The sequence below is a fragment of the Centropristis striata genome, chromosome 2, assembly GCF_030273125.1.
Source record: "Centropristis striata isolate RG_2023a ecotype Rhode Island chromosome 2, C.striata_1.0, whole genome shotgun sequence".
NCBI lineage: Eukaryota > Metazoa > Chordata > Actinopteri > Perciformes > Serranidae > Centropristis > Centropristis striata.
Genome location: NC_081518.1, coordinates 18,339,668 through 18,479,496, shown reverse-complemented (window position 1 = coordinate 18,479,496; position 139,829 = coordinate 18,339,668). Strand labels below are relative to the sequence as shown.

The window sequence follows — 139,829 nt, the reverse complement described above, 5'->3', positions numbered from 1 at the left end:
GAGCTAGTTGTGTTTGGGCGGCTGTGGCTCAGTTGGGAGAGTTGGTTGGCCCCCAACCGAAGGGTTGGTGGTTCGATCCCCGACCATCGCAGCCTACATGTCGAAGTATCCTCGAGCAAGATACTGAACCCCAAATTGCTCCCGATGTGCTGTGTTCATCGGTGTGTGAATGAATTCCCAATGGTGGCAGGTGGCACCGTTTAGGGTAGCCTCTGCCACCAGTATGAATGTGTGTGTGAAAGGGTGAATGAGCGCAGTCTGTAGTGTAAAGCGCTTTGAGTGGTCGCAAAGCGACTAGAAAAGCGCTATATAAGTGCAGGTCCATTTACCATTTGTTGTCTTTACAATCTTGTCAAAGAGGAAAACATAATCAGAGGCTGAGAGGGACTGAGAGAGTCTGAGAGGGTCTGAGAGGGTCTGATGTTGGTGGTTCTGACCTGAGATAATAAACAAAGTGACATTAGGAAGCAGGAGGTAGGTTTCTGTTGTGAGCAGCAGGTCCCAGCCTGTCCTGGTTTCCTCCGGTAGCTGTGACAGAGTTCACTCTGACTTCTCACCGACACCCTGCAGCACAGGAAGTCAGCTGGGCGGGGCCTGAGGTGTTTGAGCGGCTGCCAGCCTGGATGTTCATTTCTCGGTTATCTTTCATCGGCGGCTCAGGAACCGTTCAGACCGAAACAGAGCAGATAAGAACGAGAGAGGCTTGTTTACACTCGCAGAACAGAGAGAGAGGTTAATCTGTGTGTGTGTGTGTGTGTGTGTGTGTGTGTTATCAGGTCTAATCAGTCAGTGGACTGAAGGACACAGTCAGACCTGCAGGAACAGCAGACCAGAAGAAATCTTTTATTTTATTCATTTTGTAAAAGTGTGTTTGTGTCGTTTTCAGAATTTGATGTGAAACAGTTTCAGCACTAACTGATAATCAAACGTTTCCTTTACGTGTTCTGAGCTCAAACTGAACATTAGAGGGCCCAGTGTTGGCTCTTAAGGACCCTGAGGGCCCTGATGGGACTGTTCCCTGAACATTACAGTTTTCAGTCAATCCTGGTTCAGTTTATTGAGAACGCTGATTGGTTGAATTCAGACAATGAAGCTTCAGCGTTCACTTCAAAAAACCCTCCAATAAATCCTCCAAGTCCTCAGGTCCAGGTCTCAGGTCCTCAAGTCTCAGGTCTCAGGTCCCAGGTCCCAGGTCTCAGGTCTCAGGTCCTCAAGTCTCAGGTCCTCAGATATCAGGTGCCAGGTCTCAGGTCTCAGGTCTCAGGTCTCAGATCCCAGGTCCCAGGTCCCAGGTCCCAGGTCTCAGGTCCTCAGGTCTCAGGTCCTCAGGTCTCAGGTCTCAAGTCTCAGGTCTTAGGTCTTAGGTCTTAGGTCTCAAGTCTCAGGTCCTCAGGTCTCAGGATTCAAGTCTCAGGTCTCAGGTCTCAGGTCTCAAGTGTCTCAGGTCCTTAGATCCTCAGGTCTCAGGTCTCAGGTCTCAGGTCTCAGGTCTCAGGTCTCAGGGTCAGGTCCTCAGGTCTCAGGGTCAGGTCCTCAGGTGTTAGGGTCAGGACATGATGTCATCAGTGTTTATTTTTTCTCTGTTGTAAAACACACTTGTTTGTCGTTTTGTCTGTGCGTGTGTGTGTACAGGTCTGTGGGCCCTGGTGAATAATGCAGGTGTGTGTGTGAACTTCGGGGACTCTGAGTTGTCTCTGATGGAGAACTTTCGGGGCTGTATGGAGGTGAACTTCTTCGGCACGCTGAGCGTCACCAGGAGCTTCCTGCCTCTGCTGAGACAGACCAGAGGACGCATCATCACCATCTCCAGCCCCGCCGGTGGGTCCCCACACACACACACACACACACACACACAAACACACACGCACACACACACATACACACACACACACACACACACACAGGATGGTGTAATAATTGAATGTCCCAGAATGAACCACAGATGGACCGACTGAAAGCTGCCAAACTAAACAAACAGAGCTAATCTCGTCTGTTTCCAACTGACAGCGCGCCAAAACATCAGAGAGCAAAAAGTATCACTCAGCAGATTTCACCTGAGATCACCCGGGTTCACAGAGGATCTGAGACAGAAACCAACTGAAACACACAGATGATCAGTAAACAGAGTCACAGAAGCTGTAAACAAACACTGGCTGATCCTGGACTTTGTCTATTTTGTGTTGCCTGAAAATAGGACACAACAACACAGTTTACTGCATGTTACTAGAGGTTGGGGAAAAATCCATAAAGTATAGTGTCGCGATATTTTGAGTGGCAATATTATATCGAATTATGGAGCCAAGTATCCATATTTAGTGTTTCCGACGGATGGCAGAACGGAAGTATTTTTGCAGTTTTTTCGCTGTAGCGGCTCACTGTTATGAACCTCCTGGAGATCCTGGTTTCATCTGAAACTAGAAGATGTCAATTTATAGGCTCTATGTGGACAGGATATTGGGTAAGGAAGATGTGGAAATAACGCTTCAGAGTTTGGGTTTCCCCCCCCCCCCCCCCATTTTTTTAATGATTTCTTTTTTATAATTATTATTTTACATTCAATTTTAAGTTTTACTGTAAGAAAAAGCAGTTGAAAAAATGTCAAAATCACAAGAAAAAAAGGCAAGATTATCAGAAAAAAAGTCAAAATTATCAGAAAAAAAGTCAAAATTACCAGGAAAAAAGGAAAAATCACAAGAAAAGATGTAGAAATTGAATTCATGATGTCGTGTTGGAAGTTGTGGAAATAGCCCTGCAAAGTTTGTCTTTTTTTTAGCAGTGAAGCTGGTTGTTTGTGAAAGTTTGATAAAATGCTGCAGTTGTTGTCTGAATACTGACTGAATACTTTGTTGGTCAGTCTGTGAGTTTGACTGTCATTGTGGAGAAATAAAAAGACTGAAGTGAGATAAAAACACTGAGAATTTTCTATTATTGGACAAAACAATTATTGATTGAATTTAATTTAGTGACACAAAATACAGTTAAACAGTTAAATCTCAATATATTGTATCAATACTCACCATATCGCACAATGATTAAAATCACATAAAGTCTGTAGAGACTCGTGGGGATGTTGAACACATTTATTCAGATATCTGAGTTCACTGAAGGAGACTCTGGCGTGTGATCAGATCCCCACAGATCTTTGTGTGATATCTCTCTGCAGCCTTGTCATTAATCCCGTGCTGACCTCTAAAACAGAATAAAACTGTGTGAATAGATCTTTGGCTCCTCTCTCCATGTGGCGCCCACGCTGCACTTCAATGTGCCAGAAACTGTGTCAAAAATAATAAAATGACAGAATAAAAGCATGAAACTGCTGGATGAATGGAAACACACACACCTGCTGTGCTGCACGTTGGGTGTGTTTTGGGACTGTGATGTCATGTTGATTTCATGATGATGTCACTATGCAGGTGACCAGCCGTTCCCCTGCCTGGCGGCCTACGGAGCGTCCAAAGCAGCACTGAACCTCCTCACCAACACACTGAGACACGAGCTGGAGCCCTGGGGTGTCAAAGTGTCCACCGTCCTGCCGTCCTCCTTCAGGACCGGTGAGCCCCCCTACACACACACACACACACACACACACACACACACACACACACACACACGTGTTGATGTGAGACGTAGAAACAGCCAATCAGATGGTCAGTGATCCTGATTGTTACAGAGTAAACTGCACTCCTCTTCCTGGCACTGTGATTACCTACAGACCATGTGTGTGTGTGTGTATTGTGGTTTGGCCCCATGTTGAACATGATGACAGCCCTCCCGCTGAGGAGAAAACTGTTCTAATGAGGACCACATGTGGGACAGACCATCTGTTTTCTCACACACACACACACACACACACACGCACACACATTAAAATTTGCTGACTTTCCTGCAGGGTGGATGTGATTAAAGAGCTGTTGGCCAATCGAAACCGCATTCTGCGTTTGTGTTCCTAGTGTGGGTTTAAAAACACACTGTCATCATGTGTTCATGTTCAGGAGACTGTAACAACATACATGAGTTAACCAGGAGGTTATGATGGGTTATAGGAGTTAAGAAGGAGGTTATGATGAGTTAAAGAAGTTAACCAGGAGGTTATGGTGAGTTATAGGAGTTAACCAGGAAGTTATGATGAGTTATAGGACTTAACCAGGAAGTTATGATGAGTTAAAGAAGTTAGCCAGGAGGTTATGGTGAGTTATAGGAGTTAACCAGGAAGTTATGATGAGTTACAGTTAACCAGGAGGTTATGATGAGTTACAGTTAACCATGAGGTTATGATGAGTTATAAGAGTAAACCAGGAGGCTATGGTGAGTTATAGGAGTTAACCAGGAGGTTATGATGAGTTATAGGAGTTAACCAGGAGGTTATGATGCGTTACAGGAGTTAAACAGGAGGTGATGATGGGTTTTAGAAGTTAACCAGGAGGTTATGATGAGTTACAATAGTTGTCCAGGAGGTTATGATGAGTTATAGGAGTTAACCAGGAGGTTATGATGCGTTACAGTTAACCAGGAGGTTATGATGAGTTATAGGAGTTAACCAGGAGGTTATGATGCATTACAGGAGTTAACCAGGAGGTTATGATGAGTTATAGGAGTTAACCAAGAGGTTATGGTGAGTTACAGGAGTTAACCAGGAGGTTATGATGAGTTATAGGAGTAAACCAGGAGGTTATGATGAGTTACAGTTAACCAGGAGGTTATGATGAGTTATAAGAGTTAACCAGGAGGTTATGATGAGTTATAGGAGTAAACCAGGAGGTTATGATGCGTTACAGTAAACCAGGAGGTTATGATGAGTTACAATAGTTAACCAGGAGGTTATGATGAGTTACAATAGTTAACCAGGAGGTTATGGTGAGTTACAGGAGTTAACCAGGAGGTTATGATGAGTTATAGGAGTAAACCAGGAGGTTATGATGAGTTACAGTTAACCAGGAGGTTATGATGAGTTATAAGAGTTAACCAGGAGGTTATGATGAGTTATAGGAGTTAACCAGGAGGTTATGATGCGTTACAGTAAACCAGGAGGTTATGATGAGTTACAATAGTTAACCAGTTGGTTATGATGAGTTACAGGAGTTAACCAGGAGGTTATGATGAGTTTGAGAAGTTAACAAGGAGGTTATGATGAGTTACAGGGGTTAACCGGGAGTTTATGTTGAGTTACAGGAGTAACCAGGTGGTTATGATGAGTTATAGGAGTTAACCAGGAGGTTATGATGAGTTATAGGAGTTAACAAGGAGGTTATGATGAGTTATATAAGTTAACCAGGTGGTTATGATGAGTTATAGGAGGTAACAAGGAGGTTATGATGAGTTATATAAGTTAACCAGGTGGTTATGTTGAGTTATAGGAGTTAACCAGGTGGTTATAATGAGTTTTAGGAGTTAACAAGGAGGTTATGATGAGTTATAGGAGTTAACAAGGAGGTTATAATGAGTTATAGAAGTTAACCACGAGGGTATGATGAGTTATCGGAGGTAACAAGGAGGTTATGATGAGTTTTAGAAGTTAACCAGGAGGTTATGATGAGTTATAGGAGGTAACAAGAAGGTTATGATGAGTTTTAGAAGTTAACCAGGAGGTTATGATGAGTTTTAGAAGTTAACCAGGAGGTTATGATGAGTTATAGGAGTTTACAAGGAGGTTATGATGAGTTATAGGAGGTAACAAGGAGGTTATGATGAGTTATAGAAGTTAACAAGGAGGTTATGATGAGTTATAGGAGGTAACAAGGAGGTTATGATGAGTTATAGAAGTTAACAAGGAGGTTATGATGAGTTATAGGAGGTAACAAGGAGGTTATGATGAGTTATAGAAGTTAACCAGGAGGTTATGATGAGTTTTAAGAGTGAAACCAGGAGGTTATGATGAGTTTTAAGAGTTAACTAGGAGGATATGATGAGTTTTAAGAGTTAACTAGGAGGTTATGATGAGTTCACGGTTTTGTGCTGATGTGAACACTTTATCCTGCTATTGTCCCTGTAATCCTGAAGTCCCCACTGTGTAATCCAGCGCCGCCTGCTGACTCAGTTTCATGTTCCAACATGTTCCTCGGAGCAGAGTCCTCTAAAGGCAGCAGGTCCTCACAGCCTCTTTCATCCTGTTGTTGTCCCTGTAAACCACATTAACCAGTCCTGTGCTGTCTCCGCAGGTCAGACCAGTAACCAGGCCTACTGGGAGCAGCAGCACAAGCAGCTGCTGCAGGGTCTGTCCCCGGCGCTGCTGGAGGAGTATGGTGAGGACTACATGTCCGAGACCAAGGAGCTGTTCCAGAGCTACGCGCGGCAGGCCAACCCGGACCTCAGTGTGGTGGTGGACACCATCGTGGAGGCGCTGCTGGCACCGGCGCCGTCGCCACGCTACTTCGCCGGGCCTGGCGTCGGCCTCATGTACTTCATCCACAGTTACTGCCCCTTCAGCATCAGCAACCGCTTCCTGCAGAAACTGTTCGTCAAGAAGAAGCTGATGCCACGTGCGCTGAGGAAAGAGTCAGGCTTTGACCTTAACCTGAGCCTCCACCACAACAACAACAACAACAACGAGGAGAAGCTGCAGTAGCTGCGAGGAGGAACTCTGCAGAGCACTGTCCTTCTGAACTGTTGAAGGATCTGACACGCGGCGCCCTGTGGCCTGGTCCGGGGCGGGGCCTGGTCAGGGGGCGGGGCCTCACCTCCGTCTTCATGTGCCTTTAATGCGCAGATAAACTCCCGTCCAATGATGTCACGGCGCTGAAACACGAAGACAAACTGTCGAACTGATCGTCGATCTGAATCTACTTTAGATTATTTTTAAAGATATTTTCACATTGTTTGTTTTCTGCATCAGAGCAACAGGAACAAGGATCTTTTCAAAACAAAAGCACAAATTCAGTTTCAGGCACATTTTCTGTTTTATACTTCTTAATTTTTTCAAATAACATTTTTATTATTATTATTATTATTATTATTATTATTATTGGGGGGGGGGGGGGGCTGCAGGCTTCCTGTTTGGACATCTAACCTTCAGAATAAAAGCACAAACTTCCAAACATTAAGGTGAATAAACGTTTGATCCTGGAGAGAAAAAGTTTAATGCAGCTTTGTTTATGATAATTCATAGATATTAGAATATACAACAAGTGAGAAATAAAGTCTGTTTTAACTTAAATATGACATATTTCTCATCGATGTGAAAAAGTTGATGAATTCCTTAATAACTGAGCCGTTTTCAAATAAATATTAAAGGGTTGTTGTTTTTTACTGGTTTCTAATGTGAAATTTCATAAAGTAAATTCATATTTAGTTTAATCTTCAGGATCTTTGAATGTTTTTATGATGAAACATGGAGCATTTTTATTTGAACTGTGTTGAGTTCTGATTCTCCTCCTCCAGCATTATTATTATTATTATTATTATTATTATTATTATTATTATTATTATTATTATTATTATTATTATTATCATCATCATTCTCTCTCTCTTTCTCATTTTCTCTTTTTGTTTTTGAATCAAACTATTTATGGTCTTTTCTTGTATCATCACTTGAACTGTGAATTTTCTATTAAAATAATGTAAAAAAAACAAAAAAAAAAAACAACAACAACTCAGATATGATGTAAAATGTTCACTCGTTCTTTGATAGGAATAAAGTTTAAACTTTTTCAGATTTTTATTCTGCTGATGTTTGATTTTTATTTGATGAATGTCCCAAGAAACACAAAAGAAAACCAAATTTAAAAATAACAAACGTAAGTAAAGCTGCATCATTAACTCATAGAGCCACTTAGGAATGTAGAATACATAATTTAATATATATGTGTGTATGTGTGTGTGTGTGTGTGTGTGTGTGTGTGTGTGTGTGTGTGATCTAATGTTAAACTGACAGAAACTCAGGTACTAAAAATAAAAAACTGTGGAATAAAAGTGGAAAAACTAAGTAAAGACATTAAACTTTAAGACTCGTGGGACGGCTGATGGTGACCTTTGACCCAGAGTGTGTTTCATTTCCCTCAGCAGGCTGCCGCGGTTCGAGGTGTTCCAGGACGAGAAGCTCAACCTTTATTACAGCAGCTGGAAGCCGTTTGGAACTGAAACCTCCTGATGACCTCAGAGAGTCTGAAAGATTCTATACATTCACTTTAAACATGAAGTCCTGCAGCTCAGACTCAAGCTGGAACCAGAACCAGGATTGGACCGCTGCTGCTGGAGGGGGCCCAGCAGAACCAGAACCAGGACTGAAGGTTTTATGAGGGAGTCTGGTGCTGATGGAAACGCTCCACAGAGGGCATCAAACTCAACACAAGCTGATTTAAAACTGTTTCTCTGTTTTAGTTTTAATAAAATATATTTTGCTGTTTCTCGTGTTCTGATTCTGCAGATTCATGTTTTAGCTCGCTGGAAGCTTGAATCCAAAAATTAACTTTTTTTAACATCTGAAGCTGTGAAATTATATTGAAGTACCTCAGTACCGTAAAATAAATATTAAATTATTAATCGATCTCTTGGCAGCTTTTTGTTGATATTTACTGTGAAGTCATTTTATAAATTTTACTGTGATGGATGTGATACTGTGATGGATGAATTGATAAGTCATGAGGTGATCACATGAACAGTTTGTCTTATATACCATGAGGTGATCACATGAACAGTTTATCTTATATACCATGATGTGATCACATGAACAGTTTGTCTCATATACCATGATGTGATCACATGAACAGTTTATCTTATATACCATGAGGTGATCACATGAACAGTTTATCTTATATACCATGAGGTGATCACATGAACAGTTCATCTTGAGGTTTTCTTTGCTGCAGTTGTCTGTTCCAAACATCCATCTCACTGAAGCAGCCCAGAGATTTCCCTCCACAGAGGAACAGACGGTTGAAAAAAGAAATGGTACTCGGCCAAGCTGCCTGTGTGTTTGAGTGTGAACATGGAGCAAGCTCTGGAGTCTCTGAGGACGTTTCCTTGAATCCAGTTTGTGGTCTTTACAACGTAATGCCATGGTTTCTAGGAAGCCGTCCCGTGGATGAACCAGGTGTGTGTCCTCAGACGACCCGGTGGTCCGGCTCCCGGCTCCAGGCTCCAGCGGCTGTAGGCTCCAGGCTCCAGCGGCTCCAGGCTCGGGGTCAGTGGGTTGAGCTGCTGGAAGCTTCCTGTTGGCTCTCCAGGGTCCGTGTTCGCGGCGCGCCGGGCCGAAAGGCTCGGCTTTACTCTGGCAGTGCGGCGGCTGAGGAAATCCGGCTCATTCCCATCAGGAGGAGACGAGTCCAAACGTTCCCTTGATTAGAATATGTTGCGTGTGTGTGTGTGTGTGTGTGTGTGTGTGTGTGGAGCCGGACCCCCCGGCAGCAGACAGCAGCCAACCAGGGAAATAACTCACATTGTTCAAAACTCTGTGGGAAACCAGCTGGAGAGGCACACACATACACACACACACGCTCGCCTCATCTGACCTGCTGCTGTTGAGGACACCTCCATCACACACACACACACACACACACACGCACACAGAGAAAACACACACACACTCACACAAAAACTCAGTTTATTGTAAACCGACAGTAAAATTACAGTAATTATTTCGATCAGGGAGGTCAACACTGTGTGTGTTAATGTGAGTGCGTTTGTCTGTGTGTGTGTGTGTGTGTGTGTGTGTGTGTGTGTGTGTGTGTGTGTGTGTCTGTGTGTGTGTGTGTGTGTGTGTGTGTGTGTGGCGGTGCTTGGTTGGATATGAGAGGCCATTTAGGGAGAAACACATTGAGAAAAAAGTGTAAGACTAAACATTTTTTCAGCACACAACCCTCACAGGACACTATATGTGTGCGCGTGTGTTCTCAGTGTATGTGTGTGTGTTCTCAGTGTGTGTGTGTGTGCATGTGTGTGTGTTGCATTTTCAAAGCTTTTATTAAACAGCTGACTCTTGTTTTCATCTCTGCTGCTACCAACAGCTCACGTTCACCTCTTCATGCTCCAGTCAGTCACTTTCAGCTCTCTTTAGTCCGTTTCTGTCTGAATATAAAGTTAAAACATGTTTACCATAAAAAAACATAAAATCTGATTATGAAATTATGTTAAATGATGTCTCACTGCATCTGTCTCCTGCATTGTGGTGAAGCTCATCAGATTAAAGTGATCTGTAGTTCCTCTGTTAAAGGTTCCTGCAGTGACTCGGTGGTTTATGGTCCTCTGATGAGTCTGACAGTTATCTGAACAGTTTGTTGGCTCTCAGTGAACAACACTAAGCTGGAACTGTGGCTCATTTACATGTCGTGACCTTTGACCTTTCAGAGCAGAGGGAACACGTCAGGGTCCAGAGTCTCTGTGATCACAAGCTGAAACAGTCCAGACACGGAGAGGTTTAACCCTTCAGAGGCTGCAGGCTGGAGAACATCCTAAACTAAAGCGCCAAGGCTGACCTCTGGATATCTGAATTCTTTACAGACACGCCCAGGACACAACATTAATATTTCATTTAATTTATTCATTTTCAATAAAGCATTTGTTAATTTGTTAATGTTAATTTAAATACCTATACACACACACACACACACACACACACACACACACACATTATATATATATATATATATATATATATATATATATATATATATATATATATATATATAATCAAACCTTCAATATACATTGAAGGTTTTAATAGATATTCTTAAACTTTCATTTCATATATATAATAATGGTAATGGTAATATAAACATATGTTGTCACGTTATTAAACATGATTAAACTCTGTCTGATCAGTCGTGAAGAAAAGAAACATCAGGTTCCACCGAGATTTGAACTCGGATCGCTGGATTCAGAGTCCAGAGTGCTAACCATTACACCATGGAACAAATAATGTCAATATTGAATGTGACGTCACACACGCCATGTGTCTTACGTCACCTGATGTCTTCCACCGACACTAAACTGATTTAAATCTTTTAAAATAAAAAGGACTGACTGAGTGTTCGTGTGGATGCAATAAAACACATGGTGGATATTATCATGGTTATACAATGAATAAAGTGTTGATCAGCACTATAAATAATAATTATTAAATATCTTTGGATGAACGTTGAGGAGAAAAAAATTTGGGCACAAATATTGTTAATTAAAATATTCTAATTTTTTCGTTTATTCTCATTGTATAATTACTGTCAGTTATTATTCTAAGTTCTTCTGATCATTTATCAGTGTTTAGATCTGATTGGTTAATTATCAGTGTTTAGATCTGATTGGTTTATTATCTGTTTTTAGATCTGATTGGTCCTCGTGAGGCTGACAGTCCCACCTCCAGCCACCAGATGGCCCTGCAACACAGCTGCTGAGCTGAGAGGCTTCCTGTCTGCTGCTGCACCACCTCATGGTCAGCTCCTGTCAATGTGTGATAACTACTGATCGTGTCTGTTCTGACAGAATCTGTACTCTCTAGGTTTTTATTCAAACAGCTTTTATTCATATTGTTTCATATCAGAATATTTAAGTTGTTTGATAACTGAATCAACTTGATTTAACCTGATTGTCTCTGACACTAAAAGCTGGAGAAGAAGAATCCCTCAGACTTCCTGTATGTCTTTATATAAACACGGAGCTCAGGGACCCAAATCACATCAACCTGAACCTGATCCAGGATCCATGGAGCCGGTCCACAGGAGGAAACCTAATCCTGCAGACCATCGACCCGCCGGACTGATGGAGCCTGAGACCAGAACCCATACAGGACTTTATATTATATATTTATACATTATATAGATTCTATATTTAATGTATACATTATATAGATTCTCTATTATAGATAGACATTATATAGATTATATATATAGATTATATATACACATTATATTGATTCTATATCATATAGACATTATAATGATTATGTTGCGTAGAAACAGGCCACAGAGAGTAAAACCGAGGCAGCTCCTTTCTGGCTGATATGAAGCTTGGTGTGGTCCTGCAGGGTCTGGAGGGGCCTGGTGTGGTCCTACAGGGTCTGGAGAGGCCTGGTGGGGTCCTACAGGGTCTGGTGGGGTCCTGTGGGCCCCTGCAGACCTCAGGTGAACAGTGGTTGAGCAGCAGGTGGACTCTGCAGGACTCGGAGTCTCTCACAGTCGGCTGCTCTGATTATCAGGATGAATGTTCACCTGAAACCTGAAACCTGCAGAGTCAGCCAGTCTGCTGCTGCCGGGCCTCTGCTAAACCAGACACTATGTGTGAGTGTGTGTGTGTGTGTGTGTGTGTTTAATAATGTTTATTTTTATGAAGGCAGGTTTGTGATATTTCAAATGTAATGTTTGTTTTTTTTCAAACAAACCAGGACCTTCACCAGGAGACATGAAAAAAGACAAAAAAAAAGATGTAAAAATACCAAAACATACATTAAAAAATACCCCCAAAAAATATGTAAAATATGCCAAAAAACAGTAAAATGATGAAAAAAAGATTTGAAAAATACAAAAAAGGTAAAATAAATAAATAAATACATAAAACATATATAAAAATACCTAAAAGATTGAGCCAAAAAAAAAAGTAAAATGACCAAACAAGATACAAAATTATAAAAAAGACACTGAATTACTATAAAAAGCCCTGAACTGTTTCCAAGCAGAGTGAAACACATTAAACATGTGATTCAAACATAACTGAACACGTTTTTACTGAACTACAATCTGATTCATATTTCATCAGTTTGAGTCGTAACTTTAACATAAACTGTAATAAATGATAACTAATAAAACAGCTTTCTGTCTCTATGGATATAATCTCTATGTATGAATATTTATAATATCTATGTATGTATATCTAAAGGGAACCTCATCTTTGCTCTGTGATAATAAAAACCTTCATGGAGCAACAGGAAAATGTTTTATTAGATTCTAGGCAGAAAACAGTGAAAGCTGTTCTAAAAGGTTAAAAAGCTGAGTCAGCGATGATGAGAGCCCTTCCATCAGAACGATTCATGATTCATGATTGTCAGTTTGCACCAGAAGCTTCTACAGCGGTCTGCCCTTAAACTGTGCTTTACCAAAGCACTGAAGTCAGAAAAGCCCTGTCCACTCTGTCCCACCGGTCTGTCCACCAGTCTGTCCCCCAGCGAGGAGACATCAGACGGCGTCCTGGTATAAATTAGCCCCGTGTTGGTTTGTGGCTCCAAACAAAGAGAGTTTTCATGCAGCGTCTTCCTCTCTGAATGTCCTTTTGAGTCTCTGAGTCCTCAGCAGACTGTCTCCAGAGAGGACAGGCACCAAGTCCAGGTGAGACGTCCGTCCTCAGCTGCTGCTGTCTCATATTCGTATGTGGAAGTTACTGCAGACAGAAACACACAAACAGGATCAGTTTCATCTGTAGGAACCAAAGAACTCCTACAACAGACTCCGATGAGAGTCTCTACCACAGTTCCCATAGACTCCTATGAGAGTCTCTACCACAGCTCCCATAGACTCCTATGAGAGTCTATGGGAGTTTTATTTACTGATATTTAAATATAATCACTAATAAATGATGTTGTTATTATTACAGATTAAACGACACAGCAGAACACAGAACCAGAACTTTTAATTCAGTTTCAGTTCATGTTGATGCAGATTGATATTTTATTCTGTGGTAACAGTACTTGTACTGCCGTACTCGTACTTATCCTGCAGTAGAAGTTGTACCTCAGGAAGTCAGGAGCCTTTGAGATCATGTTCTCGAAGTCTGAGAAGGACAGCTTCCTGTCTCCGTCCAGGTCCGCCTCCTCAATGGACTTATCACAAACCAGTGTCACCTCCTCTGGACTTAGCTCCCCTTTGGTCAGCTTATTCACCGTCTGTCTCAGGTCCTCCTTACAGAGGAAGCTGTCCCTGTTAAAGTCTGGGACAGAGGGACACAGAGAGAAAGAGACACAGACACAGAAAGACAGAGAAGCAGAGACAGACAGACACACATAGACAGAGACACAGAGGGTGAGACATTCATTTAAACACTAACAGGCGTCCTGATGAGTTCACATTAACATTTTCACGTGTTTAACCCTTGACCTCTGTAGGTGGTGTTTATGATGATTGTGATTATTATTTATATTTATTTATAATTGTTTGTGTCTCACCGTAGATCTTGAAGGCGTAGATGGTCTTGAGTTCTCGAGGAGAAGTTTCACAAAGTGCAGAAAACAAGTCGACAAAGTCGTTGAAGGTGAGGTTCCCCTGTCCGTCCTCGGAGAACGTCTCCACGATCCGGTCCCTGAAAGGGTTCTCCTGTCAGGACACACACACACACACACACACACACAAGATGGTATTTTTCTTTGATGTCACATCTTCTGATGGGTTATCAGCGTAAAGTGGGCATGTCAGTAAAGAGGAGACTCGTGGGTTATCAATATGAAGTGGGCATGTCTGTAAAGAGGAGACTCGTGGGGTATCAACATAAAGAGGGCATGTCAGTAAAGAGACTCGTGGGTTATCAACATGTCAGTAAAGAGGAGACTCGTGGCTTATCAACATAAAGTGGGCATGTCTGTAAAGAGGAGACTCGTGGGTTATCAACATAAAGAGGGCATGTCTGTAAAGAGACTCGTGGGTTATCAACATAGAGTGGGCATGTCAGTAAAGAGGAGACTCGTGGGTTATCAACATAAAGTGGGCATGCCTGTAAAGAGACTCGTGGGTTATCAATATAGAGTGGGCATGTCAGTAAAGAGGAGACTCGTGGGTTATCAACATAAAGTGGGCATGCCTGTAAAGAGACTTGTGTATTATCAGCATAAAGTGGGCATGTCAGTAAAGAGGAGACTTGTGGGTTATCAATATTAAGTGGGCATGTCTGTAAAGGAGGAGACTCGGTGGTGTATTTTTTTATTTATATTTATTTTTATTTACTATTTTTTTAAATAAAGAGGGCATGTCAGTAAAGAGACTTGTGGGTTATCAACATGTCAGTAAAGAGGAGACTCGTGGCTTATCAACATAAAGTGGGCATGTCTGTAAAGAGACTCGTGGGGTTATCAACATAGAGTGGGCATGTCAGTAAAGAGGAGACTCGTGGGTTATCAACATAAAGTGGGCATGCCTGTAAAGAGACTTGTGTATTATCAGCATAAAGTGGGTATGTCAGTAAAGAGGAGACTCGTGGGTTATCAGATGGATTAGTACCTTGAGCTCCGGCATGGTGACGATCAGCGTCAGAGGGACTCTGATCTCGGGGTTGTTGGTGTAATCCAGCGGCACTAGATGTGGAGCGAGTTCTCGGTACCTGCCGTGTAACCTGCAACAGATAGCGCTCCTTGTTTGTTTGTTTGTTTGCATAAAATAAAAAACGTTTAAAGTGAAAGAAGAGAAAATAATTAACTCTCTGTCATCGTACCTGTTTTAGTCCATTTTATTTATTTATGATATTTTAATGTTCTTCACTTTCTAGAAGAAAGATTCAGTGATGTCATCTTTTCTTATGACCATATAATCTTTATATCAGCGGTATATTATGACAATAACAAATGATTTTGGTGATCATATAATAACATAATGTAATATTATTGTGACAGGAAGTTAAACATGAATCAGACAGTCTTCTTTATGTAAGCTGTAAGCTGTAGCCCCGCCCCCTGCCTCCAGCTAATGTAGGTGTACTTTATCATTATTATTATTATTATTGGTATTGTTATTATTATTATCATCATTATTATTATTATTATTATTATTATTATTATTATTATTATTATTATAGGGTGGACTCACCGCAGGATCTCTTTCCTGGTGAAGAAGGTGCAGTCCTGTAAACAAACAGAGAGTCAGCAGGATGAGAGCAGCTGCAGCCAATCAGCGAGCTGCTGCTGAAGGATGTCTCAATCACAATAATAATAAATAATAATAATGATATCGTGATGGATGCTGGTTGTGTGTGATGAGGACCTGAAACGCCTCCAGCTGCTCGTCGGTGAACGTGCTCTGCTTGTGTCCCATCCTGCTCTCTCTCTCTCACCGCCGTCAGCGCGCCGCATCACCGCCACTCCGCTCAGGACCGCATGATCCGCTCCGGCACCCGCACCCCGACCAAATCCTGCTCCTCCGCCGAGTCCGGGTCCGGGTCCGGGTCCTGTCCGGGTCCGGGTCCCTGCCGAGCTCTGAGCTGCCGAGAGGCCGATCCAACCCAGCAAGAGAGGAAAGGTGAGAGGAGGAACGCCCCAACGGTGCGGTGAGAGGAGGAGAGGAGAGAGGGGGAGAGAGGAGAGATGGAGTGATGCATTCAGGGTCGCTCAGAGATTCCACTCTTCATGAAGCAACAGTTAACCCTATAAAGCCTGAACCATGAAATCATTGCCAGAAAATTCTAATGTTTCAAACTGGAGTGTTTATTGAACCTGCTGGGGGGGGGGGGGGGGGGGGGGGGGGGGAATAATCAATTTGCATATATGAATTTCAATTTGTATCATATTTGATACATCAGGTCTTTTTGTGCACTAGTCATAGTCACTCACAGTTTGATTTTGTTTAACTAACAAAAACAGGGGGGCGCTAACGAGCACCGCATGGATCAGACGCTTTCCTGAGAGGCTCTGTCGCACCCTCACTAAAACTAAATTTATAACCCACACTTGCACTACGAAAGTTTAATTATGAGCACCACCGGAAGAAATGTTGCCAAAGGGAAGCTCACAAACCCAAAAGCAGCCTCCAAGAAAGAGGGTAAAGCTGCTATTGCTGTTGAAGAAGAGGACGATGCTAGCAGCCAAGCCGATTTAGCTAGCAGCTCCACCGCTCGGATCGGAAAACTGGACCAAGACATGTCTACTAGGTTCAATGCACTGGACTCAAAACTGCACCTCGTCCAAACTTCCCTGGCCGACCATGCGGCCCGCATTGAGGACTTAGAGGGGTGTACAACGGACCACGAGTCCTGAATTGCAGACCTGGAGAAGCGGTGCATGGAGCTGATGGACACCAACAAAGCTACAAAGCGCAAGCTGATTGACCTCGAGAGCCGCTCGCGACGCTTGAACATTAAAATCACAGGCTTACCAGAAAAGGTTGAGAAGGGCAGCCCAACACAGTTCGTTGCACAGTTCCTGCCACAACTGCTTGGGACAAATAACTTCCCCAGCGGACTCAAAGTGGACCGGGCGCATCGCATAGGCGCGCAGTCTTCACCTTCACGGCCGCGCTCCATGTTCGCCAAAATCCACCTCTTTCCAGAGAAGGAAAAAATCCTTAAAGTGGAAGTGAAACGTGCAATAATTTTTTATTTTTTGATGATAAATTTATTGTCCCTGAGGGGCAATTTGTTCTGCATTCAGTAGTTAAAAATGTCACACAACAAACAAATAATCATAATAAATACAAACACAGAACATAAAAACATTAAAGCATAAAAGCATATGGTAGACATCATGGAATGCAATCATTTACATTGCTTAAGAAAGACAAAGCTACTATCCTAGTTTGTTTAGGAAGCTAACAGCTGAGGGAACAAATGATTTTAGGTATCTGTTTGTTTTGGCCCTCTTCCTGTAAGTATATCTCCTTCCTAGTGGCAGGAGTCGAAACTCTGCATGTAGAGGATGTAGGAGGTTTGACAGTATGGCCTTTGCCTTCCTAGTGGCTCTGACTTGGTAAATATTGCCAATGTGTTCCAGGTCAAGGCCAATGATCTTTTGACATAACAGAACAATTTTTCCAAGCCTTTTCTTATTGATCAGACTGAGGTTACCGATTAATTGGCACTTGTATCGCTCAAATACACGAAAAAGCATCCTGCTAATTTAAAAATAAAATAAAAGTAGATAAAACCACAGAAATTACCAATTAATTTATGACGTAATTTAACCTAGCTAGCTCGACAGCGCGCCTGCAGTCTCCTCTGTCTTTCAACGGAGCCCAGATCAGCGTATATCCAGATTTCTCACCTGAAGTATCTGAACAACGCCGCGCCTTTGACGGAGCCAAGAAGAAACTGAGAGCTGCGGGAATTAAACACGGCCTCCTCTTCCCCGCGCGGCTCATCTTCACCTTAGGAGCGGAACAGAAAATATTCCAGGTGCCTGCAGATGCTGAATATTTCATAGACAGGTTTGTTACACCTACTGCCACCACTTAACTGACCTTAACCACGGAGTCTGGACACTATTTCCAGGTGTGTTCGAGGAACCTGCGGTTTTCTGGCTTCCCAGTTTTGTTTAGTTAAAACCAAAGTTTTGCTCAATTTCGCTTACAAGAGCAAGTGTTACGGACATGTGAGGGTGAATGGGACTGTTCAGTGAGTCCACCATTAAGGTAACCATGTTTTTTTCATGGGCTTTAGAAAGTAGTCTGTTTAGTCATTCCCGTGTAGTGTTCAGCTGTCTCTCAAGGTACATGGGGGAATGCGTGTTTCACTTCGTTTGGGGAAGTGGACAGGGGAAGGGAGCTATATGTTGTTTTTCTGTTGTACATTTATTTTATGCTCTTCTTATTTTGCACCAATGCCATTATTATTGTTTATATGCCACGGTAACTTATGTATTTATACATAAGTTACCGGGGAACCATTAGCGGCCATGAAAGAACATTATATATATATAATGTTCTTTCATGGCCGCTAATGGTTCCCCCATTTCGCCACATGGCAACCTAACCTTACTTAGCTGGAATGTCAGAAGTTTAAGGACCAGCTTAAAGAGAGGCAAGGTTTTCTTCCATTTAAAATCCTTATCTGGGGACATTATTTTCATGCAAGAAACTCATATAAAACACACTGAGCAGTGGATGTTAAAATGTAGTTGGATTTTCAGATATATCAGTCAACCTTTTCTTCTAAGGCCAGAGGTGTAGCCATAGTAATCCGTCGAAATGTCCCATTTGAACATATTTCAACCATCTCTGACTCATTGTCACAGGCCATATTTTGTCACAACATGTAACTTTCTTAAACATATATGCACCCAATTTTGACGATCCTGGATTTTTTAGGAAGGTTTTTAATCTTATCCCAGATTTATCAACCACTCACTTAATTGCAGGGGGTGACTACAATGCTATTCTAGACTGCTTTATTGATAGGCTTTCCACTCGTCCTACTACTCCTTCTAACTCGACCAATGCCCTGAATAATCTAATTGGCTCTATGAATCTTGTTGATATCTGGAGGTTACAGCACCCGACTGATAGAGATTACTCTTTCTTTTCGCCTGTGCATAAATCATATACAAGAATTGACTATTTCCTAATAGATGCTAAATTAACTTCCGATGTAACTTTTACCAAATACCACAACATTTTAATTTCTGATCACAGCCCGGTTGAACTAAAGATAGATTTTGGTAGAGCAAAACCCGTATTTAACTGGCGATTCAATCCATTATTTCTTAATGATATGAAATTTCACCAACATACAGCCAACTTAATTACAGACTATTTATTCCACAATGACACTCCTGACGTGACCGACTCTACTTCATGGGAAGCCTTTAAGGCTGTAATGCGAGGACATATTATAGCCTACGAGACAAAACAGAAGAAAGATCGACAGAAGGAGCTATCAGAAATCACTGCTCAGCTGTCAGTGCTCGAAAGTGACTACAGAACATCTCTCTCAGATTCCAAACTGAATGATATAATTAAACAGAAATTGAAATATAATTCTATTCTCTCTGACCAAGTGAGTAAGATGCTTTTAAAGGTAAAGCAAAAACACTTTGAGCTGACTGACAAACCAGATAAGTTACTGGCACGCCAGCTTAGAAGCGTTCAGGCTAGCAGAACAATTCATAAAATCAAAACCAAAACTGGGATAATTTCCACAGACCCAAAAGAAATTAATGAATGTTTCCGTAAGTTCTATGAAGACCTTTACACCTCGAGGATCACTGCTGATACCACACAAATTTCTGAATTCCTTCGTGCTCTTCACCTGCCGAAACTGAGCTCCTCAGCACAAATAGACTTAAATGCAATCGTATCATTAGAGGAGGTCGCAGAGGTTCTTTCCCAAACGGGAAGACCGCTGGCCCCGATGGATTTGGCATTGAGTTTTACAAGGCGTACTTAGACAAGGTTGCTCCCATCATGTTGCGGATGTTCAATCACTCTATTGCAACCCATCGACTCCCTGAATCTTTGTACTCAGCTAACATCTCCTTGATATTGAAAAAAGATAAGGATGAGACCGATACAGCCTCATATCGTCCAATTGCCCTTCTTGGCCGTGACCTTAAGGTGTTCACCAAAATACTCGCAAACAGACTTAATAAATGTATTTCAAACATCATTAATCATGACCAAACTGGATTTATCCCAGGAAGATTTTCTTTTTTTAATGTTAGACGACTGATGAATACAGTGTACTCGAGATTCGACAAAGATCTCCATCCTAGCTCTTGATGCCCAGAAAGCCTTCGATCAGGTTGAGTGGAAGTACATTTTGACAACACTAAAAGAGTTCGGTTTGGGCGATAACTTTGCTTCCTGGGTCAAAATGCTTTATGCCTCTCCAACTGCCTCAGTTATCACTAACAATATCAAATCACCTCCCTTCTCATTACAGCGTTCCTGCCGTCAGGGTTGCCCTCTGAGCCCGCTATTATTTGCGATTGTAATGGAACCTCTTGCCTCTATTGTCCCGTTAATCTTAGGTAATGTCGATCATCGCATCTTGCTCTACGCTGATGACGTGGTGTTATTCCTCTCAGATCCGTAAGAATCCCTGCCACCTCTGTTAGATCTCATTAAAACATTTGGTGCACTCTCTGGTTATTCGATTAACTGGGACAAAAGTGAATTCTTACCTCTTACAGGAGACTTGGATGCACATTTTCTTAAAAACTTGCCCTTTCACATCGCTGCAGATAAAATCAAGTATTTAGGTGTTGTTTTCCCCAAAGATCCCAAATTGATTTATAAGCTGAACTATTTGAATATGATAGAAAAACTGAAGTCCAACGTTGAAACCTGGAGTATGCTGCCTTTGTCTATGATAGGTTGTGTTAATGCAATTAAAATGGTGGCACTCCCCAGGTTCCTTTATCTCTTCCAAAATGTACCGATATTTATACCCAAAGGCTTTTTTAAGTTATTAGATTCCATAGTCCTTCCTTTCGTATGGGGATTTAAAGTGCACCGTATTTCTAAAAAGCATATAACTAAGCCCAAACTTATGGGAGGCCTTAGTTTGCCTAATTTCCAGCACTACTATTGGGCTGCATATTCTAGAGCATTGATGTATTGGAAAGACGCATATCCAGGTAAAGTCACCGCAGCTACCCCTTCATGGCTTGCAATCTAACAGGACCTCCCCAAAAGCTCTCTCCCTGCTCTTCTCTTTTCACTGACCATCTCCACTACTACTACTACTACTACTACTACTACTACTACTACGGGTAATGGCTTTATGGTTTCAAGTTTTCTAAGGATCTGGTATCAAATGAGGAAAGCATTTAATTTGCCCAAAACCTCCACCTGCACCCCTGTTTGCTATAACCATGCCTTTCCCCCTTCACTTACTGATAGTACTTTTAAAATTTGGAAAAATAAAGGCATCATCACTATTGCAGACCTCTATATCGACAACCGTTTTGCCACCTTTGCTCTGTTAAAGGAAAAGTATACACTCCCAGATACACATTTCTTCCGCTACCTCCACATTAGAGATTACATCCGCACAAATAAACCACACTTTGATTCTATCCCTGCCGCCATCGAACTGTACGCTCTTATGAATCAGGCCCCCGACTCAAGGAGGCTTGTCTCTCGATTTGTTGATCATTTCGCAGCACAAGACCTGGTTACCACACAATATTTAAAGGAAGCATGGGAAGAAGACCTGGGCGTTACGGTCACTGATGATAGCTGGGGAACTTACCTTAAGGACATTCACAGTTGCTCCATAAACTCCAGACACTAACTTAGTAAATTTAAAGTACTTAATAGGCTGCACTACTCCTGTACTAAACTACATTCTTTTAACCCTTCTATCTCCCCAATTTGCCCAAAATGTAAATCAGCTGAGGGCACCCTGGGCCACCTCTTTTGGCCTTGCCCCAAGCTAAACAAGTTCTGGTTAGATATTTTTGAGTGCTTTTCTGAAGTATATAACTGTAATATTACAACAGATCCTTACACTGCCATTTTGGGCAAGACCCAACATCTACTAGCTTTAACCCACTTACAACGGAAGACATTACAATATGGCATGGTTATTTTAACCCTTTGGAAAAATGAAGATGGGCCTTCTTTCAAAACCTGGCTAGCAGAAATAATCAACTTATTACATATGGAAAGGGTTCGATACAATGTTTCTTTCAGCCCTGCAACCTTTGACAAAATGTGGCAACCATTTCTGTCCTATATATCCAGAATAGCCTAAAGTGCTAGTGTTTATGTATGTAAGTTTGTATATATAGATGTGTACATAGGCAGCCGCATATGTGTACAGACACTCATTCAGTGGCTGGTGCCGATTTGTACAGTATTATATTGCTTTGAATCCTATAAGAGCATGCTTTTGTTTTGTTTATCACTGAGGGTGGGGGTGGGGGGCTGATGTTTCCCTTGTAGTTGTGATGTATGTTTATAAATCTGAAAACTTATAAATAAAATATGTAAAACTAACAAAAACATATAAAACCCAACGTTTCTAACCTATTAAATTTTCCTCAAACATGCAAAGTATTTTTTTCCATATAACATTACATCATACATCTGCTGATATGAAGTTTTCATGCAGCAATAACAGATCCACCAGTGGAACCAGCAAATCCTTTTTGCGAGATCTGGTATTTTTGTGCAATTTGTTGCTCAGTTTGTTTATCTTCCACACATGTATAGATCAGGTTTGTCTGGGGGAAAAAATCACACTGATGATGCAGAGGTCTCAAAAACGTATGTATCAAATATGATACACTTGGCTTTATAGGGTTAAAATATAAATATAAAATCTCATATTTCAAATTTTACATCATTTTGTGTGCTTGCTTGCAAAAGCACACTAATTGTTATTCACCGGGACTATTTAGTGCCACAGCTTAGCAGCAAGGCACTCACCATCACTGCTAGCAGTGAAGGTGAGTGCCTCGTGCATTATTGCTCATGTTTATTATTTATAGATTATTCTTCCATAAAAACCTTGGCACGTAACTAGTCAAAATGTCAAAAGTTGCGCCCTAATTGGGAATCGTGTGGAATTACTTTTATTAGTGATCGCCGTGCACGTTTTCGCACAGCGTGCACAAACGTGCACTTTTTGGCCCATCCGGAACGCATTGCGTCAACTTCGGGCCCTCACCATTCGCCGTTGCTCATAAAATTCCAAACCAATTTAGGAAGTTGTACGGCCTGAATTTAACTCTAGTCCTGTGAAATTTCAGAGCGATTGCACGTATAGTTTTCGCACAAAGTGTAGAGGGAGAGAAAAAATAAATTTGAAAACTGCGCTCCAGGCCGCAAATTCCACTCTACAGAAATCATTTATACATAGAAACGTAGGAAAATTTGTCTTCTCACTCACAATCCTCTGGTAAAGCTGTCAGAGTTATAGTTTTGGCGTACGACGCACAGATGCGCCACCAACACCACCAACAGCCTCATTGGCTCCCATATTAAAAACGCCGGAAGATTTCGGAAAAAAGGAAGATGGAACAGTTTTTTTAGATCGCTCTAACAAAGCTATTTTTTAATTTTTCTTTTAAAAAATCATATGTAGACGTTCAGGAAGAACTCGGGACGCTCAAAGTGAAGTCGGATCAATGATAGGTATTATGGTTTTGCCAAAAATGCTTTCTGTTCGAGGCCAGAAATTCCAGCCTGTCAATGTTCGTGACATTAGCAGGTGCCAGTTAATTCTGTTGATTGCTTTGATCTGATTGCCTTTGATCTTTGTCATGATTACAGTTACAGATACACACACACACGCGCGCGTACACCCTGACCGTGTACATATTTCTTCTAATGTCTTTTTTGCTATTTTTAATTTTTGTTTATTTGTATTTCTGTATTTTTGTACAAGAGAGAGAGACAAACCAGAGTCAAATTCCTAGAATAGTTCATTTCACACAACGCTGAATAATACAGAAGCACCTGAAAACATCCCATCAGTCAGTTTAATACAACTTTATTATTTTATCACACAGAAACACTTCGTGTACATACTTTGATGAGTAAAGATTCATATATAGATTTACATATTTCATTTCATTCTTCTTGTTCAGAGGACTTTAAACAGTTGATTCACACAGAAAAACAATTTAGAATCTGATTCCTGGTGTGTATGATGGAGGTTTACCGGCTCAGGATCCGGGGGGCTGGCCGGGTTCTCCGCTGATCCGAACCTAAAGGTAACGTCATCTCATCATGTTGGTGTTTTATTTCATGTTTTATTTTGTAATCTTAGTGTTTCCTGATTGTCTTTAGTTCTACTTCCTAGGCCTGTCACCATAATTTCTATATCGACTTATTGTTTGATATATAAAATGGACACAACAGTTTTTTTCTGGACTCGATATATTGTCGTTTACATGCCTGTTTGTTTACATCTTCTTAAAGGAGCAACGGCACTCTTTTTCACGCCACTCACAGCTTTTGGTGCTTTTTTCTGTTGTGTTTTTTTTTTTTCTATAACTTTATTTTAGCCATTTTTAGTTATACAGAAATGAGCATACATACATACATATACAAACATACAAACTCAAAATATAATCCCATATTAATACCCTCCCTTTCTCCCTCCCCTTATACCCTCCCATGGGACCAAGAGTACAAAAATTAAAAAGTAAAATAAAATAAAACAAAATGAAATACAAAATCCAGTTCTGCAGAGGTATACCAATGGGCTAGTCAGACAGATGACTAGAGAAAGAGTGCTTTGATAACATGATCTGTTAAAGATTCAACTTCTTCACAAATTCAATGAAGGGAGTCCACACTTACTGAATGTGTCACAAGAACCTTTCAGTGTATGTCTGATCTTTTCTATCTGAAGTAAAGAGCACCTCCTGAATCCATCTCCTGAAGGGTGGGCTTTTGTTAGATTTCCAATTCATTAAGATTACCCTACGTGCTATGAGACTACAGAATGCTACTGCTCTCTTTTGTGTATTTGTGGTATGCATGTCCAAGGGTGTGACTCCAAATATAGCAGTGAGTGGATTGGGTTTGAGGGATGTGTTGCATAAAGCTGAAAGACAGTCAAATATGGAGGACCAGAAATCAGCTAGGGAGGGACATGACCAGAACATGTGACCCAATGACACAGAGTTCCCACATCTGGGACAAATAGGGAGAACCGATGGATATATTTTTGCTAACCTGTCATTCGAGTAATGTACTCTGTGGAATACCTTAAATTGTATCAGTCCGTGCCTTATACATATAGAGGAGGTGTGTATGCTGAGGATGCATTTGGCCCAGACATCATCCAGGATTACAATTTGCAGGTCCCTTTCCCAGGCTTCACATATTTTAGTGTGCGTTGGAGGATCAATATTATGTATTAAATTATACGTCTTAGAGATCAGGCCCCTGTTCCATGGATTCAGATTTAATAGATCATATGCTGAGTCTTTATTTGGCGGCTCGGGGTAAGTAGGGAATTGTTTGGAGGCAAAACTACGGGCTTGAAGATATTTGAAAAAGTGTGTTCTTGGAATATCATGATCTCTAACTAGGGCTTCGAAGGACAGAAAGGAATTCTCATCAAATAGATCAGCGAAGAAAACCAGTCTGTGCCGATGCCAATTAGCGAAATTCTGATCAATCTGTGAAGGTGTGAAAAGATGGTTGAGGGACAAAGGGGAAAAGCTATTTATCTGATCAAGATTAAAATGTTTACGAAATTGCACCCAGATTCTAATGGAATTAGAAACAACAGGGTCAGAAAAAGTCCTATTACTGGCCTGCGTCGACAAGGGAGCTGTTAATAGAGAAATAGGGGATATCAATGCATGGATGAAAGTTCCATCATTGCCCAGGCAGGCCTTTTTTGTCAGAGAATGCAGGCACCCAGTATGCCAGTTTGGAAATGTTTGATGCCCAGTAGTAATGGAGAAAGTTTGGGAGACCAAGTCCCCCTTCAGATTTAGGTCTGTCCAGATAGATCTTCTTCATTCGAGGTGTGGAATGATTCCATATAAACACTGAAATATAGCTATCCAATTTGATGAAGAAATGTTTTGGGAGCCAGACAGGAATCGTTACAAACAAATACAGGAATCTTGGTAGAACTGTCATCTTGAGGGCGTTGATGCGGCCCGCCAGCGAAATGGGAAGGCCTGACCATTTCTCAAGATCCTTTTTTGTGTGTTCTAATTAATTGTCAAAGTTAGCCTTCTTGAGTGTTTTAAATGTGCTGGTTACATGTACACCTAGGTATTTAAAGGATTGATATTCGGTTTTAAAGGGGAAAGCATCATAGTCTAGTGTTCTGCTAATATCATTTATAGGGAAGAGTAGACTTTTTGATAAGTTTAGTTTATAGCCAGAGAAACTCCCAAATTCCTGTAGTAGCTGCAGAAGGTGAGGTATAGATTGGCTTGGGTTGGCGACAAAAAGGAGTAAGTCGTCCGCGTAAAGCGCAGTCTTATGGGTTGTATTTCCTCTTGTGATGCCCTTGATCCTCTCATTGTCCCTGATTGCAATGGCAAGAGGTTCTATGGCTAAGTCAAATAGAAATGGTGACAAACCACAGCCCTGACGTGTACCTTTATATATTGGAAAATATGCTGATATAAAGCTATTTGTTTTCACAGCCGGCATTGGGCTACTATATAAAATTCTAATCCAGTTGCTGAATGTTTCACCAAATCCAAACTTCTTTATGACTGCATGCAAATACTCCCACTCTATCCTATCGAAAGCCTTTTCGGCATCAAGTGACAGAATTACCTCAGGCTGCTGTGTTGGATGGGTGGAATACATTACATTGAAGATTGAAAAGTGGCTGCCGACCTGAGATAAAGCCGGTCTGATCTTGGTGTATAAGTGATGGTATCACATCATTCAATCGGTTTGCCAGAGATTTGGTCAGAATTTTATAAACGCAGCAGAGAAAACTGATGGGTCTGTAGGATGAGCAGTCAAGTGGGTTCTTATCTTTCTTTAATATTAATGATATAGTTGCTTGGGTGAGGGTCGGTGGTAAACATCCAGTCTCTAGCGATTCATCAAACATTGATTTAAGTAGAGGCACCAATCTGGAAGAGAATATCTTATAGTACTCGACTGGAAACCCATCCGGTCCTGGAGTCCGCCCACTATGCATGGAGTTAATTGCGGCTTGAATCTCGTTGGTGGTGTTAGAATAATTTGAATATTATACTTGTTGAAAATGAAATGTTACTGTCTTCCTCTCTTTTCCTCTTTGACATTTTTCTCCCAACAGTCATTACAAGGTCACTATGCATGCGTAATTTACTGAAACCTTGATAATGTCTATCTCTATGCATTTATATTAATCAGGTAATATGATTTTGATACATTGATTGTGTTTGTGTGTTAATATTGATGTAGAAAACTAAGATTACTTTAATTACATATATTCCATTTGCTTAAACTAATTAAGATTCTATAATCACAAAAAGTAGTATTGTCTGTCTTATATTTTTTAACCTTTAAAAGAACATGTAGAACTCTGAAGAATAGTTGTTATATTTCTGTAGAACATAATAAGGCTGTATGTTCGTCATAACAAGTTTGTTAGCAGGCCACAATGCCTTGTCTTGTCCTGGGTAGCAGTGATTGTTTTGCCCAGGTGGCCTGATGTGTGATGGTGTGAAAGAAGACTGGCGAATCAGCGGAGGGGGAAGGCTGGACTTCCTGGAAGAAATCTACCTTCATTGATATAATTAAACTATGTTAGTGTAAAACTGGGGTTTTTTGCAGGAGTAGAGACAAGGTTTTCAGACTTCATGACCTGAAACCTGTCTGTGTGTATCAGGGACAGTTAAACTGATTCCTAAAGTGAATCCCAGAGCTCTGTAATTCACATTTCTTGACGTATTGTAATAAAACTATGTTAAACTGAGAACTCGGACGACTCCAGCTCATCATTTCCCCATCAAAGACTGCGCAGAAATAATTGGTGAGGTATTTTCCTGTTGGTGTCAGATAATTCAATTTTGAAGGTTTACTCATGCAATTTTTCTAACAGTGGTGAGAGGTTGATCAAGGGAGAGTCGGGTGTCTGGACTCAGAGTGGGGGCATCAAGAGAGTCCAAAAAAGATTCAATTTTAGCTGTATTCGTATCCGCGTCAGACAAATATAGATTTGAGTAATCATTTTTGAAATGGCTGTTTATAAGATTTGGGTCACCTGTGGTTATACCTGGACTAATGTTAATCTCTGTAATTTGGGAGTTGCTGGCTGTCTGTCGGAGTTGATGTGTGAGCATTCGACCTGCTCTCTCACCGTGTTCGTAGAATTTTTGCTTGGTTCTAAGCAAATTTCTTACTACCTGATGAGTAGAAAGGTTATTAAATTCCATTTGTAATAATACACGCTCTTTATGTAATTCTGGTGTAGGATATATTGCACATTTTTTGTCAATGTCTGTTATAGACTGCTCAATTTCTAAAAGGCGTTTATTGTGTTCTTTATTCTTATGTGCCACGTAAGAAATGATCTGACCTCTAATGTAGGCTCTATGTGATTCCCACAAAGTGCGACGTGATATGTCCGGACGGTCATTTATTTCAAGAAAAAGGTCTATTTGTTCAGCCACAAATTTTTTTAATTCAGTGCATAATAGAGAGGGGTCAAGTTGCCATGTTCGTTGTGGTCGGATGTTTTCTGGAAAGTGAATATCTAACTGTACAGGAGAGTGATCTGACACTACAATACTATGGTATTGTGAATTGGTAACATGTGGAAGGAGATTATTATTGATAAGAAAATAGTCTATCCTTGAGTAACTTTTGTGAACAGGTGAGAAGAAAGAGAATTGTTTCACGTCTGGATTTAGTTTCCTCCATGGATCTACAAGACTATAGGAGTGTATGAAAGAATCAAGGACACCTCCAGACTTGGACAGTTGGCTGTCAGGTTTGGGATTGGATCTATCTAATTGTGGATGTAGTACGCAGTTCAGGTCTCCAGCTATAATGAGCTGATGGGAATTAACATCAGGTAAGGATGCAATTACTTTAGTAAAAAATTGAGGGTCATCCCAATTTGGGCCATAAATATTAACTAGGATGGTTGGAGTGTTGTAGAGCTTGCCAACTAATGTGACAAATCTACCATTGGGGTCTTGGATTGTTCTCATATGATCGAATTGGACTCCCTTCCTAAAGAGGATTGCCACACCTCTTGAGTTGTGGTTAAAGTTGGAATGATAGACCTGGCCGATCCAATTATTCCTCAGTCTTGTGTGATGATTGACTTTCAGGTGTGTCTCCTGCAAGAATATAATGTCTGGGCTAAATGATCTCAAGTGGCAAAAAATCTTGTTACGTTTAACTGCGTTGCCCATGCCTCTAATGTTCCAGGAGATGAAAGAGACAGAGCCAGGAGCTCTATGTATCTGCCTCTGTGATGTCATGTTATATCAGATTTGTAAAGATATGTCACGTCTTCAAGCCCTTGAAAAAAGTAGTTGGATCTGATAATACAAACATACAGTAAAAACAAACTTAAAATACAAGTTGTGTTTTAAGAAATGCTGCAAATGTTTGACAGGCAGTGCGAATTGCAAAAAACTATATTTCTAGATATATGTTATTTAGAATATAAATCAATACATAATACATATCCAAGTGTAATGTTTGGTTAGCAGCCTGAAAGTCTATTTTATCTGTTTTGGTTGTAGATAATTTATGTATGTTTTATTTATCTAGGATATTTTAATATTTATTTTCCACATTTCAATGCCAATGTATGATATTCTTGAGATTATAAAATTAATTGCTGTTGAAAAGGATGGACTTATTATGCTCTAGTATGGTTATAAAACTAAAACAACATGAAACAACGATACTAATGTTTATCGTGATAGTTTCTGGGAAACCTGTTGGCCTGTTGCTTCCTGTGTTTCCTGCCCTGATCTGAGTCTTGTTGTTTGTGTTTATATTCTGCCTGTTGCCAGTTCGTCTCTATTCCCTTTGTAAAATCTCTCTGGTTCGTAGATTGGAAGCTCAAGATAAAACACACTCTGGAGATAAAGTAAGGTCTCAGTACCGGGCTTTATTTTGGTCACAGGTGAAGTAATGCAGATCTGGTCTCAGAATAACACCATTCTGGCATGAAATCGGTCAGAGTGAGTTTATATTTAATTCTTCTTGGGCTCAGCCTGCCCCCATACAACAGATAGACGCACTGACACCGAGTTCTATTGGCCAGTTACTAATAACTGCTGTTCACGATGCTTGTAATACACAAAATGTGAGTGTGTGTATGTTGTTCTTGCAGGTGCGTGTCTATGAGTTACCTAGCCTAAACATGACAGCTGAGAGCACAAACTGTGCACTTAAAATCTGTGGTAAAAAGATTATAAAATCAGTAGCAAAGTAGAAAGTTACATTTACTCTGCACAGCATTATAATAATCCAGATATAATCAAGTCTGTTTTGTATTCTGAGTTTTGCCTATTCACCTTTTTGCCTCTCTGACCACCGACCTAAACTTAGTGAAGCTTCTCTGAACTGATCTGTCTGAGTCGTTCTTGTGTCTACCTGTGTGACAGAAACGTATTAAAAACAATGAACTTTTCAGGCAATTCCTCCGAGATTCTAAATATCAATGTGATTTTAGTGTTAAAATGTTGATGATGAAATCAGATGAGAGAGAGGTCTGTTTCACAGTTCAGAGTGAACAAATGTTACCACCGTAAGTTTCTACAAACTACAGACAGAGAACAGGTGAACCCCGAACCTCCTGGTCTGCTGGTCCATCCAGACCAACATGTGATCTGAAGTCAGTCAGGGTTTCCGTCCACAGGGGGGACACTCAGTCCTGCAGAGAACACAGAGACACTGAGCCTCTGTGTGTCCTCAAACCAGAACCAGACAAAGAACACCCAAAGCCAGGATACACGGGTTCAGTGAACGTGGTGTTGAAGGTGTGGAGGTGGACCAGTTTGTCAGCGAAGACACTGTAGAAGGACAGAAGACCAGCAGGCCAGTCCACGTACACTGCTACTCTGTTCGAGATAGGGGAGGACGAGGACGAGGAGTATATTGTTTTGTCATTGTGACTGATACAGTACCTAGTATCACTGCAGAACAGACTCCAGGACTGATTATTCACTCCAAATGCAGAGTCTCTGTAGGCTCTCCTCCTGCAGACTCTTCTGTAGGTCACTGCTACATCCACCCATCCCTTCTTCTCTACCTCCCAGTAACAGCGCCCAGTAAGACCCTCTCTACACAGCAGCTGGGGCCAGTTAAATCTGTCAGGATGATCAGGGTACGGCAGCTCATCTCTCACCCATGTTACTTTCCTACTGCTGTCGGAAAGTTTGAGTTTTCTGCTGATGGTGTTTAAGTCTACTTCTAGTTCACATGCATCTGGTGGAGAGAAGCAACACAGCTGCAGGTTATCATCTGTTCATGTATTATCACATTTACAGAAAGAAAATCAGTCAAACTCCACACAGAAGAGGCTGGAGCCGAACCTGCGGTCCTGTTACTGTGAGGCAAGAGTGCTAACCACCATGTCATCATGTAGCCCCTCAATGCTGAACAGACCTAAAACACACTCACACTTCCTCAGACCAGGTCTCAGTCTCTGCAGTCCACAGTGGTTCACCCTGCAGGAAGACACTGCGTCACAATCACCTTCAGTCAATCAGTTAATCAAACAATCCATTAATTTGTCACATGAACCATTAATCTTGTATAGTGTTTATACCAATATGTGTATAATGACGTTTAGTGACAGAGATACATTAGCTCTGAGATGTGGGAGGACCAACAATAAAACTGTTTCGTGGGCTGCTCTACCCTCTTTTTTTTTTTTAAACACACTTTATTGTTTTTAAACACATTAACAATACAAAACACAGAAACAGAAGCCCTCCCCCCCACCCCCCACCCCATCCCGACAGACAGCACATGCTATACAAAGTTAGGCAAAAAATAAATAAATAAATACAGTTCTAGTTTGTCTCCAGTCCGCAATAGGCACTCATGATCGCCAGTCAGAAAACCGTCTACCCATCAACAGCAGATTTTTCAGATCTGCAGGTATATAATCAAGAAAGGGTGTCCAAACAATTAAAAACAATTCGTCCTTTCCCTTTACAGCAGCTTGTAGCCTTTCATGAGGGAAGATATCAAAGATCTCCCTGTACCAAAGGGTGACACTAGGTGGAAGGGTTTTGATCCAATTTTTTAATATACACTTTCGAGCAACGAGAAGGAGTTTATCAAGGAGCTTATGATGTGACACAGTGAGATGTAAGTCCCTAGAGGGAAGGCCTAGGAGGAAAACCCCAGGGTCTTTCTTAATTTGTATTTTAAATATCCCACTGACCACCTTTGAAATAAATGACCAAAATCTGGAGATTAGTTTACATTCCCAAAAGTAATGGAAATACGTCCCCCTTTCTAAGTTGCACTTGGTACACAGAGGAGATATGGAGTGGTCAATTTTGTTTAAAATAACAGGAGTAATATGCAGCCTGTGAAGTATCTTGTACTGAGTTTCTCTCAGCTGGTTACAAGTAGATGTGGACCTTATCAGGCGTATAGTTGCCAGCCAATCATCTTCAATATATTCATTGTTCAAGTCTTTTTCCCATCTATAAGAGATGTCTGGTAAATGGTATGTAACGGAAGAACTCAGAAGTGAGTAAAATGATGCTATAAGATGTCCTCTGTCCTTGCGCTCCAGGAGAAATCTTTCAGCATCACTGTAAGGGGTGTTAGTAGAGAAAGAGGTGGTCAGTGAAGACACAAAATGTCTAATCTGTAAATACCCAAAAAAATGGTGCCTGGGAATATTAAATGTTTCCTGTAATTGCTGGAAGGACAGTAAAGTATGACCTCTCAATAAATCGCCAATTACATGAATTCCCTTGTCTCTCCAAGAGAGGAACGTGGGTGAGCTGACACCTGCAGGAAAGTCAGGATTTTGGGTTATGGGGGACAATGAGGACTTAACATTTTTTCTTCCAAGATATTTAGATATATCGTGCCATATCCTGACGCTGTTGTAAATAATAAGATTGCGTTTTACTTCTGGATTTATCTTCTTTGCCTCACATGTGATTAAGCTCCATGGGGAATAAGGATGGCAGGCCCAGGAATCAATACAGGGCTCTCTCTCAACATACGAATGTAACCAAACCCAGAAGTGCCGCGCATGACAAGCCCAGTTATAAAACAACATATTAGGCATAGAAAGCCCACCCATGTCTGTAGACAATTGTAATATCTTAAGCCTCTGTCTAGGTTTTCTGCCTTGCCAAATAAATTTGGAAAATGCCTTCTCTAAGTCTAGGATGATTTTCCTTGATAAATATAACGGGAGCATTTGCAAAGGGTACAAGAGTCGAGGGAGTACATTCATCTTAACAAGACTGATTCGACCAAATAGGGAAATGGGTAAGTTCTGCCATCGATCCAAGTCTCTTTTGACTGAAGAACAGATTGGGGCAAAATTTAATTTTCGCAGATCCCTCAAGTCTGAGGACACTTTTATCCCCAAATAAGTAAAGCCAGATCTTGACCATCTGAATGGGAAATTCTCCCAAACATCTGCAGTATTCAGGTCTCCCAGTGGCATAGCTTCAGATTTACTAAAATTAATTTTGTAACCAGATATGACACTAAACCTATTGAAAATGTCCATTATTGCAGAAATTGACGGCTGAGGGGAGGACAAAAACACAAGGATGTCGTCCGCATATAAGGCAATTTTGTTTTCCCTATGCCCCATTGTTATTCCCTTCACATCTGTATGAAGTCGAATAGTTTCAGCTAATGGTTCCAATGCTAAGGCAAAGAGAAGCGGGCTGAGAGGGCAACCCTGGCGGACACCCCTTGCTATTGGGAAGGGCTCGGAACGCCGACCATTAGTTATGACAACTGCTGTAGGTGAGTGATATATGGTTTGGATCCATTTAAGGAAGTCTCCCCCTAAGCCAAATCTCCCCAAAACATCAAACAGATAGCTCCACTCAACCCTATCAAAGGCCTTTTCTGCATCTAGAGAAATGGCCAGTGCCTTCTGTTTGCATTGTGAGGTAAATTGTATAATATTCAAGAGCCTTCTCACATTAGTGGTTGAATAACGTCCATAAACAAAGCCCGTCTGATCTGGATTTATGAGTTTAGGAAGTAATTTCTCCAGCCGCCTGGCCAGGAGTTTTGATAATAGTTTGCTGTCAACCGAAATCAGACTGATTGGTCTATAGGAGCCACACATGTCAGAAGGCTTATCCTTCTTCAGAATAACTGAGATATTAGCAGTGTTTAGTGTAGGGGGGAGACAGCCCCCATCAAAGGAGTCTAGGTACATGTCTGTAAGGGGACCGACGAGTTCCTGACTGAATGTTTTGTAAAATTCAGGGCCAAAACCGTCCGGTGCTGGAGCTTTACCTCCCTTAAGAGTGCGTATGGCTTGTAAGACTTCTTCTTTACTAATTGGCTTGCATAAATCTGCTTTCTGTTCGTCTGTAAGAGACGGCAACTTCATCTCATCAAGAAATTTTGCTCTAGTCTCGGAAGAAGATGTGCATTCGGAACTATAGAGGTCTTTATAAAACAGTTTCATTACTTCATTTATATCAGATGATTTGAGGCACCTCACCCCATTTTTGTCTATGAGAGAGGGGATTACATTGGGCTCAATTTTACCACGAGCAAGACGAGCTAGCAACCGGCCTGGTTTATTGCCTGATTCAAATAGTCTATGTTTAGCAAAAAAAATTTGTGTCTCCACTTTCCTGGTTAGGAGCTGATTTAAGGCAGAGCGTGCAGCATCCAGCTGTTTCGCCAGAGAGCTGCTTTGAGATTTCTTAAATTGAGTTTCCAGATTATCTATTGTCTTCTCTAAATCCAACTGTCTTTTAAGGGCATCTTTCCTCTGTGCTGACGTAAAAGATATAATAGCTCCACGTATATATGCCTTACCAGCTTCCCACAGTGTAGAAGGACTAATATCTGGGGATTTATTTATAGAGATGAACTGCTGCCACTCAGATGTAATATACTCAACGAAGGAACGGTTACTCAGTAGGGTAGGGTCGAGCCTCCAGTGCCTGCAGGCTGGGTCCCTATAAGGAGGAGAGATAGTCACACTGATAGGGGAGTGATCAGAAAGAAATTTGGTACCAATTGTACAGTTCAGGATTCTGCCCAAAATCGATCTTGAAGACAGAAAGTAGTCTATCCTGGAGAAGACCTGGTGGGGGATCGAGAAGAACGTGTAGTCTCTATCTAGGGGGTGTTGCACCCTCCACACATCATATAAATCGAAATCTGTACGAAATTCACCCATTTTTGAGCTTTTCTTGGAGAGAGTAGATTGAGAGGGAGACACATCAATATTCTGGTTAAGTGTACAATTAAAATCACCACCTAGAAGTAAGTATGGGGAAGAGAATGCTGCCAAATCGGAAGTAAGCTGTGGAATAAAAGACGCCTCATATATTGTTGGGGCATATATACACCCAAAAACAACATGTTCTCCGTAGAGATAACCAGACAGAAGTACATAACGTCCCTGTTTATCCGATATTGTTTTATCAAGAGTAAAAGGCAGGGATCGATGTAGGAAAATTGCAACCCCTCTACTTTTGGAATTATAAGAGGAGTAGAAAACCTGGCCCACCCAGCTTCTCCTCAGTTTTATATGTTCCAGGTCTGAAAGGTGGGTTTCCTGGAGAAAGGCTATTTGGCATTTCTCTTTTTTAAGGAAGGACAAGATTTTCTGGCGTTTGATGACATGGTTAATGCCCTTCACATTAAGTGAAACAACCTTAAGGTCACTCATGTAAGACTAAGCCCTTCACATAGCTGGATATATTCTATGCGGCCACTAATGAAATATAAAGGAAAAAAGGCAGTAGCTGATCTGGTAATCAATAAAGGACTGGAGCCAAACATACATTGTAAGAATGAAAATAACATAACAAACATGGCTGTCTGAGAAAACCCCTCCCCAAATGGTGGCTCAGAACCCTGAACAAAATAGAGCCCCCCAAACGAGAAAACAAGAACAAAGAACATCCTTATACAGGTGTTAAAAGTCTTAGGGCAGGTGAGGCAGAGAGGTATCCTCCCACCTATGAGAGAAAAAACCACACCAGCTGCAGGAGTGACCACAAGTATCCCACTGCCGATGTTCGTTCTCCGCAACCCTCCCGCTCCCCAGCTATACAACTGAAGTGATGAAACAATATCTTCTAGGTAGTTAAGTGTCCCTGAGAAATAACATGGACATATTACCTATGTGCCCATAACAGAATTAAATAAGCAAGTAAAAAACAACAACAATAATAATAATAATAATAATAATAATAATAATAATAATGATGATAATAATAATAATAAAAAAAATAAAAAATAAAAAAAAAAACGCACTGGCTGCCGCAGCAGGTGTCGACAAGGACCAAAAATGGAAATATAATTTGTAAATCAGTTACATTATGAAAAATAAGCGTCCGGTACCAATCTCCGGCGGTGCCGGACTTCAGTTATATTTTCCGGTTTCTGAGATTGCTACATAAACCGTGTAAAAACACTTACAGTAATCCTTATTCCGCGCTCGGAATTAACCGTTCTTGCTCAGAAAATCCTCCGCTTCCCGTGGGCTTTTGAAGGAGCGTTCCTCCCCGTTGAAGAAGAAGTATAAACTGGCCGGGTAGCGCATCTGGAACCGTATTCCTTTCTGGAAGAGGCGTTCACATACTCCGTTGAACTGACGCCGGGCTTCCCTCACCTGGGCTGATAGGTCCTGACGGATGTAAATCTTGTCACCCTGGCAGGTGACTTCGCCTTTCTCTCGGACAGCAGCCAGGATCCGTTGCTTGTCATTGAAATTGTGCAACTTGATAATAACAGGTCGGTTATAATTTTTCTTCGGCGGACCTAAGGCTCTGTGCGCCCGATCAATTTTAACTGAGCCTCGTTTGGTATCCAGCCCCAATATGTCTGGAAGCCAGGTCCCAAAAAACTTAACAGCCTGATTCCCCTCTGCACCTTCCTTGAGCCCGAGGATCCGTATATTATCTCTGCGGCTCCTATTCTCGCTGTCCTCGGCTCGGTCGGTTAACATCTTCACTCTTTGTCCAAGTTCAGCTAGCTTGTTTTCTAAAGTGGTCGTGCGGTCCTCACCATCAGAGATGCGGCTCTCAGTCTCAGTTATCCGTTTTGTGTTGTCTTTGACGCGGCTGCTTAGTTTGTCCAGAGTAGAATGTAGCTCGGTAAACTTTTGCTCCATAAGAGCGCCAATCTTTTCAATAACAGTTTTGGAAACTGTGTTAGCCACATTTTCCTCGAACGACATGCTGTCGCCATCATCCATGCTAGCCTCTTCATTAGCCGAGTGCGGCTTCTTTGCTTCGGGACGTGCTCTACGCGATGCCTCTCGTGTATTAGTGTTCCCTTTAGTGCCGGACATGTTCCCCAGCAAATGTAGCCAAAGTAATCCTGGTTTAGTCCGTCATAAATCAAATTTATCAGCTGAGGAAGCGGGAGGTCAGCAAAAGCGATCCTCTCAGTCTGAATGCATCACGTGACCCCCTCTACCCTCTTTGATTTCTCTGCATGTGGCCGACTCAGACAGATTCCTGCATTTAGATGGTTGAGTGTCCAGACTGTTTTCTGTCTGTCCATACCTGAGAGTGTCCAGTCTGTTTTCTGTCTGTCCATACCTGAGAGTGTCCAGTCTGCAGTGTGGATCCTCCAGTCTAGCCAACAGACGTTTCTCTCCTGAGTTTCCTGGATGATTGTAGTTCAGGTCCAGTTCTTTCAGATGGGAAGGGTTGGAGTTCAGAGCTGAGGCCAGAGAAGCACAGCCATCCTCTTTGATCATACAGCCTGACAGACTTAAAACAAACACACACACACACACACACACACACACACACACACACACTTGACTACATAGACGTAATGGTACCTTTACTACATCAGTCACATTTCCTCTCATTATGTTTCACATTAAGAAACTGGGGACCCCTTTTGGAGCCACGACCTGGAGGGCAGTGTCTGATGACAGGGCCTGGATCCACGGGGCTCAGCCCAGACATCCTCAAGGAACTGCCACCCTGTAGGTCCACCAGCTACAGAAGCAGGTATGGGGGTCTGGTGCAGTGTGAGCCAGGTCTTCTGAAGCAGCAGACAAGTCCTGGTTGGCAAGAGCTCAGGGAAGCTATAGTGAAGAACTTTAGTTTGAAGTCTCAGAAATGGAATGTCTACATCAGAGTAAAAACTGTGTCTGTATACCTGGCACAAAGTCAAACACATTCCCAGCTTGGCCTCCACCAGGGCTGTCCCAGATTCTGTTTGTGGTATTCATGAACAGAATCTCAAGGTGCAGCCTGGTGAAGGAGGGTGTTCAGTTTTGTGATGTGCGAGTTGCGCCTCTGCCCTTTGCAGGTGATGTGGTCCTAATAATCACACATTGGTGCAGTTTGCAGCTGAGTGGGAAGCGGTCAGGATGAGAGTCAGCACCTCCAAGTCTGAGGCCATTGTTCTCTGCTGGAAACAGTGGATTGCTTTCTCTGGGTTGGAAATTAATTATCGCCCCAAGCTAAAGAGTTTATGTATATCGGGGTCTTAATCAAGGGTGAGATGGGCAGGTAGTTTGGTGCGGCATCAAGTAAAGAGAGAGCTGAACCATGAGGTAAAGTTTTGATCTACCAGTCTTCTTACGTTGTGACCTTTACCTATCGTCGTAAGCTTGGGAAGTGAGTGAAAGAATGAGATCATGGACACAAGCAGCTGAAATGAGTTTCTTCCATAGGGTGTCTGGGCTCAGCCTTAGTGATATTGTGAGGAGTTACTTCTGGACGCATCCCAATGAAAAGAGATATAAAATCCACCCAGAACATACTGGAGAGATTATATATCTTCCGGCCTGGGAACAGCTCAGGTTTCTCCAGGAAGCGATTGATGGATTGATGGATTGATGGATGGATGGATGGATGGATGGATGGATAATGATATATGAGTAATAACTTTAACACCCTGAATGGTGCCATTTTATGAGTAAAAGACACCTGGGGATGAAGTTTCTCAATAACAGTCCAAAGAGGATCTAAAGTCGGTTAACTCAATGATCAAACATATAAAGTCAATAAAAGATTAATGTGTAAACTTCCACAAGTAGTTAAATCAAACCTGAGAGTTTCCAGAGTACAGTGTTGACTCCCCAGTCCAATTGAAAGCATCTTCACTCCTGAATCCTGCAGGTCGTTGTTACTCAGGTCCAGGTCTCTCAGACTGGAGGACTGGGAGCTGAGGACTGAGGACAGAGCTTCAATGCTTCTCTTTGACAGGTTACAGTCATTCAGTCTGAGGAAAAAAACATTTTAAAAACATTTGGGGAGGTTTCTGAATACAAAAACTCAATTTACTTGGGATGGTTATGTGTGGACTCACAGAGCTTTGTTGGAGGCTTTGACCACTGGCAGCAGCCTCAGAAGAGCCTCCTCTGAAGCAGAGTATTTCTTCAGGTCAAACACGTCCAGATGTGTTTCTGATGACAGTAAGATGAAGCCCAGAGCTGACCAGTGAGCAGAAGACAGTTTATCTGAGATTTTTCCTGATCTCAGATACCACTGGATCTGCTCCACAAGAGAACGATCATTCAGTTCATTCAGACAGTGGAACAGGCTGATGCTTCTCTCTGCAGACAGATCCTCACTGATCTTGTTCTGGATGTACTGGACTGTTTTCTTTTTGGTCTGTGAGTTACTTCCTGTCTGTGTCAGCAGGCCTCTGAGGAGAATCTGATTGGTCTGCAGAGAAAGACCCAGGAGGAAGCGGAGGAACAAGTCCAGGTGTCCATTTGGACTCTGTAAGGCCTTGTCCACAGAACTCTGGTAGAAACGTGTTGACTTGCCCCCTAACACTTCCGACAACCGGGAGGTTCTTTGTTGATCTGCCATCAGATTGTCTCCAGAATTGATGAAGGTCAGATGGACATGAAGAGCAGCCAGAAACTCCTGAACACTCAGATGGACGAAGCAGAACACCCTGTCCTGGTACAGTCCTCTCTCTTCTCTAAAGACCTGTGTGAACACTCCTGAATACACTGAGGCTGCTCTGATATCGAAGTCACACTCTGTCAGGTCTGAGTCATAGAAGATCAGGTTTCCTTTCTGCAGCTGATCAAAAGCCAGTTTTCCCAGAGACTCAATCATCTGCCTGCTCTCTGGACTCCACTGTGGATCTGTCTCAGCTCCTCCATAATACTTGATGTTCTTCACTTTGGTCTGAACCACGAGGAAGTGGATGTACATCTCAGTCAGGGTCTTGGGCAGCTCTCCTCCCTCTCTGATTTGAAACAGATCCAGAACTGTAGCAGAGATCCAGCAGAAGACTGGGATGTGGCACATGATGTGGAGGCTTCGTGATGTCTTGATGTGGGAGATGATTCTGCTGGCCTGCTCTTCATCTCTGAATCTCTTCCTGAAGTACTCCTCCTTCTGTGGGTCAGTGAACCCTCTGACCTCTGTCACCATGTCAACACAGTCAGCAGGGATCTGATTGGCTGCTGCAGGTCTTGTGGTTATCCAGAGGCGAGCAGAGGGAAGCAGTTTTCCCCTGATGAGGTTTGTCAGCAGCACATCTACTGAGGTGGACTCTGTGACATCAGTCAGGATCTCAGAGCTGAGGAAGTCCAGAGGAAGTCGACATTCATCGAGACCATCAAAGATGAACACAACATGAAACTCTTTAAACCTGCAGATTCCTGCTTCTTTGGTTTCAGGAAAGAAGTGATCAACAAGTTCCAGCAAGCGGAACTTTTTCTCTTTCAGCACATTCAACTGTCTGAAAGTGAATGGAAATGTGAAGTGGATGTCCTGGTTTGTTTTGTCTTCAGCCCAGTCCAGAGTGAACTTCTGTGTTAAGACTGTTTTCCCAATTCCAGCCACTCCCTTTGTCAGCACTGTTCTGACCGGTTCATCCTTTCCATGTGAGCCTTTAAATATGTCTTCTTGACTGATTCTTGTTTCTGGTCTGTCTGGTTTCCTGGATGCTGTTTCAATCTGTCTGACCTCATGTTCATTATTGACCTCTGCAGTCCCTCCCTCTGTGATGTAGAGCTCTGTGTAGATCTGATTCAGAAGGGTTTGGTTTCCTGCTTGAGTGATTCCTTCAAACACACACTGGAACTTCTTCTTAAGGTTGAACTTCAGTTTATGCTGGCACAGTGCAGTTCCTGAATAATTAAATAACACATTAAACCAGAGTGTGAATTTTAGAGAAAATCAGAACATGTAAACATTGGGTTATGGTTAGCTGTCATTTTTTCATTCCTCCACCAGGAGAGAACAGCCTTTGATCTGATACCGAATTGGAAATGTAAACTTCTCCCATGTTGCTTCCATTTCCTCTTTCCATCATATCAAATCAGTTAAAATGCTCTTACTGCTCTGCAGGTGCTCAGCCAGCTCGGCATGCTTCATTCTCCTCAGGAAGTTCAGTGTGATGTTCAGAAACGCCTCTCTGCTGCTCTTCCTCTGCTCCTCATCCTCACCGTCCAACACCTCCTCATCCTCCCTCTGACTCTCTGAGCATCCAGGATATTCTGGACTGAGAGCCTTCTGGATCTTCTTCAGCTCTTCCTTCACAAAAGTGACAATTTTCTCCTCAAAGAATCTTTTAACAGAAGATAAAAATTCCAATAATGTGATTAATCTGTCAGTCTGAAGGCCTGCTGATCCAAACAGAGTGGCATGGAGACTGTCAGGACCTGAGTGGTAGCTGCACATTAAATCTGTACACGATGTAGGCGATAGTAAAAGCTGTGTCTGTACACACCAGAAATACAGAGTCCAGTTCTGTTTGATGCTGCTGGGAATGCTCTGGAGGAACTCTGTGGAGAAAACATCAAGTTAAAGGACCTTTAATGACTCAAATCTTTCTTTCGTGATTAGAAAACTACACACTGACACATTGCAGTGCAGTTGGTTTTGTGATCTCAATGACAGAGTGGGTGAAGGGTGTGACTATCAAACCTGCAGTGAAACCTGTTCCCTACCAGATAGATGACTTTTCCTGTCATAAGGCAGCAACACCTCTCCTCAGGAGGGGACACAGAGGCCTGAATCCACCAGCCCCCCTCCTTCCTCACCTCCTGCAGGGATTTGCGTTGTGTTGGTGTGTTTTACCTATAATTGTTGTAATATTTGTGTGGCCAAATCATTTGAAGTTGTGTGTTAATCTTGCTTTACACAGACATTAAGTCGTACATGGAAACTTACTCTACTAACTTATTTGACTTGCACATACTAATTGACACACGCAATATACTTTAAATTGGCTTTGACAGACATGCAGCTCTGTAGAAGCTTACACAGCAACACATTGTCTTTTAACGCATTGAAGCCTGGAAAGCAGATACGTCGTTTTGTAATATTTGTATAAACTCTCAAAAACTTTTTGAATTTCATTTCATTCATTCATTTATAAAGCACTACACAGCCTTGCACCTCAGTACATCACAGATATGCTCATCATTTACACCCCAGCAAGAACACTTCGGTCAACAGGCAGTGGCAACTTACTCATCCCTCACACCAGATCCAAAGAAGGAGAAGCAGCTTTTAGTGTCTATGCCCCAAGAAAGTGGAACACCCTGCCTGACACAGTCAAACATACATCAGCAGCCATTTATAAAAAAAAATTTAAAACCTATCTTTTTTCAACAGCATTCGGTTGACAACAGCATTCTCAGCAGCTGGAAGGGTGAGGAATGGACGGAGGCGGGTAATGTTCCTGAGATGGAAGAAGGCTGTTTGTGTGATGTTTTTGATGTGGTTAAAGAAGAGGGTTTGTTCGAAGGCGACACCAAGGTTACGGATGTGAGGAGAAGGGAGCACAGTGGAGCCGTCAATATAGAGAGGGAGAAGTTATGGGTGGGTTTAGTGAGAGATATGGGACCGATGAGGATGATTTCTGATTTGTCACTGTTGAGTTTGAGAAAGTTGGTTTGGAGCGAGGATTTTATTTCAGTGATGCAGTTGGTGAGGGTAGAGTTGGTGTCAGGAGTAATGATTTTGGTGGAAATGTGGAGCTGAATGTCGTCTGCAAAAACAATGAAAATGGAGTCCATGGTGGCGGATGATGTGACCAATGGGAAGGATGTAACGGATGAAGAGGAGGGGGCCGAGAGCTGAACCTTGGGGGACACCTTCGGAGAGGGGAGCAGTGGGGGATTTGCAGTTGTTAATGTTGATTAATTGGTTTCTGTCAGAGAGGTACGATTGGAGCCAGGAGAGTGCAGTGTCTATGATGGTGTAGAGATAGTTAAGGCGGGAGAGAAGGATGGAATGGTTGATGGTATCAAATGCTGTGCTCAGGTCGAGTAGGATGACAATGTTGAGGTTGCCAGAATGTTGATCTTAAAATGTTGAGTTAGTTTAGGTTCTTACCCTCCATCAGCAGGTTGTCCATGTTATCAGGGCTGCAAATGGAGTGCTCACTCTTCATGGACACACAGTCTGCGCTCTGATGCCTGATCAGAAACAAAACATTGTGTCATAAAAATAGTTCTTATATTAGAAAACAAAATTATTCCCACTGGTTGAAATTGATAAATATATCTGTAATACTACCAATAACTTCTGTGTAAGGGCTGACCACAGCGTCAGAGTCACTTCCTGATTATAATTATTTGGCTAAAATCAGATTCATCAAGATTGCGAATCTTTAATACAGAAGTAAATCTACACTAATTATTCACAAGCTACTTGATCCAAATACTGCTCACAGTAAAGAGACACAACAGAGTCAGATAATAAACTTGAGTTTTAAGTTCTTACCCTCCATCAGCAGGTTGTCCATGTTTAAAGTTAGCAGGACTGCCCATAGAGCGTTCACTCTTCATGGACACACAGCTGGATCCAGGTCCAGGTCCAGGACAGTCTGCGCTCTGCATCCTGATCAAAAACAAAATATTGTCTAATAAATCTAGTTTTAATATTATAAAACAAAATCAAATTATCACTAGTTGAAATCCATCAATAGGGCCTGTTAGAAAAATTGCATGAGGAAACCTTGAAAATTGATAATCTGTCACCAACAGAAAAAAACTCACCTTTTTTCTGCGCAGTTCGTTGATGGGGAAATGAAGAGCTGGAGACGTCCAAGTTTCTCAGTTTAACAAAAGTTTATTACAATACGTCAAAAAATGTGCACTTTACAGAGAATCTCCGGGTTCAAAAACTCATGTCCCTGAATACAAACAGACGTGTTTCAGTTTGTGAAGTCTGAACCACGACTCTCTCCCTGAACCCATTAAAATACTAACATTTGTTTACAAAACATGCTTGGCGATTTCCTCCAGGAAGTCCCGCCCTCTTGATCGCTGATTCGCCAGTTTTAATTAATACAACGGCACGTCAATGCCACCTGGTTGCTTGCTGCCCCGGACAAGGCCATCCTGACGTGGCCTCTTCAGAACATTCAACAAAAAACCTACTGCCTTGTTTTGTCTTACAAAGATAGTGTGTGTTACAGGGCCAAAGGATTTTTACTGTCTCACAGAGATTCTAAAAGTCTAAAAAATATGAAACAGACAATGAAATATATGTAGTCAAAGTTTCTAAACCAAAATTAACACACAAACATAATCATTGTATCAAAATCATATTGTCTGACTTAATATAAATGCATAGAGATATTTATTACACTCAAGGTTTGACCTCAGAGTCAGAGGTTTGAGTCAGACAACAGAGACAGACACAGAGACAGACACAGGGACAGACACCAGGAAGTCAAACAACAGAGAAAGCATAAAATCATTTACAAATATAGAAAATAATCAATTATTTTAACAGGCCACAGTGATAATACTAACTATAAGTCTTGTCAGAATCAATCCCAAAGACCAGGCATTTCCTGATTATGTTTATTTGAGCCCATGTATTACCTTTGATATTGAGAATCTTTGATGTATTAAATTAATAATTAATTAAATATTTATCTGACACATTAAAATAACAGGAACTTTTTAAATCTACATTAATTATTCACAAGCAACTTGATCCAAATACTGAAGACAGTAAAGAAACACAACAGAGACAGATAATAAACTTTAAAAGTTTTAATTCTTACCCTCCATCAGCACGTTGTCCATGTTTAAAGTTAGCAGGGCTGCCCATTGATCTTAACGGAGTCACTTTCCTCACAACTTCTTTCAGAAAGGCCACTGATATATCAAATAAGGTATTTTATATTCAATAATAATGTTTGATCACCAGCCACCCTGTCACTGAGACCAGGAACCATCTGAAGGATAGGGATATTTAGCTTAGCTTATCTTAAATGTAACTGAAGTGTTAAAACTATTATTTGTTAAAAAACTTCAGTGACTTTGCAGAAGACTGCTCGACTGTATATAAATTATGGACGTAGTCACCATGACGTCACCCATTGGTTTGTGGACTGCCCGTTGGAAGCCTCGAGTTCAGCGTTACACTCGTCGCCATCTTGCGTCGCCATCTTGTTTCCGATACGCGAAGCAGACCATAATTGGACTGTGGCGGAGCGCGAGGGATCTGACGATACTGACTACACGCCTCTCTACACCGGCAACCCGACTGAGAGGAGCCGCTGCTAATTCATGTTGGCATTAATTGGAGCATTAACTGGGATGTTAGTTTTGGCTTGCAAAAAAACAAAAACAAAATGTATCTTTCTTACCTCAGAAAACTGAGCAGTGACTCCTTGGAGTATCTGTTAGTCCAACCAAACACTGAACAAGACATTTTTAATGAACAAAACGTTCAAATAAACTGTCATTAAGTGAAAATACAGTGTGAAAGGGTCAAAGTTATGAGACCAAATTGGTAAACGTCCTCTTTTCTATCTATATAACGTTATATATAACTTTATTGACACGTTCCGTGGATACGCATTGCTCTGCTTCTCTCCTGGTGACGGCTCGTCTTGTCAGTGACCTGTAGCCACGCCCCAAATCATATGATCCTATATCTTCTATTTTCTTCTAAATGGGGCCATTATTAGAACTATTGATATTTTGATATATTGATATTGTCTTGAAGATGATTTTTTACTAGCGATTGAGACCATAATGTTGTCCTAAAAAAATTTTCTGAGGTAAAAAATCCAGTGAGAAGTTTGCACTGAAATGAATGGGCAGATTTTTTTGCAGCCAAACTTAGCACCCCCTACTGGAATTTTCGGTGAATTGCAGGCTTAATGCACTTCCTGGTTGGCCTCCATGCTCAGACACGGAGATTGCCGCCTGTGCTCAACGGACATTTAAAGTTTAGTTCCCCTATTGAACTGCAGGTCAAGGGGGCACATCCCGCCCTCGTACTGAACAAGGCACATTGTGTCCTCTTATTGAACCTTTCCTGAAAACTGGTTAGAACTAGATCAGGGTGCAGCTATTTCAGTAAGAAACATACACATAGGCCTCAAAAAAGGGAACTGAGAAACATACATGCATGACACCATAGTTTTGAAAAGACATAACCACGAGGGTATGGGTTGGCTACTGTCGTCACCATCCTAAAATGACCGATCGCAAAAAAGCCCAACCTCTTGTTGGGGTCCCAGACCCAAAGAAAACTGTGATTTGAGGAACTTGTTGGTTCTGACTGGAGATCCCGGCATGGATACAGCAGAGTCCAGCTGCTCATTGCATTCTGCTATTATTCTTTCAATAAATGGTAAACTGTATTCAGTCATTTTGAGTCTTTTGTAAAAAACCAAGTCTAGAACAAAAGAACCAGCGTGAGAGTGCGGAAGGCTCCAACACATCCTGGAATCAGAAGGCTTGTTAGCATGTTAGCTACACCAACGGTACTTAACACTGGGAGCCAGAAACAAACTTCTGTCATCCATCGTCAGTCTGATAACTGAAACAAAAAACAGGATTTCTTGTGGTGGCAGGTTTGAAATGAGTCTTGGTGAAAGTTACTATATACTGTTCTTATTAAGGAGTATAAGCCAAAACGTTGTCTGATTCCACTGTAATAAACCACTCTGTCCAGTGGTCTCTAGGTCAGTTTTTTACATTTAATGAACATAAAGATGGTAAATATGTGAGTCACACATTAACAGAAGCAGTGATGGTGAGTATGGATGAATATAGGTTACAGTTTACAAGAAGTAAACAGAGTCTGTCCTCACTCCGTCTGACGGGAATGTCTCCTGAAACCAGGATTCCTGGACTGGGTCCTATTCATGGACTCAGAGCTGGGTCCAGGTCCAGGACAATCTGCTCCCTGCTGCCTGATCACAAACAAAATATTGTGTCATAAAAATAGTTCTTATATTAGAAAACCAAGGCATATTCCCACTAGTTGAAATTGATAAATATATCAATGATACTACGAATAAGTTCTGTGTGAGGGCTGACCACAGTGTCAGAGTCACTTCCTGATTATGATCATTGGTAAATCTACACTAATTGTTCACAAGCTATTTGATCCAAATACTGCAGACAGTAACAAGACACAACAGAGTCAGATAATAAACTTGAGTTTTAAGTTCTTACCCCCCATCAGCAGGTTGTCCATGTTTAAAGTTATCAGGACTGCCCATAGAGTGCTCACTCTTCATGGACACACAGCTGGATCCAGGTCCAGGTCCAGGTCCAGGTCCAGGTCCAGGTCCAAGTCCAGGACAGTCTGCGCTCTGCATCCTGATCACAAACAAAATGTTGTCTGATACAAACAGTTTAAATATTTCCCATACTTTTTCCTGCCATTCTACTCTGTGTCCCATTCTCATTCACTATAACAATAGATCAGGGTCAGAGATTTAGAAAAAGAACACAGGTAATTTACAGGTTGACTTTAATAGCTCTGACTCCTGGTCTGTTTAATATCAATAAGTCTGTGTTCAGGAACGAACAAAGATATTTTAACCAGAAACTAAAGAAATACATTTGGTAACATTTTGCCTTAACCCTCTCATGCATGAATTATGATCAACTCAATCAGAATTTTTTTACTAAGTATTTTTATACATCATTAGGGATGTAAAACAAGGTTTAAAAAAAAAAAAAAAAATTCTATCTTTATTCTATAAAGAAATATTTATTTGTCCACTCAAGTGTACTGCAATGCCCTACTGTAATGCCCTCCTGACAGGCCTGCCAGCCTGCTCAGTAAAACCGCTTCAGATGATCCAGAACGCGGCGGCGGTGCGCCTGGTCTACAATCAGCCAAAAAGGTCACGTCACTCCGCTGCTCATTGAGCTCCACTGGCTACCTGTTGCAGCCCGCATCAAATTCAAATCTCTAATGCTGGCCTACAAAGTTGTCTCCGGTACTGCTCCTACCTACCTGAACGCCCTGATTCAGACATATGCTACCTCACGACCGTTGCGCTCTTCCAATGAATGGCGCCTGGCTCTGCCCCCCGTTGGTCCAAGGCAATCCAGACTCTTTGCACTTCTTGTTCCCCACTGGTGGAACACACTACCAGTTCCTACCAGAGCAGGGGCGTCCCTCTCTACCTTTAAAAAACTCCTGAAGACCCAGCTCTTCAGAGAGCATCTTCTCTCCTAGACCACCTAGATCTCCTAGATCAAAGAATTGTCACTAGCACTAATAGCTCTTATTGCACTATACCTTGATTGTTTGCTTTTACTCTTCCTGTAAGTCGCTTTGGATAAAAGACAGTGTCCTTAGACACTGCTCTCTGTTTTGCCAGTGGTGGAGTGGCACTGGGTCTGCCTCTGGTGTGTATGTTCACGGATCCTGCATTGATGAGAGCACAAGCTCTACTACTACTTTTGAGCTCTACAAAATATAAGGATATATAAAAAAAAATCTCAAATTACATTATAAAAACATAAAGAAGTTGATCTACAGCCAAAACATTATAGGATATGAATTATTTTCAAGAACAACATTGGTAGTAATTGACATTGCATTGAAGTTGAAACATAGCTAGTGATGCATAATGTACAATTGAGTGGACAGATGATTAATCCGTATTTCCTCCAAATATATAATCAAAACTTGGAAAATCTTTACATAATATGTCACCTTAGATGTTACTTGATGTACTTATATTTTATATTATATTTTATATTTTATATCTTTTCATAGAAGCTAGACACCGAAATAGCTGAGGTGTTTGGTCTTTCTCCCTGCCTGTTGGCCATCTTGGTTTCACTGACTACTTTTTCCCATTGCAATGACCAGCCAATGGGATTTTTTGTATGGGATGATGCAATAGCTTCCACTAGTGTGGACTATATGCAGCAGTGCCCAAAATTGCAGGCATATATAGAGAAAAAGCACTTTTTAACAGCTGTACACTGTAGTGACCTCTATGCATGAAAGGGTCAAACAAGCATTTCACCAAACAAGTCATAACAAACTGTAAAAAACACATCCTGAGTATCTCTCTTTAGAAGGAATATTTATATTATAAACATGTTGGTTCCATCTGAATGAAAAAGTCAAAACAGTCAACGTGTCCACTAAGAGACAGGAGCTGTTTCCCATGTTTCTCTCCTGTCATCAGCAGGTTTGTTGCTGCGGGCGGACACTTATAAAGTACTGTTGATTCATTAACCCACAACATCTTTTAACAATCATATTTGAACACAGAAACAGAAAAAAATGAAAAACCTTCAGCTTACATTTACTCATTAAAGATACAAAGAAACATGTTGTTTTGTTAATGGTGAATCTGGTTCAGTCAGACATGTTTCTGACTCTGAAGTCTTGCTAATGGTTATCAAACTCTCCTTTAACTCCGATAGAAACTAAAGTTCAGCAGATATGAGCTGTAGAGACTCGTCTCTCTTTTATCTGTAGGGATTTATCAGAAGACTGACACTCTGCTACTCACCATAAAATATCAACTATACTGAATTAGATAAATACTCTACAGCAGATCTTTAATGTAAATCTGAAGAATCAAAGAGAAACGTTTAAGTCAAACAGTGGAGCTGCACCAATATAGACAGAACTCACCTGGTCGACTCGTTCTCAGCTTCAGTGGAGGACAGAAACCTGGATGGTCTGATCCGAGGACGCCTCATACTCAGAGTCACAGTCCACATCAGTGACGTCAAAACCAGTCCAACTGGCCAGAAACACTTGGTTAACTACAAACCAGCTAGGAAAATGTTGCCGATTCCAACAATCTGTTCTATTTGAAATTCTAAATGAAATTCTTGAACTTAACGTGATTTAATAAAATATAAATTATAACCGATGCTACAGCCACCAGGGGCGGGGCCTATAACCTGTGAAAGACGTGAGTGAGACCTCCTCCTCTCAGAGAGGATCTTTGCTCAGAGTGAGACCTCCTCTTCCTCCTCTCAGAGAGGATCTTTGCTCAGAGTGAGACCTCCTCATCCTCCTCTCAGAGAGGATCTTTGCTCAGAGTGAGACCTCCTTCTCCTCCTCTCACAGAGGATCTTTGCTCAGAGTGAGACCTCCTCCTCCTCCCTCAGAGAGGATATTTGCTCAGAGTGAGACCTCCTCCTCTCAGAGAGGATCTTTGCTCAGAGTGAGACCTCCTCCTCCTCCTTTCAGAGAGGATCTTTGCTCAGAGTGAGACCTCCTCCTCCTCTCAGAGAGGATCTTTGCTCAGAGTGAGACCTCCTCCTCCTTCCTCAGAGAGAATCTTTGCTCAGAGTGAGACCGCCTCCTCCTCTCAGAGAAGATCTTTGCTCAGTGAGACCTCCTCCTCCTCTCAGAGAGGATCTTTGCTCAGAGTGAGACCTCCTCCTCCTCTCAGAGAGGATTGTTGCTCAGAGTGAGACCTCCTCCCCCTTCTCTTAGAGAGAATCTTTGCTCAGAGTGAGATCTCCTCCCCCTCCTCCTTTCAGAGAGAATCTTTGCTCAGAGTGAGACCTCCTCCTCCTCTAAGAGAGGATCTTTTCTCAGGGTGAGACCTCCTCTCAGCAGGTACTAACGGCTGCAATACTAACGTCCAGCCGGTCAAGCCCCGCCCTTGACACGCACGTCACACGCCAAGCTGTGGAGTGTATTTTTGGACTTGTCCAGGTAATCAAGGGCAGTGGTTCTCAGTTGACTGGTTAAGTAAGTAAAAAGTGCAACCCTTTTCATGGAATATCATAATGATAGATGATTGAAAAAAGCCAGTGATAGCAAATAATGCAAATAATTACCAAAAGAAATGTTTCTATTATTTCGCAACAATGAACACACTTCAGATCAAACTATGAAATATGTTAGCAGTATGTCAGGCAAAAGAAAAATAATAATACACACATATACAATATGGGTGCAGCATTCATGCGGACCAAGCTATTTCCCTGTAAAAAAAAAAAAAAAAGTACAATTATTATCTATCGTGCAGTGAAGAAAGGGGAGATGTCCACCACTGCCTTTTGTTCTTGATCCATAAAAATGTTATGAAGTGGATGATCCTGGTGGTTGTTCTGAATGGCCTCTCACATCTTCAGTGTACATCTCTCCACCACCAAGTAGTTTACCCAGCTGCCTTGCATCCTTGTGTCTGATGCCACCTCGCCAGCAGAACGGGGAAAAACGACAATCTTGCCACTACAGACTGATAAATCATCTGCAGCATCTTACTACAGATAAAATGACTCAAGAAAATTGTTTTCATTTATTAACCTGACTCGGGTCAAAACTGACCAGTAGAAGCAGTAGAAAGCCAACACAAGATGAAGAATTCAACAGGAACAATGATGACTTCAATCAGAACGTCTCTGCTTCAAGTGAAGAGAATGTCATCTCTGTCACTCCTGAAAGGAAAGCATAACATCAAGTCATATTTTTTTCTCATGGCACAATTCAATTGGATCACGAAATAAAACTTTGACTCCCGTTCACTTACATGGAGACTTTTTCCGAGTTGAGGTCCCATAGCGACCGTTACTTCCTGCTTCCGCTTAGGCTAAAATGCTAACGCTACCATTGCCAAAGATATAGCAGTAAACAGTCTTTGCTGTCGCGTAGGATATCACACACACACAGCTATATAAATTACAACAACTCTAATGCTAACGCTACCATCGCGTAGGATATCACAATGAATGAATGACCATTAAAATGCCCAAACGTTAAACAACAATATACAGCAACAAAAGCGCTGTGAGATGTGAATAAAGTTTTTCATTTATTGCATTTATTGTAGCAACGTAATTTCACTCACCAACATTACTTTGCAACAGGATTTCTCCAGTTTCGCTGAAAGAGAAGGAGCGGAAAGGGGTGGACTACTTGGGGGGCGGGGCTTGGCCGTCTGGACGGTCAAGCCCCGCCCCCCGCTGCACACGTTAGTATTGCAGCCGGCCGCAGCCGTTAGTACTTGCCTCTCAGAGAGGATCTTTGCTCAGAGTCGGACCTCCTCCTCCTCCTCCTCTCAGAGAGGATCTTTGCTCAGAGTCGGACCTCCTCCTCCTCCTCCTCTCAGAGAGGATCTTTGCTCAGAGTCGGACCTCCTCCTCCTCCTCCTCTCAGAGAGGATCTTTGCTCGGTGAACAGGATGGCAGGCAGCGCATGGAGGTCAATGGTGAGTAAAGTGTGTTTATTGAGCTGATAAAACATGGCGGAGGAGATAAACTGGTTATAAACTTTGTTAGTTTGTAGTTTTGTGTTTTGGCGGAAGTGTCGGTGTCTCCGGTGAGCTCCGGACAGAAACAACCGGCTCTAACCGCTGTTAGCATGTTAGCTCCCGATGCGTGCCCTTCAGCAGGATGAGCAGCTAGCGGAGCTAACGGCGGTGGAGGGGTTAATCACCGGGACACACCGTGACCTCCTGGTCTGGTCCCACCGGGACACCGGCTGAGGACCGGTTACAGTCCCGGTACCGGATTAATGAGTGCCTCACCGCCGTCAGACCGTCAGCCGCTCCGCTTCACTTAAACCAGACACTTCACCAAACTCTGTCCAAAGATCTATTGGTTTAAGGTCAACCTGCAGTTTGGGCCAAATCCTGATGTGACACCAAACAGTTGAAAGGTTCATAAACTAGTTGAGCTCCTGTTGGAGAGATCGGCGAACATGAAAGTCACTCAGCAGTTCGTGTTTGTAGGAAAGTTGTGATTTATTTGAAGTTAATCTGTCATAAATAAACAAATTACATTAGACCAGGAACACAGAACAGGATCAGAACAGGACATAGAAACTGTTTAAATATCATGTTAAACTGATATAGTAATTAAGAGTTAGTACATCATTCCCCCAAATGTTTTATGTTAAAATAATTTGTCTATGACTTTGTGAAGATTTGAGATTTAACGTAAGAACTTTTCCTGAAAAAAAAAAAAAAAGAATCACAACATATTAAGTAAATATATTTTTCTTTTATTTATTTGGTATTCGTTTTTTATCACTGCTGCTTGGCTGTCAGAATACTTATTGTTATTATTATTATTATTATTATTATTATTATTATTATTATTGTTATCGGCTGGTAAATGAAGGACAGTTTGTTGTTAACGTGACCTTCATGTGGACAGCTGGCCCAGGTGGTGGGGGGCACCAGGAGACATACTCTGGCCTCCTTCAGCAGAGGGGTGAGAACACACACACACACACACACACACACACAGTCCACTTTATTATTTATATTAGGTGATTATTAAAATGTTTCAGGCTGAAACCAAAAATTCTGTAATTATTATTCAAGTAATTTTAATTGGAAAATAAATAGTTTATATTGTTGTAATGATAATAATCACTGCGAGTCACTAACGATGCTGCGTCTCTGCAGATTCAGACTGTCACACTGATCCCCGGAGACGGGATCGGACCCGAGATCTCCACCGCCGTCATGAAGATCTTTGAGGCAGCAAAGGTCAGAGATCATGCTGTTTAACTCTCTCCTGTCCTCTCCTCTTTGCTCTGTGTAAACAGCCTCTCCTCTCCTCTCCTCTCTGCTCTGTGTAAACAGGCTCCCATCAGGTGGGAGGAGCGTAACGTGACAGCAATCAAGGGGCCCGGCGGGCGCTGGATGATCCCTCCGGACGCCAAGGAGTCGATGGACCGCAGTAAGATCGGGTTGAAGGGACCGCTGAAGACCCCCATCGCGGCGGGACACCCGTCCATGAACCTGCTGCTCAGGAAGACCTTCGACCTCTATGCCAACGTGCGGCCCTGCGTCTCCATCGAGGGCTACAAGACGCCGTACACCGACGTCGACCTGGTCACCATCCGGGAGAACACAGAGGGAGAGTACAGCGGCATCGAACACGTGGTGAGTGGACCAGAACCAGGACCAGGACAAGGATAAGAACCAGGATCAGGAGTAGGACCAGGACCAGGATAAGAACCAGAATCAGGACGAGGACAAGGATCAGAGCCAGAACCAGGATCAGGACAGAGCCAGGACCAGGATCCGGACTCGGTTAATAAAATGTGGAACTCGTCTTGCTGATGTCTTCTGATCAGCTATATATATATATATATATATATATATATATATATATATATATATATTAATCAATCAATCCGTGGAGTATGATATCAGTTAATCAATTAATAATCAGATAAAAAGAAAACTAACGCTAAATTTTATTTACATAATTTTATTCCCAAATGTGTTTTAGTGAATAATGATAATATTTATTAAAAAAAACACAGAACAAAATGTAACTAAAATATAATTAATGAGAATCAGTTTCATAAAGAACAGAAAGTTTGATTTCAGGTTCTCATCGTTCTTCAGATCATTAAACAGTAATAACAATAATCAACTCAGAAAAAATGTCTGAAAAGTCCTGAATGTCCTGAATAGTCCTGAAAAGTCCTTAAAGGTCCTGAAATGCCCTGAAAATTCCTGAATGTCCTGTAGGCTGAGTGTCCTCTTGTCTCTGTCCTCAGATCGTGGATGGGGTGGTACAGAGCATCAAGCTGATCACTGAGGACGCCAGCAGACGGATCGCGGAGTACGCCTTCGAATACGCTCGAAACAACCAGAGGACGAGCGTCACAGCCGTCCACAAGGCCAACATCATGTGAGTCCAGAGACGGGGACAGGGACAGACAGGGGGACAGGGAGAGGACAATAATGATAGTAATATCTGTCTCTGTCTCCGTGTCTCTGACTCCGTGTCTCTTTCTGTGTCTCCGTTTGTCTCTGTGTCTCCGTCTGTCTCTGTCTCCATCTGTCTATGTGTCTCTCTCTGTCTCAATCTGTCTCTGTGTCTCCATCTGTCTCTGTCTCCGTCTGTCTCCAGGAGAATGTCCGACGGTCTGTTTCTGAGAAAATGTCGTGAAGTTGCTGAAAACTACAAAGACATCAAGTTTACTGAGATGTACCTGGACACCGTGTGCCTCAATGTGAGTCCATCAGAAGTTTGACTTCTCCCCCAGTGGCACAATGTCCCAGAGGAGACTTTGGTTTGGTCCTTCAGAGAGTAAGCATCTTTATTTTTTTGTCTGTCTCTCAGATGGTTCAAGATCCGACACAGTTCGACGTCCTGGTGATGCCCAACCTGTACGGAGACATCCTCAGGTCAGTCTGTCCCCTCAGTCTGTCCCCCCAGTTTGTCCCTCTGTCTGTCCACTCAGAGACTGTCCCCTCAGTCTGTCCCCCCAGTTTGTCCCTCTGTCTGTCCACTCAGAGACTGTCCCCTCAGTCCGTCCCTCACCTTTCTCCGTCCCCTCTGTCTCTGTCCTCAGTGACCTGTGTGCTGGTCTGATTGGAGGACTCGGTGTGACGCCCAGCGGGAACATCGGAGCCAACGGAGTCGCCATCTTTGAATCGGTTTGTTTCATCAGATTCACATACCGTAGTTTTCAATATAATAGCAGTCCAATCATGACGAACCGGATATGCATTCATGATATGCACGCTCTTAAGGACCTCCAGCACTCATTGGTGCGGTTTGAGATTCAGCACCTCTAAGTCTCTAAGTGGACTGTCCCCTCTGGGTGGAGAGAGGTACTGCCTCAAGCGAAGAAGTTCGAGTGTCTTGGGATCTTGTTCAGCAGTGATGGTAGAACGGAGCATGAGATAGACAGGCAGTTTGGTGCAGCGTCAGCAGTGATGCAGGCCTTGGACCCGGCTGTTGTGGTGAAGAAGGAGCTGAGCCTGAAGGCAAAGCTCTCGATTTACCGGTCCATCTATGTTCCAACCCTCACCTATGGTCATGAGCTTTGGGTTGTGACCGAAAGAGCAAGATTGCGGATACAAGTGGCTGAAATGAGCTTCCTCCGTAGGGTGGCTGGGCTCAGCCTTAGAGATAGGGTGAGGAGCTCAGACATCTGGAGGGAGCTCGGAGTAGAGCCTCTGCTCCTTCATGTCTAAAGGAGTCAGCTGAGGTGGTTTGGGTATCTGGTAAGCCTCCCATTAGAGAGGTGTCCAGGGCACGTCCAACTGGTAGGAGGCCCCGGCGAAGACCCAGAACACGGTGGAAGGATTATATCTCTCGCCTGGTCAGTAAAATTAAAAGAAGAGGAGGAGAGGGAGGGGAAGCAGCAAGCAGCCAGAATGACGTCGCAGAAGCTCGTTAAGAAGAGTAAGAACTAATTGAAGAGGCACAGTCCTCCTGCAGCAGTTTCTCCCAGCTGCAGAGATGGACTCTGCAAATTGCTAATAGGCTAACAGTTAGCTCTGTAGCAGTACAGTGTGTATGTGCTGCTGCTGCAGGAGGTGTTCACTTAGCGATCTCTGTTTGTTTACAACAAGTACTCTGTGCACAGTTAGCAATGCCGGTTAATTAAAGATCGCTATGTTTATGATAATTAGCCATGCTGCATTGTTTTGATCAGCTGCTGATGTTGCGCAGTTAGCGACGGCGGCCACAGTTGCGTCTCCTGTGTTTAATCCGTCGTGTATGTGATCACGGATCACAGTCGAAACTGTTGCTAAGCGATTACCAAACGTCACCTCCGGGGTCTCATTAATCCCTCTGGTGGATTTTATTTTTTTATCTATCTTATTTTAACTTTTATAAATTTTAGTTTTAGTTTCAATTTGTGGAAGAAGAAGTTTATTAAAAGCCCATGCCTACATCATGCATATAAAGAGTTATAATAAAACAAAACAAAAACAAAATGCATGAAAAGTCTGTTGGTCCAGTCATATATTTTGTCATTGTAGTTTTGTTAAAATCTCGTCTTGTCTCGTCTCGTCTTGTGAGCTAAGAGTATCTTCACACCCCTAATGACTAGGTAAAACATGATATTAACCCCTCAGGTGCACGGCACGGCGCCAGACATCGCTGGGCTGGACATGGCGAACCCGACCGCTCTGCTGCTGAGTGCCGTCATGATGCTGCGCCACATGGGCCTCCATGACCACGGCCACAAGATCCAGACGGCCTGCTTCGACACCATCAGGGACAAAAAGGTACCAGTCACACAGGGACCAGCATCAGGGGCGGGCGGGGGGGGGGATCCCAGGACTGGAGTGTCTTTGAGCAAGTCACCTAACCCCCACAGCTCCCTGGGCAGTAATGGGTTAAATTCAGAGGTTGAATTTCCCCACTGACCCTGAACCTAACACACTGACGAGGAAATAATCATACAGAGACACGATTCACTCAGTTAAACTGTGATGATTTAATATGATATTATTATTTGTCCGTGTGTGTGTCCAGGTGCTGACCAAGGATCTTGGAGGAAACTCAAAGTGTTCAGAGTTTACAGCTGAAATCTGCCGTCGCATTGAGGACCTGCCCTGAAAACACGGAGCTGCGGGGGGGAGTCTGCTCCTCCTCCCTCTCCTCCTCCTCCCCCTCCATCTGCTGACCCCTCCTCCTCTCCTCTCTGCAGTATCGATCAGCTGTAGTTTCTGTATTTACATAAAGAAGAAAATCTGTTTTTCTTCTGTGAAGCAGCAGCAGGTGTGAGGAGGTCGGGCTTCTGCGGAGGGGCGGGGCTTCTATAGAGGGGGCGAAGTCTATGCGGCTGCCCGACCTGTTAACATGAAACATTCACAGCAAACATACGCACAAATTCACATGACCAATTCAGAATGAAACTGTTGGAGGATTGTTTTTACTCAGAGTACCATCGATATTATTAATAACAATAATAATAATTATTATTTTATCAGCTTTGTTTTCTGGAGATTTGCTTATTTTTGTAACGGTAGTCCTGTAGCCGTAACTTATTTATTTTTTGTGTATCAGCTGCCTCTCTGCATCTCGCTGCTTTAATACCTTCATCAATAAAAAGGGCTGTTTGAAAGATCACACGGATTTGATTTATCTTTTAACAAGTGTATGTGTGTATTTATAGAAATATATATGTATTATTTAACTATGTATTTATAACTATATAGATATATATATATTTATGTATATTTATATTTATATATATATATATTTATATTATATATATATTTCTGAAGCTTCAAAGACAACATGTTTATTAATGCACATAAAAGGAAGATAAATGGTTCATTTATTCACGTGTTACGACTCAATAAATACATGAATAATAAACCATTAAATGTATGTACAAAAATATATATATCTATTTATGCAGACTTTAATGATTTGATATTTCTGAATTACAGAATGAAATGAAATAGTCACATTCTATCACATGATACTGTAATTTATAATATAATTTTGGTACATTTAACAGCAAATTGGTTCATTTTTCAAATAATTTATTTGACTTTAGGAAAGACAAACATGAATATTTTCACACAAACCGTTAAATACGTTTAGAATAAAGTAAATGACTCAAAATGTTTCATCAGTTCATAAAAACATTTCAATTTTTCTTTTTGTATTTTATTGTGGTGGGTAAAATAAAAACAGTCCTTCTTTCCTGTTACCGTCAAAATTAACCTGTATATTATTATCATTATTATTATTACTATTAATTTTTTATATTTTCACCGCCGCTCCCTCGTGGTGACGTCACGTGGACACGCCCCTCGTTTCCGGGCTGCGTCAAGCTGTCAAGAGACCGGAAACACAGAGGTGTCCCCTGCAAAGTAAAAGCTCACGAATTTAGTCGTTTATTTAAAAAAATTTTTTAATTATTATTGTTAGATAGAGCGCATGCTGATTCTATTCAACTCAATATTTAACTCTAAAAACATTATTAATACAAAATATAATCACCCTGATGATGAATTATTAGCAGAGCATAAAGTCATTAATATTAATGTCCAGCTGCAACATTAATGGATCAATTATAAAAAGAATATTATGACACATAGAATCACAAATACATTAAACTTATATATTAATATAAATATATAAAACATTTGGAAAAATATAAATACATTTTTTGAAGTTTTGAAACATACTTTTTAACATGTAGGAATAATACAAATAAAATCAGTTCACACTGATTTATTGGTGATTTTATGTTAAAAGAAAGAAAAAGAAAATATATAAGAAATAATGATTAATAAATAACATATGAACACATAATGAATATTTTCTTGTATAAAATGATTTAAATATTTATTCTAAATGTGCTTATTTCTTTGTATTTTTCATTTAAATGTATAACTTATGTATATTCATGGAAGGCCTATATTTATTTATGTGTACATATTTATTTATTTAGTCTTCCTGCGCTGCGGGAAGTGTTTTATTGTGAAAAGCTCGCCCTGGATGTCTCGCGATGTGTTGTCGGTAGCTTTTTGCGGACCGTTTCCTGCTTCCTGTCGGTCTGTCCCAGTAGAACCAGCACCGAACCTCCGACAGCCCGGAACCGAGACTCAAAGCGGGCCGGAGGGTCCGTCACAGTCCCGGAGGGTCCGTCAGTCCGCCGGACCGGAACATGGCGAAGACCTACGACTATTTGTTCAAGCTGCTGCTGATCGGGGACAGCGGCGTCGGGAAGACCTGCCTGCTGTTCCGGTTCAGCGAGGACGCCTTCAACACCACCTTCATCTCCACCATCGGTGAGTCCGGTAATACCCGGTAAATACCCGGTAAACTCCTCCTCCTACAGGTGGAACGGGACACAGCTGACTGAACGGTGCGGATCATTTTTTCTGATCAGCAACAAATAGAAACTAGAATATATCTTTGAGTTTACAAACTCCATTCAGTGTTTCAATTAAAGTTCATTAAAACAAATTAAAGTTCATAACAACATGGACAGTAAAACAAAAAGTATCTAAAAAAAAAAAAGTATATAAAAGTAAAAAAAAAAAAATGGAAGAAAGAAAAATTAAAGTTGTTGCTAACAGGAAGCCACTGAGTTTCTAACATGAAAATTAAATTAAGTTCTCCGCCGCCCACTGTGACGCTCCGATCGCCGTACTTCGACATTGTCAGAATTGTTCCATTAAACAGTAAAACTTTTTAGTCATTGCACTGATCCAGTGTTGGAGGCGGGGCTCTGTTCATTCCTATGAACGTTCTTTAGTTGGCTCCTCCTGGGGGCGGGGTTTATCTTATGTCACAGTTTTCATAGAGCAACAGCGTCACAGTTTGTCTTTAATATTGAGACAATCTGTGCTCTTATTGTTTCTCACAGTAATATTTTTATTATTTCCTCCTCTGCGATTTATCTCGTTTATCTCTCAGTGTCTCCTGATCTCTGATCGTCTCTGTCTCTTTGTTAGTCAGTGATGATGAAGTTTAAGGACGTGAGATTATTTATAAAGCTCTGTCAGCTGCAGACTGATCACTGAACCTGGTGTTTATAATATTTATGAGGTTGTGTGTTTCAGACTGATGATAACACTGCAGACCCCAGACTGTATAAATAATACACAAACGGGCCACAAACCAATTTATAATAATAATAAATTGCTTTGTGGCCCGTTTGAGGCATCGAGTTCAGCGTTACACTCGCCTCCATCTTGTTTCCGATACAGGGAGCAGACCATATCTGGACTGTGGAGGAGGAGAGGGATCTGATCACTGACTACAGCCTCTACACCTCAACCTGACTGACTCATGTTAGCATTAACTGATGTTAGGTTAAATGTTGTTTACTGACCTGAACATTGACCAGCGACTCCTTGGAGTCTGTTAGTCCAACCAAACACTGAACAAGACATTTAATGAAAACGTTCAAATAAACATTAAGTGAAAATACAGTGAAAGGGTCAAAGTTATGAGACCAAACCGCGAAACGGCCTTTTATATATTTAACTTTATTGACACGTTGCCGTGGATACGCATTGTTCTGCTACTCTCCTGATGACGGCTTGCCTTGTTAGCCATCTGTCAATCAAGGTAGCCACGCCCCAAAACATACGATTCTTTATTTTCTATTTTCTTCTAAATGGGGCCATTATTTGAGCTAATAACATCAAATTGTCTTGAAGATTTTTTACTAGCGATTGAGACCATAGTGTTGTCCTAAAAAAATTCTGAGGGAAGAAATCAAGTGAGAAGTTTTCTCATTTTGTATTGAAATGAATGGACCCAAATGCTTCTGCACCTGTCAGCACCGCCTGCTGGAGTCTCTGGTAGAATGCAGCTGAAGGAACTTCCTGCCTCACTGCTCAGACCCGGAGGTTGCAGCCTGATTCAGAATCACATGTTCTGTCAGTATTTCTCCTCATTGATCCGTACGGGTCGGTCGGATAAAACAAACATCACAATTTAGTGTTGGTTCTGTTTCAGCACAGAGACACACATGCACGCACTCACCCACCCACACACACAGAAACATACAGACACGTGGTGTGTTTCCGGTGCATGACGGCGAGAAGCAGCGTGTGTGTCGCTCTTTTGTCTTCCTGATGGAAACAGGAAGTGTCTTCTTCTGTCTGCACACTGCTCTGTGTGTGTGTTTGTGTGTGTGTGTTTGTGTCTGTGTTGCAGCTAGTTATAGACATTATGGTGACCTCTGACCTTTATGTTGATGCTAAGCTAACAGTTTTTGTTGTGTCAATCGTTTTTTCTTCATGTAAAAACGAAAGAGCATGTTCGTAAAAAGTTCCTACAAAATAAAAGCCTCAGAGATCATTCAGACCTGTCTCATCAGTGATGTCATCAGGTGGTTTCCTCCCAGTTCAGCTGTATGAATGTGAAATGAGTTCCCACAATCCTCTGCTGCTGTGGACGGACAGAGGACGCTCTGTCGCCGTGCCGACCGGCATCCCATGAGAGTCAGCTGACCTCTGACTGTGTGTGTGTGTGTGTGTGTGTGAATGTATTTAAACAGACAAAGACTCGTCTATAGGAGCAGAATGGAGCAGAATGAGCCTGTTAATCAGTTTAATGTCAGAGTGACATGTTTCAGGCGGGACCGTTGGCTTTCTGAGGTCGTTGACCTCTCTGCACGTTTCCGTAACAACCAGCGGCGCCTGGTTTCACTTCCTGATTACAGAATAAAAGCAGAAAGAACGAGTCAGCTGTTTGTGATCAGTTTCCTGTTCAAAGTTCATCAGCTGAACCAAAAACATTCAGATTCATTTTTATACTTAACTAAAATAATTATTGATTTAAAACATCAACAGAACACAAAGTTTAGAGATTTCTATCTATTTATCTCTGTAGCTCTTTATCTCTGCAGCTTTGTATCTCTGCAGTTTAATAACGACAATGATTGTTGCAGTTTTGTTTTGTAGTATGACTTGGAGGATTTGTGTGTGTGTGTGTGTGTGTGTGTGTGTGTGTGTGTGTGTGTGTGTGTGTGTGTGTGTGTGTGTGTTGCTGGAGGACTCTGTGGCAGGTCGAGCTGTTCAGGGAATCAAACCGACGCTGTGAGAGTCGGTGTGAGCTTCTGTTTCCTCTGAGCAGGAAGCAGCCATCAGACTGTCAGACTTTGCTTCCGCAGCTTTGTGGAAAACACATTTTTTTTCAGATTCAGGAAGTAACGTTTCGTTAGAAATGTGTCTGACTTCCTCACAGAGACACACCCAGTCAGCTGACAGGTCCAGAAATAAACACACACCCCAAGAGGGTGGAGTTAACCACGGCAGCTGAAAACCTCCAGGATGCTGCTCTGATCACTAATAATAATGATAATATTATTAATAATAATAATAATTATGATAATAATGATGATGATACTAATAATAATAATCTGATTCATCTCCATCTAGGTGGAGTAGGTGTTGCTGTCCTGCAGCAGACTTTTCTGTGTTTCAGCTGTTTCTTCTTTTTGTTTTTCAGGAATCGACTTTAAAATACGAACGATCGAACTGGACGGAAAGAAAATCAAACTTCAGATCTGGTGAGTCCGTCGATCAACACGCTGATCAATAAATCAGCTGCTTTCACTCTAACGTGTTAATAACGTTAATAACATGTTAACATGTTAATAACAGATAACATGTTAATAACACATAATAACAAATAACATGACGATAACATCTTATTATTGTGTTAATAACAGATAACATAATAACATGACATGTTATTAATGTGTTAATAACAAATGATAACATGATAACTGTAAGAATGTGTTAATAACATTGTAATAACATGTTCACATGTTAATATCATAGTAATATTGTGATCATTTGTTAGCATGTTAATATCATGTTAATAACATAATAAATAAAATGTTGTGATGTGAAATAAAATAATAATTATAAAATTACATGTTATTAACATGTTAATGTAGTGACAATAACATGTCATTAACATGTGAATAACATGTTATTCTGTTAACATGCTATTATGATTAACATGATGATAACATGTTATTAATGTGTTAATAATGAGTTGATAATGTTAATTATGTGTTATTATCATTATAATACGGGGTTGACTGGGTGTCTCTGTAGGGACACGGCGGGACAGGAGCGGTTCAGGACGATCACGACAGCCTATTACAGAGGAGCTATGGTAAGCCCCGCCCCCTGCTGCATCTAAGATGACATGATTTAAATATCAGAAACTGACTTAAGATTTACTTCACATAAACTTTGTTTATGCTTAAATATGATTTATCAGATAAACATTTAACTTTATTATTTATCATCTAATTTATGATGTCACTTCCTGTCTGACATCACTTCCTGTCTGTTGCAGGGCATCATGCTGGTGTATGACATCACCACCGAGAAATCCTTCGACAACATCAGGAACTGGATCCGCAACATTGAGGAGGTAGGCCACGCCCCCTCTGACATCATCACATGATTAAACAGGAAACGTGATGTCACCTTGCCGCCACCTGGTGGCCAATCAGAGCACCAAATAAAGTCACATGATTAATTTATTGATGGTCATGTGACGGGTCATGTGACTAACAGTAACTCTGTTCGCAGCACGCCTCCTCAGACGTGGAGCGAATGGTTCTGGGAAACAAATGTGACATGAACGACAAGAGACAAGTGTCCAGAGAGCGAGGAGAGAAGGTAACAAACCTAATGTATATAATGTTATTTAAATATCAAGAGGGATTTAATATATGTGAATAAAAAGAAACACAATCTATATTATAATAAAAATACATTTAATTTAACTTAAATTAAATAGAACAAGAAACTTTAAATATTTAAATTATTAGAAGATGAATACATGTCATGATAATTATAATAATTATATTAGTGTAAGTTCTTCTAAATCAAACAGATTTCTTCAGATTAGTTTGTGATTTCAGAGAAGAGTTTAAAGAATCTGACTGAAGTTTTCTTCTTGTCTTCTTGTTCAGCTGGCGATCGATTACGGGATCAAGTTCCTGGAAACCAGCGCCAAGTCAGGCATCAACGTGGAGGAGGTGAGCCACGACTCAGTGCTTTATTCATGACTCGTCACTTTATGTTTTGTATTTTGGAGAAAATAAGAAAATATTTTGATGTTTGATTTTCCTGTGCAGGCCTTTTTCACACTCGGCAGAGACATTATGACCAGACTGAACCGGAAAATGGTGAGTTTATTCCAGAAGAGAGGCAAACATAAAGATGAAGTGACTTCACACAGAAAATGTCAGCTGTTTAAATATAATAATCTCTTCATCCAGGATATGTCTATTTTTGTGAAAAATGGTCAAATTTTAAAATGCCTAAAAATGCTTCAAATTGGTTAATTATACTCCGATCATACATTTGGTACTATAGTTTGTCCAAAAATAGCAAATAATCCTAAAAATGCTTCTAATGGTTCAATTATAGTCCGTTGATAAAGTACTTGTATATTTTGTCAGAAAATAGAGGAAAAACACCAATTATAGGATGTCCAAAAACAAAACAAAAAAGTCATAGTAAAGCATGTTGATTTTTGTCAAACATGCTCAAATTTAAAAATGGCTAAAAATGCTTCAAATCGGTCAATTATAGTCTGTTGATATATATCAGACCATAATTTGGACAGAAATGAGAAAAACACCATATTATTGGATGTCGAAAAATGACCCCCTCAAAAAAAAATCATACTATAGTATGTTGATTTTCGTCAAAAATGGTCAACTTGTTGATACGTGTAGTAGTATAGTTTGTCCAAAAAAAAAAACATATTACGGGATGTCCATAAATGACCTCAGAAAAAATTCATACTATATAGCATGTCAATTTTTGTCAAAAATGGTGAAATTTTAAAATGCCTAAAAAGGCTGCTAATGGTTCAATTATAGTCTTTTCAAAAAGTAGTAGTATATTTTGTAAAAAAAAAAAAAAGAGGAAAAACACCAATTATGGGATGTCCAAAAACAAAAACAAAAAGTTATAGTAAAGCATGTCGATTTTTGTCAAAAATGGTGAAATTTTAAAATGCCTAAAAATGTTAGAAATGGGTTGATTATAATCTGTTGATGCATGAGGTAGTGTAGTTTGTCCAAAAATAGCAGAAAAACACCATATTATGGGATGTTCAAAAATGACCTCCAGAAAAAGTATACTATAGCACATTGATTTTTGTCAAAATGGTCAAATTTAAAAAGGGTTAAAATTGGTCAATTATAGTCTGTTGTTACATATTTGACCATAATTTGGACAGAAATTACAAAAAACACCATATTATGGGATGTCCAAAAAAAAGAAAAAAAAGAAATCGTAGTATAGCATGTGGATTTTCGTCAAGAATTATCAAATTTCAAAATACCTAAAAATGCTTCAAATTGGTCAATGTGTATGTTGATATGTATTAGACCATAATTTGGACAGAAATTGCAAAAAAAACATCATATTATGGGATGTCCAAAAAAAACGTCACTGCTGAAGGTTTTTAAGGCAAACACCAGTTATATTACAGCACAGCCTGAACACTTTATCCAATTTGTTCTTGATTTTAACACTGAGATGTCCAAACCAACAGATGACATTAAAGGAAAGTACAGACTCAATAAAATAGTCCTGTCTTCATTAAAACTCTGCAGCTTTCTTAAAAAGAACAGACGCTGGTTTAGATTTATATTTATATTTATATATATATATATATATATATATATATATTTTTTTTTTTATTTATATATATATATTTATATATATATATTTATATATATATTTATATATTTATATATTTATATATATATATATATATATATTTATATATATATATATATATTTATATATATATATATATATATATTTATATATATATATATATATATATTTATATATATATATATATATATATTTATATATATTTATATATATATATATATATATATATATTTATATATATTTATATATATATATATATATATATATATATATATATATATATATATATATATATATATATATATATATATATATATATATATATATATATATATAAATGGTATCGAGTATCAAATATTTTCCTGAGTATCGGTATCGAGTTGAAAATGTTAGTTACTACGCCGAGTTATGGTGTAACATGTTCTTGTGATTTTATTTTAAATGAATTAAATGTTTTTTTTCTTTCCTGCAGAACGACAACAACCCTCCAGGAGGAGGAGGAGGGGCGATGAAGATCACAGAGGCTCGCTCCAAGAAGAGCTTCTTCAGGTGTTCACTGCTCTAGCTGCTCACACTCCTCCTCCTGATGCTCCTCCTCTTACTTTGTCACGCTGCAGGATGTGTCTTTCTCCTTCAGCAGATGACTATGCAGCGTGATGAAGATGTTTTAACAGAAACACCATGTGATGAAGGTGATGATGATGATGAAGATGATTTACATTTTTTTTACCAAAGCTGGTATGAAGTGGCAGCGATGTCTCACTCTGACGTGATTTTTTTCCTCTCATTTAAAACACAGACGGGAAGTTTTGAGCCAAAGACTGAAGATAAATGTAGGAAATAATAATAATTATATATTAATTATCTCATGATCATCATTTCTGTTTCTGACACATTAAACAGAGAAAACATTATTTGTTTCATAAAATAATTTGAACCCTGAAAAGAAAACATAATAAATGTAATTTATAATGTTTGTTGTCATTAATAACTCATTATTAACTTAATTACCAGTTTTAAGTGTGTCGACATCAAACAATCAATGAAACAGAACTGATTCTGATTATTGATCAGCTGTTTGTTATTGAATTTAGCAGCTTATTTACATAATAAGTTTTAAAAATTATTTAAATACGTTTCTGTAATGAAAGAAGAAGATTAATTCGATTTATTAGATCTAAAGTTCAGCTGAATATTTTAAACATTTCAAAGGTTCCTGAATCAGTCGTGAGGTGTTCGCTGCCTCCTGTAAAACTCAGTGTTTGTTTATTATGTGCTTCTGTTTGTGTTTTTATTAACTGAAGGTGTTGTTGATGCTTTTCTATATTTTTGTATTTTATCTTGTTGTTTTAACATGAAAAACAGCGAACAGCTTTTATTTTTAACATTCAGAGGAATTTTTTATGTTTGTTTGAATTGTTATTTTTGTATGAATCTGAAGGTTTATTCAAATGAACTGTTGTTTTTTTATATACAAAATATAACGTTTATTCACGCTCATTTAACAAATTGATACATTAAAATTATTATAAATTAATTATGTTTCAATAAATGAACTGTTTCCTTTATTTCTTTGAATGAAGAAAACACTGAAGCGACTAGAAAAGCGCTATATAAGTGCAGGTCCATTTACCATTTACTGATGAGAAAGTTTTAAAACATTTTAAATTGCATCAATAAATCCGAAGACAGGAAACAGAATTCTTCATTTATTTTATTATTTAGTTTGAAATCAAATTGACTCGTTTTGACTGTTGTTTACAGACTCACAGTATTATTATTGATATTATTATTGATCTATACTTTTTGTTTCAAAACTGATAATCAATAAGTTGACCGATCAGCTGATTGCGTTTCACACATTCAGAGTTTATTAACTCATGTTCTGTTTTTATTCTTCTCGATTAACTTCTGAATTAAGAGATGAAACAATCAATCAGTCAATCAAGTTGAAAATCTTGTCAGAATTCATAAAATAAATCTAAAATCAGTTCTGTATAATTTGAGCTGCAGTTAATATTAATGTTATAGCTAATCAGCTGGTCAATAACATTGATTGTTGAACTGTGATGTTGCTCTGCTTTGTTTTGATTTATGTCTTAAAATGTTTTTATGTTTCAGCACTTTGTAACTAAAACATCGCTATGCAAAAACACATTCAATGTTCCTTATTGATTAGATGATCGGACGTATTGATCAGATGTATGGATCAGATGATCAGACTATTGATCCGAGGTATTGATTAGATGATTGGACATATTGATCAGATGATCAGATGTATTGATCTCTTCACACCAAGTCAGAAACCTGTTTCGTGTCTTTAATAAATGTTTTCTAGAGGTAAACAGATGAAGGTCGCACCGCCGGATGTTTGAACATTTTCTACTGAATAAACTAAAATATTAAGAATGAAAAGATGATTTGGTGTGAAAAGATTTAACTTCCTGTCAGGAGAATAAAAGATGAGCTTAATGTGAAAATCATGTTTCATTTTCAATAACTGACAGCACTGCAGTGACCTTTGACCTCCGATCTGTGATGTCATCGCAGAGTCAGCTGATTGTACAATAAACAACTTTTCTATCAGCTGACTGAGTCGTTCCTACTGAAACTTTTAGCTTAGCTTAGCATAACTACTGGAAGCAGATGGAAACCATACAATAGCATAGCATAACCACTGGAAGCAGAGGGAAACTGTTAGCCTAGCTTAGTACAAAGACTTGAAGCAGATGGAAAGTGTTAGCCTAGCTTAGCATAAAGACTGGAAACAGAGGGAAACTTAGCCTACCTTAGCACAAAGACTGGAAGCAGAGGGAAAGGTTAGCCTAGCTTAGCACAAAGACTAGAAACAGAGGAAAAGTGTTAGCCTAGCTTGATTGAACAGCGTAGAAACAAACTTGAGTTTGTAACAAACTTTATTGAAGTAAGAAATTACGTTTATTTACACACATGTACAGATCAGCTGATCACTAACCGTTATTTACAAACTAACTCATGAACATCAGAACATAAATAAACTATTTTAATCTGAGCTGCTTCAAAACATCAACAAGTTACAGAGAGACAGACAGGACGACCTGCAGGAGAGACAGACAGGAGACAGGTGTCAGTTTCAGATTTATAAATCAACAGATATTTTATAAATAATAATAACTAGAACCTTTTTAAAGACATTTTTTTATTCATTTTATAGCTTTTATTGATAGAGAGCTATTCAGAGTGAAAGGGGGAGACAGAGGGGAAGACGTGGGAAAGGGCTCCGAGCCGGATTTGATGCACCCTACCAGGTGAGCCACCAGAGACACCCCTCTAAAGGCATTCTGAGTTTGTTGACTCTGGCCCGTGACTCTCAGCCATAAATTATTGACTAGTAGTTTACAGCTTATTATCTCTACCACTGCTGAGGTATGTGATGGATCAAGCTTTCAATGTGTGTGTGTGTCTGTGTGCCGGCCACCAATCAGAGTAGAGCAATTAAGTGAAATCAGATGCTCCTGATTGGTGCTGGAGCTCTCCGCCAAAAGGAGGATTTTTTTCACCCTCTAAAGTCAGCTTTATTAGCAAAGTGCACCGTTACAATTAACAATAGGGGCAATATAGACATATTACAGAAATACGCAGCGACGGAGGTTTATGAAATAAAAGTACTTATAGTTATAAACTCAAACAAGTCCAGTGATTATTTTACATTTGGAGCACGGACTTAGAAGTTTTCAGCAACAATGTTTTAAAGTAAGTTTTAATTCTAAAAGAAGAGGAATTTCTCAGTCAGAAAGTGAAACGCTGACGTCCAACAGCAGCAACACAACAAACTGGTTTTGTTTGACAGCATAAAAAGTGAAAAAGAAGGAAATCAGTGGTGCTGTCAGCAGAGCAGCGGACCATTAAACTCCCGGCGAGGTTTGAGTAATTACATGGTGATATATAAAGCCTAATAATCTATATAATATCCGAATGTTGCTATTATTATGATGGAGAGATATTATTCACCTCTTTACATTTTCTAATAATGATGTCCTAGTCAGAGGAGCGTGTGACGGCGCTGATTGGAAATGTTTCTATTCGGGCAGCACCGCTGGTAAAAGAGACGCTGACGCTCCGGTGTTGGAGCTGGATAACAGTAAACAGCAGAAGACAACAACATTTAATGTCCTCGGCTGGTATTCTGTTTAAAGAATTTCACGATCGCAGGGTTTATTTATTTTTGGATTATGTTTTAATGATAAATTATGTAGTTTAAACATGTTTTGCTTTGTCACTATTAAAAATCAAAACACCACAGAGTTTTATCAGCTCCAGGCATCGATACTATAGTCTAAGATCAATTCTCCGACTCAGACGTGTGGACTTCACGCTGACTCAGATTTGCGTACACGAGCTGAGAGCAGACGTGAGATCTGATCGTACCGTCCGCTCACGGCTTGCGTAGAAATCATCTTACGCCCACTTTACGCACACTTTCTGACGTACGCTCGTTTGATAAATGAGGGCCAATGTGTGTCAGTGGGATCAGCTGTATGATATATATATATATATATGTTCATATAATAATATAAAATGTTCTTTAATAAAGCTGTATGGATCTTCTGATCTGTTATTGTCTCAGGATCAATGAGGTCACTTACAGTCACTTCATCAGTCGGAGGTCAGAGGTCACACGATGGAGGCCGGACTGATGACCACAGCTGCTGTCTGAGGACACAGAGAGACAGACAAGGGGACAGATTATTTTTATTTTTAATTCATTAAATTATTTATCAGCAGTTCTTTTCTGATTTATTGGATTTGTGTCAGTTTAAACAGTTTTAATTTGTTCTGAAGGATTGTCTCATGAAGGGGTGTGTGTACTCACAGGTGAGCTGTACGGGCTGCTGAGGTGTGTGTGTGAGGAGGGGGTGGGGCGGCGAGGGGGGTGGGGGTCCTCTGGCCCCGCCTCCTGCAGGTGGGCGGAGACACAGCCACTGTCAGAGCCCGTAGAGCCAGAGAGACAACGAGACGATGAACCAGAGCTCTCTGTGGCTGAGCGACAGACAGACAGGTCACAGTGAGACATCACCAGGTCAGAGAGTGTGTGTGTGTGTGTGTGTGTGTGTGTGTGTGTGTGTGTGTGTGTGTCGTACTCATGGAGGGCTGGCTGCTGGTCTCGTGTTCCTGCTCGTCCTCCTCGATGCAGGAGGTGATGAAGGAGCCGTCAGCCGCCGGAGACGAGGAGACGTTCTGACTGTAGGAGAGAGACGGGTCAGGGCTTATACACAAATACTCAAAATTAATTTCATACCTTTTATTATACCTTCACAAAATGTTTTAATACCAACACAACATTGATCTGAAACTGTGGTGATCCATCATTTGAATATGTGCCACCCAAACTTTGGAGCTCTCCGCCTCTCCCCCTACGGTCTGCTATTTCTGTGGACTCTTTAAAAAATCACCTTAAGACCAGTTATCTTTTTAGACAGACATTTAGATGACCACCATGCACCGTACATATTATTGTACTGTTGTAATTTTATGTTTCATTGTGTTTTAATTGTGTTTTAACTGTGTTTTAATTATGTTTTAATTGTCTTCTGTTCCCCTATGTTATTTTGTTCCTATGTTATCTTTATCTTCTGTAAAGCACTTTGTGATTTTATCTGTGAAAATATATAAATAACATATATAAATATACCGCATATATAAATAAACTTTACTTACTTACTTACCCTTCCAAGATAGAGATTCTTTTTTTAGATTGAGTTTTTATTACTATTTTATTGTTTTCATTGTTTTTTATTTATTACTATATTTCTGTATGATTTTTAGTGTATTTTAATAACTGTACAGCACTTTGGTCAACTGAGGTTGTTTTTAAATGTGTTCTATAAATAAACTTTGACTTGACTTGAAGGCATCTTATTTTGACAGTCTTTGGTAAATTATGTGGTGGACTCTTCTAACACATCTACGTGCTCTTATTTTGAAAGCTACATTGCTTTTTTTTCCGAAGGCGGGTCTAACACGTTCTTACCTTAATGTTTGGTAAATACAAGCACCAGGAAAACAAGGTGAGGCTGACTGGCCGCAGAGTGTTTTGTTCTCTTCAGTAACGTTAGCTAGCATTAGCTCTAACAGGCAGTCTGACCCATATACCGTCTATGGTGAAACCTCCTACAGTGATGCTGACAGCCGTCTCAAGTGCTTGAGGTCTCGGCAGTTAAAAGAATAAAACAATCCCCTATTCAGAAGTAGACAAGTGTTTGTTTGTGTGTGTGTGTGTGTGTGTGTGTGTGTGGTACCTGTACATGTGCAGGTTGAGTGGGCCCAGCAGGCTGCAGGATGAGGAGGAGGAGGGTCCTGATGCTGAGGAGTCAGAGGTCACCACTCCTCGTTTAAAAGGGTTGGAGTGATCGAAGACGGAGACGGCGATGGAAGCTCTCGTTCTGGCACCTGGACACACACACACACACTCACACCATTAACCATGAACTGATTCTTCAGTCCAGTAACTGAGGGTTCAGTTTGGACTCTTTAGTTGAATTTAGTTCAGTTGAATGCAGCATGCTTTTATTGTGAAGTCTCACCTCTGCTCTTCATGATGTAATGAACAGCGCGGTCGCTGATGGCGGCGTCGCTTGGCTGGATGTCCAGGAATGGTTTGTTACCAACCCCCATAGACACCATCTCCTTCAGACGCATCTCTACACACACACACACACACACACACACACACACAGAACATGATTAAGATGATGATGATGATGATTGAGGTGATGAAGGTGACGGTGTGTACCTTTGTTCCTGGTGGCCTGCGTCCACAGGATGCGTGCGATGGCGGTGGTCCAGGCGTGTTTGGCGTCCGCCGTGGCGGCCTGAAGGATGAAGGTCTGGTTCTTAGACGTCCTCCTTCTGAACCAGATCTCAAACCTCAGACCATCATCTCCTGCAGACTCCGTCAGTCCCACATCTGCAGTCTGAGGACACAAACTGTTACTCCTCTTGTTACTCCTCTGTCTGTTACTCCTCTATCTGTTACTCCTCCTTCTGTTACTCCTCTGTCTGTTACTCCTCTGTCTGTTACTCCTCTATCTGTTACTCCTCCTTCTGTTACTCCTCCTTCTGTTACTCCTCCGTCTGTTACTCCTCTGTCTGTTACTCCTCTGTCTGTTACTCCTCTGTCTGTTAATCCGCTATCTGTTACTCCTCTCCCTGCTCCTCCTCTGCTCCTCCTCCTCCATGTTACCTTGAAGGAGTGTTTGTAGATGAACACGTCCAGTCCTCCCTCCATCTTTCTGGGTTTGCTGAAGAGAACGAGCTCCTCAAACAGGAAGATGTGACGCTGACATTTCCTCCTGCCGGACCAGACCGTGAACTCATCCTGACGGATCAGCTGACCCTGTTCCTTCAGGTTCACCTGCAGAGAGACATGCAGGCAGAGAGATAGACAGGCACAGAGAGAGACAGCCAGCCAGACAGACAGGTAGAGAGAGAGCCAGCCAGCCAGGATGAAGCTGTTAGCTGTTATCAGTCTCATTGTTTCATAATAATAATGATAATAATAATAATAATAATGATAACAATAATGTTATTAATAATAACATTAATAACAATAATAATAATAATAAATGTGAATGAATAAACTCACGTCACAGTCTCTGATGGCATCCATGGCCAGCAGGTCGTTGCCGTGGCGCAGCTGGAACTTGACCATGTTGGTGGCCTCGTGCAGCGCGTTAAGCTCCGCCTCCTGAGCCCCGCCCACCTCCTTGATGAGGTCAGACAGCAGCAAAGCGTACTTACTCATCCTCTGAACCGGCTTCAGAAGGTATGACGACAGGTCCATCTTATCCCCCAGCTCTGCCTGCTTCCTCTGAGAGGGGTGGGGTTAAAGAGAGAGGGGCGGGGTCAGAGAGAGAGGAGCTAAAAAATGTGGGCACAGCTGGTCATCACAGGTCAAAGGTCATGTTCTCACCCTGAAGAAGGAGTTCCCGTGGTTGGCCAGCAGAGCGTCAGACTTTGGTTTATTCTTACTGTAGAGCGCGTACAGACTGAACTGCTCCTGCTGCAAGAACACAACAATAACAACAACAACAACAACGTTACTGACAATAACAACAACAACATTACTGACAACAACAACAACAACAACAACATTACTGACAATAACAACAACAATGTTACTGACAACAGCATTAACAATGTTACTGACAATAAAAACAACAACAACAACAACGTTACTGAAAATAACAACAACAACGTGACTAACAACAGCATTAACAATGTTACTGACAATAAAAACAACAACAACAAAGTTACTCAGAACGTTTACATGACACATGAAAAAAACGAATTATTGCCTTAATCTGACTATAACTTGACAACTGAAGTGCATGTAAACGTGTTTGTCTGACTGATATCGGAGTTGGAGAACTCCGACTAAGACTCCCAGATAATGCGATTGGAAAACCGGCATGTAAGACAAGACAACACGTGCTACGCATGCTCCTACCCCCAACCCCCCGCGCTGGCGTATGACCCCAGAACAAAAAAAATTAAGAAAGCCGGTCCAATTAGCCAGACACATTAGCCATTCATTAGCCGGTCGCATTAGTCAGTTGCAGTAGATGGTCACAGTCCTGCCCTACAAAGCCTAACCGCAGTAAATACGCAAAGGGTAAAACTAAGAAAAACTGCTTTAAAGTTTTTTTACGTTTTGTAACTGGCCAGCCAAATATAATAAATGGTCTGAAGAGTACAAGAACACTGCTGTTAAAACGATGGTTTTACGTTTTGTAACTGACCAGCCAAATGGGTTATAGGTAGGTAAGTGATATGACACTTATTTCTACATGTATTGATGTTGTTTTTTATGCTCAAAAATCAGGGTAACGTAGTTACTGCCCTCTGGTTTTGTTGTAAAAGGTTCTAATAGAAAACCAAAACCAGAGTGCAGTAACTGCAATGTTGTTGTCTTCTTTCAGCTTCTATATTTTGTTTTCAGTGAATAAACATTTTCAATTTGATTTTGTTATGAGTGTATTTAAAAGTGTTTAACAACTCTATTCAAAGATTTGTGTATTTTAGACTTCATATTATAAAGTAACGTTCTATTTTAGTCTTAATGATGAAGTCAAAGTGAGATAATGACGACGATGATCGTTACTGACAACAAGAAGGTTACTGACAATAACAACAATGTTACTGACAACGTGACTGACAACAACAACGTTATTGACAATAACAACAACAAAGTTACTGACAATAACAACAACTGCTACTGACAATAACAATAACAAAATTACTTACAATAACAACCACATTACTGACAATGTCAACAAAAACAACAAAAACAACGTTACAGACAATAACAACAACATCAGCGTTACTGACAATAACAACAACAACAACAACGTTACAACACGTGTGCGTATCTTTGTGTGTGTGTGTGTGAGTGTGTCTTTCTGTCTTTGTGTGTGTTTGTGTGTGTGTGTGTGTGTGTGGTCCTACATGTCTGAGGAAGCAGTGGGGGACCCTCAGCGGGTGCTTCCAGCAGGCCTCCAGCTCTCGGAGAAAGAACTGGCTGTGGAAGTCGAGCAGCTTCTCCAGGTTCCCGAAGACGACGGAACGTTTCCCCCGCAGGTCCTGAGGCAGGTCAGCCCGCTCCATCTCTGGGACGTAGTGGTGCAGGACGTACCGCAGGGAGCGCACGTACTCACGCTCCGTGGTCACCATCTCCTCCACCACATGACGCAGCTTACTACACACACACACACACACACACACACACACACACACACACACACACACACACACACACACACACACACACACACACACACACACACACACACACACACACACACACACACACACACACACACACACACACACACACACTGTGAATAAACAGATCTAGGAGCTGAAATAACTCCAACATGATGTGTGGAGATAGTCAATCACACAGTCAGTCACAGTTGATGCTTTGTCTTGTCTGAAGAACAAGAACACTGCTGTTAAAACGATGGTTTTCTACATGGAGTCTGGTTCAGCAGAGTTATAAATCAAAGGATGTCGATTTTTTTGTTTTTATTCTACAGTTTTTAAAGATGTTTTCACAGTTTTTTTTATTGTATTTTGTACCTTTTTCAAAACCTTTTTCAAAACCAATCTAAAGGTTGCTGAAATAACTCCAACATGATGTTGAATATGATGCTTTGTCAGGTCTGAAGAACACAAGAACACTGCTGTTAAAACGATGGTTTTCTCAATGGAGTCTGGGGGAGCAGAGAAGCTGAACCCCTGGAGGAGATCTGGATGTTTATAGTTCGTGATGCTTCCAGGTACGAGCAGCTTGGTGATGTTTTACGCTGTGGTGAAGCTTATTTAACAGTATTATATAAAAAACGTGTTCATTTTATCTTTAAGAAAACGTCTGATTTTATCTCTGGAAAAGAAATATTTGTGTATACTTTTCTTTTTTAATCAGAAAAAATGGAAAACCTTCAATAAAGTACCAGTGGCTTTGGTACAGTTAATACTCTGTTCTCATTATTATTACAGATGTGTGAGTTTTATTTTGGCAGGTTACCTCCCCCGGGGGCGGGGCTCTGCAGGGCTGCTGGAGGTCCTGGGGGTCCCAGGGCTGCATAGCCCGGCCCGGCTGTGTGCCGGCGTCCTGGGGCAGAGCGTGTGGTCTGACGCCTGGGAGCTGCTGACCTCCAGGCCGCGGATGAACACGCCCGTGTTACCGCGCCGCGCCGGCTCACTGAGAGCGCGAGGACCGCCGTACCGTGCCGCCTCCGGGGGGGGCGGGCTGTCGAAGCTCTGTGTCTTTCTGAGCTGCTGCCTCCTGCAGGAGGAGGAGAGGGAGGAGAGGGGGGAGGAGGAGCAGAGGGGTGAGGAGTCGAGGCAGGGCGGGTCAGCTGACTCCTCCGAGGAGGCGCTGCGGAACAGGCGGCGCAGGAGCGGCGTGGAGGAAGGGCTGTCCTCCTCGTTGTGGCCCCCCCACAGCCCAGACAGCGTCCTCCTGGAAGAGGCGGAGCTCCTGCTGAGGGCGGAGTCAGAGCGCTGCCTGTGGGTGGAGTCCCGCGTCCGGAGCGCTGCCTCCATCTTCCGGTCCAGCATCCTCCGGGTCTCCTGACACTTGGACCAGGCGAAGCTCCACTGGCGGAGGCCACGCTCGCCCCGCAGCTCTCCCGCCGCCACCTTCATCTCCTGGAAGCGGGCGTCTGGGATGGGCGGGTGCTGCCGCTGGTACTCCTCCAGGCAGCCAATCACAGCCTGGCATCTGTCGGGCAGCGAACAATCCTCCATGGTGACCACAGCGAGCTGACGCATCCCCGCCAAAGCCCAGCCGTACGCCTGTGGGGAGGGAGGTCAGCACGCTTAGAAGTGTGTGTATGTGTGTGTGCGCGTGTGTGTGTGTGAAGGCGCCACAAAGGAGCCTACCTCCTTTTTGTTGAGGGCTGGAGGGGGAGGAGTGTGTGTGGTAAAAATAAAAGAGAAGAGAGACCTCCTCACACACATTACCTCACCACTAAAACAGCGCACACACACACACACACACACTTCTGTGTTTTCAGATGGGTCGAGTAGCTGATATAGTTATATAAATATTATAACATTATAATTATAATCTTGTGTTAATATGCCCTCTAGAGACTAACAGCCAATCACAGTAAAGGATTAAACTAAAACACAGAATCCTGCAGAGCTCTGCTGCCTCCTGCTGACACACACACAAACTACACAAACAGCCACATGTCACAGAGCGAGTCCAATCAGATCACAGGAATCCAGCGTCACATTCATTATTAATAATCTCATTAATGTCACTGAGTCAGCAAGAAACATATGGACTGCCTCACACACACACACGCGCACACGCAGCTGACCCAGTGGCCTACTGTTCTACTGGGTCAGCTGTGTGTGTGTGCGTGTCGGCTGAGTGCTCCTCTAACTGACTAACTGGCTGATGTGTCCTGATCACTGCAGCCGCTCCGTTCTCACACAAACACACACACTTTTGGTCATTCAAGTCACCATGACAACAGTCGGCAAACACAATTAACATGCATGATGTTCTGTGTGTGTGTGTGTGTGTGTGTGTGTGTGTGTGTTTATCAGTCAGAGGCTCTAACGACTGATCACATCCTGGTGCATTGTGGGAAACGTAGGCCCCAGAGTGTGAGACAGAAGGACAGGTGATCTCCTGATGTGTATAAATGCTGAATAAAATCAAACTTCAGTTCAGTTTTCTCTCTTTTCTGCCTGATCCGTGTGTTTTTAATGATGAATGAATTACTGAGTTTAGTTTGATCCAAAGCTTATTTAAACACAAAACACATTTAAATATGAAGATTAGTGTTAAACTAACCTCTAAAACATAAAATACTGAACTCCTCGACGTCTTTACAGTTAAATCTCACGGATGATTTGATGATATTTTATTCTGCCCATATATGCATTAGGGCTGGGCGATATATCAATATAAAAAATATATCATTATAAAATATATATCGATATATTTTTAAATGTGATATGGAATTAGACCATATCGCATATATCGATATAGTTCAATTTTTTCCCCTTTCTTTATATATAAATGCTGCCGTTACTAGGGTTTGTCATATTTAGTTATTTTGTAATGTTTGTTATTCTTTTACATTATAAATATATTTATTTCAGAAAATGATTGGTGATTGATGATTTTATTTAATATTTTTTATTTATTTAAATGTGCACTTTATGGAGCTTTGATTTAAAAAAAGTTACTCCTGTATTTATACAGTATTTATGTTCACTTAAATAAACGGTTTCAATAAAACTACTTGTGACATGTCATATTTGACTTTGACTGAACATTTGCTCTCACTTTGCGATAAAAATATTGTGATATATCGTATTTTGATATTTAGCCTAAATATATCGGGATATGTCTTTTGGTCCATATCGCCCAGCCCTACCTCAGAGCCAATATTACAATGTTTTCATGTCATGTTCTTCGCTCTTCTTCGTTTTTCTCACTTGTAATGTTTCATGCCATCACATTTATTTATGGGTATATGTGAATCAGGGGCGTGCAAGTGTGCGAACGAGTGAGAAAAAGAGATGAGACACCGGGCGTGTACGGGTAGAAACTGAACCGGGCTTTGAGAAAGGAAAAGAGGAAAATAACAGAACAGGATGTGTCCAGGACTCTCAGGGAGGATGAGGAAAATCTGTCAGCAGCTGGGCTCCATGCAGACATTTCTATAACTTTATTTTGTAGTCTGAGGAAGATTCGTATCACAACTGGCCGATAGACAGTTAAAAACAGCAACGGAGAAGATGAACGTGTTAATTTACATACAGGGCGGGAAAAGGAATCACTGGAGACGCATGTGGAGACGCAGCTACTGCAGGTGAGAACACAGACTGAGAGCTGATCACTCAGACCTCATGTTACTGCTAAATGAAAACAGGTTCTCACACACAAACACTCTCTGTATCTGTGGTGTAAGTGAGTCCAGGTGAAGAAGGTCTCTGCTGCGATTTCTCTCATTCATTCATAACTAACAGGGTTCTGTTAGAGCTCATCATTCTTTCATGTTTACTGAATAGAAGGTTTATTATCATTATTGATCAGCTTCAAGAGTCAAACTCAAGCACTTTCTGAAGCTAACAGAATGAATTTAGAACGTCCCTCTTTGTTTTCATCATTAATAAACATCGTGTTGATAATCTCAGCTGGAAACACAACAAGCTTCACATCAAACTTTCACAAACACTGAAGACTTCATATGAGCTGAGAGTCAGAATGTCTGAGAGGAGGAGACATGCCACTGAGCAGCTCAGGACTCTATTATCAACACAGTCAGTCAGTCAGTCAGTCAGTCTGTCTGTGGATTCACAGCTCAAATCAAATCAAACATCACCAAAACCTCAAAGTGTCTCACAAACATGTCTCAAAAGAGTTACAACCAATACATACACACGCACACACACAATCACTCACGCACACACACACACACACACACACACACACACACAATCACTCAGCAGCACATGAGCAGAAGCTAACGTCTGTTAGCTCACCGAGCTCCTGCTCACTCTCTGCTGCATGATTCATAAAAAACACACAAGCTCACTTACAACACACACTCACAAACACCCACTTACAACACACACACAAACTCACACACAGCGAGAGAGAGAACCATGTAGAGAAGCAGGGAGCTCTCTGCAGTCAAACTGACGCTAACTTCACAAACAACTGAATAACTCAACACACACACACACACACTAACTACACACTCTTCAGTGTTAAAGCTGCACAACAACCCGACACAACTACAGTGTGTGTGTTTATGTGTGAATGTGTCGTACCTCGATGTGTTCAGTTGAAGATCTGCAGACAGACTGAAGAGAGAACGACCACACACACACATACACACACACACACACACACACACACCCCCGCCTCATTCACACACTGAATGGCAGATGGGCGGTCCCAGGAGGGGGGTGGGGGGGTCACCACGGCAACAAAGACTTTCTCAAAGGAGTGAAAGGAAGGAGGGAAAACTTGGTACTGGAGTGATACCTGGACTGCACACAGACAGACAGACACACACAAGCTTCACATGTGTGTTTAATGTTTGAACAAAAGTCCTGAAGAATCCACGACAGCAGAGAGTCCTACTGTGTGTGTGTGTGTGTGTGTGTGTGTGTGTGTGTGTGTGTGTGTCAGGTCAATATGAGGCGGTCAGTGTATCAGAGTGGAAACTTCACAATAAACTACAGTCACTTGACTGCACACACACACACACACACACACACACACACACACACACACACAGACACACACACACACACGTGTCTCAGTAGAGCAGTGTGGTAGTCGTGCTGTGTTGTTTTTGTTGTATGTAGTTGTTGTTCTTGTTGTTGATCAGAAGTGGTTGTGAGGGTGGAGCTGTTCATCTACACACCAGATACCATTCACAAAACACTCATTTTACGCGTTACTGTTATTATGGTGGATCTGACTGAAACACACACGCACACACACCTCCTACAGTACGGGGTCGTGTGGACAAAGACCATCACCCCCTCAGCAGCCACAGAACACTAAACAATATTGATATTCCCTCCTCCTCCTCCTCCTGGCCTCAATACAAGCTGTCAGCTTCACTGCAGGGGGAGGAGGAGGAGAGAGAGTAGGAGGAGGAGAGAGAGAGAGAGACAGAGAGTGAGAGAGGAGGAGAGAGAGAGAGAGAGAGAGAGAGAGAGAGAGAGAGAGAGAGAGAGAGAGAGAGAGAGAGAGAGAGAGAGAGAGGAGAGAGAGCAGGAGGAGATGTAGCTAAATAGGAGAATCATGAGATCCTTGGGTCCTGTCTGGAAACAGGACCAGGACCAAGACAGTACCTGGTCTAGGAAGCTGTAGAGGTTGAGGGCGTTCTGGATGTTGGTTCCAGTGGTTCTGACCCGCTGGGAGAAGTCCTGCAGTTGAGACCAGAACGAGTGAACTCTGACCTGGATCACCTGCAGGTCAGCTGACAACACGTCCCCCCAACGCTGCACCTCCTCCAGGAGCTCCTCACCACGACGACACACCTCCTGCAGGAGAAGAGGAGTCAGGGGTCAGGAGGAGTCAGGGATAGTCAGGAGGAGTCAGGGACAGTCAGGAGGAGAGGAGGAGTCAGGGTGTGTGTGTGCGTGTGTGTGTCTCTTACGTATGCTGTGGTGTGGAACTCTTTGAACTGTTGTTGTTTTTTGTTGAGGAGCTCCAGAGAATCTTCAGCTTCCTCCAGACTCTTCAGACGGACCTCCCCCACCTCCTGCAGCCACACACGCACCTGAACATGCACGCACGCACGCACACAGACACACAGAATGAGTGAAAAGTCAGCGGAGACATTGTTTTCTGCCAGTTCATTCCTCTGCTGCAGGCTGTGTGTGTGTGTGCCATTTAGTTAGATTTTGATAGTAGAAGCATAAACCTGTGATAGTAGAGAAGTTGTGATGCTGTGAAACATGGATAAAAACAGAATGATTCACAGTTTATATTTACAATAACAAAGTTTATCAATTTAAATGTGAAAGATTTCGTCTTTGTGACTAATATTAAACTAAAAACTGTACAAAGGATTGTCAAATTATCACATTCTGTTTCATTTATGTTATAGGCAACATCTCAACTTTTTGAGGGGATTTTTGGAACATTTGTAGTTTGTCAGCTACAGTCTACAGGGTCAGAAGAGTCCACCTGAGGTCTAGGAAAATTAACACTGACTCAAAGTATCTGGTACAGACCTGCAGGGGCAGCTAACAGGACTCTGGTATAGATCTGCAGGGGGAGCTAACAGGACTCTGGTACAGACCTGCAGGGGGAGCTAACAGGACTCTGGTAAAGACCTGCAGGGGGAGCTAGCAGGACTCTGGTACAGACCTGCAGGGGCAGCGAGCAGGACTCTGGTACAGACCAGCAGGGGCAGCAAGCAGGACTCTGGTACAGACCTGCAGAGGGAGCTAACAGGGCTCTGGTACAGACCTGCAGAGGGAGCTAACAGGGCTCTGGTACAGACCTGCAGAGGGAGCTAACAGAACTCTGGTACAGACCTGCAAGGGGAGCTAGCAGGACTCTGCTACAGACCTGCAGGGGCAGCAAGCAGGACTCTGGTACAGACCTGCAGGGGCAGCTAACATTGTGGGGCTTGTAGTATCAGTTCAGGTGTTGTACTGAGAGTGCTCAGACTGACCTCATTGAAGCCCGCCTCCAGCTGGCTGAACTCTAGGATGCAGGTGAGTTCCTGCGTCCTGCGGTTTGAAAGTGTCACCAGGCGGTGCAGCAGCTCGTCCACCTGCTCGTACAGAGACGCCACAATCTCCACCGCCGCCCGCCGCTCCTCGCGCACACTTTCCTCCCTACGGAGCCGCGACAGCGAGGCCCCGCCCTCCTGTTGCAGCTGCACCAATCGGCTGTCAGTGAGGATGCTGCACATCACAGCCTGGTACCTGGACAGCAGCTGCTTGGCATCCTGGGAAACAGAGATAGAAACTGTGTGTGTGTGTGTGTGTGTATGTGTATGTGTGTTACCTGTGCTGCAGCAGGTAGAGGTGTGTGTGTGTGTGTGTGTGTGTGTGTGTGTGTGTGTGTGTGTGTTTTACCTGTGCTGAAGCAAGGTAGGGGTGTGTGTGTGTGTGTGTTACCTAGGGATGGGTACCTTTCACATTTGAACCGATACAGTACCGATACCCGGTACCTGGGAATCGGTATCGGTACTCAACGGTACCAATTTTCGGTACTTTTGCGTTTGTTTATATGGTAATAAATGTTAATTTGTTTAATAATAAAATCTAAATTTTTCAATTCAACATATTTATTTCTCAAAATATAAACTTCTATCAAAACAACTTATAACTTATTTATATCAAAACAATATAACATCCAGGATGAGCAGTGCTTTATTGTTGAGTGAATGTGCATTTTGAAACATGAAGGTTGCAGTGTTATCAAAGGATGCCGGAACAGAGGTTGGGAGGTGGATGATGCTGTCAACACAGAGGAGCGCTCTCAGGTGGCAAGTGCGCGGAGAAAAAAAAAAAAAAAGTTGCAAGTACACGTGTGATTTGTTGTGATGACGTCGTAGCTGTGCGGCGCAGCACCGGTCAGACAGTATTGTGGCCATGGTTGGAATAAACAAAGTTGAGTCGGGCAGCTCTGTGCACATATCGAGGATGACGCAGGAGTCCGAGGGATTTAATTTCAGCGAGGCAGTTTGGAGTAAAGTGTCAGGTAATATTCCTGAGTTCAAGAGTGGAGTATTAGCGGAGGACCAGAGATGCAGCAGCTAGCTGCTAGCTGTTAATGACTGGTCTACAGAAGAATGGAGAGAGCAAACGGAGTAAGGAAGGTCCAATCTGGAGGCAGACGAAGGCCAAGCCCGGGTAGCGACATTGGAGAGATAGTAGCTGGCGGCTAGCAGGCCAAGAGCCGGGCTGTTTGTCTCTGCGCCGGGTTGGAAGAGGGCAACAGCTAGTGGCTGCAGTGAGCAGACAGGAGCAGACAGGACCAGACGAGGAGGTAAATAAAAAAATAAAAAATAGTGCGATCGTCAGCACGCTTGTTAATCAAAGACGTCAAATGAAAACAGGTTGAAATAAATGATCAGTTTAAAGGTAAAGCCATTTAAGTACCGAAACATGGTACCGTTTGATTTTTCATGAATCGGTACTCGGTAGTACCGACGGAATTCGGTCGGTACCTATAAAAGTACCGAATTCGGTACCCATCCCTAGTGTTACCTGTGCTGAAGCAAGGTAGGGGTGTGTGTGTGTGTGTGTGTGTGTGTGTGTGTGTGTGTTACCTGTGCTGAAGCAAGGTAGGGGTGTGTGTGTGTGTGTGTGTTACCTGTGCTGCAACAGGTAGAGGTGTGCTCTGCAGGATGTTGATGGTTTTCTGCAGCAGCTTGATGACATCTTCACACTGATTGGTCAGCTGCTCCAATCTCTGACACACACAATGAAAATAATTAATAGAATAAATACATTTATAACATATCACATTTTTGTTTTGCAGAAACACAAAAAAGAATATAAACACACATATTGAACAAAGTGTTATTCATCATCAGAAGCATGAAAATTCGTCCTGTTACCTGTCACACCTGACCTGAGCCTCCAATTACAGTGCAGATACGTGTGTGTGTGTGTGTGTGTGTGTGTGTACTGACTGATCTGAAGCAGAGCCAGCTGCTCTGACTGAAGCTGAAACTTCCTCCAAACTCTGCAGGAAGCTGACGGAGCTCCACGTGTTTCTGAAGAGACTTCAGAGAGCTCAGCACCTCCACCTGCACACACACATACACACACACACACACACACACAATGAGCAGTGGCATGTGGTGACAGTCAGCAGGTGTGTGTGTGTCAGGTGTTACCTCTTTGGCTGCAGCTCTGTCAGGACGCAGAGACGAATCCTTGTTGACGAGCAGAAACACACTGTGGACGGAGCCTGGCACGTTATCCTACACACACACACACACACACACACACACACACACACACACAGATTTACTTTATAAACTTTTAATCAGCTGTTTGATCTCAGCTGTGAATAAGAACCTGTTGGGTCTGAGGGAGGAGCAGCTTTATGGTTTTAATGTTTAATGTTCAAACTGAACCGTCACAGCTCTCCAGCTGCAGGTCGGCCTGTGTCTGTCTGTCTGGAGGGTTTCTCTGTGAAACCGGTCAGATCAACATATTTAACAGAACAGACAGAAACAATTTGTCTCTCAGCTTTCTGTCGCCCCCTGCTGCTCACCGACCTCACAGCAAGACATGCACCACATATATAAATACAGTTTAATGTGTTGCATTACCCCTCAGTGGGGGGATGGCATAGGACAACAATGGAATAAATACCTCTGGACTTTCTCACCTGTCTTCTGCCATCCAAAACTAATGCATTTGAAACAATATGGAAACCATTTATTGACTACATCAATGTAAATATCTCTGCTATACTGACAAGAGCATTCAGGTTTTTTTTTTTTTTTTGCAGATCCCATTCGATTTCACTCTGTACTGCATACTGTACCTGTCACATTTACCTGGAACCCATCTGGATTTTGTTTTTGTGTTGTTATTCCCAGCCTGTTATTGTTTTGCATGGTCCTGTCTACTACATGTTTGTTTGTTAAAAAAATACTTAAAAAATTTAATTAAAAAAAAGTGTTGCATTAGATATATAAATCAGAAGCAGCCAATGCTTCATGTGCTGCTGCAGCCTGCCCACAGAAATCTGTTTTGATGGAGAAAAGTTTAATTGATTCATCAGCTTCACAATCAAATGTTCAAATGATCAGCTGACAGAGAACCAACACTGCCCCATCAGCTGCTGCAGCAGTTCACAGCAGCTCGCTGTCAGATCAGATCATCATTTAAATTCATGTCTCTGAAGCTTTTATTCTGGTAGGTCACATTTTTATAGTGTTTTAACTGTCAAAATAAAAGGCTGGAACCTCAGACCGTTATTAATAAATATCTCACCAGCAGGGACCTCAGGGCGGAGAACAGGGCCGGGACCGGAGCAGCTCCACGGGCGTCCACCAGCACCGTCAGCCCCAACGCCGCCACCTCCTTCCTGCTCCACACAGGAAGTGATGTCAGAGGAGGAACACAGTGCAGTAACCTGGGTCAGGTGTGGGGGGGCGGGGCCTACCTGAGGGTGGAGGTGTAGTAGAGCAGGAGGCGCAGCAGCTCGGAGCTGTCGCAGTCTGGATCAGACCACACGGAGCTGGAGGAGCAGACGGTCAGCAGAGGACGACCTCCACGGTCCCTGGTACCTACAGACAGACACGTAGAGAGACAGGCAGACAGACAGAGAGACAGACGGACGGACAGACAGGCAGGCAGACGGACGGACAGACAGAGAGACAGGCAGACAGACAGGTTATCAGTCACTGATCACTGTGTTTATGAACTGAAGGCAGCAGGACGAGACTCACCAGGCAGACACACAGTTCCAGACCTCAGCAGCACACTGAAGAAGCTGGACTGGGAGGACTGGGAGGGCCGAACTGGGCCTGGCTGTGGAGAGGATGCTGGTGGTTCTGGTTCTGATGGACTGGGACCAGGAGACAGATCGACACGAGGACGGCTGAGACCTGAGGACACACACACACACACACACACACACACACACACACACAGTCACTGATAATTGATTATCAGATCATTGATAATGAGACGAGTTGTTTAAATGTGTTAGTCAAATCTCCTGACCTGTTTAATATCTCTAGTTATCTTTAAAATAAATGTAAATAAACCGTCCTCTGTCTAACTGTCTGCAGACTAACCAGTCCCCTGGCTAACTAGTCCTCTGACTAACCAGTAATCTGACTAACCCATCCTCTGACTTGCTAGTCCTCAGATTTACTAGTCCTCTGGCTAACTTGTCCTCTAACTAACCAGTAATCTGACTTAGTCCTCCTACTAACTAGTCATGTGACTAACCCATCCTCTGACTTACCCGTCACCTGACTAACCATTTACCTGACTAACTAATCCTCTGGCTAACCAGTCCTCTGACTAACCAGTAATCTGACTAACCAGTCCTCTGACTAACCCGACCATACAGGAGTGTGTTAGAGGAGGATGTTGAGGAGGGAGGTAAAAGGGAGGAGGAGGACTGACTGAGCCAATCAGAGGAGGAGGAGTAGGTGATAATGGACAGACAGGAGGATTGTGGGATGAAAAGCAGGAGGAAAACAGAGTGAGGAGGAGAAACAGGTTCTGTACCTTCAGTCTGAAGATTTGCAGTTCTTCCTCCACCAACCTCCTCACAGCTGCACTCCTCCTCTTCAGGCTCCTCTTCTTCATGGTGGTGCTTCTCCTCCTCCTCCTCCTCCTCCTTCTTCTCTTCTTGCTCCTCCTCTCCTTTAGACTTGTCAGTTTCAGCACAAAGTGAGTGTAGATCCATCGCTGCTGTGTTGGACTCCACAGAGGGTGCGTTGGTTTCAAAATAAGAGTCATCAGAGGGTGTGTTGTTTTCAGAATAAGAGCCCTTAGAATGCGTTTGAAGTGTGTCTTCAAAATAAGAGTGAGTTTGTTCATTGTTTTCAGAATAAGAGTCCTCAGAGTATTTCTGTAGTGTGTTGTTTTCAGAGTAAGAGCCCTGAGAGAGTGTTTGAAGCTTCTTGGCCTCTTCACTGTGTTGTTTATCATTTTCAAAATAAGAGTCATTAGACTGCATTTTGTGTGGATTTTCAGAATAAGAGTCCTTGGAGTGTGTTTGGAGTGCTTTTTCAGAATAAGAGTCCTCAGCAAGTGTCTGTAGCATGTTGGACTCTTCAGTGTATGTGTGTTTATTTTTTTCAAAATAAGAGTCCTTGGAGTGTTCGTGTTGTTTGTTGGACTCTCCAAAGTGTGTTTGTAGTGTACTGTTTTCAGAATAAGAGTCTTCAGGGTGTGTTTGGAGTGTTTTTTCAGAATAAGAGTCCTCAGAGTCTGTTTGGAGTGTTTTTTCAGAATAAGAGTCCTTGGCGTGTGTTTGCTGTGTGTTGTTTTCAAAATAAGAGTCCTCAGAGTGCTTGTGTTGTGTGTTGGACTCTTTAAAGTGTGTTTGTAGTGTACTGTTTTCAGAATAAGCGTCCTTAGCGTTTGTTTGTTGTATGTTGTTTTCTAAATCGGGGTTCTCAGGGTGTGTTTGGAGTGTGTTTTCAGAATAAGAGCTCTCAGAGTGTGTTTGGAGTGAATTGTTTTCAGAATAAGAGTCTTCAGGGTGTGTTTGGAGTGTTCTTCCAGAATAAGAGTCCTCAGAGTCTGTTTGGATTGTTTTTTCAAAATAAGAGTCCTCAGAGTGTTTGTGTTGTGTGTTGGACTCTTTAAAGTGGGTTTGTAGCGTACTGTTTTCAGAATAAGAGTCCTTAGCATGTGTTTGTTGTATGTTGTTTTCTAAATAAGGGTTCTCAGGGTGCGTTTGGAGTGTGTTTTCAGAATAAGAGCTCTCAGAGTGTGTTTGTTGTGTGTTTTCAGAATAAGAATCCTCAGATTGTGTTTGGAGTGTGATTTCAGAATAAGAGTCCTCACGGTCCGCTTGTAGTGTGTTTTCAGAATAACAGTCATCTCTGTATGTTCGTTCACCTCCTCTCTCTTCCTCTCCTCTCTCATCTTGTTTCATCACTTCCTCCTCCCTTCTTTCTAGACTCTGCTGCACAATAATAACCTCCTGCACCTCTTCCTCTACCTCCACCTCCTCTAACTCGTTGTCTTCCTCCTCCTCCTCAGACTCCTCCTCTGTCTTTTCACCTTCACTCAGTAACTCTTCATTCTTCCTACGCTCAGAGTCCTCCAGCTCGCCTTCTGCCTCTTCACCTTCAACAACCACTCCCTGCCCCTCTATCAGCTCCTCCCTCTCTCCTCCTGTCTCCCGCTCTCTCCCTCGCTCCTCCTGCTCCTCCTCTCTGTGTTCAGTGTTTAGCTCCAGACTCCTGCCTGTATCAGTACCTCCTGTTTGCTCCTGTGACGTCAGGCTGGAGGTCCCCAAGACTAAGGGACGAGCCGAGGAGGAGGTGGGGGAGATGGGGGTGAGGATGAGGGGTCCACAGGAGTCCTGGTCCAGCTTTACCTCTCTGAGCCTGGAGCTGACCTCCACACAGGGGGAGCAGTGTGTGAGAGCAGGCTGAGGTGTGTGTGCAGCAGCAGAGGGTATGTGTGTGTTGTGGGGTGTGTTATGGGGTGTGTGTGTGCTGGTCCGGGCCCGGTGCTGCAGGCTGATGGACTGGGTTAAGGATCCTTTCTGTGGGGAGAAGCGAGGCAGCTCCGTCAGCTCCACGTACTCGCCCTCCGACTCCTCGCCCTCGCTGCTCGCCGCTGAGGGAAGGAGCTTCACCTCCTGTGCAGAGGAGTCACTTTCTACGTCCTTAACGGACAGCTCCTCCTCCTTGAGGGAGGCGCGGGGTCGGCTGATGAACTGCGGGTAGACCAGGTCCTCCCAGGGGACCCTGAAGACATCTCCGTGGGCAGAGAGGAGGAGGCGCTGCAGCCGGGGCGCTCCTCGCTGCTCCCTCTCCCTGTTGACCGAGTCCAGCCAGGCCATGCTGAAGACAGACTGCAGGGCTATCTGCTGCACCTCCTGCTGCACAGGAGCAGGCGAGGGGGAGGAGGAGGAGGCTGCAGTGCTCCTGCAGGAGCCGCCGTGCGCTCGGGGAGGAGGAGCAGCAGCAGGAGGAGAAACCAGCAGGTAGAAGTCTCCTGAACGAAGGAGACGCTGGTCCAGAGGACAGAGCTGAACCACTATCTTCTCATGGACACACAGAGGCCAGCCCTCATGACGGAACAATAGACCACAGTACTGCAGCTGAGGAGGAGGAGAGAGAGGAGGAGGAGCAGGAGGACGGGGGAGGAGGAGGAGGAGGAGAAGAGAGAGAGACGGAGGAGGAGCAAGAGGACGGGGAGGAGGAGGAGGAGGAGAAGAGACAGAGAGGGAGGAGGAGCAAGAGGACGGGGAGGAGGAGGAGGAGGAGGAGAGAAAGAGGAGAAGGAGGAGGAGGAGCAGGAGGAGGGAGAGGAAGAGGGAGAGAGAGAGGAGGAGGGAGAGGAGGAGGAGGAGAAAAGGGGAGATATTAATAAATTTAAATTATTTATGTTTGTCTCTTCACACTGTTTAAATCTCTTTAAGGTCATTTTGTTGCTGACAGACTGAGAGTTGAGCCTGAAAGCGGCGTGGAAGCTGGAACTGAAGTGATGACATTAATTTGTATGAAGCGTAGACTGACCGCCGAGGTCATGGTTTGGTAGAACTCAGTTTAAACTCAGCAGCAGTTCATGTTCCTGGACATTAACAGCCACAAACAGACTCTGATTCTCCTGCTGTGTAACTGACGGCTGTGGGCGGGGCCATGCCCAGCAGCAGCCAGGTGAGTAACGAGTCACCTGAACCAAACATGACGTACTAGAAAGCCATGAAGCGGCAGCAGCAGACAGAGAGACAGGCTGAGTCATCAGAGTCTGTTAATTTCTGACTGCTGACTCACTGAGGAGCTGATCAGGAATCTACGAGACCACTGAGACCGGATCAGACCGGAGTCAGGTCGGAGTCAGGTCGGAGTCAGACTGGATCAGACCGGAGTCAGACCGGTCGGGGTACTCACACAGGCATGGTGCTGCAGTTCTGCTAGGAGAGTCTTTGCTGGCAGCAGGAAGTGGAACAGGTAGCGGAGGCCGTCTCCTCGGTAGCAGCGTTCCACCACGCTGAGGACCTGGACCAGGACCGTCGGGGACGTGGCCTGGAAGGGCGGGTAGAGCGCCGACAGAGTGGACTGGATGCAGCGGTCCAGAGACTCAGAGTCCTGAGAGGAAGAGGACCAGAGAGACGGAGTCAGACTTTATGGAGTTAAGATCACAGGTGCAGAGCAGTGTGTGTGTGTGTGTGTGTGTGTGTGTGTGCGATGAGAAACACTCTGCTGGTGTCATGGATCTTTTTTAGAGATATTATGTCAGTAAGCAGAAGAGAGGCAGTAAAACAGTTATTTTCCTCCTCTCTCTGATCCAGACCCAAAACCACTGACTGACGTTTACACAAACACACACACTCAGTCCAAACATCCTCCGTCTCTATCCAACTGCTGGGAGACACACACCCACCAGCTTCACAGACCAGGACCAGGACCAGGACCAGGACTAGAAACCACCACGTGTTGCTTCTCTCATTGTGTTCAATGTTTCTCGTGGGCGTGGCCTGGCTGCCCTAGAGGCGTGCCCTGGTGCCCTGGAGGTGCGGCCTGGTTTACCCGTGTGTAACTGGATCCACTGGTCCAGAGACCGGTCAGGTAAAAATATCAGGCGTCACACGTCGTCTGGCACCAGCCTGCTATGTGTGTGTGTGTCAGTGTGATGACACACATTTAAACGCTGACTGCAGCACTTGTGTTTATTTCTATTTTATCCTCCCTCTCTTCTTTCTTTCACTGAGGACAGTTAAAGCTCATCTAAAGCAGACTGATTTCATGTTGCCTCATGTTTCACTGCAAATCTATTCAAATCTGTGTCACTATCTCATCACTTTTAACTAAAACCAGTTTTACAGAGTCGACTTCTGTCTCAATGGTGCTGCAGGATCTAACAGAGCTTCAGGGCTGACATATAGATACTCTCTCATTCCCTACTCTTATTTATTCTACTGTTGGAGGAAGCCGGAGTACCCGGTGAGAGCCCACGCTAGACACGGGGAGAACATGCAAAGTCCTCACAGGGGAGGCAAACCAGCGTCCCTCTTGCTCTGAGGTGAGTGTGCTAACCACTACACCACCGTATAGCCCAAGTCTGGTTGAGGATCACAATAATATGACTGGCATAATATATATATATATATATATATATATATATATATATATATATATAAACACACACAAATATATAAATATAAATATATATATATAAATATATATATGTGTGTGTGTGTGTGTGTGTGTATGTATACATATACATACACATTTCTTTAGCTACAAAAAAACAATAAACATATTGTAAATGAGTTCAGCAGCTTCAGATATTAAGTGTTTTTAGCTCTTTTGCAAATATTCTCAGATCAGAAGTTGCAGATGTGACAAATAATAAAAGTGACACTCTAGCTGTCAGTCTGTCAGGTTATTTTGGCCTCTGGGTGATTTATTCACAGTGTTAATGAGCTGCAGCTCTTTAAGTTTTACATTCACACAGAAGCTGAGAAGTTGTTTCACACCAAGCACAGTTTCATCAAAACATCTGCAGCAACATGTATAAAAACTGATCATGTGGACCTTTGCAGCTGGATCCTCCGATGCCATGAGATCACAGGAGGATCCGTAACGTTTACAGACATTGTAAAGAGGAAAATAAGAGGAGAAAGGTGAGCGAGTAAGAGGCTGCTGGACGAGCGTAAACCTCAGAGGGACTTTTAGTGGTTCGAGTGATATAAAACTTGCTGCTGTTGGACTAGAGTCACTTTCACTTCTGTCACCAACATGTAGCGTTAGTATCCAAGCTACATAAGCATCTCAGCTACATTAGCATCCCAGCTACATTAGCATGTCACTTACATTAGCACAGTGACATGCTTTTTTCTTGCTTTCAAAAGCAAGAAAATATGATGAGGCATATCTTGCCCTCAGCTTCACCAGGACAACGATGGGTAATGAAGAGAGACCGCAGTGTGTTGTGTGTCTCAAAATATTAGTTTCTGACAGTATGAAGCCAAACGAGTTATGACGCCACTTGGAGAGTTCACATCCCAAACACAAAGACAAGCCCATTTATTTCCTCAGACAAAAAAAACAGTCAACTGTCGTGAACAACAGAGTTGCTTAACTAAAGCAGCTTCTGTGCCTGCAAATCCTCAATTCGCCTCCTACAAAGTAGCGTACAGAGTTGCTCAGTGTAAAAAGACGCACAAAATAGCGTAGGAATTAATACTAGCTTCCGCTATTGATATGGTTCCAACTATGATAGATGAAGCAACAGCAAGCAAACTAAAGGCTATTCCACTGTCAGACAATACTGTTGCGAGGCGCATTCATGACATGTCAAAAGACATAGAGGAGTCCTGTGTGACTTTTTATGGTTCATTCCAAAAGGTGACTTGTTCCTATTTCAATTTTTTAATAACATGTCACATACTGAAGTTGTGGTTCTGTATTAATTACAGGGGGGCTTCTTGATATTTTTTTATCTACAAAAGTGGGTGCCAGCTGAAAAAGTTTGGGAACCACTGCATTAGCCTCTCAGCTACATTAGCATCTCAGCTACATTATCACTGCGTGCAGCCTAGAGCTGCTCCGTCTGCATCGTTTCTGCTGTTTGGAGCAGAAAATCAAACAGGTCTCTGCAGATCATTCGCTGCAGGTTTTCCATGTTCCTGCTCCGTTTTCACATCAAACCAGCCGACTGCAGGATGAATAAATAATTGATAAAAGGTCAGATATTATTCTCTTACACTAACCCTGATAAAATAATATATATTTATGACTAGCTGGTCACGAAACACACATGCACATGAGCCTGTCTGTTTCTGTGGGTCTCAGCAGCCTTCAGCTGAATGTTGATGTGTGAATATTCTGGATGTGACTCAGAGCCACAGCATTCATACACAACAACTGGCTGTTAGAAGTGTTGCTGAGGCCAATATTAGCAGCAGGAGATCAGGTGACAGCAGGAGGTCACACTGGTGACTCCAACACACACACAAGCTCTCTTCACTCCACCGCCACCAGCACTTCACACAGGAACACACAGAGTCACCAGAGTCACTAATTTCACCAAAAATACAGAAAATGAATGAGCCCTTGTTTCCATGTTTTATGATTATTATTAGTTGTTCAGATGGAATCAGACCGATTCGTCTGGGTCTGCTTCCATCCTGCTTCAACACCAAACTAAACACCTCAGCCACCAGGAAACATCCTGACACCAGATTTAATGCACACTTTAAATAACGGAGTGAAATAAATGAGCCACAGAGCGCTGAGTCAGCATAAAGACACAGAGCACCACTCGTCAAACGACCACAACTACAGTCATGGAAAAAAATATCAGACAATTATTTTCTTTAATTCATTGTTGATTTTAATGGCTGGTACAAGTAAAGGTACATTTGTTTGGACAAATATAATGATAACAATTGAAATAGTTTAGTGTAAGAGCTGACATCTAGACATTTCCATGATTTTATTGATAATAACCAAAATCATTATCAGTAAAACCATGGAAAATGTCTAGATATCAGCTCTTAAATTAAACTCTTACCAGATATTTTGTTGTTATCATTATATTTTTTCAAACAAATGTATCTTTAGTTGTACCAGCCATTAAAATCAACAAGAAATTAAAGAAAACAAGGTGGTCTTATCATTTTTTCCAAAACTGTACGTTTCTATAACCTGCCAAACTGAAGACTGGAGCTCTGACGAGGACACAGCTGGATGGACCACATCAGTCTGGTTGATGGAACCAGCAGCAGACTGGGACCACAACACTCCATCACAACCAGAGACGTTACAGAACCAAACCAAACATGGACAAATATTCACCAGCTGAATAATCCAGGAACAAACCAACAGAAGAGCTCAGTCAGCTGACGTCACTGTGGCTGCTTTCATCTGATATCTACTCATTCTGTTGTGCTACAAAATCAGACAGTCTGTCCTCTCCTCTCTTTTCTGTGTAAACAGCATGTAAACAACTTCATGTTTACACCATCTGGTTCATGCCGACAGCTGATTGTTGGACACTTTTTCATCAAATATCAACATTTAAAGCTCAGATTCAGCGACTTTTTTTAAATGATGGAAATGATTATTTCTATCTTTACAGTTTGTGGCTGAAAATAAGTATTAATCCTGGCCTCTCCTCTCTGCTCTGTGTAAACATAAATATCACATAGTCAACCCTCAGGGCCAGTTCACATTTTATGCACACTGGTACTGCTTAGCGCATAAAATGTGCTCTTCAAAAGCAAGCTATAAAAAAATATTATACATTATTATATTCTACTTTCATTGGACTGATTTTTCCCTACATCTGACCTTAAAATTAATAAACACTTTTTACATGAAAAAAAAGAAAATATGAATTATTTTCAATATACTACATGCAAAGTAAATGTAAATTTGCTATTGAATTATTGCAGTCTGGAACTTGTCAATGATTAGCAGGCACACTGACTTGGTTGCATTATTATTTTTTGTGCAGTGTCAAATACTCACTTTTACTGCTTAGTGCATAAAATGCTCACTTCAAAAGCAAAACTATAAAAAAAAAATGCATACATACAAAAATATACATACATTATGATATTCTACTTTCATTAGACTAATTTTTTCCCTCTACATCTTACCTAATAATAGATTTTTGAATATTTTAACTCTTTATATGCCAGGTTTGTGTCATGATGCACCATGTTTATAGACCTGTTGCAGTCAGCTGTGTTAATACTCTTTTTGTTCTGAGTTTGTCATGTCTCATCTTTGATGTGATTCAGATGACCCATGTTTTATTTATTTGAAGCAGTTCATGCTTGTCTGTAGCCTGGCTAACACCAGACTAATCACAAATGAGATTAGTCTGGACACCAGTAATTAATTTCTCCGTAGAGGAGGCGTGGTTTACGATCCTCCAGAGCGCTTATTGGGCGCTACGAATGTCTATCATAAGCTCTGTAGGTAGCTCTTAGCCAATCGTATCAGTTATACCAGATGACGTATGTAGAGCGACAGAAATTGATGTTTACATAGCCAGACTAGCCCACCTCTACTTTGAGACTAAAATGCTCAATTCTGCTTCTGCAACGTTTTTCTGCAGCAATATTCTGACTCTGGCTGCTCTATAGTTTCAGCTCACAGTCTACCAGCAATGTTGGTGTGTGCGCGCAGAGAGAGAGAGAGAGAGAGAGAGAGAGAGAGAGAGAGAGAGAGAGAGAGAGAGAGAGAGAGAGAGAGAGAGAGAGAGAGAGAGAGAGAGAGAGAGAGAGAGAGAGAGAGAGAGAGAGAGAGAGAGAGAGAGAGAGAGAGAGAGAGAGAGAGAGAGAGAGAGAGAGAGAGAGAGAGAGAGAGAGAGAGAAAAGTAGGTAAGTTTCAATGTATACAATGTCTTGTTTTTCAGTTTTTCACATTAACACTGTATTCTCTTCTATCAGTAGGTGTTGCTTGCTGCTTTGCTTCTCCAGTTCTCGCTTTCTGCAAGATTATTTATTTTTACGCCAACCACACTCATCCACTGATTTTATGGCCAATAGACGAGCTGCTGCGGGTCTCTGGCGGCTCCGCTGTCCCCCGGCTCGTAGCGAGATCACCAGCATTACAGCAGTGAGCAGTAGCGGGGCTAGTTGGTAGATTAGGCTTTTGCCAAATCCTGTCAGAAGCAAGGCTAAAACATCCTTTTTCGTGGTGAAACAGGAGTGTAAAGTCAAACGTTGTTCTTCTTTTAAAATAAACTTTTGATCTAAACTATTTAAAAACGCCGTCTACAGCTAGATCCAAAGAGAGTTTCGCGTCTGCTGCAGCCATGTTGGATCCATAAGAAAACTACAAAACTACAAGCTTCCATCTGTCGAGTAGTATGTCATCATCTTGCCGTCCCTGCCCGTTCTGTGATTGGATCCCTAAAACAGGCCTAAGAAACGGCCGTAGTTTCCAGACCCTTTTGCAGTTCGAAATTAAATCGAGTGTGCAAGGCAGTATGGGTATACCCAGGCTAGCTTGTCTGTGTGGATTGTGTGTATAAATGTCATGTTTTTTCTCTATATGCTGAGCCTGGTCAAAATGAGTCAATCTGGTGGAAAGTAGTAAAAAAGATCAATTTCAAGGCCAAAGCCCAGATTGACTCCCAGATTTAATAAAATGAATGTTTTATGATTTATTATAATGTATTACGATTTAATGTAAGTGAGATCAGAAACAGCATTTTGAATGTGTTTCAGTGTCTCAACCTGAAGAGTAACTATTGTTTGTCCAGTGTATTTTAGTCTTACTGCAGGAGCTGAGTTGGAAATAACAAGAGCAGTTAAAAATACACAATCTGGACGAAATTCATGAACACACCAAAACTATTAACCCATAAAAAATGAAAAGCGCATAAAATGAGCTCAGCCTTCCAAAGTAAACGTTTGTAACAGATGATCCGTTCAAGGACTGTTAAGCTACGATAAAAGGAGTTTTTTTGGCGATTCTTTAAAGAAAATATGTTTCAATGGTGGTTCAGATGGTTAATGCAGCCAATCAGATGACACCAATCAACACAGAAAATAACAGTGGACAGTGAGGAGGCTGCAGCTCTGAGGGGGTTAAAGAGGGAGAGGAGGGTGCAGGCTCCCCAGGGAGAGTAAAGAGCCCCACACTCTTTCTGCTGAGTAACAACCTGATTATCTCCACAGACCACAGTCCTCGGGTAAAACACAAGATTTATTCTATTTAGCTCTGATTGAACACAAACACAGATGTATAAATGTAATCTGTGAGATCACTCACAGTGAGGTCAGAGGTCAGAAGTCAGATTCAGCTGACTGACTCTGAGCTGATGTGTACGTGGTGTTCAGCTGAACAATGAAAACAAAGCAGACATGAAGCTGCAGGATTAAACACAAAGATGATTGTTAGTGAGGCAGATAAACCTGATCAACACGTCAGACAGCAGCAGAGTCCAGAGAGAGCACGCTGACTCACACACAGACACAGTTTATGCAACTATTCAATCTAATTCAGTGTGCTTGTCAGAGACACAATATGTTATTCACCAGGCTTCTTCCTATTCTTCTTCCGTTTCTTCCATGTTTTTTTTCAGTGGACTACTCCTCCCAGAGTTTTGGTTTCACATACACTAAAAAGCTATCAAATCGACCGGCTTGGCCATGACAAGTGTGCTATGACGTTTCTAAGGGATTAGGCAAAGGGTTTTCAAATTATTCGGCAAAAACACGCCCAAAAAAACCCCCCACATGTTACCCTATGGAGAGGCTACAGTGGATGGCATCATCATTAGAAGTGCAGAGGGAGAGAAAAATTTGTCAAAAAATAAATTTGGAAACTGCGCTCGAGGCGGCAGATGCCACTCTACAGAAATAATTTATACATAGAAACGTAGGAAAATTGGTCTTCTAGCTCACATTGGCCTGCTAAAGCTGTCAGAGTTATAGTCTGGGCGTAGGATGCACAGATGATCCACTAACACGCACCCACAGCCTCATAGACCGCCATGGTAAAAAGGAGAGAACATCATAACACATATGTAGACGTTCAGGAAGAACTCAGGACGCTCAAAGTGAAGTCTGTTCAATGATAGGAGCTACGGTTTGGACAAAAATGCTTTCTGTTCGAGGGGAACTTTCAGCTGTTTTTCTCTCTCTCTCTCTCTCAGTGGCATCAAATTCCGCAGGGGCAGCTGATTTCAGTTGATTGCTCTTCTCTGATTGGTAGTCCAGCTTCAGATGAAGTCAGTGACCAACAGCAGCCGGGGCTTCTGGGTAATGTAGTTTCAGTAGAAATACACTCACACTCGGAAAATCTGAAAAATAAAAAATTAAATATTCCAGAAAAAACACCTGAGCTGAGGCTGCCGGCCAATCAGAGAGCAGGATTCCCTGTGCTGTGGCAGTGTGTAGTGTGATGTGTGTAGTTGGATGTGTGTGTTTTGGTGGTTTAGACTGATCCGATCTCTCAGGCTCTGCTGGTTTTAAAGGCTCCTCTCCCTGCAGGGCCCTGATTCATCAGCTGGCTGCTGCAAAACCAGTTCCTGCTGGGTGTGGAGGACCAGGGCTCAGCCAGACCAGGGTCACTGTGAGACCACATCTACCTACAGAGGACCAGGGCTCAGCCAGACCAGGGTCACTGTGAGACCAGATTCACCTACAGAGGACCAGGGCTCAGCCAGACCAGGGTCACTGTGAGACCAGATCCACCTACAGAGGACCAGGGTCAATGTGAGACCAGATCCAGGACCTAAAGAGGACCAGGGTCACTGTGAGACTGGATCCAGGACCTACAGAGGACCAGGGTCAATGTGAGACCAGTTCCAGGACCTACAGAGGACCAGGGCCACTGTGAGACCTACAGATTATTAAACAGCCTTGAGGAGCTTTAAGGGGTCAGAGCTCCACAAAGAGCTTGAGTCATGACCTTTTTAGTAACCAATCACAGTGACAGGGCATGGGGAGGGCGGGGCTCTGAGACACGACCTCTGACCCCTGCAGGGAGACAGTGACGGGAGAGACCAGCTGTCCCATAGACGCAGGAAACTCACATCAACTTCTTGTTTCACTCTGAAACTGTCGGCACCAAACAAAGATTTAAATTCTTCGTCTTGTTTTATAACATCATGTAGTTAAATTACAGAGAAGCCAGCAACAGTCCAACAGTTAAACTTTATACACAAACAATATTCACATATAACTGATTATTACATGATGAATAAATTATTATTAGTTATTATTATTATTATTATTCAAAACAGATTGTTATATGAGGAATAAATTATCATTATTATTGTTTTTATTATTTAAAACAGATTATTACATGAGGAATAATTTATTATAATTATTATCGTTGTTTAAAACAGATTATTTTAATATGAGCAGATCTCAGTCTGCTTCTTTCAGGACTTTCAGGAACCCTCTGAAGATGTCACACACACACACACACACACACACACACACACACACACACACACACACACACACACACACACAGGGTGAACATGTGTTGTTGTTGTTGTTGACAGCAGATAAAAGGAGATAAATGTGTGTGTTGTGCTGCAGTGATGTGGTTCAACAGGCTGTTTATGAGGCTCCAACACGTGTTCAGGTTACAGTTAAACCACAGACCAGAGACCAGAGAGCAGAGACCAAAGACCAGAGAGCTGGTCTGTGTAGTCTGGGTCAGGGATAACAGAGACCAGATTTCTTCTATCCCTGATGCAGTTCATTAGGACAGACATGCTTCTAAAATAAGGCCGGGGGAGAGGACAGATGGACCTACAGTCACCAGCAGAGAACAACTGGAGGAATAAAGCTGCAGTATTTATAGTCTGGTGGTGACACAAGATGTAGCTCCACATGGAGGTCCGGATAGAGACACAGCAGATACAACCAACCTGACATCTGGAGACAGAACACAACACGCTGCAGTTTGAATGTGTGTAATCTGATTACTTTAGGTTCATGTAAGTGACTGCACAGACCTGAGACACCTGACTGAGAATATTCACTGAAATCATTATTTTCAAGAAACATATTTGGATCCAGTCCCAGCTGATTGACAGCTGACACATGAATGACTGTAATAAGTGAGGAGGTGTGTGGTAAAGTTACCAGATCACTTGGTGTCAACAGGAAAATTCATGACCTGCTTGATTTATCCACACCTTATACTGCAACATTGTTTGGGCCTCCAACCTCCACAGTATTTATCTCATTCAGAAAAGATTAGTTCGAACTGTCACATTTTCAAACCGACTAGATCCTTCTGCTCCCCTTTTCCCAAAACTCAAGATAATGACAACATATACCAAATATGCATTTGTATCTTTAACCCTCTGAAATCTTGGGCTATGAAGTCCTTTAAAAAATCTGTTAAAAAATATTTACGATGCCATGTTGGCATCAGTTTTTTCAGCGTTACCTCTCATATGTCCTGATAATTAATGTTTAACTTTGACTTACTTGATGAAAATGTTGAACCAAAAGAAACTAAGGAAAACATAAAATCTGATCTTGAAAATTATATTTCAATATAAAATTTTTATTAAAAATTTTTTTTAAATGTTGCCATATGAACACAGGTTGCAAATATTATATATAACAGGTAAAATGAGGATAATCTCTAGTTCTATATTTTTATACTAAATATATTTGACATTATCTCTGGTTTTACTTGGCCGAATATGATCCAAAAAAAAGCTGGTATAGAGTTTCAGGCCAGAACTTTAGAGGGAAGCTGATGGCAAGACTCAATGTTGCTTTATTTTTATGCCTTCACGTCATGAAGAAGTAATGTGCAGGTGGTTTCATGGACTCCAGAGAGTTAAGTATATGTATAGTCCAAATTCCATTCCTAAAGCAATCAATTCTCCTTAAAATACAGAGGACCAAAAACTGATCTGGAATGATCAGTTTAAATAGTTCAATACAGTTTTCCTCTCTTAACACATACAAGACCAAATTAGTGGCTCTGATACTCAGCTCACTAAGTAGTATACACACACACACACACACACACCTGTATAATATATGTATAAGCCCTGTTGGGTTTCTTGCCACTACCTTGCACTTTCCTTTTGTTGTTATTTCTTTATCTTTTTCTTTTTTTGTCTTATTATTGTGCAAAATAAAAAAACTTCAAACTTCAAGGAGGAGCAGAGGAACACGAGTCCCGTGAGATTTAGTCTCAGAAACTTCCTCTGGTGTCGTTTTACATCCCAGTCTCTCTTCAGCTCTAATATTCCTGCTGCCGCCTGTTTAAACACACAGTCTCTGTCACACTGCGAATATGAACATGAGGCATTTACTGTGAAAGTCCCAGCAGGAAACTGATCAGAGCGTGGAGCTGCAGGGTGAAACATGAGCAGCGACAGTTTTAAGGAACGAAACGGGAATATTACAGATACCAGCGCTGTCAGGACACATCCTGTAACACACACACACACACACACACACCTGAACAACATGGAGACAGGTCCATGTTTCCAGTGCAGCTGGTCCTGCTGACCCTGGAGGACAGACGAGGACATTAACATATAAAGTCTAGTTTAGCGTTAACATCACTGAGCAGCTCTCTGTCGTAGGGGTGGGCGATATGGCCCTAAAAGATTATCACAATATTTCAGGGTATTTTTGCGATAACGATATTGACGATATTACAAAATACTGAAAATTATATAGAAAATATGATATTTTAGTCTGTATAAATAAAAAACGAAAACCAATCATAAATCTAAAATGTCCCAACAGTTGCCAAATAACAAAAAAAAATAATTTGTCTCTTGAGTATTAGCAAATAATTAAAAATAACCATCTACGGGGTCCAGGGGCATGCCCCCCTGGTAATTTTTTTTTTTCATAAAAGCCCAAATTTGGTGCCTCTCACACATTCTAATGCCACTATTCCATCATATACACTGATCTTATCATTGCCTTTTTCAATAAATAATTGTAAAGGAGAATAAGGGTTTGAGTATGTTTTATTTAAAGCTTCTTATTTTGACAGTCTGCTGAGGCAAACGGCAACACAACGCAAAATAACTTGATATTATGAATAGTGTAGATAAACTTTCAGTAGCTTGAAATGTGACGTTAGAGCAGCACATGAGACTCTGGCGGGCCGCCACAGTCTAGGTCATTAATGGAAACCCTTACGCCACTACGGCAAGAAGTAGGAATGTTGCCTATATCCTGATATGCATTTTTTTTTACCCATAAAAAAAATATACCGGTATTATCGTGAACGATATGATATGGCACACCCCTACTCTGTCGTTCTATAAACTGTTGAAGAGGTGAACACTATGGGGACGTTCCGGAGATAAACTGTGTTTGGTCTGGACGGAGGAGCAAACAGAGACAGGATGTGTCTAGTGAAGGTCTCTGCTCCATAAAGCTTCACTCTCTCTGTGTTTTCTCAGGAGGTCACACCTCCATGAGAGCAGCTGGGGACACAAACCGTCTGACGGAGGACAAAGGCATCCAGAGTGCCGCTCAGCATAGACTGATGACCTTCACACAGACGCTCTCTACAGATTAGATCTACACAGAGACAGGTTCAACTCCTGCAGAGGACACAGGGACAGACTCCTCTCAGGTCCTCTACAGAGGACACATATTCAGTGTGTTTACATGCTCAGTTTAATTAAGCTGCTTAAAATCTGATTTTGGCGTCTAATCGTCTTCTGTCCTTTTTCCCAGCTTACATCAACTGAGAAAATGGTAGAGCTGGGCGGTATGGACCAAAAGTCATATCCCGATATATTTAGGCTGAATATCGATAAACAATATATATCCTGATATCGTTATCACAAAGCGAGAGCAAATGTTCAGTCAATGTCAAAACCAAATGTATACCAAAATATATCGATATATCTTTTATATCGATATATCGCCCAGCCCTAGAAAATGGAATAACTGACTGAACGTGTCCCCCTCCTCAACACTAGGTGGCGATAAGCATCGTTACGTCATAATAAACAAGTGGAGAAAGGCGGGAAACTGGCATTTTAACAACAAGAACAACAGGATGTATAATCTTCAGCTCTGTTCACTTGATACATAATGATCACATTACTGGTTGTGCAGATAAGGTTCACTGTCCCTGGTGGTCTAGAGGTTTTTGAGGGGCAGACAAGAACAGATGCTGTTTGAGGGTACAACAGGAGCCTGCCCAACCGGCTTTCTGGATGTTTCTGTTCCAGGGTCATACGCCAGTGGACATGTGTTGTCTTGTCATGACGGCGAAAATCGTATTTCAATGGCATTATCTGGGCGTCTGAATACGATATTATTGTGATTTTAATCATTGTGTGATATTGTGAGTATTGATACAATATATTGAAATTTAACAGTTTTGTCCAATCACAGAAAATTCTCAGTGTATTCATCTCACTTCAGTCTTTTTATTTCTCCACACTGAGAGTCAAACCTACAGACTGACCAACAAAGTATTCAGTCAAACTGAACTGAGCTGATATCAAACATGTATGGATGACAACAGCTGCAGCATTTCATCAAACTTTTACAAACAACAAGCTTCATTGATAAAAATGTTTCTGAATCAAACAGAAAAAAAGACGACGATGCAGCGTTACTTCCACAGCTTCTAACACGATATCCTGACATTAGATCTTCTAGTTTCATATGATACCAGCATCTCCAGTATATTTCTTAAAGTGAGAAAATACTGACGGCCGTCAGAACACTAAATATCGATACTTGGCTGCCATGAATCAATATAATATTGCCACACAAAATATCACAATACTATATAAAAAATAATTTCTTTTCAATCTAAAGAAATGAGAAGAAATGTAAATGTTTCCATTGGCAGATGAATGATAGTGATAATGAATTGGTTCAGTATTTATGTGTCTGTTCCCTGAACTAGGTCAGAGGATTTACTGGTCCTCAGGGACTCTGCTGCCCCGGGTGTTGGGTTCAGGGGGGGTGGGGTGTTTCCCAGACGGGGTGGGGCTGTGTGGGGGCCAGGGGGGTCCAGGCTTCAGGTTTCAGGCAGGCCAGAGCAGGAAGATGACAGCCTGTTGAAGATGAATCTACCTCTTTGTGCTGCTGGAGTCTCAGACCAGGACTGTGTAGTCCGTCCCCCCAGGACTGTCCTGTCCCATCACCTGGGACAAAGGACACTTCCTGTCCAGAGAAACATCCTGTTCCCCAGAAATAAAAACCTTCCCAGGTGTTTTTCTGACATCTGACCCCAGAGACGGCAGGAAGTCTTGCCGAGTGGGTCAACGAGTCCAACATGATCCACAAGATCCACAGCCCCAATTCTATTTAGAGACTGACCCTCAAATATCTACAGACTGACCCCCAAACATCTACAGACTGACCCCTCAAACATCTACAGACTGACCATCAAACATCTACACTGACCATCAAACATCTACACTGACCATCAAACATCTACAGACTGACCCCCCCAAACATCTACAGACTGAGCCCCCAAACATCTACAGACTGACCCCCCAAATATCTACAGACTGACCATCAAACATCTACAGACTGACCCCTGTCAAACGTCTACAGACTGACCATCAAACATCTACACTGACCATCAAACATCTACAGACTGACCCCCCCAAACATCTACAGACTGACCCCCTCAAACATCTACAGACTGAGCCCCCAAACATCTACAGACTGACCCCCCAAATATCTACAGACTGACCATCAAACATCTACAGACTGACCCCTGTCAAACGTCTACAGACTGACCATCAAACATCTACAGACTGACCCCCAAATATTTACAGACTGACCATCAAACATCTACAGAATGACCCCCAAATATTTACAGACTGACCATCAAACATCTACAGACTGACCCCCCCAAACATCTACAGACTGACCATCAAACATCTACAGACTGACCCTCAAACATCTACAGACTGACCCCCGTCAAACGTCTACAGACTGACCATCAAACATCTACAGACTGACCCCCAAATATTTACAGACTGACCATCAAACATCTACAGACTGACCCCCAAATATTTACAGACTGACCATCAAACATCTACAGACTGACCCCCCCAAACATCTACAGACTGACCATCAAACATCTACAGACTGACCCTCAAACATCTACAGACTGACCATCAAACATCTACACACTGACCCCCGTCAAACATCTACAGACTGAACAAACATCTACAGACTGACCCCCAAACCTCTACAGACTGACCCTCAGTCAGGTTTTTTCCTGATACTCCTGAATCCAGTCAAACACTAAAAATGAATAAACCTAGAAGCAGAAAGAAGTCTTAAGAGCGGACTGAGCAGCGTGGGCTCTATGCTATGTTGTATCGATTTTCCCCCCAACCTCTACTGACTGCACTTTGTTTATATCTTTAAACTCACCAGCCTGTAGTCCTGATGCTGACCTGTTGTTTCTCTGTTCCTGATGTTGTTGGCGGCTCCTTGTTGTGTGTCTGCAGCCTGAGAGAATGTGTGCACGCTGCCTCCATCTGTCAGTGCCCGTCCATTATCATTCCTCAGCTCCCCTCCCTCTCTACAGCCCCTCCACATGTCCCAACATCTCCGAGGAGGAGCCTGGACACGTTACTCTCTCTCTGTTCAGAGCATCTGAATCACATTAGACACAGATAGAGACTGGCTCTTCATCAGGCCTCCTGGCTGTTTATAGCACAAAGCAGCACTCTCTCCTCCATTAGCTGCAGCCTGGTGAAATATTTAGAGTCTTTTGTGGGTCTGAAGGCACATGAGACAGATGGTGGGTACTTTTTGTTTTTGGCGTCAGTGGACAGTAGTTTTCAGGGTGAATGTCACAATCATTCCTGTGATTCATTCTGTGAGAGGCAGCTCAAACTGAAGCCGGGTCTGTGCAGCTGTGAGCGTGTTGCTACAGGTACAGGTGAGAGATAAGATCTGAGAGGGAAGTCCAGTCCAACTGATTCAGAACAACAGTTTGTCACACAATCGTCCACAAACAGATGGGCGTTGTCGAAAGTAAATAACACAGAATGTGATAATTTTATGATCCTGTGTGACAAATATATAATATTAATAATAATTGTGTGTATAGAATGTGTAAAGAATGTATGTACAGTCATGGAAAAATGATGAGAACACCCTTATATCAGCTCTTCATTTAAACTCTTATCAGCTATTTTTGTTATCATTATATTTGTCCAAACAAATGTACTTTTAGTTGTACCAGGCATACATACATTTATTTCCATGAATGTATGTCTTATTTTTTATATTCTATGTGTCTGTGTTTCCCCACTGATGGATAAATAAAGTCAGATCTGATTATATTCCATATTCAACTGAAAACTGTACAAAGGAAATATATGGAAACTTTTGCTTTTTGTAGAAATGCATTCTGATTAATATTTATGTTTTGTTTCCATGGTGACCTTCAGGTAAACAGCTGACATACATCCTCCATCAGACTCATCCAGCAGGAATGTGCAGCTCAGCGTCTGATTGGACGACACAACGATGATTATGATGCTTTGTGTTCCAGTAAAGTTGAGTCAGGTTGGACTGTGTTGTTCCTGCATGCTGATGGAGGATTTAAACTAGGGGTGGGCAATATGGCCCTAAAAGATTATCATGATATTTCAGGGTATTTTTACGATAACGATATTCTTGACGATATTACACAATAGTGAAAAATATAAAGAAAATATGATTTTTTTTTAGTCTGTAAATAAAACTAAAAAATAATACTCTTGAGTGTTAACAAATAATACAAATAACCATCTAGGGGGTCCAAGGGAATGCCCCCTCAGGAGAAAATTTTGTAAATTTTTAAGTACAATGCATCAATCTCGTCATTTTGAGAGCTAAATGTGAGCAAACACCTCACATAACATTTATCACAGTCAACAGGGCTTTCCACTAGGACATGGAGCAGCCAGACAGTCAGTACGTTTACATGACACTTGAAAAAATAAAAGAATTATTGACTAAATCTGACAATAACTGGACAACTGAAGTGCATGTAAACGTGATAGTAAGACTGATGTCGTAGTTCTCCAACTCCAATTAGGACACCAAGGTAATGTGATTGGAATAGGATTTTCACCGGCATGCATGACAAGACAACGCATTTGAGCATGCTCCACCCCCGGAACAAAAACATCCAAGAAAGCCAGTCTCATTAGCCAGTCAGTATAGCGACCACACAAAGTGTCGAACTGAGGTCAACTGGAAAAGGCGCCATATTAACCCGCTGAAATGACGCATATCGCCACCCAGTGTTGAGGAGGAGGACACGTTCCCGTCAGTTATTAGATTTTCTCAGTTGCATGTAAACTGGGACAAGGACAGAAGTCCTATCTTGTGGAATCATCTCCCAGTCTCAGTACGGGAGGCAGACACCCTCTCTTTATTCAAGAGTAAACTTAAAACTTTCCTCTTCGACAAAGCCTATAGTTAGGGCTGGGCTTCTGATGTTTTTGCTAACTTGTCACTCTTAGTTAAGAATGCCGTGCGAAACCATGCGGAACCAACGGCACTGAGCGCATATTATCGGCGCCAGTGAGGCTCGACACAGCCTTAGCTGTTGGGAGGGCCTCTTGGTTCTGATGTTTTAGCTAAGAATGCCATGCGGGACCAATGACACTGAGCGTGCGTGTACGGCGTGAGTGAGGCTCGTCACAGCCTTATTCGTTGGTAGGGGCCGCATGGTACTTGCAGTGGTGGTGTGGACAGGGGTTTGTCCACTCCCTAGGACTATCATGGCACAACAGATTAGGGGTGGGCGATATGGCCCTAAAAGATTATCATGATATTTCAGAGTATTATCGCGATAACGATATTCTTGACATTATCAAAAATACTGAAAAATATATAGAAAATTATTTTGTAGTCCATATAAATAAATAAAAAATGTACAACAAAATAAAAATCAATCATGAATCTAAATGTAGTGTAAATTGCAAATCTCAACAGTTGCCAAATACAAAAAAATTACTTACTTGAGTATTAGCGAATAATAATAAAAAATAACCTTCTAGGGGGTCTGGGGGCCCCCTGGGAGAAAATTTTGTATATTTTATAGTACAATGTGATCAATCTCGTCCACTTTGAGAGCTAAATGTGAGCAAACACCTCACAAACACATCATTGCCTATTTTAATTAATTATTGTAAAGGAGAATAAAGGTTCTTCTATGTTTTATTTAAGGCATCTTATTTTGACAGTCTTCTTGTAATTTCTGTGGTGGATTCTGTGCTCTTATTTTGAAAGCTGCATTTGTGAAGCGACAGGAAGTAATAGTAGCTTTTTGTGATTAAAACAACTTTAATTGTTAGCTAATGTTAGCTCGCAGCTAACGAACGGCACAATGCAACAATGTGTTTGGACCGTTTGGACCTCTGACAGGACATGTTGATAGTATTTAGATCGGCTCACGCACACACAGACGCACAGAGAGAGAGAGAGAGGGGACGGGACTGATACATTACAGACAGGTAGGTGCTTGTTTTGAAGCGCAGTGGGAGGGCAGCTCGGTATATTCAGTGCGTGCATGCGCATGTCTCGGAGGAGGACGGAGAGGTGGGTCGGGGTTTAGACTGACTGACGGGTGACAGACACTCTGCTGAGCAGAGACACAACGCAAAATAACTTTATGTTATGAATAGTGTAGATATACTTTCAGTAGCTTGAAATGTGACGTTAGAGCAGCACATGAGACTCTGGCGGGCCGCCAAGGTCTAGGTAATTAATAGGAAATGCTTACGCCACTTTGTCAAGAAGTAGGGCATGTTGCCAATATCGTGATATGCATTTTTTTTACCCATAAAAAAAATATACCGGTATTATCGTGAACGATACGATATGGCACACCCCTACAACAGATAGTATCATCTTGTCCTGTGTATTATTGTATGTATTTCCAGAGTACTCGCACTTTTCTTTGCTCTGTCTTTTACAGGGTGTCGAGCTGTGGTCCTGCTCCATCACTCCTGCTGGTCTCACTACCGTGGATCTGGTTCGGCCCCAGATGGGAATGCTCCTCTCCTGGTCCACTCTACACTCACCATCACTACTGGCCAATGGTGGCACTTCATCACCTGCTACTGTGCCCCTCCCAGAACTGCTGCTACTCTCTGTCTCTCCCCTTCAACCGTCTCTCTATCCTCCCATCCTCTATCCACTCTATTCTACTCTGTTGATCTGTACAACGACATCTATTGCACGTCTGTCCGTCCTGGGAGATGGATCCCTCCTCTGTCGCTCTCCCTGAGGTTTCTTCTTCTTTTTCCCCTGCTAAAAGGGTTTTTTAAAGGAGTTTTTCCCTGGCCAATGTGAGGGTCTAAGGACAGAGGGTGTCGTACCATGTACAGTATGTAAAGCCCTTTGAGGCAAATCTGTGATTTGTGATTTTGGGCTATATAAATAAAATTGACTTGACTTGACTTGACTATTAGACGCCAATATCGCTTTTTAAGCATCGCTCGATTAAACTGTGCATGTAAACGCACTGACTCAGTGTGTTGACATGCACAGTTTAATGTTTAGTGTTAAAAAAACAGCTGGTTAGGATTGTCCAGGGGATTGCCCCCCTGGAGAATTTTTTTCATAAAAGCTCAAATTTGGTGCCTCTCACACATTCTAATGCCACAATTCCATCATATAAACTGATCTTATAATTGCATATTTTAATGAAAGGAGAAAAAAGTTTCTTGTATATTTTATTTAAGGCATCTTTTTTTGACAGTCTTCTTGTAAATTCTGTTGTGGATTCTGTTAACACGCTGTGGTCTTATTATTTTATTTGTTCTATATTATCACCTAGACTCTGGTGGGCCGCCACAGTCTAGGTGATTAATGGAAACGCTTACGCCACTACGTCAAGAAGTAGGAATGTTGCCAATATCATGATATGCATTTTTTTTAACCATAAAAAAATGATATCGGTATAATCGTGAACGATACGATATGGCACACCCCTGCTTTAAACTACTAAAATGACTTGAAGTTACTGTCAGAAGGGAGCATTCTCAGACACTGGAGACACTGCTGGGTCAATGGTCCAATCACAGTGACAGGGTCAGAGGTCACTGAAGGGTCAATGACAATAAAGCCAGCGGTCATGTGTCACCAACAGATCACTGATAATCAATATGAGGAAACCTTCAACTGTTCATGACTCATAAATAAAATACATGAGAGAAATGTGAGTATGTGACCTCATGATCACAGGTTAGAAAGACAAAGCAACATGTCCTTCTCACTGATCCAGAGTCTGTTCTAGGGTTGTCAAAAGTATCGATACTCAAAAAAGTATCCATACTAAAACGTTGTATCCGGATACGATACTCATTTTCAAAAGTATCGTGTCCCCCCCCTCCAGTTGCAGTTTCTTTTTGCACAATTGTTTTTTATTATAAATATTTAACCGTTGGTTCTTTTTTACATGTTGCATTTTTCTTGTTAATAAAAATATTTCTGTAAAATTTTGGGGTCTTTTTTATCCTGGGGTCGTTTTTGGGGTCGTTTTTATCCTGGTGGTATTGAAAATGGTATGGAGTATCAAATATTTTCCTGAGTATCGAGTTGAAAATTTTAGTATCGTGACAACCCTAGTCTGTTCACATGAAATGAATCAGCTACTACTTTAATAATGAATAAAGGCTTTGGATAAATGTCAAACATCTGCAGCTGCAGCTTCTCTGCTTCTGGTGTGATGAACTGAACATGAGAGAAATCTATTCAAGAGAATAAACCAGCCAATTAGTCAATGAATGTCAGCGACTGTCAGTGGACAACTGCATTAACAAGGCCTGTCATGATAATAACTATATCGACCTCTTTCATTATATAAAAATTGACACGATAGTTTTTTTCTGGACTCAATATATTGTCGTTTACATGTAGAACTTTTTGTGTTGCGATTAAAGTAAAGCTGCAAATGTTTGACAGGCAGTATGAAGTGGCGAAAAAAAAATCCATATTTCCCAAGCAGCCATTCCAGTTGTTTATATGTTATTTTAATAATGAAATAATATAATACATTATGGTTATCCCAGTGCCTTGTTAACATTTTATTTGTTTTGGTTGTCGTTTATTTATTTATGTTTTATTCATCTAGAATATTTTACTATTTCTTTTCCACATTTCAATTCCAATGTTTAATACTCTCCAGATTTAAAAATGTGTTGCTGTGGAAAAGGATGTACTTATTATGCTCGAATGTCGTTATAAAACTAATACAACATCGATACAACAATACTAGAGTTTATCATGATAGTTTCTGTGAAAATATATTTTCCTAATAATTTTTTATGCTGATAATAACAACAAGATGGAGGATGATTCTGCTTTAAAACATTATTAAAAACCTATTTTTTCTCCTTTGTGTTCAGTCCCAGCTTGGCAAGAATCCTTGGCCTTTTTACTTTTTTAAAAAACTTTTTATTCTTTTATTTCCTTTTTGACTCTAACTCTGTTTTTAGATTGAGTTTTTATAACTTTTTTATTGTTTTCATTGTTTTTATTTATTACTATATTTGTGTATGGTTTTCATTGTATTTTGATAACTGTATAGCACTTTGGTCAACTGAGGTTGTTTTTAAATGTGCTCTATAAATGAATTAATACATAACATTTGACTTGACTTTAACCTACACACAGTGAAAATAAACACAGCCCAAAGACAAACTATTTAAAAGTGGTCCAAAAGAGATTTCATTTTCTTTCACATTTGTATGTTGCTCAGTGTAAATAAATGTTTTAGTGTGCTGATGGTTCACTGACTGCAGAGGGAAATCACCAAAACCTACTAAATATATTTTTATGGTCAGCTGAATGATTGAAGCTGATCTGTCGAGTCAGAAAGCCTCCTATGATATGAATGACTGTGATATTAATAACGTGATCAGCTTCACACAGTCAACACAACAATGTTGATTTAAACTTCACATGTCAACGTTATGAATGAAGCCAGAGGAAACACACCCAGCACTGTATGTACAGTCAGACACGGTCTCCATAGCAACAACACAACACAATCACTGCTCAGGCGTGTGTGTGTGTGTGTGATCTTTGAGCCATAAATCACATTATAATGAATAGGGCTGGGCGATATGGACCAAAAGTCATACCCAAAAATATATTTAGGCTGAATATCGATATACGATATATATCCTGATATTTTTATCGCAAAGTGAGAGCAAATCTTCAGTCAAAGCCAAATATGACATGTCACAAGTAGTTTTATTGAAACTGTTTATTTAAGTGAACATAAATACTGTATAACAACAGGAGGGCTTTTAAAAAAATAAATTTTTAAATCAAAGCTCCATAAATTGCACAATTAAATAAAAATAGCCTATGAAATAAAACAGGCCAATCTTTTTCTGAAATAAATATATTCATATGAGAAAAGAATAATGAACATTACAAAAGAACTAAATATGACAAACCCTAGTAAGGGCAGCATATATACATAAAGAAAGAATAAAAATTCAACTATATCGATATATGTTATATGGTCTAATTCCATATCACATTTAAATATGTATCGATATATCTTTTATATCGATATATTGCCCAACCCTAATAATGAGACCTGATTATGTTTTAAGAATAAGAGATGAAATCAATAAAAGAAGATGTGGTTCAGTGGATTTTATCTCTGAAGCACTGAATGTGCAAACAGATATTTAAAATGTTATAAGAACAATATAAACCATAAAAAAAACTATCCAAATGTCAGCATGAAGTAAATCAGAGCTGATTCGACCTGTACGGCTGTTTGTCTGAGATGTTTGATAAACTTTGGGCTGACGTGTTTAAAACTGGTCTATGACGGTTTATTTATCCGCAGCTCAGTTTAAACATCAGCTCTCTGCAGCCACGTTACTGCATGTTGACACCAACACTCACAGGTTGATACTGAGAATCAGCAGCACGCTGAGCTCTGAGCCGCCTCAGAACCACAACACTGCTAGAGTGTCTCTCAGTTGTTTAGCTTTAACTTCTGTCCCTCTGCAGCGTCTCAGTTATCACACATGATTCCACATTTTCCTGTTTTAAGTATAAGCTAAAACCACAACCACAATACTAGAGGAAAACAACCAGTCAAGCATAAAAGACAACAGGAAGAACTGAGGGACAAAACAGCAGCTGTGAGACGTCCTGACACGTCAACAACAACAACAACAACAACATGTGTTTTATGTCTGTAACCATCAGGTGGAAATATTCTTCATCCTCTCACTCACAGAAACTCTGTGACTCACACAAGAACTTTTAATAAAGTTCTGAGAGTTTGAACCAACAGGAGGAGACGGCTGATAGTGTCTGTCTCCGTCTCTGTCTCTGCTCCTTATTGTCTGTTTTCAAATTACACACTACAAGCTACAGACTACAAGCTACAAATTACACACTACAAACTACACACTACAAGCTACAGACTACAAATGGTAAATGGTAAATGGAGTGCACTTATATAGCGCTTTTATCCAAAGCGATTTACACTATAGACTGCGCTCATTCACCACCTGCCACCATTAGGAATTCATTCACACACAGATGAACGCAGCATCAGGAACCATTTGGGGTTCAGTATCTTGCTCAGGGATACTTCGACATGTAGGCTGCCATGGTCAGGGATCAAACCACCAACCTTCCAATCAGCATGTGACCGCTATACCAACTGAGCCACTACAAGCTACAGACTTCACACTACAAGGTACAGACTACACACTACAAACTACACATTACAGACTACACACTACAAACTACAGACTACACATTACAGACTACACACTACAAGCTACCCACTACAAGCTACAGACTACACATTACAGACTACACACTACACACTACACATTACAGACTACACACTACAAACTACACATTACAGACTACACACTACAAACTACAGACTACACACTACAAGCTACAGACTACACATTACAGACTACACACTACAAGCTACAGACTACACATTACAGACTACACACTTCAAGCTACAGACTACACATTTCAGACTACACACTACAAACTACAGACTACACATTACAGACTACACATTACAAACTACACACTACAAGCTACAGACTACACATTACAGACTACACACTACAAGCTACAGACTACACACTACAAGCTACAGACTACACATTACAGACTACACACTACAAGCTACAGACTACACATTACAGACTACACACTACAGACTACACACTACAAGCTACAGACTACACATTACAGACTACACACTACAAGCTACAGACTACACATTACAGACTACACACTACAAGCTACAGACTACACACTACAGACTACAGGCTACAAACTACAGACTACAAGCTACAGACTGAGACCAGCTTCATTCACTGAAACACAGGTTAGGACAAACGTTTGAAGTACACACCTTGGAGGAAACCCTACACCCTGCAGTCCCCTCCCCCTCCCAAAAACACACACACTCTACATGTGCTACAGTCTGTTTGTGTGTGTGTGTGTGTGTGTGTGTGTGTGTGTGTGTGTGTGTGTGTGTGTGTGTGTGTGTGTGTGTGTGTGTGTGTGTTCTTACCATGAGTGTTGAGGTGTTGTAGTGTATTCCTCAGTGAGAACATGTTCCTCTCTCTGAGTCTCTGTCAGCTCTGATTCAGTTCTCACTCACTTCAGTCTCTCTCATGTTAAGCCCCGCCCCCCAAGGTGTCACTCACACACACACACCCCCCCTGCCTCCCCCTGCTGGCTGCTGTCTGAACTCACTGATTTCATTCTCATAAACTCAGATCTAACTAAACTTGAATTAATAACTCATGATAAAATAATAAAACCAGATGCAAGAATAAACACCCTAACCCTAACCCTAACCCTAACCCGACTCAACTGATCCTCCTTCTGCTGAATCCATTACTGCGCTAACTGATCCAACATGTGACTGAGGACCAGGACCAAGACCAGGACAGAGGCCGTGAATCCAAGACCAGGACAGAGGCCGTGAATCAGCTTAGTGCAGCTCTTTGTTCCACACAGACACATGTAGGACTTTAAGACGTTATGACAGCAGGAGATCTCCTTCAAGTCCTCCTTACGTGTGTGTCCTGTGTTCTTGTCTCAGTACAGAACCATTACAGCACCGACATCAGATCAACAGAATATGAACTAAAATCATTTTAACTGATTATTCTGTCAGCTGCAGTGTGAGCTCATGTGCTCGTGTTTCCATCAGAGCTCACTGGCTCCATGTTGGTCTGTTTTCCACCAAAAATACACATTTCAAAGTTTTTGAAGTTAATGCTAGGCCTGTCATGATAAAATATTTTTTAGGACAATATATTTTCCCAGAAACTATCAGGATAAACGATAGTATCGTTGTATCAATGTTGTTTTAGTTTTACAACCATATTAGAGCAGAAGCACATCCTTTTCCACAGCAATTCATTTTTAAATCTCGAGAGTATAAAACATTGGAATTGAAATGTGGAAAAGAAATATTAAAATATCCTAGTTAAATAAAACATAAATAAATAAACTACAACCAAAACAAAAAAAATGTTAACAAAAAATTGCAATGATATAATAATTATGTATTATAGTATTTTATTATTGAAATAACATATAAACAGCTAAATGGTTGCTTGGGAAATATAGGTTTTTTTTCTCCAGCTCGTGCTGCCTGTCAAACATTTGCAGCTTTACTTTAAACACAAAAAAGTACAAAAAGTCACACATGTAAACAACAATATATTGAGTCCATTTTTATATATTGAACGATAAATTTATAAAGTAATTATTGTGACAGGCCTATTTAATGCATGAATATATACCATTAGCTTCATAATCCAATCCATTGAAGACCTGTCGTCATCCTGTTGAAGACATTAAAGACCTAAAGTCAGATGATTGGTTTGAGAGCTTCAGGACCGGTGGAAACCCTGGGGAGTCACAGCTGGAGACAAACAGCTGGATACTTCCCTGTCCAGCTGTCTCTGAGCCTGGACATCAGTTTGTGACACCATGTCAACAAACAGCTGTCGTCAACATCAGCGCCTGCAGGCAGCCAATCAGCTTCAAGTTTACTGATGTTAGAAAAGCTTTGATCATCTCATCAACTCTCACTTTCAGTCCCTGTTTCAGACTGTGAGGAGGACAGAACTCACCAACAACACATTAAAGAGTCAGATTCTGTCCAACAGGCCGTGGACACAAACCAGACCAGAGGACACACTGAGCTGTCCTGCTGGGAATGTCCGTTCCAGTTGGACGTCTCACAGACAGAGGGGAGGTCCAGCAGCACTAGTGAGCCCAGTTCAGCGGGTCCAGGTCTGTGCTGGTCTCCAGGGAGCTGCTGAGTCACTGTGAAACATGTGAGTGGAGCTCTGAGACAAACTGGCAGAGTCACAATGATTCCGGCTCTAAAGACGGGACATGTTGGATGAAAGGCTCCTCCTCCCTCCTGACAGCTCTAATGGGAGCACTGGGAGACCTGGGAGCACTGGGAGCTCTCTGCTTCCTCTCAGGGCTTTTACTACAGATAACTGATCCAGGACCAGCTGCAGGTCTGAGGCCCCTGCTCATCAACACACAGGGCTGCAACACTAACTTGACAAACATCATCAGATCACAACCATGTCTGAAGTTCACATCAGATCCTGACAGGCTGTAGCTGTGTCCCAATGTCAAGGAAGGATGCTCAAACGGCTGGATTTGAAGGATGCCACGTCATCGGCATCCGCCGAAGGACTGTCACAATGTCGAGGATGCTCCGGAGGACAGAGTCCTTCTTCTGCCCAAATTCCGAGGATGCATGTGTGTATCCTCCGTGCGCTCCGACTACCCATAAAGCATTGCGCACACCGGTCTACCGGGAGATTTAAAAATGGCGAGTGTAGAAACAGCGACGCCGGCGGCGCAATATGCATTTAAATATAGAAGTATTTTCAGTTTATACTGAATGTTGTCACATAACTTACAAAACGTGTGTTTAAAGTCAAGCAAAAACATATACATAAACAAATGCCAGAATATTAAGCTAAAGATAATAAACGTCATCTTGATACATTGCCGGTTAAGTTAATTAATGCCGTCTCAGTCGCTAAAGTTATTGTTAATTAATTTATATGCGTCCGATGATGATGTACTATGTGCAACTATGCCATTCAGAAAGTTATGCGTTTCTTTATTGTGTTTACAGGGACCGAAAGTCCGCTATTATCCGTTATTGTTATTTATAAATAACTGCTATTGTACTGTAGCCTACTGTAAAATAAAAAATAAAAAATCACAGAATATATTTCCATGATGAATTATGCTCCGCTGCTTTTATGAAACTAAGTAGCGGCCAAATTAAGCCAGGATCAGTTAAATATTCAGGTTTAATCCACTTTGTGGCTTTTACTTGATAAATCGTGGAGATTAAAGCATCTTCTTCCATTTTTACAAATATGTGTCAGAGTGCTGATGCCAAAGACACATCCATGTTGTGAACTGATTTTGAAATTACGGCGCTGAATTTATTTATGTATTTATTTATTTTTATGAAACTGATAAGAACAGATACTAGAGGCCGAGAGCGGCGCTTAATTTAAGCAGGACGTCCAATTGACCTATGGCTAAGCCCCGCCCCCTCCACTCACTCGGACAAACTGTCAACATTCGGTGACGGGCGCTATGGCAGCTGTGACAGTCAGAGAAATTTCACAGGAGGCAATTAATCACTTTTGGAGACAGAAAAATGAAATATCATCTCGAAGTCACCAAAAGGGCCTTCATTAACAGGTTAGAGGTTTTCACTCGTCTTTTCACCCCACTGACACCGCTCATTCCGGTGCTTGTTGTAAACAAACAGAGATCGCTAAGTGAACACCTCCTGCAGCAGCAGCACATACACACTGTACTGCTACAGAGCTAACTGTAGCTAACTGCCGCTAACGAGGTCGGCCGGCTCGTTAACAAGAGGCTCTTGTTAACGAGCCGGCCAACCTCGTTAGCGCTCGTTAAGACGGAGTCGCTGGATTTGATATTGATAGATATTGATTTCTTACGGCACACTTGTGTGCCGCGGAACATCGGTTGGGAATCACTGCCATAGGGAACCGGGTTACTGCTCCCATATTATTGGGCTATACCTTGTGTCAGAGTTGCATGTACCCCATGCACACCGTTTGACCATTTTAAACTTAAAATCTGAACAAAAAACACATAAAAATGATTCAAAAAGGGACTAACTCCAATGCATTTCAATGGATGTGGAAGCAGAGAATGTCCGAGTGTATTGAGTTAGCTATGCGCACTGTGATTGGCTCATCGCGTTTGGGGGTGTGGCTTAGCCATAGGTCAATTATGCAATGACGCACAGCTGCACACTCCGAAGGCTGTCCCATTTATGCGTTACACCAGTGAAAGGAAGGACTGTGGCCTCGCCTCCGGAGGACCCGACTCTGAAGGAAGGATCCTACCAAGGAAGGATCCTTGACATTGGGACACAGCTAGTGTGTCTGAGCTCTGTGATTGTAATGGATCAGCTGTGACCTCTGACCTCAGTGTGTCCAGCTGCAGCTCGACATAATCCAGTTTGTCTAATGGAGACATTAATGTATCCCCATCACTGTGGACACATTAACATCTCCATGGTGACGGAGACATTCATCTGAGTCCTGTCCAACCTGCATCCTCTACCAGTTTGTCTTCCACTTTATATTCATACCTCAGACTACATTTCCCATCATCCCCTGCTGTCAGCCTCCCTTCGGGCTGTCTCCTGTGTGTGTGTGTGTGTGTGTGTGTGTGTGTGTGTGTGTGTAATATTATTTATTTACTGGTTTGTTTCCAGATATAAATTAGTTTTTAGTGAGAAACAATATTTAGTTCTACTTAAAATATAAACTCTAATCCTGCTCTGAGTTTATTATTTGATAAAATATATTTTAGTGAAGTGATGAACAGGTAATGAGTGGAGGCATTCATTCATCCTGATGATCCAGTTATCTTCAGGTCAGAGGTCAGAGGTCAGTTCATGTCTCAGGTTGATGCCTCACACCTGGATGAGACATTCACCACAGAGAGCCCAGCTGACCTCTGACCTCTGATGGACTGTGAGGAGACGGGGAGGGACAGACCCGGTCTGCTGGATCAGGGTAAGAGAGACATGAGACAGAAGGAGCTGGAGCTGAGAATCACAGATATTAATATAAATATTGCTTATTTAAGTCTAGAGGTGTGAATCAGCATATCGGCCACAATATACGATATTATTGTGATTTTAATCAATGTGGTGAGTATTGGTACAATATATTGAGATTTAACGGTTTAACTGCATTTTGTATCACAAAATTAAATTCAGTCAAGAATTGTTTTGTCAAATCAGAGAAAATTCTTAGTGTTTTCATCTCCCTTCAGTCTTTTTATTTCTCCACAATGAGAGTCAAACCCACAGACTGACCAACAAAGTATTCAGTCAAACTGAACTGAACTGATATCAAACATGTATGGACGACAACAACTGCAGCATTTGATCAAACTTTCAGCGTTATTTCATCAACTACTCCACACGATATTCTGACGCACAATATATACTTTTTTTCTTGTGATTTTTCATTTTTTTCTTGTTATTTTTACTTTTTTTCCGGTAATTTTGATATTTTCTCTTGTGATTTTTCAGGTAATTCTACTTTTTTCTGAAGGCAGATTAAGGCAGTTTTTCTTCCAGCAAAACTTTAGATTTCATGTAAAATTATTTAAAAAATGAAATCATTAAAAAACTGAGAAAAAAAACACCCACAACTTTGCAGTGTTATTTCAGAAGTATTGACTGTGCTGTTGTTGTTGTTGTTGTCGTCGTTGTTGTGTTATGTCTAAAATGTAAATTAAAAGAATGTGATCATTTGCTCGGCCTTTGTTTGCTCAAAGTTGACATTAATATTGATGTTATACTGTTTCTCATCTTTTAGTGATTGAATTAATAAACAGCCTGAAGGGTTAAAACTGTTTATATTAAAAGAAGAACTCCTGCTGGTTTCACAGCTCCACCAACTGATTAGCCAAAACTAACACACACACACACACACACACACACACACACACACACACACACAGCAGGGCAGAGCCACCACAGCCAATTAAAGGGTTAAAAAATATTTTTCATATCCAGACAAACACAAACAAACATCAGCAAGCTTCATATCCATCACTCAACTGATCAATCAGCTGCCTGACAGATGGTTCATCAACAAATGTTATCATATAAACACACACACACACACACGCACACACACACAGAGGCAGGCTCCCACCTGCAGCAGATATGCAGCCTTTGGCGTCTTACTACACTCACATTCTTTAAACGCCTCAGTAACAATGTGTGTGTGTGTGTGTGTGTGTGTGTGTGTGTTTCCTGTATCAGTCAGGATCTCATTTAAACTGGTGCACTGAGATGTTTTGGCTCATTCAATTAACCTAAATCTGATTCAAACTATAGACATCTGAATTAATGATTTTTGCAGTATAACATTTGTCGGGTAATTATGAATGTAGAATTTTTTAACAGTATTGCATGTATGTATTAATTGAGTTTGTTATTGTTTTTCTTGTATGTACTGTTTTTGTTTATGTTGTTTGTATGTCATGTTCTATGTCTTTTTAGGGACCCCAGGAAGACTAACAGTCGCCAAGGCGTCAGCTAATGGGGATCCATTCAATAAACAATAAACAAACAATCAAAACTCATTTATGTATTCACTCCTATCCACATATGACTCAGTATGTTTACATGACACTTGAAAAAAACAAATTCTTGCCTAAATCTGACTATTAGCTTTAGCTGGTCGCACATTAGCCGGTTGCACATCGGCCAGTCGCACATTGGCCGGTCGCACATTAGCCAGGTGCCGGTCAGTAGCGACGGCACAAAGTGTCGAACTGAGGTCAACCAGAAAGGGCGCCATATTAACCTGCTGAAACGACGCATATCACCACCCAGTGTTGAGGAGGAGGACACGTTCCAGTTTTAATTAATCATTAAAAAATTAATCAGTTTTGTCAGTTGCATGTAAACTGGGACAAGGACAGAAGTCCTATTAGATGCCAATATCGATTTTTAAGCATAGCTCGATTAAACTGTGCGTGTAAACGCACTGATTGACTGCCATGTAGGACGGAGGACGAACCTGCCTCTCACACTGCATGTCTCTCATGTCTGTCTATCAACATTTCTAACACAACAACAACAGGACAGTTCAAATGAAGCTTCACTGTTAAAATGTCTGTCCTCCTCCTGTCCTCTCACTGTTGAACTGTCTGTCCCCCTCCTGTCCTCTCACCGTCCTCCACGTCTACCTGTCTGGGAAACACCTCTGAAAAGGTCCCTGACATTCCAGGAATTCCAGGACCAGTGAGTGATGTTCAAAGGGAGCCCGGCAGGTCCCTGAAATACGGCTTGGGAACACATGCATTGAGGTGCAAATGTGTCTTTTCTGTCAATTGAGACCAGAGCAGAGCCAGCAGAAACTGGCTCAGAGCAGCACGACACAAAAAAAAAAACACTGACAATAAAATTTCACCTAAGAAACTGAGTTTAAGGCACTACAGGCAGCCACAAACTATTAGAAACAGTCGAGAAACCAAACACAAAGACATGAAGACAGTGATGTCTCTGATCCTGTACACAGTGATGTTTACAGCAGAGACAGATAAAGAGTCTGCAGAACAAGCAACAAGCGAGACACTCACCCTCTGAGACGGCAGCACGACTCTCTGATGCTTAATAATCCAAACTGAAGCACCAACAGGGACCACAGAGACCACAGGGACCGGGACGGACACAGGGAAAACACTTCAGATCTAAAGCTCGGGCACCAGAGTCAGCAGAACTCCACAGTAGAGACAGTAGAAACAGTGGAGACAGCAGAGACAGGACTGTCCAGCAGGGAGAGTTTAGTGAGAAACAGCAGCGTGTTCACAGAGAAGTCTGAGCCTGCAGCCTCAGACAGCTCCACCCACTGCTGTCTATCAGAGAACAGCTGGTCACACACACACACACAGTGTTGTGCTGGCACCAGTTGACAGGACATTCTTCGGACAGTGAATCAAATCTTTAAATAGCCCAGCAGGAGAATATCTGTGAACACCTTCAGCTCAGTGTGTTCAGCAGAAACAACCATACTAATAACACAAAACACAATGACACTGCAAAACAGCATCTTTTCCTGAGCTTTAACAGCAGGAATCACACTGTGTGGAACAGACATATCTAGTATCTAAACCATAGCTGTTATGAGTTTCTTCTGTAGTTATGAGGAATTATTAAACAACAACACAGAGATTCTGTAGTCTGAAGAACTCGCAACACATGCAGAAAAGTAAATCACTGGAAATGTAAACAGCTCCGAGCCAGCAGCAGTCAGCTGAGCCCGCCCAGTAATGGTGCTTCTAAGGAGGGCAGAGGGGGGCCGGGGCCCCTCTAATATTAATCCAGACCACACCTCTGACCCCCTAACTAGATCTGAGCCGTCACGACAGTCTTCTGAGACCTGCGGGAGGCTTTCAGAGGCTGCAGGAGGCTCAGTCTAAACACTGAACCATCTGCTGACTTTAAACCTCCAGATACCTAATAAAACTGGTTCAATGTGTCCCCACGAGTCTCCTCTTTACTGACATGCCCACTTTATGCTGCTAACAGTCAGTGTTTCGCCTGCAGTAAATGTGTCATTGTGTCCTCTTGTGTGTGAGTCTTTGTGCATCCTGGGGTCCCTAAACAGTCTGTGAGCTGCATAAATGGGGTCTGACTGGAAAGCTGAGACTCTTGTAGATTCAATGGCCCGAATCGAGCGTACGTCAGAAAGTGAGCGTAAAGTGGGCGTAAGATGATTTCTACGCAAGCCTCGGCATTTATCAATTTGGACGGTACGATCAGAACTCAGTCTGCTCTCAGCTCGTGTACGCAAATCTGAGTCAGCGTGAAGTCCACACATCTGAGTCGGAGAACTGATCTTAGACTATTGTATCGATGCCTGGAGCTGATAAAACTCTGTGGTGTTTTGATTTTTAATCGTGACAAAGCAAAACATGTTTAGACTACATAATTTATCATTAAAACATAATCCAAAAATAAATAAACCCTGCGATCATGAAATTCTTTAAACAGAATACTAGCCGAGGCTATTAAATGTTGTTGTCTTCTGCTGTTTACTGTTATCCAGCTCCGACACCGATGCGTCTCCTTCACCAGCGGTGCTGCCCGAATAGAAAAATTTCCAATCAGCGCTGCCACACGCTCCTCTGACTAGGACATCATTATTAGTAAATGTAAAGAGGTGAAGAATATATCTCCATCATAATAATAGCAATATTCGGATATTATATAGATTATTAGGCTTTATATATCACGATGTATAAATTAATTACTCAAACCTCGCTGGGAGTTTAATAGTCCGCTACTCTGCTGACAGCACCACTGATTTCCTTCTTTTTCACTTTTTATGCTGCCAAACAAAACCAGTTTGTTGTGTTGCTGCTGTTGGACGTCAGCGTTTCACTTTCTGACTCTGAGAAATTCCTCTTCTTTTAGAATTAAGACTTACTTTAAAACATTGTTTACCTCCTTCAACCAAAAAGCTGAAAACTTCTAAGTCTGTGCTCCAAATGTAAAATATTCAGCAAACTTGTTTGAGTTTATAACTATAAGTACTTTTATTTCATAAACCTCCGTCGCTGCGTATTTCTTTCATATGTCTATTGCCCCTATTGTCAATTGTAACGGTGCACTTTGCTAATAAAGCTGACTTTAGGGGGTGAAAAAATCCTCTTTCTGGCCGTATTGCGTCCTTCGGTGTCGTAAACTCTGAAGGCGAGTCTTCTGAATCGGGTATATATTAGGGCGTGGTATTTATATTACGCATGTTTCGAGCCGCCACATTTATCAACAGCCGATCATTCTTACGCTGTGGTTGGCGAGATACGATCGCTTGATAAATCACACGTGGACCCTGTCGTAAGACGAAATATACACTCAGATCTGCGCTCGTTTCTACGCTCGCTTGATAAATGAGGGCCAATGAGCCCAATGTTCTTCATGTAGCTCTGTGTGGGAGTCAGAGAGTTAAGAGTATAGGCTTTTTTAAAAATCTAGATCATGGATAGAAATCAGACATTTTAATGCATCAATAATGGCTTTATAATCACATGGTAGCCCTCTGGAATGAACAGTGAGGATCCTGCAGACTCAGCTGTACCACAGGTGGTAAGACTATAAATAGATCTAAATGTAATGAAATCTGCAGGATTATACGTTTAAGTACACTAGGGAAAGAAAAATTAACACCTAGAGGAAATGTGAAAGAAGAAAAGCTGACTGTGAATATTATTTATATATTTCAGAATGTTTCAGAGAGCTGAGTGGTCTGGAAAGCTTTTAGAGGACCTCCGGGTCAGTAAATCCACCGAGCAGAAACTTTACATTCCAGCAGCAGAAAGAAAAACAGATAAAGTGCAGGGGGGTGTTTTTGTTCCTGCTGCTATCAGCAGGCTGAGGATCAACACGTTCACCTGTTAGCACGGCTACACGCAGAACCAGCACAGACGGATGGACGTTATTATTACCATTATTATTATTAGTGCTGTGAAGCTTCACAAGCACAAACTTTAGGACAATAAACCCTGATGAGTGAACTCATACAGATGTGCTGCTGCTGTCTCTGCTAATGCTCAGTGGCAGGTGGTCCTCCCAACATCACTGACCCTTGACCCCACAGGGTCTTTAGTGGACGCAGAGGGACCCGGCTGTGTCTCTGAGGAGGAGACACCAGGGCCGACCTGAACTCATGAATAATAAGCAGCGTCACACAGGGGGAGAGAGAGAATGTGTGTGTGTGTGTGTGTGTGTGTGTGTGTGTGTGTGTGAGATGCAGGACTCAGCTGTGCTCCGTTACACTCAGACACCATGAACAGAAGAAACTCACTGAGTGTTCCTCATCATTTATGATCATCAGTAAAATAAACACAACAACTCACCTTGAGATGCAGAGTGTCCTCCAGGTTGGATGTTGGTGACGGTCTGCTTCTGATTAACTGGCATCAAACTCACCTGCAAACAATCACAAACAAACATCAACAACATGTAAACAGAACAGCTTCTGTTTCATTCTGCTTCTTATTTCATTACAATGAATGTGAAAAAGTAACACTTTAACCTGACTCCAAACATCTTTACTTTACTAGTTGGAAGCAAACCAATTGTGCATTTTATGACTAAAGCATGAACATTTCAGCACATAATCTACATATCCATAGATTGTATTTTAGACATGGAGGCCGTTTGTGTTTTGACCTCTGGTGACCTTGCATTTTTTTTATTTGCATTATAACCATGTATATATTTGTTCTAATAAAGATACTTTTGCTGCCTCAGCCATATTCCTGGAACCAAATTTAGTTCAAATCCTCAATGTGGCAAGCGGAGCTCTGTACCCTACAAGTATATGGGCATTTTTTTCAAGTATAAAGGTAGAGACTTGGGGCCTCATGTATCAACGCTGAAAAAAACATTGCTTACGCTGTTTTTCCCGCACACGCCACATGCCATGAGAATGTGCGCAACCATTAACCTGCCTTAATTACTGTGTCAAAGTCCTGATCGCCGACCGTTTCCCCTTTGGTTTAACATGGAGATGATAACGCTGCAGGTGCACAGCGATCCATGACCACAGATCCCTCTCCCCGGAGACAAAAAGTGTGGTAAATCCTTTCAGAATAAGTCAGGTGTGGTGCATATTTGATCCTGTATGTGATGTTTAATTGGGACAACAAGTTAAGAGTGAATTATAAACTGATGCGTAAAAATGATTATAGCACGCATTGGCTGCTCTGTCAGTTCCACAGTAATTCAAACAACGGTGGAGTTTAGAAGGAGTGTGTGTTGAGGGACACTTCTGCCATGGTGCAGGTCTCTGATCCGGCTGGTTAACAGCCACAGTGATACCTTGTTGCTGATCCCAGAGCTGAGTCAACAAAAAGCTCATTTTCCTGCCTCCACCTCAGAGATCACCACGTCCACCTCGCACGCAGTGGCAGTAAGTTGATTTGCCATTGTTTTGTCGATAATCAGCGGGCATGCCGGCGATTTATAATCATTTGCATGTCATCTGCGTATTCATTTGTGGGAGGGGCCGGGGCGTGGCTGGTGGCTGGTGGCTCGTGCGTGTGCGCTCAGTTCCACGCTGGTTGGGATGTATGAAGGAAAGGTGCGCAAAACCTGGCGTAAGAACAGTTTGATACATGTGGAGGAGAGTTCGCGTACGTACTTTTCTAGTTTTGGGAATAAGCCATCTTCAGTATGAATGCTACACAATCTTTGATATATGAGGCCCCAGGACTTGTTACATGGAATTTTATGACTGAAATGCCTCCACATCTGAAATTAAACTTCATGGTCTATAGAAACCATGGAGAAAGTTTCATGCTTTAGTCATAAAATGGACAAAACCTTCCATATATGAGCTGATCCGCTCCACTAAACATTTCCTTTCACTAACAACACGCTACAATATCTTGTGAATTAATGAACGAATGAATGAATGAGTGAATGAATAAATGAATGAATGGCTGAGGAACATTCCCAGTTTGCAGCAGCAGCTCTGAGCTCTTCAGGTCCTGACATGAAGAGATGAAGCTGGCACGCTTCATGTCACCATGTGCTTTGTGTTGTACTGTAGCAGGAATGTTTAGATTCAGCCAAACACGCACACGCACACACACACACACACACACACACACACACACACACACAGTAGTTGTATTCGATGTGAGCTGACATGTAAACTACAGATGTTTCTGTAGGTTCACACATGCACGATCAGGAAAAACCCTGTTTGAGTTAAAAGCTATGCTAACATTAGCTGGTTATGAGTAAACACAGAGTGCAGCTGGGCTGATGGGACCGTATGTAGTTCTGCAGTTGTTGTTCACAAACTAAAGTATTAAAGAGATAAAATTAGTTATTAGAGTAGAGTAGATCCTGAGGGGAACATAAACCATGAGACTCATTTCATCAGCAGATGTTGAGATGCTTCAGAGTGGAACAAACCACAGGGGAAGATCTGCAGTATGAAGGTATGATTTGATAAAATGCTTCCTGTAAAGTGATCTTTGAACTCTTTAATCTGCTGCTGATATTTCTCTCCTGTTCAAGTTTAGTTTAACTCCAAAAACAAATCCACTAATGTCTCCCTGCCTTCTCTCTCTCTCTTCTGGCTGTGAGTGCAGATTCCGTCCTGCTGGTCTGTTGTGGTGAGCTGGTCCTTTAAGTCTTGAACCCTGGCCTTGAAGGGGCCTTGAAGGAGCCTTGAAAGGGCCTCTGTGGAGTCTGTCTTGAGCCCAAAGCTTTGAGGTGTGGGCCAGTGTTCCCTGGAGGCTCCCCGAAGCAGACACTTCACCCTGAGAGAAGCTTCAAACCTCAAAGCTGCTGAATATGTAGAGAGGACGGGGGCCGGAGGGTCTTGGGGAGCTGGAGGGTCTGGGGGGGTCTGGGGGGTCTGCAGGGGCCGGAGGGTCGGGATCGGCTGACACCATCCAGTCCGAATGTCATTTAGACAGGCTCCAAAATATAGAACAGTGTTACGGTGTCCCTGAGAGCTCACATCGCTGCAATGCCACAACGAAAACACATGCAAATACACAAAACACAAGCAAACTGAGAAAACATCTTCATGAATTTGACAACACAAGCACAGCATTTAGCAAAGACCACAACACAACAAAATAAGAAAATGAGATGTAAATAACACAACAGAAGTGTTTCCAGAGGACACTTAAAAGTGATGCACACGTCTGGACACGCTTGATATTATCACATTATTTCAAGACAATGATAATTTCATGTTATAACGTTATAACGTTATAACGTGAAATTATCACGTTATTTCAAGATAATGATATTTTCATGTTATAACATGATATATAGCGTTAGCCCACTAGCGTTAGCCCGCTAGCCCGTATCAATCACATTGCAGTTAAACAAATCAAATAAATGAATGATACACGTTTTAATTGGTCTCTCTGTCAACGGCACCGAGTGTGTTTGGTCTTGCTAACCCGCCAACGCTAGCACGCTATCGATCGCCAGCTGACTTAAGCATGTTATTGATCGGCCGCTAACGTTAGCGGGCTATGATCGTAATAAAAATTATCCATACCTTGAAATAACGTGATAATATCACAAGTGTGTCCAGACGTGTGCATCACTTTAAGTGTCCTATGGAAACACTTTTGTTGTGTTGTGGTCTTTGCAGCGCTTTTTCTTATTGTGTTGTGGTCTATTTGCAATGCTTTTTCTTATTGTGTTGTGTTGTGTTGTGTTGTGGTGTATTTGCAGCGCTTTTTCTTATTGTGTTGTGGTCTTTGCAGCACTAATTCTTATTGTCTTGTGTTGTGGTCTTTGCAGCGTGTTTTCTAAATGCTGCTCTTGTGTTGTCAAATTGATGAAGATGGTTTCTCAATTTGCTTGTGTTTTGTGTATTTGCCTGTGTTTTCTTAAGTTGCAGCGCTGTGAGCTCTCATGGCCACCGTACAGTGTTCATGATGCCTGAATGATACGTCTAGTCATGGTTTGTGTATTTCAGTCAGTGAAACATGGAGACAGAATGTGATTGACCGTGTTAAATTTTGCAGCAGTAGCTCTGTTCTGAATGACTAGAAGATAAACTGTGGACTCATTGTTTTGTGTTTTAGTCACCGTGGGGTTAAACTGGGTCCATAGACTGTTACATCACTAGAGAGAACCAGATCACTGAAAATAGTCCCCAGCAAAGTCACTGTTTTCTGTTTGTTTGATTAAAAAACTACAACAAGCTGTTTGAGGAAAATACAAATGAAAATATAGATTTATGTTTTTAGATATTAATAATATTTTCAATAGGAACCAATGAGCCACAGACAGGAAATATTGTGTTCTTGGTTTGAGTCTGGACCAAGAGAGAGCTGATCCTGTGTTGGAGGCGGAGCTATGTTCATTCCTATGAAAACTATTCAGTGGAGCAGCGCATTTAAGACTTCTACTTCCTGAATGTGAATAAAACTGTAATCTCACAGCTCTCACAGGGGGCTGGACTGAACTGAAAAGTATGGACCGGGGGAGTTCCACCAGGAACCTTTGAGCCGTACGCAACATGTGAGGCAGTGAAAAGAAGGAGTCCGTCACACTGTGGCTGTATCCCAAAGTCAAGGAAGGATCCTTCAATGGCTGAATCTAAAAGATACTAGGATACTACATCATCAACAGCTGAAAGCCTGTCCCAATGTCCAGGATCATGCAAAGGACAGAGTCCTTCTTTTGCCCAAATTCCAAGAATGCATGTGTGTGCACAAACTGGTCTACTAGGAGATTTAAAAATACGAAGAAACAGCGACGCTGGCAGTGCACCATGGATTTAAATACATAAGTATTTTCTGTTTACATTGAATATTTGTTATCACATAACTTACAAAACTTGTGTTCAAAGTCAAGCAAAACATATGCATAAACAAATACCAGAATACTAATCTAAAGATAAATATCATCTTGATACATTGCCAGTTAATTGATGCAGTCTCAGTCGCTAAAGTTATTAATGTTAATTCATATATATGCGTCACATGATGTGCTATGTGCAAAGTATACGTAGCTATGCCATTCAGAAAGTTATACATGTTTATTATGTTAACAGGTCGACAGTCCGCTATTATCAGTTATTGTAATTTATAAATAACTGTTATTGTATTGTACTGTAAAATTACATTTTTTTTTAAATCACAGAACACATGTCCATGGTGAGTTATGCTCCACTGCTTTTATGAAACTAAGTAGCGGCCAAATTCAGCCAGGATCAGAGAAATATTCAGCTTTAATCCACTTTGTGGCTTTTACTTGTTAAATCATGGAGATTCAACCTTAAAGCATCTTCTTCCATTTCCACTAATATGTGGAAGATTGCAGATATTAAAACCACATCCATGTCATGTACAGGTTTTGAAATTACAGCGCTGAATTTAAGCAGGACGTCCAATTACGCTACGACGCACACCTGCACACTGAAGGCTCCATTAGTGGTTATATTAGAGATAGGAAGGACTCTGGCCTCTGGAGGACCTGACTCTGAAGGAAGAATCCTACCAAGGAAGGATCCTTGACTTTGGGATATAGCCACTGTGTCTTCCTGTGGGCTGTCTGTGTTATCATGGGTTAATTTGCGGTGGGAATATTTCCTGTTGACCATCAAACATCAGACCTGTTGTCATTAAAAGCTTATTCTCAATGATGCTGTTGTTCCTGTATAAAGTGAAACAGTATTTTTCAGATCAATCTCCTGCTTACTGTTTGTGTTTGTGGAGGTTCTCTGGTTGTGACGTAACATCAGTGTGTTGGTGTGTCAACAAACAGAAGCTGTGTGTGTGTGTGTCAGTAGAAAGTGGTGATTATCTACTGTGAGCCGAGGGGCCGAGCATCGGGATCACGTCTATAAACACGATGGAAAATTACCGCTCAGCTCATCAGAGAAGAATGTGAGCAGGTTTTCCACCTCGCAGAACAATTTAGAGCCAGCCAATGAGCCGCTAAGCCCTCGCAGAATAGATCCATTCTTGGCTGGTCCGGGACCTGCCGGCCGGTTTCCACAGAAACACCAGGACCTCCCAGCCGGGCCGCCACATTCCCCCGGGGCTCAGCACAGACCATTGATGAGTGATAGTTAAAACAGGATGATCACCAAACACATTGCATCTTTATAATATGTGCTCCATATATATATATATATGTATGAGGGCCAGGACACGATTAAAAAAATGTATCTAATTAATTGGAGGCTTTGTAATTAATTAATCGAAATTAATCACATTTTTTTTCATTTCACATTTTCACATATATTTGACCTGAGAACAGTGAGAAGTAATTTTTTTCACATGGATTTTTAGTATACCATTGAATAATGACTGAATACATAAGCTTAAGCAACAAAAATAGTGTTTATTTTTGTTCAAGTCCAACAGACCAGTGCAATTTTTGCCATGAAGTGTAGCAATAGCATATTTAGAAATATAGTACATTTCAGAAATTCAGGTAGCCTATAGGTAGGTAGACCTTCTGTAAACTATAATACTTTGGTTTTTTAAGTAAAACACAATCATTTCAAGTACATTCAGAACATTGGAAACCCTGACTATTAGAAAACATCTCTCTGTTGCTTCAGGGGCCATAACAGACTTTGTTGATTTACCAACAGCTGGTTTAAAGAAATGAAATTAATTTCAGTCCAACTCTCTCAATAACCTTGGCCAAAACAATAAAGAGTTCAAAGTGCCAGTCGCACTAACAAAATGTCCCATCATCCACGGGGCCAACCAAAGCGCCCTCATCAGCTTCTTCCTTCATGTTCACTGTGGTTTGTTGTTGTCTGAACTCATGAACGCTAGTTGGTGCTCCAGTATAATCGGTCCGCCTGAAACTCATCCAGTGAGAAACGTTCCGCCGTGCAAAAATAAGTGCGATTAAAATGCGTCAATTTTTTTAATGCATTAATTTTTGTGGAATTAATTAATCTTAATTAACGCGTTAAAGTCCTGGCCCTAATATATATATAATTTTTGGTTCATTGTAATGCAATGTACAACTAAAGGTACATTTGTTTGGACATATATAATGATAACAACAAAAATAGCTGATGAGAGTTTAATTTAAGAGATGATACTATATGATCTTATATGGATTATTTAGATAATAGTGTGACGTTTGCTGATATCACAAAGTCAGCCACAATATTTCTATTTGATTCCCTTCAGCATTTGTGAATTAATATGTCAATAATTCAAAATTTCCCTCACCACAATCATTACATTTATATCACCTTGGGCTGTACATGTTTGGTACAGAGAGGGGGCTTTGCAAATTTCAATATCCTTTTCATTAATGTGTTTATTTATTTAATTGCTGCCATAACAAAATTCTGCCTAAGAACAAAAATAACATTTCATCATTGTCAATCTGTTTATGAAGTTTGTGATAACTGACAGCAGGAGGGTTTCACTGACAAACTTTAGATATCAAATGTGTTTTGAAGAGGACAGAGACAGGAGGACAGAGAGAGGAGGACAGATTGAAGACAGAGAGAGGACAGATAGAACAGGACAGATAGGAAAGAGAGAGGAGGACAGATTGAAGACAGAGAGGAGGACAGATAGGAAAGAGAGAAGAGGAAAGATAGAACAGAGAGAAGAGGACAGATAGGAAAGAGAGAGGAGGACAGATTGAAGACAGAGAGAGGAGGACAGAAAGAGGAGGACAGAGAGGACAGAAAGAGGAGGACAGAGAGGACAGAGAGAGGAGGACAGATTAAAGACAAAGAGAGGAGGACAGAGAGAGGAGGACAGATTGACGACAGAGAGAGGAGGACAGAGAGGACAGACAGACAAGGACAGATTGAAGACAGAGAGGAGGACAGAGAGGACAGGGAGGACAGAGAAAGGACAGGGAGAGGAGGACAGAAAGGACAGAGAGGAGGTGTCAGTGAGAGGGTGTGTCCTCAGTGTCTCAGTCTGTTTATAGCTGCTGTGCTGTCTGAAGCCAGTAATCATGGTGATCTACAGCAGCAGGTGAGGCTCCGGATATACTAACTATTACATCCATTTAGTTTCTGGGTAGAAACAAGAAGACGACTGCAGCGTCCCCTGACCCCAGAGATGTCCCGGGCTTACCTGGGTGCTGAGAGGACGTCTCTGTTCCTGAGAGGACGTCTCTGTTCAGGTCCAGACCTGCAGCTCCTGCAGAGACACAAAGAGACTTGAGATAATGACAGCGTGCATCACAACCACACTTTATAGAAAACACCATGAATATAAGTCTGATCCCTGTGATCTGCCCCACTCACTGACTGTCAGAGGCCCAAATTAAAGGATGAATTATATTCTTATTGTGCCGAGTTCAAGAGAAACTTTCTCAATGTTTTTACTCTGTTTTTGGTTACGCTTTTTATACATTTTATAGCAGCTCCACTGGAACTGTTGTGCTTTTGACAAATAAAGATCTGAAACATAAAGATAACAGTCATGAACAGACATTTCTGCTCTGGATGTCCAAGGTGCCAAAACTTAGAGGGGCTACAATAATGGCCCTTGAGGGGAGGGGGAGGATCCAAGATGGCGGAGTGAGAAGCAGCTTTTGCAGGCTTTTTGTCCCAAAATAGTTTTTTTTATGCAACAACTCATAACCTCCATTAGGGTTTAACGCTACGAACTTTTATTTTTACCGACATTTTTTAAGACATACAATCTTTAGGTTTTTGACTTTTTTCATAAGACGACGTGGATGCTAACATGTCAGACCATGACTTAGCTGCCCTCCGCCAGGCTTGTGAAGACAGTGACATTGAAGACATGGAGGTGGACGAGAGCTCTTCCAAAGAAAACAAGATTAACCCTACTCATACACCAACTAATAGCCCAAACCCCAAGAAAAAAAAGGGTAAAGACAACAGTAAAGAAAATGAAATATAGGCGCTGCCATCCTCCATGCAGTTCAGGCTCTGACTGGGAAAGTAGATGAACAGACTGAACTGCTAACAAGATTTGACAAGCGCATCGAAGCTAATACTACGGCCACAAGAGAAAACAAGCAAGAAATTATTCTGTTCAAGAAAAACATTGACGAGCTCCAAAAAGAAAACAACACGGTTAAAAACGCAACGGCGGAACCGGAGACTGACTGGTCTTCCAGAAAAGGATGGAGAAAACACAAGAGATACTCACAAGGGTGGAGCCTCTATCTGTGGACACTGTCCACCGCCTGGAAAACAAGACACCGCGGCCGGCCGCCTCTAACAACCGTTAATGAGGAGAACCGTTAGGGATGACGTATGGAAAAAAATCGAAGGAAGTGCGAGACTGCGGTCCAGTGAGCCGCCATTCTCTTCTCCGTAGTCAAACCAGCCGTCACTGTAAAATGTAGTGACCCGTATTGTGATATTTATGGTAAATTCATTGAAACTGCTCCAAGCGAGCTGGCAGGAGGGATAAACACTTTACTGTCATTTTTCTCACTTTTTTCAGTATAAAACTCTTACCCGCAGAGAGGAGATGAAGTATTAACTTTACATGAACACACCACGTGAAATAATCAAATTGCGTCGCGCCGAAAATGTATTAGTCGCGTGCGGTTTTCAGTTTTCAAAATAAAGTGTTACACAACTATGCTAAATGCCAGATAAATATGGAAATAAGATTAATTGCATGATATTCACAGAACTGTTCACTGTGTTGTTTTTTAATAAAACGCCTTTAGATATAGACTGTACAGTAAAATATTACATTATATTAAACAATCAACAAAATCCTTTAGGCTACCTTTAAAAAACCTTCTGAAGACCCAGCTCTTCTCTCCTAGCACCACACGATAATTCTACTCCTTAAAGAATCCTCACTAGCACTTATTGCTGCACTAATGGCTCTTATTGCGGTATACCTTGATTGTTTGCTTTTTTCTTCCTGTAAGTCGCTTTGGATAAAAGTGTCTGCTAAATGACTAAATGTCTAAAAATAATTAAAATTCAACTGTCTGTTTCCAGTCAATAATTCCACTGCAGGTTCATGGTTCATTCTAGAGGACTTCAGGTACAGTCTATGGCAGCGGTTCCCAAACTTTTTAAGCCGTGCACCTCCTTCTATGTCCCAACCGGGTTGACGCACCCCCGATCCCCCACACCTTCAAAAAAAACAAAATGCAACAAGCTTTTCTATAGCCATATTAAAGGCGGCATGTTTAATCATGCTCAAATGACCAAAACACACATATAATAAAATAATCACAATCACAACAATGAGCTCTTGCATTTGAATTAATCTGAACACAGTTTCAATATAATGCAACAAAGTTATGCACAAGCTTCCACTTTTAAGAGCAAAGAGGATGATGACAGGCTCAGGATCAGAGGCAGAAAGCAGATAAATTGGGGAAAATGTTATAATATTTTGAGCCGTGTTGAACAAAAATTGCAGCAAGTTTAAATGAGCGTGGAGCTAAAACAACCCGTCATCATAGCACAGGCTGGAAAAATAGAAGAAGATAACTTCATTTTAAGATGAAGTGCATTTTGAATAGCCTGCATTTACTAATTAATTAATATTACAGTTTTTGATTTTACATTTTACAAAGGAAATGTTTATTTACACTTCTTTATTGTGTGGGGGGGGGGGGGGGGAAATGTAATTGTGTAATTATCAGACCGCCATTACATTTTTCATCTCAGGCACCCCCTAGCAGCGGCTCGCGCACCCCTGGGGGTCCACGTACCACACTTTGGGAATCCCTGGTCTATTGTATGTCCGCTGTTTTATTTTGAAATCTCCCTGAGCCTCTCTACATTTCATTTCCTGTGTGGTGCGATCTCATTGATGGGTTTTGGTGCGTCTTGGCCCCATGAAGGAAAAGAAGAGAAAAGGAGGGAAAAGACGTGTGGAAAAATAACTTGACCAAGGAAGAAAATGAATCACCCTGAACCTGACGATGCCATAACCCTGGTTGATGCGTCCTAGATGAGTGCAAGGAAAATAACATTATCTCAGTGGTGGAAAAAGCATATTAATTACATGCTAATTACAAGGTCTAGGAGCATAATAATATAGTATAATATACTTAATATTAGCATTATAAGACATTATTTTGTATCTAATTGAATTAAATAGACTAAGTTATAGCAGGGAAGAAGTATTAAGGTGCAAAACTGAAAACACTCCAAACAAAGTGCAACTAAACAGTACCTGGTTCAATGTCTTTATTCAAATGCAAGCTATAGTGCTGAGCTGAATTCACGTTAGAGCCAGTGAGAGTTTCATTCAATATTCTGTCATAATGTTTCACTTTCTTTTCTTTTTTTTAATGTAGAAAGGGTTTTCTAGATCTGTCAGTATAGTACAGCACCACAACCATTAGACTGAATATTTACAATATAATAACATTGGTTTTATAATGAGATGTTTGTAGGTGGCAATAACCTTGATGGGTGGTGGTTTATTCTGTGGCTCAATTGTTTATTTAGGTGGATCAGCATGGACATACACAAGGGGGGTCAAAAAATCCACAAAATCGTGTTTGTCGTGCTTGATGAGGACAAAGATGGTCAACCTCTGCAAAAAAGATGTAGAGCTGGGGATTCAGCCACTGGTTGTTTTTTTTGTTTGTTTTTTCATCAGTAGTTGCTTTCATTATTCATTGAGCAAGTTCTAAATGGAAATTCATATTTTTGTAGTTTCTAAAGCAAGTGTAACACCCTCCTGTGCTCTGTCTACCGACACAACTGGAGAAACTGTGACCATCAAAAAAATGTAGGTCGTTTTTTTTACCCTTAATACTTGTTTCCTCATTTGCTATGTGCTAATTGCCCAGATTTACCATTGCCGTCTTCCCTTTTCATTTGCAGATTCCCTCATTCAAGATGTCCGAGACCTCTTGGAAAGTGGTGCTGAACAACCTCTCCCCTCTGGTATAGTATTTGTTAACCTCAGCTGCAGCCAGGCAACCTGCTGGAAATATACCCTACAATAAGATAAACTTATTATTTTAAATTCACAGAATTAATAATATGCCTAAAAGAGACAGTGGTCTTTGGGTTCAGGTTACGGTAGACTGTCGACCTTTGAAATGGAATGCAGCCCGCGGCAGACAGTTGACAGTGGAGCGCGGCCTGATTGTCACCAAAGTGGCATCACGTTTTTACGTGTGGGGCCTATCACAGAGATCAGCAGATTGACAAGTGAGTGAGGGGGTGCCGCCACCATTCATTCATTCATTCATTCATACTGTGCATCCTCAAAGGTAGGTAATGAACACAAGTACTGATATCAATATATGCTAAAGGAACCTGAATAATGAAGTTAGTTAGTACTGTCTAAGCCATCGTTCGTTAATTATTTATCATCAGGAGTTTATAGGTTTGTGCCCAATGACCTCCACCCATCCAGCCCACCACCAGACCTCCACCCATCCAGCCCACCACCAGTCCTCCACCCATCCAGCCCACCACCAGACCTCCACCCATCCAGCCCACCACCAGACCTCCACCCATCCAGTCCTCCACCCATCCAGCCCACCACCAGACCTTCACACATCCAGCCCACCACCAGTCCTCCACCCATCCAGCCCACCGCCAGACCTCCACCCATCCAGCCCACCACCAGTCCTCCACCCATCCAGCCCACCACCAGACCTCCACCCATCTAGCCCACCACCAGACCTCCACCCATCTAGCCCACCACCAGACCTCCACCCATCCAGCCCACCACCAGTCCTCCACCCATCCAGCCCACCACCAGTCCTCCACCCATCCAGCCCACCACCAGTCCTCCACTCATCCAGCCCACCACCAGTCCTCCACCCATCTAGCCCACCTCCAGTCCTCCACCCATCTAGCCCACCTCCAGTCCTCCACCCATCCAATCCACCACCTGTCCTATGATAACAACAGGTATGTACCTTGGCGTGTGTGTGTCTGTGTCTGTGTGTTATTGGTATATATATTTTTTAATCTGAGCTATTGTAATTGATTTTATTAATGAACCATAAAGCTGTTTAAACCTGTCACACGTCTCATACTGAAATGTTTCATGCATTATTGTATGTGGGTTTTTGCCAGATAATAATTTATTATTAACATGACATTTTTGACTTTGTGATTGTTATTTTTTCTGATGCAGTTATGAGTTAATCATAATATTCATAATCAATTGAATCATGTATTGCAGATGAGTAGGATAGTGGCTGATTGAAACCACTGTAAGAATCAATTCAGTTAAAGAGTTAGTGGGACATCTTGTGGTCATATCAGTGAAGTGCAAACATCTAGCTTTTATTATTGTTTACTCCCGCTATCTGTTAATAAAGAACACAATGGGTTTTCCAATTGGGCACATCTATTTGCAAAATTGTATCTGTTTTCTCATTTGAGTTGGCCCATCTCCCTCTTAATATAGTGATATTTTGTAAGTTCAGTCAACATTTGTTTTGACAATTGTACTATAACTTGTTATTAATGATCAATTGACTCTTTAAGATATGTTATTTATTTATTTTTTGAAATCTGTAAATTACACCAATTATTTTAGTCCTATTGTGAACAGATTTAGCTCCACTTTGTTGTTGTGTGGATTATTGCCTCTGCTCTGAAATTATCCACATGCTGTGTTGTTCTTTAAAGTGACATCACTGCTTGGATTTGTCTTCATAACTAACTTGATGAGGGCAGACTTCTCAAATTACAGATAATTTGTCCTTCCAGTTGTTAAGGGACAGCTGAATGACACTGCTTCTCAAAAGAAACAAACCAGACACCACGTCAGACACAGTGTAAACTGAGCTGGAGGCTGTTTTTATTGGGTAGTGACAGATAATTAGGTTGATGTAATCCGATTAGGGATGTAAGATCTTTAAATGGATAATGGAAAAAAAAGTTTTTATTTAAAAAAATTTTTAACATGCAGAATTTTATGTTATGTTATTTGCATTGAAATGTTTTGAGATGTTATAAATGAAAAACAATTGCCATGTATTTTTGCATTTAGTAACTAATTGAGCCAGCCCTGTGGGCAGGTCTGACAGACTCCTCATGTACTGTAAAAGAAAAAAAGAAAAAGAAAAAAAAAACAGCAGCTGTGGTTGCCAGAACTTTACTGTAATAAATATGGTGCAACTTTTTGTAATATTACGGTAAAATTATATTAGCACTGTTGATTTCCCATTTAAGATTGTCATTTTGGTCACTATTTTACCATAAAAAATAAAAAGTTTTCCATCAAAAGAAACGCTGTTCTGCCATATAATTGACAAGAAAATACTTAAACTTAAATATTTTACCATTAAATATTACAGTATATTTCTGTTGGAGATATGATGTTTAGTTACATTGAACAGTGAGAAAAAGTATTTTTTTACAAAAAATAAATCCAAATATAATGGCTTGTATATAGCCTATATTACAGTATATTTTTGCTACAAACACGGTGCCAGAGTATTTTACAGTAGAGTAATGTTTTTTTAAACTGTAAAAAATACAGTTTTATTTTGGCTGATATATACATTTACGGTGTTTCATTGTTACTGACACTGAATTAACTCATTTATCATTTTACGGTCTTTGTTTTTCACCGTAAACTCTACAGACACTTTTTACTGTGTGGTGTTGGACTTTACACTGCACTAAACTGAAATCATGACCTATGAAACTGTACTGTGATATAATAACAAGTATTTGTATATAAGTACGAAGTGCTTTACAAGGGTATAAAACAACATACAGGCAAACACATAAAAACACTATACAACAAGAAAACATAATTAAAGCCTGGACGTCTAGTTGACCAGGTAGCCTACATATCGTCACTGTGTTAAAATAATCACCGAACTCATTTTTTTCAAGTTTTGC

General features: G+C 41.6%; 6 protein-coding genes, 1 long non-coding RNA gene and 1 other non-coding gene across 10 annotated transcripts in view; 4 read left to right on the top strand and 4 right to left on the bottom strand.

The window, feature by feature from the left end:
* The window catches only part of hsd11b2 (hydroxysteroid (11-beta) dehydrogenase 2), an 18,291-nt gene extending 9,847 nt beyond the window's left edge, over window positions 1-8,444 (top strand). Inside the window, exons 3-5 of one of the 3 annotated variants that reach the window (XM_059355577.1) lie at window positions 1,633-1,818; window positions 3,414-3,551; window positions 7,999-8,444. In XM_059355577.1, coding sequence (XP_059211560.1) covers window positions 1,633-1,818; window positions 3,414-3,551; window positions 7,999-8,231 — 557 coding nt within the window. In that variant the 3' untranslated portion in view covers window positions 8,232-8,444. Of the gene's footprint in view, window positions 1-1,632; window positions 1,819-3,413; window positions 3,552-6,155; window positions 7,821-7,995 lie in introns of those variants that run through there. The other 2 variants (XM_059355571.1, XM_059355581.1) reach the window with 2 other exon arrangements.
* Window positions 8,445-10,772: 2,328 nt separating this feature from the next.
* Window positions 10,773-10,844, bottom strand: trnaq-cug (transfer RNA glutamine (anticodon CUG)). The gene has a single exon. It is a non-coding gene; the product is annotated as a tRNA-Gln (tRNA).
* Window positions 10,845-12,382: 1,538 nt separating this feature from the next.
* LOC131990205 (calcium and integrin-binding family member 2-like) lies at window positions 12,383-15,984 on the bottom strand. The gene is made up of 6 exons (XM_059355609.1): window positions 15,879-15,984; window positions 15,705-15,739; window positions 15,123-15,234; window positions 14,078-14,225; window positions 13,647-13,842; window positions 12,383-13,296 (listed from the first exon to the last, which is right to left on the bottom strand). Exons 1-6 carry the CDS (start codon window positions 15,927-15,929, stop codon window positions 13,275-13,277), a joined length of 564 nt encoding a protein of 187 aa, XP_059211592.1. The 5' UTR covers window positions 15,930-15,984; the 3' UTR covers window positions 12,383-13,274.
* A 14,171-nt stretch (window positions 15,985-30,155) lies between these two features.
* LOC131988690 (NACHT, LRR and PYD domains-containing protein 5-like) lies at window positions 30,156-52,112 on the bottom strand. The gene is made up of 14 exons (XM_059353899.1): window positions 51,674-52,112; window positions 50,015-50,126; window positions 47,575-47,721; window positions 47,208-47,309; window positions 43,868-43,984; window positions 43,478-43,560; window positions 41,797-41,854; window positions 41,473-41,702; window positions 39,742-41,262; window positions 39,477-39,600; window positions 39,216-39,389; window positions 37,794-37,918; window positions 36,648-37,520; window positions 30,156-31,430 (listed from the first exon to the last, which is right to left on the bottom strand). The coding sequence occupies exons 2-14, from the start codon at window positions 50,101-50,103 to the stop codon at window positions 30,871-30,873; spliced, it is 4,203 nt and encodes a 1,400-aa protein (XP_059209882.1). The 5' UTR covers window positions 50,104-50,126; window positions 51,674-52,112; the 3' UTR covers window positions 30,156-30,870.
* Window positions 52,113-52,463: 351 nt separating this feature from the next.
* On the top strand, window positions 52,464-58,185 carry LOC131992326 (isocitrate dehydrogenase [NAD] subunit alpha, mitochondrial-like). The gene is made up of 10 exons (XM_059357871.1): window positions 52,464-52,553; window positions 53,503-53,559; window positions 53,757-53,840; window positions 53,937-54,239; window positions 54,866-54,999; window positions 55,222-55,324; window positions 55,435-55,499; window positions 55,667-55,751; window positions 57,186-57,338; window positions 57,589-58,185. The coding sequence occupies exons 1-10, from the start codon at window positions 52,527-52,529 to the stop codon at window positions 57,670-57,672; spliced, it is 1,095 nt and encodes a 364-aa protein (XP_059213854.1). The 5' UTR covers window positions 52,464-52,526; the 3' UTR covers window positions 57,673-58,185.
* Window positions 58,186-59,566: 1,381 nt separating this feature from the next.
* LOC131989650 (ras-related protein Rab-8B) lies at window positions 59,567-68,843 on the top strand. Its single transcript, XM_059354946.1, has 8 exons — window positions 59,567-59,864; window positions 63,043-63,103; window positions 63,660-63,720; window positions 63,907-63,984; window positions 64,146-64,235; window positions 64,532-64,597; window positions 64,697-64,747; window positions 66,730-68,843. The coding sequence occupies exons 1-8, from the start codon at window positions 59,741-59,743 to the stop codon at window positions 66,820-66,822; spliced, it is 624 nt and encodes a 207-aa protein (XP_059210929.1). The 5' UTR covers window positions 59,567-59,740; the 3' UTR covers window positions 66,823-68,843.
* Window positions 68,844-69,160: 317 nt separating this feature from the next.
* Window positions 69,161-115,042, bottom strand: plekhg4 (pleckstrin homology domain containing, family G (with RhoGef domain) member 4). The gene is made up of 24 exons (XM_059355652.1): window positions 114,986-115,042; window positions 90,872-91,069; window positions 87,519-90,078; window positions 86,726-86,884; window positions 86,440-86,563; window positions 86,268-86,361; window positions 85,157-85,243; window positions 84,950-85,066; window positions 84,628-84,726; window positions 82,976-83,254; window positions 81,950-82,072; window positions 81,642-81,833; window positions 76,825-77,597; window positions 75,744-75,993; window positions 74,209-74,298; window positions 73,882-74,106; window positions 73,480-73,650; window positions 73,030-73,210; window positions 72,821-72,937; window positions 72,536-72,686; window positions 71,378-71,478; window positions 71,110-71,276; window positions 70,883-70,949; window positions 69,161-69,334 (listed from the first exon to the last, which is right to left on the bottom strand). Exons 1-23 carry the CDS (start codon window positions 114,986-114,988, stop codon window positions 70,911-70,913), a joined length of 6,300 nt encoding a protein of 2,099 aa, XP_059211635.1. The 5' UTR covers window positions 114,989-115,042; the 3' UTR covers window positions 69,161-69,334; window positions 70,883-70,910.
* A 21,598-nt stretch (window positions 115,043-136,640) lies between these two features.
* On the top strand, window positions 136,641-137,552 carry LOC131990654 (uncharacterized). Its single transcript, XR_009396075.1, has 3 exons — window positions 136,641-136,737; window positions 136,833-136,895; window positions 136,985-137,552. It is a non-coding gene; the product is annotated as an uncharacterized LOC131990654 (long non-coding RNA).
* Window positions 137,553-139,829: the final 2,277 nt, after the last annotated feature.

Excerpts from the sequence above, each read along its gene's own strand:
- LOC131988690 (XM_059353899.1), bottom strand. The coding sequence starts at position 50,103 with ATGTGGACTGTGACTCTGAGTATGAGGCGTCCTCGGATCAGACCATCC. Across the intron at positions 39,601-39,741 it reads GTACATCCAGAACAAGATCA|CTCTGGGCTTCATCTTACTG; the intron begins GTGAGGATCTGT and ends CTCACTGGTCAG. Across the intron at positions 31,431-36,647 it reads GGATTTTCTGAGCAAGAACG|ATGCATGTGAACTAGAAGTA; the intron begins GTTAATTCCGAG and ends TCTCTCCACCAG.
- LOC131992326 (XM_059357871.1), top strand. The coding sequence starts at position 52,527 with ATGGCAGGCAGCGCATGGAGGTCAATG. Across the intron at positions 55,325-55,434 it reads TGGACACCGTGTGCCTCAAT|ATGGTTCAAGATCCGACACA; the intron begins GTGAGTCCATCA and ends TCTGTCTCTCAG. Across the intron at positions 57,339-57,588 it reads ACACCATCAGGGACAAAAAG|GTGCTGACCAAGGATCTTGG; the intron begins GTACCAGTCACA and ends GTGTGTGTCCAG.
- LOC131990205 (XM_059355609.1), bottom strand. The coding sequence starts at position 15,929 with ATGGGACACAAGCAGAGCACGTTCACCGACGAGCAGCTGGAGGCGTTT. Across the intron at positions 15,235-15,704 it reads ACCAGGAAAGAGATCCTGCG|GTTACACGGCAGGTACCGAG; the intron begins GTGAGTCCACCC and ends TATCTGTTGCAG. Across the intron at positions 13,297-13,646 it reads AAGGCTCCTGACTTCCTGAG|TAACTTCCACATACGAATAT; the intron begins GTACAACTTCTA and ends TTCTGTCTGCAG.
- plekhg4 (XM_059355652.1), bottom strand. Across the intron at positions 73,211-73,479 it reads TCTACAAACACTCCTTCAAG|ACTGCAGATGTGGGACTGAC; the intron begins GTAACATGGAGG and ends TTGTGTCCTCAG. Across the intron at positions 71,479-72,535 it reads CTCAACCTGCACATGTACAG|TCAGAACGTCTCCTCGTCTC; the intron begins GTACCACACACA and ends TCTCTCCTACAG.
- LOC131989650 (XM_059354946.1), top strand. The coding sequence starts at position 59,741 with ATGGCGAAGACCTACGACTATTTGTTCAAGCTGCTGCTGATCGGGGAC. Across the intron at positions 59,865-63,042 it reads CACCTTCATCTCCACCATCG|GAATCGACTTTAAAATACGA; the intron begins GTGAGTCCGGTA and ends TTTGTTTTTCAG. Across the intron at positions 64,236-64,531 it reads CCAGAGAGCGAGGAGAGAAG|CTGGCGATCGATTACGGGAT; the intron begins GTAACAAACCTA and ends CTTCTTGTTCAG.